The sequence below is a fragment of the Metopolophium dirhodum genome, chromosome 2, assembly GCF_019925205.1.
Source record: "Metopolophium dirhodum isolate CAU chromosome 2, ASM1992520v1, whole genome shotgun sequence".
Classification (NCBI taxonomy): Eukaryota; Metazoa; Arthropoda; class Insecta; order Hemiptera; family Aphididae; genus Metopolophium; species Metopolophium dirhodum.
The window spans coordinates 1,093,395-1,204,148 of NC_083561.1; the positions used below are offsets into that span (position 1 = coordinate 1,093,395).

At 28.3% G+C, this 110,754-nt stretch overlaps 8 protein-coding genes across 20 annotated transcripts in view; 3 read left to right on the plus strand and 5 right to left on the minus strand.

The window, feature by feature from the left end:
* Positions 1 to 969, minus strand: part of LOC132938666 (uncharacterized) — a 5,853-nt gene extending 4,884 nt beyond the window's left edge. The window contains exon 1 of the mRNA XM_061005637.1: positions 719 to 969. The gene's annotated coding sequence lies outside the window, so the exon portion shown is untranslated. The remainder of the gene's footprint in view (positions 1 to 718) is intronic.
* A 3,881-nt stretch (positions 970 to 4,850) lies between these two features.
* Positions 4,851 to 9,465, minus strand: LOC132939519 (protein RER1). Of its 3 annotated transcripts, none has more exons than XM_061006728.1 (7): positions 9,114 to 9,465; positions 7,989 to 8,094; positions 6,702 to 6,806; positions 6,292 to 6,391; positions 5,987 to 6,204; positions 5,320 to 5,394; positions 4,851 to 5,199 (listed from the first exon to the last, which is right to left on the minus strand). In XM_061006728.1, exons 2-7 carry the CDS (start codon positions 8,058 to 8,060, stop codon positions 5,146 to 5,148), a joined length of 624 nt encoding a protein of 207 aa, XP_060862711.1. In that variant the 5' UTR covers positions 8,061 to 8,094; positions 9,114 to 9,465; the 3' UTR covers positions 4,851 to 5,145. The 3 variants fall into 3 exon arrangements, with proteins under 3 accessions (XP_060862711.1, XP_060862712.1, XP_060862713.1); XM_061006729.1 differs by having other exon boundaries at positions 5,292 to 5,394; XM_061006730.1 differs by having other exon boundaries at positions 5,284 to 5,394.
* An 8,813-nt stretch (positions 9,466 to 18,278) lies between these two features.
* LOC132939554 (uncharacterized) lies at positions 18,279 to 54,763 on the minus strand. Of its 4 annotated transcripts, none has more exons than XM_061006788.1 (9): positions 54,626 to 54,763; positions 45,736 to 45,858; positions 37,543 to 37,694; positions 36,352 to 36,509; positions 27,287 to 27,443; positions 26,967 to 27,116; positions 26,519 to 26,665; positions 24,326 to 25,255; positions 18,279 to 21,710 (listed from the first exon to the last, which is right to left on the minus strand). In XM_061006788.1, exons 3-9 carry the CDS (start codon positions 37,688 to 37,690, stop codon positions 21,349 to 21,351), a joined length of 2,052 nt encoding a protein of 683 aa, XP_060862771.1. In that variant the 5' UTR covers positions 37,691 to 37,694; positions 45,736 to 45,858; positions 54,626 to 54,763; the 3' UTR covers positions 18,279 to 21,348. The 4 variants fall into 4 exon arrangements, with proteins under 4 accessions (XP_060862771.1, XP_060862770.1, XP_060862769.1 ...); XM_061006787.1 differs by lacking the exon at positions 54,626 to 54,763 and adding an exon at positions 53,554 to 54,005; XM_061006786.1 differs by lacking the exons at positions 45,736 to 45,858; positions 54,626 to 54,763 and adding an exon at positions 42,998 to 43,507.
* LOC132939043 (uncharacterized) lies at positions 34,659 to 35,495 on the plus strand. Its single transcript, XM_061006040.1, has one exon. The coding sequence runs from the start codon at positions 34,731 to 34,733 to the stop codon at positions 35,373 to 35,375; it is 645 nt and encodes a 214-aa protein (XP_060862023.1). The 5' UTR covers positions 34,659 to 34,730; the 3' UTR covers positions 35,376 to 35,495.
* LOC132939555 (large ribosomal subunit protein bL35m-like) lies at positions 53,619 to 59,313 on the plus strand. 5 transcript variants are annotated; one of them, XM_061006790.1, is made up of 5 exons: positions 53,688 to 53,827; positions 54,864 to 55,012; positions 57,235 to 57,412; positions 58,601 to 58,708; positions 59,027 to 59,313. In XM_061006790.1, the coding sequence occupies exons 1-5, from the start codon at positions 53,802 to 53,804 to the stop codon at positions 59,256 to 59,258; spliced, it is 693 nt and encodes a 230-aa protein (XP_060862773.1). In that variant the 5' UTR covers positions 53,688 to 53,801; the 3' UTR covers positions 59,259 to 59,313. The 5 variants fall into 5 exon arrangements, with proteins under 5 accessions (XP_060862774.1, XP_060862773.1, XP_060862772.1 ...); XM_061006791.1 differs by lacking the exon at positions 54,864 to 55,012 and having other exon boundaries at positions 53,619 to 53,827; XM_061006789.1 differs by lacking the exon at positions 53,688 to 53,827 and having other exon boundaries at positions 54,700 to 55,012.
* A 1,026-nt stretch (positions 59,314 to 60,339) lies between these two features.
* LOC132939553 (mediator of RNA polymerase II transcription subunit 12) lies at positions 60,340 to 76,201 on the minus strand. The gene is made up of 38 exons (XM_061006784.1): positions 75,789 to 76,201; positions 75,415 to 75,714; positions 75,019 to 75,181; positions 74,777 to 74,952; positions 74,443 to 74,714; positions 74,286 to 74,385; positions 74,063 to 74,214; positions 72,227 to 72,321; positions 71,935 to 72,137; positions 71,592 to 71,859; positions 71,383 to 71,523; positions 71,207 to 71,322; positions 70,972 to 71,070; positions 70,736 to 70,888; positions 70,511 to 70,664; positions 70,293 to 70,439; positions 70,091 to 70,191; positions 69,662 to 69,791; positions 69,254 to 69,547; positions 69,007 to 69,189; positions 68,796 to 68,921; positions 68,629 to 68,703; positions 68,423 to 68,539; positions 68,029 to 68,341; positions 67,805 to 67,967; positions 67,638 to 67,733; positions 67,390 to 67,544; positions 66,640 to 66,737; positions 66,215 to 66,522; positions 65,953 to 66,146; positions 65,762 to 65,891; positions 65,311 to 65,706; positions 64,803 to 65,051; positions 63,047 to 63,420; positions 62,872 to 62,972; positions 62,751 to 62,815; positions 60,774 to 60,881; positions 60,340 to 60,665 (listed from the first exon to the last, which is right to left on the minus strand). The coding sequence occupies exons 1-38, from the start codon at positions 75,873 to 75,875 to the stop codon at positions 60,492 to 60,494; spliced, it is 6,576 nt and encodes a 2,191-aa protein (XP_060862767.1). The 5' UTR covers positions 75,876 to 76,201; the 3' UTR covers positions 60,340 to 60,491.
* Positions 76,202 to 83,000: 6,799 nt separating this feature from the next.
* Positions 83,001 to 90,133, minus strand: LOC132939101 (putative pre-mRNA-splicing factor ATP-dependent RNA helicase PRP1). 3 transcript variants are annotated; one of them, XM_061006121.1, is made up of 14 exons: positions 89,789 to 90,129; positions 88,977 to 89,066; positions 88,753 to 88,893; positions 88,491 to 88,667; positions 88,223 to 88,424; positions 87,968 to 88,144; positions 87,648 to 87,902; positions 87,477 to 87,589; positions 87,038 to 87,183; positions 86,767 to 86,958; positions 84,416 to 84,538; positions 84,147 to 84,337; positions 83,492 to 83,654; positions 83,001 to 83,423 (listed from the first exon to the last, which is right to left on the minus strand). In XM_061006121.1, exons 1-14 carry the CDS (start codon positions 89,839 to 89,841, stop codon positions 83,296 to 83,298), a joined length of 2,151 nt encoding a protein of 716 aa, XP_060862104.1. In that variant the 5' UTR covers positions 89,842 to 90,129; the 3' UTR covers positions 83,001 to 83,295. The 3 variants fall into 3 exon arrangements, 2 of the variants coding, with proteins under 2 accessions (XP_060862104.1, XP_060862105.1); XR_009663953.1 differs by lacking the exons at positions 83,001 to 83,423; positions 83,492 to 83,654 and having other exon boundaries at positions 84,312 to 84,337; positions 84,416 to 84,624; positions 89,789 to 90,133; XM_061006122.1 differs by lacking the exons at positions 83,001 to 83,423; positions 83,492 to 83,654; positions 84,147 to 84,337 and having other exon boundaries at positions 84,494 to 84,632; positions 89,789 to 90,132.
* A 5,570-nt stretch (positions 90,134 to 95,703) lies between these two features.
* LOC132939637 (uncharacterized) lies at positions 95,704 to 104,013 on the plus strand. Of its 2 annotated transcripts, XM_061006916.1 has the most exons (9): positions 95,704 to 95,863; positions 99,961 to 100,162; positions 100,370 to 100,484; positions 100,571 to 100,711; positions 100,858 to 101,001; positions 102,231 to 102,494; positions 102,656 to 102,801; positions 102,895 to 102,986; positions 103,268 to 104,013. In XM_061006916.1, exons 1-9 carry the CDS (start codon positions 95,837 to 95,839, stop codon positions 103,373 to 103,375), a joined length of 1,239 nt encoding a protein of 412 aa, XP_060862899.1. In that variant the 5' UTR covers positions 95,704 to 95,836; the 3' UTR covers positions 103,376 to 104,013. The 2 variants fall into 2 exon arrangements, with proteins under 2 accessions (XP_060862899.1, XP_060862898.1); XM_061006915.1 differs by having other exon boundaries at positions 102,656 to 102,986.
* The last annotated feature ends 6,741 nt before the right edge of the window (positions 104,014 to 110,754 follow it).

Here is a 110,754-nt window from a genome sequence, read left to right on the forward strand (position 1 = left end):
ATTATTTTTTATTAGCACTTTAAGTTAAAATTTTGACAAAATTTATCAAATTTAAAATGTAATAATTATTTTGTAGTTAAAAATTTATAAATGTTCAACTTTTGTAGCTAAGGATTAAAAATTTAAAACAAGGTTCCACGTAAATAGGTTATATATAAATTACTTTATTCACAATAATATCATCAAATATACTTGGTAATATCATAGGCTGACGGACCGTTTTCGCTCAGAATCGTTTTTCTTATACAATGATATTATATCATTGAATTCAAATTTAACACCATCCATTACAGTGACCCACTTGTAACCTACTGTACAGCAGAGCGACATCCACTTATCCACCTTTTTGCCTATAATATTAATACCTATCTGTATTATATAGATTAAATTAGGGAATACATTAAAATAATACAAACAAAATATTCTGTACCGTCACAATTTTTATTTTTTTTAATTACACAGTTATCAATTTAGTTTATCGAATATAACCATATAGATATATATTATAATTTATAATATGCTTATAACAATTAACAGATATAATAATAAAATAAATTATTCTGTGCTACAGATATCATATTTTGATACAATAAAAGTTATCATGAAAAATCTCAAAATCGGGACCAAACTCAAGTTTTTATGTTATTAAGTGGATATTAATAAATAATAATTAATATTTAATACGTAGCTAATAATAGTTGTAAGTAATAAGTAATACCTGATAACTGATAAGTGAGTAACTGTTAAATAATAAAGTTTATAAATGCCCGTATGCATAGTAATTTACCAAAATCCAATAAGTGATTGCAACTTTTCTGAAAATGGATTGTACTTAAAATAATATTTTAATATATAACACCAGATCGCCAGAATAATGTGAAAGAAATTAATTGTTCTTATAAGTTGTTATTTTATATTAGTAAATTCCGACCTACCATAAAAGTGTAGAGCGGAGATAATAGGTTAGCAGCAGTACTCAAGCGTTCAAATGATATATTTCCAGTGATTTCATTCAATTTTTAGTAACTTAACAGGAACGTAGGTAGGTAGTTACTTTTTCGTGTGAAGGCACATATTGGACTTTCGCTCATTTTTTAGTGAAACATGAACGATTATATTTATTTTTTTCGTTACTTTATTCTTAAGTATAGGGAATTTTAATAATTTTTACATACTTGTTAAATATAACAGTATTATGCGTTAAAAATAAACATAATAAATTACCTATACAATATAAAAAACAATAAATCTTTCTGGATAATAGTCGTAGGTAAGTTGTTAGATACCTATTATAAAATGTCTATAATTAAATTAAATGGATGCTCGTCAAATCGTACCAACATGTGACTGGGATCTTGAAAACAAAGAAAAAAAAGCAATTATATAATAATATTGTTTTACACTTTTTTACATAAAAATATACTATTTAATACATATTAAACCTTGTTTATTTTATTATTAGTCAACTTATATCGTACAATTACCTTTTAATAAAACATTCAATAACTGTAAAATTAATAGAAACACAATTAATTTATTATGGTACAAAATATCTATACACTTGTTGTAACTACAAAAAAAAGAACCATGTAGGCTAACACATTTTAAATATTAGGTAGCCTATCAATGACTGCTACTAGTACTCCCGCAAAATCCCGTGGTGCATTCATATTGATGCTCCTAGAATGGCCCGGGTATTGATGATGGGACTGTCACTTCTACAGAATCAAAATAATCACCTTCATATCTTTTACTGACAACATACAACAAATCCTCTAATGCAACTACTCCTATATTAAAATTTCAATTTTACTTCAGTGCATTTAAAAATATCAATAAAATAATTTTTAACTATTCTTCAAGTAATTTACCTTACCTTTCTCGAGGTGAATGCATGTCTGCAATACTAGTCGGTAGTCCTATTTCCTGTACTTGGTCTGTATGCTACAACCTTCAACGATTTTTAGAATACCTTTAGTATTATTATATTTTCAACACACAATGACATTTATTAAATGTATTATTTTTGCCAAAAATGAATTTAAACCAACTGTTGTAGCCTGTAGGTACTTACTAATCCCTAATGGACAATGGAAAAATAAATTAAGTACTTTAACCACAATAAAATCACAAATACACCTACCTACTTAATAATATCAACCTACTTCATTGAATTGAATTGAATTGAATAATAAAATACTGTCAAATATAAATTCAAACTTCCTATATTTGTAATATAATATGTAAACCGTCGTAATTTAAGATTTTTCAAGTGTATGAGCGCCCAGCTCTCCACGGCCTTTATCCTTCTATCTGTTATGTAAATCGTATGAATAGATATTATTATAATGGTATTTGATTAAAGAATATTTTTGATTTTATCAACAAAAAAATGCTATTTTACATAATTGTATATAAATTATTATTATTAATTTTAGTTTAAAGTATAATTAATGGATATTGGATAATAAATAAATAAATTATAATACCTATATAATGTAATTAATTTTAATTATGCTATTTATATCATTAACTGTTCCTATGTTGGTCAATTAGATCACTAATTTTGAGATCATATAGATCTTTAGGGGAAAATATAAATTTGGTGATCTTAAAGACCGTATATATGGATCTAGATGGCCCAAGGGGATTTAGTTGACAGGGGAACTAATTGACCCACGAGGATCTAGTTGACCACAGGGGATCTAGTTGACCACAGGGGATCTAGATAACCATGGGGATCTAGTAGGACGGGGATCTAGGTGATACGTCACCCTATCCACTGGGGCGAAGCACGCGGATGACAGCTAGTAATATATAATGACCCAAGAATCAACTCGCACGCAGCCATAATATTAAGGCAATATAAGTTATAACAGAACTTATACCCTATTATACCAGACAATTATAAAAAATAACGTTGTCTGAGTTTATCAGTAGCTTTTATTAATACCTATATTTATAGTTTATTTTAAAGAAAGTTATCAATATTATAAACCTAAATAACAAAAAATTAAAAATTATAATTAAACTATGATAAGCAACTTTTTACTAAAATAAAAGCTTTTGACTAACTGAAACATACTATATTTTTTAATATTTTTATGTGTAATGAATAATGTTACCTTTAATATATTACAATAATGTAATAACTAATAAGTAACGAGTAATAACTGGGAATTAAATACGAAACAAAATTTTTACTATATTCTACAATCTTAGATTTACATAGCCACATAGGTAGGTATTGTGTAAGATAGAGAAAATTATATAACCGAGGCAATATCTTTAATAAATTATTTACATACTTAAATTCATGTTCAAGTAAGTTAGAGTCAATATTACATTAGCTGCTACATGGCTACCTATATATTCCGATTGTGTATTTTACATTTGTACTAAAATTGAAAGGATTCTAAAAATATATTCTAAAATGTGAGTATAATAGGGTTTTTATTAAAAGCTAATATACAGATAATAGGTAAGTACTTAATACTTACGCCACTATTAAATTAAAACTGAAAGTATTAATTCAATTTTTTTTTTACAAATTTTTTATAATTACATAATAATATATTTATACACTGTACCTACATAAAAATATTAAATATTATATAGAACTAAAACTGGAGTAGGTAATGTTTTGAACAAATGAAGACTAGTCACTAGTCATCAACCAGAAAATGAGTAAAAAAAATTATGTATGTAGATATAAAAAAATTACTTTAAAAATAATATATGCTCAAATAGGTGTTTTAATATTTACTATTTCAGTATCAGTAACTACATACTATTTAAACTAAAGCATTCGTAAAATAAAGGTCTTGCAAATTCATTAATTTTTTATTTCACTAATGAAATTTTGTTTGTACATATTTTTAATAGTATAAGTTTTTATTATAAATTTAAAATAATGCAACAAATATATAAAAAGTATTTTTGTTTTAAAATTGGTACACTTACAAACCATACACAACACATACATTTATATATAATAAAAACTGAAAGAAGTTATAATTGAAATAGTTCTTTGAGCACTTCATATTAATTATATACATATAAATAAATATTGGATAGATTCATATATTTATAAATTAAAATCAAAAATGATTAATTCACCACTAATACCAAGAAACTTATGCTAAAATATACTTATACTTGACATTTTCACCTTTTAAAAAAAAAAATTTCTCTAATCTCTGACTAAGGATTTATACAAATTGTTCATTGTTAACCTTACCAAACATAATAGTGCACACACTGTGACAAAATCTTAAACAAATATAACATTTAATTTACTCTAAGTAACAACATACTCCACGTTTTAAATTTAAAAATTGTAACAAAGATAATATTATGTTGTTAAGAGATGTAGTAATGTATTTTTACTGTTAAATGATAATTATTAGTATTTTGTATATATTTTATTGAAGGAAATAATAATTATCTAACATTATTTATATTCATATATTTACAAACAAAATTAAAATTATAAACGTTGAGATTTATAATTTACATGTTATGAATCACAATTTGTTTAATGGCCTTTATAGATTTGTGGGTCACAGTTCATGATCTCCTGAGACCTTAGTAGTTATAAGGAAATTTAAGATAATTTATTTATTCATTACTGGCAATGATATTAGCTATTAAAATAGTAAGCGGAGCTGTTATACTAAAAATGTAATATAACATAAACACTTAAAAAGAATAAAAAATTATATATGTGGTATTTCAAAGTTGCAAAATGATTATTTAATATTTATATTACAAAATCTGAAGTTTAATTATAAAATTAATACTGTATTACCCCATTATGTAAGTGCACACTAAAAAAAAAATAAAAAATATTTTTGATTTATGTCAAACAATATTTATATTTGAACTTTTGTACAGTTACATATAAGACGTAAAAAAAGAAGAAAATTCAAAATTTAAAATATGATCATCTAATAATTTTTTCTACAAAATATTATAACTTTATTATAACAAAAAAATTTTAATATCCCAATTATTATCTATTATGGGTTTAAGTAACTGAATATAATATCAACGTTTTAGTTTTACCTTTGAGTTAATTATTATAATATATAATATCTGTGTACAATAAAAACAAAATTAATTAGACAGACATGAAATATCTGATCACGTTACATTTTGAGTGACAACTGGTACCAATTTTTCTGGAATTAGAGATTGCTAAAAAAAAATATTGATTATTTTACATAGATGTATGTATGATTTTAACTATAATAAATAAGTAAACAAATTTCCTAGTCCCACCTCCTCACCATTTAATAATCATTTAGCTCTAATCACCTTTCCACTCTCATCATGACCTTGATATTTGGGTTTACTGTGAGTGAATGGTAAGTATCTGTATCTGATCATATGCTGAAAAATAGAAAATAAAATAACATTAGAAATTTAAAAATCACACATATTGCTTATTATTATTTAGATAAGACACAGTTTATAATTTATATACAGTATATAATACCTGTATTTATAATCAATGCTACAACCAAATTTAAAAAAAGTACAAGAATGTCACAGGTTACTTAGCAATTGTCTATCCAAATAACAAATATGCAAAATATTAAATAACCAATAAAAGTTGTCTAAAGTGCGATTATTTGTTAAAATATATATGAATAACAGAAAAGTTAGTGTTAAGATTGAATAGCTAATAAGTTTAGTCTCATTATACTTCTTTTAAATTAATTAATTAACAAAGCATCAATTATAATATAAATGTATACTATTTAAAATTTAAATGTTAAGTATTAAGGTATTGGGTAGTACTAGATGTACTCCCAAATACATTCAATAAGAACAAGTTAACTTAACAAAAACAATATTGCGACTACATGAATAAGTTTGGGCCTACCGGTTAGGATAAACCGGTTTATCCCATCTCATACAAGACAGAGACATTCTCATAGCATTTAATTTTAAAATACAAAATATTTAATTTATTTCTTACCATTATTTGACGTTTCATTGTTATACAAAATAGAACAATAAAGTATAAGACAAGAATGGGCCAAAATACAGGAACGTCAAAAAATTGGAAAAACGTCAAAAATATTGACAGTAATGTAGATTTTATTACCGAGTACCAAAATTTAAATTCAGGTAGTCGGCGAATAAATGGTCTGAATTCTTCATTTGCTCGTGTAGGCAACGATGGGCCAGAATCATCTAAATTAACATACAATTTTTTTGATTTTTTTAAATATAATATTACTATTGTTATTTAAGCAATAAATAAAACTCAACAAAAATTACCTTCAAACTCGTCCATAGCTGGATCTATTTTTGGTGTAAGGAATGCAATAAATAAATTTAAATGGTATATACCCAGTGCGTATGTAATTATGTACCATCCCTAAAAAACATAAGTAATATCATTTCAATAAATTATTCAACAATAAGCAAAAATAATTTAGGTATCTAGTACCAACAATGAAATATTAATTTCTGAATCCCACCAAATAAGTTAATATATCTATATTAAGCAACTATAACTACCTATCCCATAAGTATATTATAAGAATATAAATATATAATATTTTAGAGTTTTAACCTACCAATATTTTTTAAAACAAGATATTTTTAACCTCAGTAAAAAATGAGAATTATCAATAAAAACATTGTAGCATTTATGCATACAAACTTAACAACAATTGTAATATTACCTGTAACATAATTATTCTTATCATAAATAAAATAATGAATACAAGTGCTCCTATCCATCTGGCTGTTCGAAATGGTGTGATGTCATCAAGAAATTTTTGTAGCTTCTGTAAAAACAATATAAATTTGCTAAAAATATTTTTATATTATTATATAAGTAGGTAATACAATTTATATAAAATTAATTATTGTCAGTATAAAAGAATGATTTTAGATGAAAATATTAAACTCAAACACGAATAAGATTATTGTTTTAAACTGAAAAATATATATTACTTAGTATTTATCATTTAAGTACCATTAACTACATTTTTTTAAATAATACGTAACACTTTTTTCCATTGAATTCCCTAATATAAAGTTGTAAAATGTATCAACATTTTGAGCCCAAATAATATTTGCTGAAATATTTTTAACTTTATACATATTAGTGATTTTGAAAAATAAAAGTTTCTTATTAGTTAAAAACAGACTTTACTTTTTATTGTAGCAAAGAAAATTTAGCTTTCCAAATTAATATGATTTTAAAATTCAAAACTGTAATTTGAACCAGTCTTACAATTATAATAGAAAATACAATTTAGAAACAAAAAATGTTGAATACTACTTAAAATATTTGTATAATATGATATTTCAGCAAACATAAAATAGTTTTGAATATGTTTTATTATTAGTTATTATTATTTATAATCAGGCCTGGCTCAATGAGTAGGCGACATAGGCCCACGCCTAGGGCGGCACTTATAAGCAGTACTTTAGTAAGATGGCTGCATTTTAAAAATACTGATAATATTAAATTGTTAGGCGCGGCAAAATTTGATTTTACATATTTCACTATTTTTGCTTGAGCCGGTCCTGTTTATAATCAAGATTAAATTTTAATAAATAATAACATAATAATATTATCTAAAATTTAAAATAATTATTTAATACATAGGTATAGAACAACAAATTCAAAATGATTAAATAATTGATATTAAATCTAGTTGATATAATAATATTTGGGTTAATCATCTAATTATAAGTTATATGTAAAAACACTTTGATTAGGAAAAAGTTGCAAGCATACAATTAGTTAGAGCACTAAATTACATTTTTTCAGTCTAATAATGTCATAATTTAAATATTTTGCAGTTTGATAATATTTAAGTAATTTCTATTAATTTGAATAATAAAGTTTATCAAATATAATTCTCCAATACTGTATACTCTTATAACTGTTTTTTTTTTTTTAAGAAATCTATAGTATACCAATTTATATTACATGATAATAATACAATATTAAATACCTGAGATAAACGAAGGAAAGCCAATGAAACTGTGCTTTGCTGGGTACTAGAATCATTTGTAAAGTCTTGCATTTTAGACTAGAAGTTCACTTCAAATTTCAAATATCTGTAACAAAAATAAGTAAAATGTAAGTACCAATTTAAAAAAAATATGTATCCAACTAGGAGTATATATTTTAAATTCAAACTAAAGAAAAGATTACATTTACAAATATAATACAAAATAGTGATGAATTATACTCTTCCAAATAAGAACGCACCGGGCGGCACACGAAAACTGGTCGAGACATGCGCATGTCCCGACAGTTTCAGCCGCTATTATTAATTTTGTGGTAGGTGCGTGTTGCTGGTCGCCTCTGATAACGCTGCGTGATGTGGTGCGTTCCTATTTGGTAAAGAGTATATAGTCTTTACTCAAAATCATTTTTCAACAACTCCTTGTAAATATAACACGATATAACAATAAGTGACTGTAATATACCTAGTTCAAGATCAGTGACAATATCATCTCCACAGCTAACAAGTAATGAATAGGACATGCATATATTAAATGCAGTTAATGTTCTGAGATCAAATTGTGGTAAACTGAAGTAAATTATTAAACCAGTTACTATGCTACTTACTAAGCTACCAATAAGTACTTACAATGCAACTTATGACCAATCCATTGCTTTATTATCAATAGTAATTAGGATATCATTAGGTAGGTAATTGTTAACCAATGAATTAAATTACCATTTGCAATATGAATCAATTGGAAAAAATGTATCAATGATACATTAAAATACATTTATATTCATGCCAGAAAAATGAAAAATATGTAACTAGGATTTGACAATTTTTCTAGACAAGTATTTTTAAATTCTTCAAATGAACGTGTTTCCTATTATAATCTGTAGATACATTATATTATAGGATCACTTCAAGAGTATATTTTTAGCATGACAAGACAGCTGCCTATATAAATGTAAACAGTCGAATAGAATAAAATAAAAACCCATAGGTATTAAGTGCTCACACTCAGGTGGTTGTGTATATAAATCGGTATTCTACAGTTATTCTACAGTTATTGGTGGAGATTGTCGCCATTTCAATAGGTCTCAATCGTACATAAATCATACTCACATTTTAACTGTGTATTGGTGACAATCTCGCGTTTATTTAATGCGAACATAGGACTACGGTTTTCGTTTTGCAAACCATCATCTCGGTGCTGATAATTGGAATACACAAATCAACAAATGCCACCAATGATTAATTCCACATGCCTGACAAGGAGCGGTTTACCAGTGTCCCAGCGTTTACGACCAAACATTCGATCACTCAGGACAACGTGTTATTCATGTATAAATATTTATAATTTAAACTATATCGTAATTACTAATCAAGAACCAATTTATTAGACGGCTGCGCGAGCGGTGGCAATCGCCAGTCGGCAAGATGAAGAAAGTAAAATTCGTTTGGGGCTGTTCATCAGTCGTCACTGATAACGTGATAATATTCCGGTTGCGTGGACTATTGTGAGTGCTCGCAACCACCGAACGAGTGACAGCTGACGCGCCGTTTACTCCATGAAATAATTTTAATTTCAAATGGCGGCAATAAAAATTAATCCTTTATTTGTATCCGTTTGCATCACGGACTTCTATTATACATAGCCTATAGCCACATAGGATTGAAGATAGTGTAAAAGTCTGTGGTTTATATCAATATACAGTGATCAAAATCAAAATCAATTTAATGAAGAAGAAATAAAAATATTTAAGAAATAAAGAAAAATACTGTTCGAACCAGCTGGGGCTTGCATCCGAATTAACCAAAACCAGTAACACCCCGTTAAAAAATCGAACCCCCGAGGCCCCGAAACCCGAATAAAACATTCTGGTTAACCCGGAACCCGAATAATTTATTATTTCACAATCTTCGTATTGTGATACAATATAATTTTGTATATTAAATTTTATTTGGTTAGTTCGATTTTGTACTTAATAGTTTATTGTTTGTTTAATAATAACAATATTAGGACATTTTACAATAAATTGCAGGTAAATACTATAAAAATGTTCTTAAAATAATTAGTCTAGAAAATTAAATTTTATTCTATCATTTGGTTCTAATTAAATCGAATTGTCCGATATTAAATTATTTAAATGATAATTTATTACTTTATTAATATAAAATAAATCCAAATTGAAAATATAGCCAATAGCAATATAAAATATTGACATGGTGACGTGTTTGGTATGGTGTCAACAACTAAATTATGTATTGAATATTGACAGTGACCAAATAATATTAATGTAAAATGTATAGTAGGTATTTGCAGTGCCAATTGCCATAGGTAACTTTTTTTTGGAAGGGGGAGGGGGCTAAACATTATAAATAGAAAAAATCTTATAAAAATAACAATATACATTTTTTTTCTGAATTACTCTACAGGTGCAATATATTAATAATATATTAATAATATATTATATATTCAATAATCAATATATTAATCAGAATAATAACGTTTCTTGACGTTTTAACATTTTTTATTCCGCTGATTGAACACCCCAATACATCCAGCATCCAAAACCCGAAACCCTTATAAGTTATGACAATAATATAATAATTATAATATAATCCAGGGCTTGAAATTTAGGTTTCGGTTTCGATTTTGTGTACCGGTTTTGAAATTTTACGATTTCAGTTTCAACTTAGCGATACCGGTATTAAGAAATTTCGGTTTTGGTTTCGGTTTTGAATACCGGATTCTAAATTTTTCAGTTTCAACTGAGCAATACCGGTATTAAGAAATTTCGGTTTCGGTTTTGTATACCGGTTTCTAAATTTTTCGGAAACGTATTTCCTAGCAAAGACTTGAAATTATAATTGAATGTTTTTATTATACTTAATTACTTGATAAGATTTTTTAATTATTTAATAATAATTTATATCATTACTATTAATAAAGCAACTTATAATTTTGCGAATAATGAAATAATTATCAACATTTTAATCATGATCTCAATTTTTAATTTTTTTTTTTTATTGATCTTAAACTATGGCCATTAGCTGTACCTAGTGGTTTGTTTGTGGGTTGTTAGTGTCGGTAGGGGAAGGAACACGTGTGTGTTGGGTTTGGCAGAATTTTTGATTGGGCACCCATAGGTATCTGCCATGCCCGGGTGGGGGATGGCGGCACTTGTTCTCCGGACACCGTGACTTGCACGGAGAAAAATGCCGCCCGGTGGTCGAGGATCGAACTCGGACCGGCTGTGCCGAATCCGTCGCGTTAGACCGCTCGGCCACCTCGTCCCCGCTCAATTTTATTATAAGTATTAATTATGCGTATCAATGAAATGTACGTATTTAAAAACACGTCAATTAAAAAAAAAATAACGGTTTCCAATTTTTTCAGATTTCGGTTTTGAATTTAATAGCCGGTTTCCAATTTTTTACGGTTTCGATTGTGAATTTAATACCGGTATCCAATTTTTTTCGGTTTCGGTTTAAAAACGGTTTATACCGGTTTCTGAAATCTGTTTTGAAAACGGTTTCAAGCCCTGTATTATACCTATCTCTCGCGTATATTATTATTATGACGCACTTACCATAATATAGTTATAATATATTGTGTGGCAAGGGTGGGAAGTGAGTTGGTATTTTCATTTTACCTTCCAGCACTATGGGGATTCCCGCTTTACCACCCGCTGGTCGCTTTCCAAAGCTTCAACCGTCATCGAAAACTAAACTTTTGGTGTAGGCGTGACAAAATATATTTAATTTTATTTAGTTTTTTTCATTCACTCAAATGATTTTCGAATGATTGAATGTCACACACAACTAAACTAAACCGTCTTTGGATACCTCATCTATCAACAAATATTATAAGTACTGAAAACTATTTGTAATACCATACACGCAAAAAATCAAACATTGGTAGATTAACCAAATATGGGCTGCAACTGTCAGCCAGGAGATCTGCTGAAACATAATATTCTGAAGAGCGAAACACAGGTCAGAAAACGGCCAAAATAGAAATTCTACCTCAGTCTTTAAGAGCTGCTGGTAACCATTAGCAACCCTATATCTATAATCTTTATATCGTATACACATAATATAATGTTGGATGTTGGTTTATCTGAAGTTAATAGACTTAAAAACTACTGGACCATTTTCAATAAAAATTATATCAATAGATTCCTTGAGGATTAGAGGGTGCTATTAACCTCTATATAGGTAGGCGGTAGCTAATGGGTAGCCACACAGTCTTACACAGAAAGGCACAATTTGAGGGGGCTTAGCCCCCAGTTTTATCCCATACCCCTCCCAGTTCTGTAATCATATTTTAGCTTAAAATATAAATTATCAGGGTCTGTGGCCTGTGCTGCTGATGCAATTCTAGATTTTTTTCAGCTCACGAACAAAGAATATATTTGAATGTTATAGTTTTTATATATTCAAAAACTAATTGATCGGTTTTGTGAAAATGTCAAATTGTTCTTAGAGATATCAGGAAAGCTTAGATAGTAGTTTGAACTAGGTAGGTACCTTTGATACATACCAAGTAATTAACAGGTACATAGGCGCAATTTCAACTTCTAACTTGGGGGTGGGCTGAATATATTAAAGGCAAGCAGACCATTGCAATATAGCATTTTAAAATTGTATGTCCTAGGTTTTTTTTTGGGGGGGGGGGGGGGAGCTTAGCCACCTTTTAAAATGTTATATTTCGGTTCAACTGATTGTCCACCCCCCTCACTCATTAGTATCAATGCATCAGAAATTATTATTTATAATTAGGCCACGAATTTAAATATGAACTGCATTTTCAGAATCTTCTAAAACATTGCTTTCCAAACAAATATTCGTTTCATAAATCAACAAATTGAAAAATGAAATTTTTATTTATCATTTTTTAGGCGGTTTAAGAACATTTATATGGTTTAAATGATATGGCGAAGATAAGGAAAGAGGTCAACAGGATTTCCGAGTATTTGGCGTATGAAAGGGAAATACGAAAAAGAAATGTAAGGTAAGGGTAGGTAAGTGGAGTGAGAGTAGCAGATATGAGAATATTAAGTTAGCTGTCAAGGTACAAAATGAGGATAGAATAATAAATAAATTAATTAGGGGTAGTGTAGGAGTGGTACATTTGTAGTGAAAACAAGAGAGTACAGGTTGAGGTGGTTCGGTCACTGTATGATAAGAGATAGTGAGATAGTTAGAGTGTAAGTTAATTTAGGGGGGGAATGAGGGGTGAGAAGACTGAAGAAGAGATGGATAGACAGAATACCGATCATATGGAGGTGTAGGATGAGAGTGGCTGAACCTTCAGTATAGTTGTGAGAGAAAAGGGAAGAAAAAGTGTGAAGGTAGAATAGTTAGGTTAACAATGCCGAATACGTAGGAAAGGATCTTGAATCGCAAAGGCCAGCCGACTCTTTGGCTGAAACTACCGGTATCAGTTGATATAGGTTTACAACCTAGACTTATGGGATAGAATAAAGAGATCGGTTGCCGGTTGGGATATCAGCGTACTATTTGTTTGGTTCCATCTTTGACCCACGCGTAACATACCAAATGTACGATTAACAAAACCAACCCGATGTATTTACTTTTAATATTTTTTTTTTTTTTTTATTAATAAAATACACAATCTGTACACAATAAGGCACAATAAGAGTATGGGCTATGATAAATAAAATATGAATAACGTGAGGAGGGAGGCCCATCAGTGTGCATACCCTCTAACTTGGGGTGAAAGGATGTCATGGAGTGGACGAAATGGGAAGTGAAATTTTGTTAATTAGGGAAGTAAGAGCCAATAAAAGAGGGTTTAAAATACATTTTAAATCTTCTATAAATTTGTTGTACTTTTAATATTAGATTAAAAATATTGAGTTAAGAACATTACATGCGTCGCTACGTTGGCTACTTGAAAATATTTTGATTATTATATAAGTTATGATTTATGATCGTGTATATAATTACAATTTTAAAATGTTTATAAGCTATTAGACAAATCCAAAGACACTCACTGGGACCCAACACCGAAAAAAACTTTAAGATAATAAAATTCCTGAAATTAACAGGCCTTTACAATTTAATATAATAATATTTAACCCGACTGTACACTATGTAACCACACCTATTCTGTAATTTCAATGTTAATACCTAACTTATATATAAGAATACCTTAAAACTGTAAATAACTATTGTATACTTCATATTTGTAGCTAATGACCATAGTTGTCGGGCATTATATTAGATCAAAAAAAAAAAAAAAAAATCCACACACAAAAAAAAAAAATAAGAACTATAGTCTACTAAAAAATAAAAATATATATTTATTAGTTATTAATAAATATAAAGTATAACATTATGCAATACAAAAAAAAAAATAAAATATTATCACAGGAAAAAAATAATTCAACGGTGAAAGGGTTAAAATATTAACGTTTGATAATAAGTTATTTCAATCTAATATTAAAAGTAACAACACTAACCCAGTGATTTCTAGCGTACGGGCAAAGTGAGCATTATAAGTCAAAAAATTAAAATAGTTCATTTTTTAAACTTATCAGTTATTCGTTAAATTGTCACTGATCATAGCAAACTAGTTTTTGTTTAAAAAAAAAAAAAAAAATATTTAAATAATATTATATTATAAGATTTTTTAAAATTATTTAATTTATTCAACATAAGCAAATTTTTAATGTTTAAAAAAGTAAAGAAAATCTAAATTTTTTTTGTATTCAATTTTGAACAGTAAAGCAAAAAAAAATTTGTGGTTAGGGAGTTTAGGTTGGCTTATCGGCTATAAATTACTTATAAATATATGTTTATGCCCGTACGAAATTTGAGTCCTTGAACTGAATCTGGTTGGTTCTGCCAAACACTAAAATGATTGTGTGTGGTTCAGAGAGAGAAATAAATGGTGTGCTAAAAATCTGACATCCACTTAAGTGTTATCAAGTTGAAGAAGCAGTTGATTGTTGACAATTTTACATTTAACATTAACTGTATTAAAAACTGTTTAAATTAATAAATAATAATTAAAATTGGTTTACAAAAAAAAAATTCTTTATTTACACACTTATGGTAGGTAGGTCTATTTATTTTTGTAACGGATGAACCGAAAATATAAAAAACATTTTAAGAAAATAAGCATAAATACGAAGAAATCATGAAAACATGCAATTATATGAACTATAACCCATAAAAATAATATGTAAAATAAGATTTTGGCAAAATCCATTTTTCATATGGTCACGGTGTAGCAAAAAAGTATGTAAATGCATTTAATTCACAGCCCTAGTAATAAGTAATGATTTATCTGTAGTGGAAACCGGGGTATAGTGAGACGCATAATGGTAACGGTGTTGTAATAATAGGGACCCCCCCCCCCAAAAAAAAAAAAAACGTACTAATAGTTCAAACAAATCATTAAAGCCAACTGTATTAAATATTAATTTATGAAAAAAGTATATTAAAAAGCATCATTTATTTATTATTGATTTAACGGGCTTGAGCCCTTTGAATATAAGGTATAATACAGTTGACAAATTACAAGAACGGAAACTTACATATTTTGATTACAATAAACAAAAAGGTGGATAAGTGGATGTCGCTCTGCTGTACAGTAGATTACAATTGGGTCACTGTAATGGATGGTGTTAAATTTTAATTCAATGATATAATATCATTGTACAAGAAAAACGATTCTGAGCAAAAATGGTCAGTCAGCTTATGATATTACTAAATATATTTGATGATATTATTGTGAATAAAGTAATTTATATATTTACCTATTTAAGTGGAATCTTGTTTTAAATTTTCAATCCTATTAGCTATAAAAGTTGAACATTTTATAAAGTTTAACTACAAAATAATTATTAAATTTTAAATTTGAGAAATTTTAACTTTAAGTGCTTATAAAAAAAATTGTGCCTATATATTTTTAATATTTTTCAACTACTATTGTAACAATATATAGGAGCCTTGCATTACATTTTTACGCTTTTTTACCCAACAAATAAAATTTTATTGATATTTATAGAAAAAAAATTAAGAAAATTAAAAACTAACAATGTCCGTAAACAGCTCGAAAAGTCAAATTATTTTCAAAATTGTATGGTGTATAGAAAATGCTTATATAAACATTCAGTGAAATTTTCAAGTATCTACAGTCATTCGTTTTTTAATTACAATAAAATAAGAAAATCGTAAATATTTAAAATCAATACATTCATCGTTACACTCAGAATCTAAAAATGTATTACGCAGAGCGTAAATTTGCTAATAGTTTCATAATAGGTCGATTCACTCTAATTTTTAAACTAACGGTGCTAAATGTGAACTGCTGAACGTCAATTTGCTATACAAGATGGAGACAATAAAATTCCCGCGTTACGTTTCAGGTCCTCTTAAATTGTGGTCATGGCGGCAGCGTTCCCGATGTACCGGACCATGGTAAAATTTAAATGCCCGTCACATCGGCCAGAAGTACCACCAATTATAGATAAGGCTAGGGACCGGATTTATATACACAACATTTTTATTGTGCCTTATAGTTTACCTTATTGCACTGAATGATCAGAAGTTGTTTAATGCAAACGAATTCATCTATATAACGTAATATATATAATATATTTATGTCACATAATATGAGTATAGTTTCATCTCATCTTTGGCAATGAAGACCGGTCGTAATTTTATTGATATTCATATTATGTGGCTGTGAACGTGAAAATACGACATAAATGCCATAAATAATAATATGCACTATAAAACTACAAATATGCATTAGATATGCATAATGCATTTAATAGGTAAAAACGTTGAAATATGTAAAATACAATTAGCTTTATTTTAATAAGAATGATCTAAATTGGGAACAATTCTCATCAGATTTCAAAAAGCTTATTTCAATAGGTACATATATGGCATATGCATTTGCCTGGCGCGACCTGACCAAAATCGGGTTTTCTACGCGTCCCCACGCGACACCCTGCTATAGGGGAACCGGTTTGTTATAGCAGGGTGACGTGGGACAGGGCATATAATAACTAGGATATACGAAATCTTGGTTGAAAAATGTCGTGGTGTGGAAGGAGTTAAATATAAAATTGTATACGTCTATTATTCATATAGGAGGGCGGGGAGCTAGGGAGGACACAAGATAAATTATTTTTTTGTTATAATATGCCATATTACAAAATATAGTATTAGCCATCCTATTGTAGGTCATCCCTGTAATTTCAATAATTAAATAATACAAAATTAGTACACCTATAGACATTTTATAACGGTGGAAGTATAGGAACTGTTTTTGTAGCAATTAAAATTAAATGATAATTATATGGTTGTTCGTCGTTATATATCGACTTTTGTTGTCAAATCGTCATGTTTGCCGCCGCGTCCAATATAATATATTATTATAGTAATAATAATATAGGTACATTTTAATCATTTTATACTTATGGTGTTACATATTATATTACAGTGCTGTTTTCATTATATTATTATGACGTGTTTATAATGTATATAATGGTGTCTGATCTGTCAACATGACAACATAACTAATAAGGTTATTCTATACGGAAAACCGGTAACAGCGGTAACATTGTAACAAATACTTAGGCCTTAGGGTATAGGTAGTATAAAGGCCGGTTTCCACTATACACGCCGTACGCGTGTACGTGCATACAAATCCTTTGCTGTGATTGATTGGTTAGGTTAAGTTACCACACGATTAACCACGATTCCGCGTTGTTGGACATAGCTGAACATTTTTCGTGTACACGGAAAACGTGTACCTATAGTGAAAACCCGCCTTAAGTGTCTGCCATAATGGTTGAACCTCGTTTCGTGAACAAATCATATCTATAGGATAATATATTATTATACATATTTCTTGTTATCTCAATAAAATAAGAAAAAATATAGCGAGTTAGATTTAACTGATAAGTAATAATAATTATGAAATATTATGTCAAACAATAATTATAAAGTATGACTTTAATGCCGGGAAGTGGGTTGCAATCAATCATTAAATATTTAATGAATCAATAATGAGCTAATGGTTCCATATACATGATTTTGTAGCGCATAATTCGACCATTAAATCAATACATTTTTTATGCAACCCAGCTATATAATCTTTATTCTTTAATATAAATAAAAAAGGAAATTAAGTATAGTAGGTATATGAGGTTGGAAAATTAAATCGTGTTTATAAAGCATAGGTATGTCAATAAATAGAAAACAATTAACACTACACTTATATAAAGTATATAGATATTGTAGTTGTAAAGTTGTATAATTTATTTATTACCAATAAACGATGTTTATTTAAAATAACACAATATGAAAAAACACAAAAAAACTTTTTTTGGGTAAATAGTTACTTAATTACTAATTTATCACAACATTATGAATATATCGCATAAGGTTGCCCACAGACCAGAGCGATAGTGACATATTTATTATATTATGTAGCTCACTAAAAATCGTGTCTCGATGTAAAAAACGTTATCAATTTTCATTTAAGAATTATAATTTGTAATTTATGGCTTTGATCAAGTTCATTAAAATAAAAAATGTCATTTAAAATGTTGATAAATATGTATCATATGGATATAATAATATTATATATCACCTTGGTCTTTGGGCATCTATTTATACGTACAATGGCATAGTCTTTAAAAAATGTTCAAACTAAATAAAACAAACAAACAATATTTTTGCACTTAAAAAAAATACGAATAATTATGGTTTTCATAATCATTACTTTATATACTAATTTACTCACTCTCATGGACATAATAATATGATATAAATTACCTTAATATTTAATCAAACAATAAATTAACAATATTTACTTTGCCTATAATAAATGTTTAGACAATTTTTTTAACGTATAAAGTGTTGAAAAAGTATAAAAACTATATATTTATATTGCACTCATATTTTGGTAATCTAAAGTAAATAATATAATATTGGTAGTTAGTAAAAATTTTAAGATCATTAAAATAATAAACAAATATAATAAAAACTTAAAACATCAAATTCAATGTAAAATATCTATATTCTATATAAACGGTTCACTACTTTGATAAGCTAGGTAAAAATCAGTAAGTACGCAGATTGATTATTGTTGTGCATAGATACTACATAATATATCTGTACACATATATATAGATTGTTGGTAAACATATAAAAAAATAGTTCAATCTATAATTATTATAGTCAATATAAACATTTTGCGTTTATAGTACTTATACATTTGTTGTCTACCTAGCTATGTACGTCATCGATCACAAATTATATTTTAATATTGCACTTTTTAAAGATAATAATAAATATGATATTGCACAAACAACACAAAAAATAATAATAATAAAAATTGGTAATATTACGTAGATATATAGTTTTGATGTTTCGTTCTATTTAGGCAGTATATCGCATGAGGAATAATATTAAATTAAATATACAATTACAAAAAAAAAAAAAAAAATAGTATGCAAAATCAAACTTGATAATATTAATCGTAATATATTTTTAATAATTATAAAGTCGTGAAAGTAATTAAATATTTGTTTTATAAATATAAAACATCAATTATTTCCATTAAAATGTATTTTCAATTTTTAAAAAACAACAAAAATATAACCGAATGAAACAAAAATGAATAATTTAATTTTCTTAAAAACTATAAGGCCTATCAATCAATGGATCACCACTAACCAGTAGGTAAGAAAGTGAGTTGATAAAATATTTTGTTCAAAACATAAATGCTACATTATAGTATGCATAAAAATTAAAAACATTTAACAATCCTTATGATTGTAGATTTTTAGTCAGAAACTGGAAAATAGTTTCTAATCAATAATAGTATACACTATAAAAAATATTTTAAATACGACTAGAATGATTTATTTATATGTGAATATTATTTGAAATCCAATAAATTTGTTATATTTGTTACTTTTATTTGTTATTTATATATTATTTTTTAATTAATTAATATTACACAAATTACAGTAAATACTTGAATACAAATTTCGAATTTGGCTCGGAAAACAGTATAGATATACTACAATAGAATTTAAATCGTGTGAACATCTTGGTGTAATATTTTAATCGAGTGAATATCACCATAATATAATATGATATTATACACACTCCATTCCATTCTACCACTTGAATAACGAGAGATAATTTTAAACTCGACAACATGGTTAAAAAATATTATGTTTTTAATCAATACGAACGATAAACATGGCAGGATTTCAGTCACTGTTTAGAAAGAAAAAAGTACAAAAAGGATTTTAAAACTGGACTTCGACATAAAATATAATATTAGATATATCGACAGAAATACGTCGAATGGCACATGGGTTCTATTAATTATTAGTATAGGTACCTATACTTACGGAAGATATTTTAATCAACTTAATAATTGTTCTTAACAAAATAAAATAATTATAGTCAATATTTTGATTTTTGGCACATTTCATTAGTATGTGAAAATCACGCTCATTACATATTTACCTATTACCTATATCTGTCTCATTACAGATGCGGTATATTTATATGTACACTGCAGACATACTCGTAAACAATTTATTAATATTACATGGTATCGTAACAGTGTATATTGAAAAAGATAAATCCCTAGGGTATTAATTAATTATTGTTAAATCATGTGAATCGGTTCGTAGAGTATTCGTCTAAGTTCCTTACCTACATTGGAGTCGTGTCTGTCGACGGACGGACGCTGTGACGTCGGACGGACAAAATCCACTTTATGCAATTACTTTTACCCACGCACGAACGTTGCAGATAACGATTTGTGGAAAACAATTTAATATTATGATATACGGACGTAATAATGTACTGTCATAACGTCGTTAAGAAAGAAAATCATACGAGAAACTTCGCGTCAACGATGATATAATAGTAATAAATAATACATAATAAATAATAATACAATTAGGTAATTAATACGCTACAATATAAGTAATATACCTAAAAACGCTATAAGTCACACGACGCAAGTCGCATTTGTTCAGGAAGTAAAAACCACTGACCACAGTCCACGGCGGTTGCAGGTTTTTTTGCACGGTCCCGTTACCGTGTTCGCGGTAGGTCGCGAGTTATCGTGCTCGTATCCGTCATACCTATCATATTATAATAATATACACCTACTATACAAAGTAAATAGTAGGTATACCTCCAGTCGATAAACGCCAATAATAACGAATTAATGACGACGCGGACAGAAGGTACACTTTACATAATCCCCACCCCCCACCCCCCTCCACACAACGCCCACCCCACCGTTACACATTATTTTACATTAGCATCGTCACTGCACGTTTCTGAAGAACATGCTGAGCTTCCACACGGCCATGGGCTTTTTGAACACGGTCACGGAACCGTCGCGTTCCATGCCGCCCAAAAGGTACACCGCGTACTCTTTGACTTGATGATGCTCGACGACTGCACCGCCACCACCGCCGCCGCGACCCATCGCCGACGCGCGTCCAGCGCTCGCGGCCCGCGTCGCTTTCGTCGACGACCGGACGTCCGAACTCGAGTTGAACGCCGTCGACGAGTTTAGCGCCAAAGTCTTGGGCGGCGCCGGACGGTTCATGTCGCGCATTTCGAACGCGTTGTCGCTGTCCTCCAGCAGGCTGTCCGGCGGACTGTTGAGTTTGACGTAATCACCTGCAGCATAAACAGACGAGACGTCGATAAATACACTTTAGTCCATAATATATTATTTTGATAATAAACAATTTAATATTTTAATGCAAACGTGCATTTTGCAGACGACCCGCATATATAGTCCAGGGGCGGATTTAGGATTATTTTATACTGCAGGGTATGCTATACATTATTATTTCACGTCACATTTATATCAGGCACAACAATTATCATAAATTATGTAATTTCTTACCGAAGAAAAATTAAGGTTAAGGGGATTCGATACCGTGATTTTCTGTTTTTGTCTAACATACACGCGACATAGGATTTTAGACTGGTTCTTTGCCAATCATACCAATTGATCTAATGAAGTGATAAGAATTCTAAAAACAGATTTGAATTTGTCGTCAAGTCTACTTGAAATCGACTTTTCCACATTTTTGATTTTTTGATTTTAACTTCTCCAAAATTAAAATACAACAATTTTTAAATACTCTTTTTTAATATGACATTTATAGGAATTTGGGGAATAATATCAAACATGTGGAAAAGTCGATTATAAATAGACTTGACGAAAAATTCAAATCTGTTTTCAGAACTCTTATCGCTTTAATAAATCAATTGGAATGTTTGACAAAAAACACGTCTATAATACTATGTCACGCATGTGTTAGACAAAAACAGAAAATCACGGTATCGAATCCCCTTAACGCGACCGATGGGTCGATGGGTGCCAAGCACACCACCACTGTAGTAATAACTGATTATGCGAGTAAGTACAAGTAATATAACTTATTACATTATATTATTAATATTATTAATATCATTATGGTAGGGTGGGTTTTGGATTTTATTGGTAGAGGTACCCTAAACTCGTATACTGGCGAGACAAGTCTGAATAAACTATAAAGTTAAATCAAACTCGACATACATGCGGGTACACTACCTACCTATAGAATATTTAAGACGTGTTAAATAAAAAATAGTATTTAAAATTCGTTTTAATTTTCTCTCATAACCCAATTCCGTATTGTTTTAAACCCTGAACAGTGAAACTATTCGAAAAAATTGAGTATAAATAAAATATTTTCTAAATTAAAATATAAGTTATTATGAAACTACGCGCTACGGCAACAGCAGTTAGACTATTACAAACTTTTAGTCTGAGTAAAACTAGTTTAAAATTAATGCAATCAGGATATTCCTGTAGGTATAATGCATATAAATATGTAAAACATACAGTTTATAGAGGATCAAAATGGAAAAAATACAGAATAAAATTAATAATAATATTGCTACGGAATGAAAAAGCCTAAACCGTATTTTTTATAAAATTATCGTAACATTATATTTCTGGGAATTCGTGTATTTTTTGTGTTTAATATTTTACGAACAAGAAATTTCATTATTAATATATTTGATAAGAATTTTTTAGGGTTATATGTACAATTAAAAGCGGACAAACCCTCGGGATATCATTAAAAGTAGTTACGCCACTATGTTTTATTGTCGCTTAGGGACTAATAACCACTAAAAATAGCCAAAATATAATTTGAAAAACCAATTTGAATTAAGCATAATATACGTGTTGCTATAGAGGGTTTTCAGCTCACACTTCATACATTTTATTTAAAAAACATAAACCTAAATATATATAATATTGTTTGCAAACAAAAAAAAATAATATGAAAATAATGATTTGGACACAACTTTTGCATAGAAAAAGACATGAAATGTGTGGTCGCATATAATGGTTTTATTAAAAATTACTATAGAAAGATCTAATTTATTCTTTTAAACTTTTTTGGCTGCAAACTTTGGTGATAAAAATATTAGCTAACCCCTCAGACTTTGTAATGGATTTTCGCCAATGGCAAATAATGACGGCACGACTGATGCCGCCAGCGGGGACAACTTATATAATATTTACTAACGGAGAGGGATGAACCGGTGTTATTGTTCATAACGAATCTATACATATATACATTATATACCGTGCCAGTGGCGTAGACAAGGGTCCCTCAGCCCTCCCCGAAATTTCAGGAAAATTTAAAAGTGTTTTCAGTGTTCATTGAACGTACTACCATATTGAGTATAACAATGATATTATACGAATAAGCGACGTAATTGTTTATTAAAATTGTTATTTGCAGTAAAAGTCTAAACTGTTATATAACCACAGGCTTATCAGCATACCAAACTTATGAATGATCCTAGTGGAGTCCCTCCTATACACAAAAAACTACGAGTAAATAAAAATTCTGGATACTTATGCCGGGCTATATATTATTAGCATGCCATGGCTACAATTATGATTCCTATATTTTCCACTTGTGATCGAGTTTTTACCCACGAAAGAATCAAATACTTATGTGGGTAACAATAATAATATTGTTCATCGCTAAGTTTTAAACTTTATCCCTTCAGACATTATTTGGGATTGGGAGACTACTTCACGTGTAGGTGTTTCCTGGATGACTGGATAACGCTAATAAACTGAAGTGCCTCAACTCAAAGAACAACAAATATTTGTTGGACAACAGCCCAAAAGTATTCGAGAGACTCAATTAAATATTACCGATTATTGTACTATAATTTACACAAATCACAGTACTTATATATATATAGTTACCAACCTTTGGATATGGCGTTCTGTATGTCGGCCACCATGTAGTTGGGGTTGGAGAAGCACATGGGCCCGTCACCACTGTTGGGCGACTGGTGCACTGTCTCGATGCTGACGTAACCGGAAGTGATCTCGCCCGGTTCCTCGGGAGTGCTGTACGGGTTGCCGAACCGGGCGGACGCGGAACTGGTCATCGGGTAGCTGCGCCGGTTGAGCGTCTTGTTGAGCGTCGACGACCCGGACGACAGCGGCCCGTTGGGGTGGAACCGCATGTGTACGGACCCAAAATCGTGATCGAACTCGACGCGTGGGCTCGGCGCCTCCTCGCCCTCCAGGTACACGAGCTTGGTGGCCTCGACCGGGGTCAGGGCCACCCCAAAATTGGGCACGGACATGGGGTCCCGGGGCATCCTGCACGGCGGGAACGACGACTTGTAGCCGGGCGGCGACGCGTTCGACACCACCGGCGATATCAGCGACCGGGCGATAACGTTAGCTGACTGCGACTTAACCATGTTCTGCTGTTGCTGCTGCACGTGTGAAGCGTCGGCGGACACCACGCTGTCCGTGCTGCTCAGAACGCTGTAGGTCTTGTTGTGCGCCAGACGGTACAAGTTGAGTTGCGAAAGTTTCGATATTTCTTTCAGAATGTTCACGTTCGAGCCGCCCAAAGACGATGCCCGGGACTCAGACCGGCACTGGTGGTGCCACTGATGCAGGTGGCCGCCGTTATCCCGGTCACCGCTGCTGCTCTGCTGTTGCCTGTCCGCGGACCGGCCGCTCCTGGACCGCCGAACCACGATGGGTGACTGTACGCCGTTTTCACGGCTGCTCTTGGTCGTCGACGTCGACGTCGTTTCCAACACCGTCAGCGTCACGGCCTCGCAGATCGCCGGGGGCTGCGGATAGGTAGTGTGCACTTTTTCCCAAGTCTCGGTAGCTGTAAGTAGAATATTGAAACGTTCGTAAGGGTAAGGTTAGGTGTACAATGTAAGATGTATACAAGTTTAATATAACTACACCCAAGAGTGGTATTTTTAATTATTTTTAGAGGGGGGACATTTTCTAAAAAGGCCTTCTTTTTGGCCTACCAAAAATAAAATGAAAGCGTCGGTATGCGTTTTATACCTGATGGATATTAAGTAACTGAGTAAGTATGTTTTGTATGAACTATGAAATAAATTTTTGTTATGTGTCCGACGTTTGAAAATATTGACCAACTACCAACCAAGTACCAAGTACCATGTGAAGGTGTGGAACAGTAATATTTATTATATATAATTTGTACAAGGTACATTGTTGTAGTTTGTACCTATAGATGTCGGTATGGAAGTTGTATGTGTTAGTATGTTTCTTTATTTGTTCTATGTTCGAACCACAGTTTCTACAATATACTATTTTATATAACTATATAAAGATAGATGCTACTTATACAGTTATACTGTCTACTTTGTAATATCATAGATGTATACAGTATACCATAACGACTACAGACCAGATGAAACAGCTGTTGTTCTATCTACAACCGGGGTTCGTACTAATTACGACCATGGGGCACGAACTAATATTCTTAATCGTTAAAAATCGTCGAAACAAGAAATCATAAAACTTGATACTATATAATTTTCATCAAAATAAAAAAAAAAATAAACTCTTAAAAGTAAAAATCTTAGGTATAATATATATAGAAATAGAATTCTGTTTTAACTAATTTAAAGATTTCTGATAACTAATGTTACTGTTTTATTTTATATGATTTATTATAAAATTAATTTTTCCTTGTTTAATTTAATTATATGATGAAATATAGGAAAAATATAAGAAGTTTATGGCCTGCAAACATTTAAGCACCAATAACTAAGAAACTGAAATTACGCCCCTCACTATGCCTATATAATACATTTTAGGCATTATTTTTTTGTTTGTTTTTTATAGTAATCTGACTAATTTGTACGCATTTTTATGTTTACGTAAACATAACCCATTATCTACGATTCAACACAGGATAAAAAATGTGTCGGCTGAGTTTACACATTTAATTATGATCATTTTATTCACCGCTTAGTTGTTATCATATTTAATATCGTGTTTTAACGGAATAAACTAAAACAGTAATTTAAAACTATTTTAATTATTTCATATTCATTACCTACAGTTTGTTTAATCCTAAATATAAGACATGGTATATTATATGAATTATTACCGAAATAAAATTTCCACAAATCATTACTAATCTGCCCTCCTTTTTTTCCACCAAAAATAATCATAGAACCCATCACTTTGGAAGCACAGTGGCCATGCAATAAACCTGGATTTACTTTGGTCTTCAAGATACTCCATTTTTTCTTCACTGAAACAAAATATTATTTCTTAATACAGCTTACAACAATTATGCGAATTTTGTTGAAATAATATTTATTTATTTTTCAATAAATTTAAGCATTTTGCTCAAATTTATTATTATTAAAATATGCAATGTTTAAATATTATATGACTTATATTACTATGAACAACAAAGTATAAGAATAATAAAATAAATATAAGTATTCCACCTCACTATAGAAGTTAATAAATTAAAATATATTGCAATGACCATTTGAATTTAACTAACAATGTTTTACAATTTAATATTATAGCCTATAGGTACCAACCAAAATCAAATCTCCACAAATCTGATCTTTCGTGTAAATCTGTCATTCCACCATAAACCCACATTACATCGTCGTGTATGATTGCTGAATGTTTGTGTCTCGCTGGTGGTAGTACTCTTCCTTGAGAAAGTAAATGCCATGACTCGGTATCTAAAATAAAAAGAAATTCAAATGATTTTAGTTTATTTTCTGAAGTAAAAAAAATAAATGTTGACGCATAAAGCAATATTATACATATATTACTTCAAAACTATGAAAAATATAACTATAACAGCTTGAGAAATTCAAAAATATTTATAATTTATATATTTTAAAGTTACCGAAGTGGAAAGCCCACATTTCATTCGTGGATCCTTTTAGGTCTCTATATCCTCCATAAATAATCATTGAATTTCTATATACTAACGCAGTATGACCTCTTCTGCCTTTTGGTACATTTGAACCGGATTTTCCTTTGACTTTTTTCCATTGATTATCCTAGAATATTAAAAGAAACTATTTCCATCAACATGTTTGAATTATATTATATTATTTATATTGCTATATACTATATTGTTTTCAAAATCCATTAACTACTGGCGTTACGGGGTGTTGGTTAATACATAATATTTGCTGCGGTTTAATGTTCTGAAAGAGTCGATGTAAATACCGACGTTTCCCTCGTCCGCATTATAACGCCAACCAGCATTATAATAACGTTCCCCTCAATGGGCATGCAGCAGTTGCATCGACATTACGAGGGTGCGTTTATTAATAAATACCATTTCGTTTTATAGCGCTCAAAATATAAGCACCTCAGAATGCAAAGTTGTAATTTATATAATATATAGGTATAATGGTGCCAATATATATATACACAAACACACACAAATTTAAAGCAGCACGTTTATAAAATTGATCCATTAAAATTAAATGAACTTAAACTCAACAGCTGATGTTTAGTTTTTGTACGTATTACAAAGAAAACATTTTACATAATTTCGCATTTTTATCAATGTATTTTTATTATTTTTAAAATTTTAATTCTACTTCAAAGGTTATTGAATCTTCCAAAACTGAACAGAAAAGTGAATAATGAATATAATCAAATGTTTAGCTGCAGTAGGATTGCGTACCTATAGGATATTTTTTTATGTTTTTTTTAAGACATATCAGTAGTTATATTACGTATATTCAAACAAATTTAGCAATTGTATAACAATCAAAATGGCAAGTAATTGAGAAAATGGTATAAGGAAATATTTATTGTTATACATTTACAAATTACAACTTAAACTAGTATAATACGAATTTGTTTTAGTGCCTTTGTTTTCTTGTCAGAGTTTCACAAGACATTATATAAATGTTGTAATTTAAGATACTACTAGAAAACCTATTTGGTAATTCTTTTAAAAACATTGTTTATCTTTGTACAATCATAATAATTATTTCATTACTTTAAAAGCATATAACTGCGTAGTGCTTTAAAATTCTAATTAAATTCAGTAGGCATAATCTAATTATTTAAACCCAGTAATTTGTTTGTTTTGTATATCATATTATGTTTTTATTTAATGAATCATTTTTAACAATTAAGATTAATAAATTAGTGTTGTAAAATTAAATACCATTTATTATTTAGACTACATATTGGATAATTTATTTAAATTAATGATATACCTACATATAATTACAGGTACCGATATATTAGATAGTACCTATTTTGTAATAAATTTTTTGAAAAATACCAATAATACCCCAAGATTTTTAATATTTTTTTTGTTTTTTATTTGTAGGGGGGAGGAACGGTTGGAACGGTTGGTTGAAACACGTTTGTATGTGTGGCATGGATTTGTAGCTAAAAATCCCGGGTGGTCACCCATCCGGGAACTAGCAACAGCCAGCTAGCTGTACCAGTCTATACGTACACTCAGAGCATTTCCGCAGTTGAGTGTACGGACCGCGCCACACCAAGTCACTTGATAATTATTATTTTGTTAATGGATTGATAATTTAAAATAATATATAAATTGAAACAATTAGGAACAAAACAGGCAATATTAACATTTTACAAACCTACTATCGATATGCATTTATATAATATTGATCATTTTCTATCTGTATTTTCATAATACTAATGTATTTTACAAATCATATTATTATACAATCCTACTGAACAAGGATTAACATAATATTATCCATAAATTGTAACACTGCAGGCGTTAAAGAAGGGTAACTTAATCCCGAGGCAATAATGTTGAGTTATCCCGATACAAGGAGAATACTGATTTTAACGAATTTTAAAAGTATATGACAAACAAACTCTGCTACCCCATCGATTCAACTTTGTAAAACCTAGTGTAATACGGATATTTGTTGGCGTCGAAGGAGGAGATATAATTCTCGATTCGTTAGTTATGGCCTACGGGGGCGCAAACGCCAGTTGCAGCTGCCACAACGCGCAATCCATCAAAAACAAATGAAAAAAAAAGTAGATAAATAAGAAAACAACAGTGTACGTGCTTCGAAGTCCGAATAACCGCCCACCACACTTGTAAGAAATTGGATTATCTCGATTGCGCGTCTTGGCACTTTTCACGGCAAATGATCAACTTTTTCTCCCATCTATACGCAACTGCAGCGTGACTACGGTTTACACGAGATTTTGATACGAAGCCAAAGTACGCGCGATGGTCGTGAGCTTTTATCGGGTGTAGGTAGAGGCAGTATATGTACACACAAGTCGAATAAAACAGTCACCCCTCTCAAACACATATAGTGCTATAGATGTCGTATATATCCCTATGGGGATAAAAATGAATTGTGCCACCCGTATTTTCTGTCTATCTCTCTCACTCTCTCTCACTCTCTCCCTCTCTCTGAACGAATAGCCCTTCGGCAGGAAGGAGTAGCTACATGGGAACTGGGAACCCTCGTCGTCTTTCACCCGCAGCGTCAAATTAAAAGGAATGTCGGCGGACTAGCGTGTGACACTCGTGGTTTTTGCTAGCAAAACACGGAACGTTGCACTGCGCTTAAGCGCAATTAACGAGTTCCAGAGTGCGTTATAATTTCCAGACAGACGTGGAGTGGAGGTGGAAAACGAAGAAATGTTCAAGTATTATAAATAAATATAAAAAAAAAAACGAAAAGAAATATACATAATAATATGTAATATTACATAGCATATAGGGGAGAAAATGGATTATAGACTTCAAACGAGAAAAACGCACCAGATATATTCAAATCATATTATGCGCTAAGATAATTTACAGAAAAATTCTAAATGTATGAAATTTAATATTTATTAAACTACGACGAAATTCTTCCTACCATAACTGATAGTTAAGTTATTACAATATTGAATATATAGTCGAATTATTTTTACTGAACTAAATCATCGTATAATATACAGTTTTTTAATACATTTAAATATTTTTTAAACTTATTTTTCTAACTATATTTTTATTTTTTTGATCATTTTTAACAAATTCAGCTACAGTAATGCCAATTATACTTACATTACCTATATTTACATGTTATTTTAATTCTAGGTTAGGTAAAATACAATAATAGCACTCAATTAGTAAGAAAATTCAGTGAACAATTTAAATCAAATTTAGTTTGAATGTTGCATGTTTAAATTGTATTATATTTAACAATTAATTTAAAAATTTAGTAATTTTAAGTTACTTTGATTTTGATATACTCGTTAAGACTTGCGAGTATAATTTCTAGTTAAAAATTCTGTTAGATAAAATATAAATACTAGGTATATATACTTACGCAATACGCATATAGTATTTAAAATTGTGCGTTAAAAATAATATAATCAGTATTCTAATTCAGGAGTTTAATTACTGAATATACTATTATACTGTTCTAATTCTAAATACATCACTTTTAAGTTAGATTTTTTAAAATATATTTTTAGATATTGAAATGTAATGTTAAATATATATTCAAGAACATCTTGTACCTAGTTGAATATTAATATATCATTATTTACTAATAAATACGATGCTAGCTTAATGATATCGCATGCATCACCTAAATCCGAAACACATTAATAAATAGAGATTAGATGACATAGGTAGGTACCAAAAGTAATTTAAGTAAAAGGATGAATATAGAAGACCAACGTTTTTAGTAACATTTTAAAATTTAAATAAATAATATTTAATATTTTTGTTGTGTTGTATCCTTTTAAGGTCAGAGTTCAAAACATTCAAAAATGTCTATGAAAAATATACCCAGAAGAATTTTATAAATATTTGAGTTTATCTAAGACAATACCCTAAATCAAAGTTGAAATTCATGCTTTCATGACTATATAAGCAGTGTTGGGTATTACTACTATACCCTATTCAACAAAATGTCTAGGCTTAGTGGAAGGATTCCGTGTTCTGAGACCGTCATATATAAATAAATAATATCCCTCCAAGATGATTCCAATTGTTAGAATTTCTTATTTCTTGTGGCTTTTTTTTTTAACCATTTCACACTAACAGATATACAGATAAACAGTATATGGTATGTGTATTGTTTTATTTTACTAATGATTTTCAGTTTTGTTAAATGATAAAAGTTATTAACTTATAAATTAAATACATCAATAGTTTTAAGATTCAATACAAATTTATTAAGTTTTGAACCCATCACAATTATTTTTTTTCCAAACTTCGAGAAAAACTCAATAATTTAATATACAAATTTCATGTTAAAAAGGTAGTTTAAACGCATCGTGGATAAAATGTAATGAATTATATGTTTGATAAAACCAAATGGGAAAAATTAATATTTTACATTGTATATTATACAAAGTATATAATATACACTATACGGTAGGTAACGAAATTAACGTGACGTTGGGAATATCTTGCACATTTTTTAATTATAGCACATAATTTTATTACAAAGATCGTGAGCCTATAAAACTGACTCGTGCAGAGTTGGTGGATATAATGACTAATATTATATACAATTTTATAGATTTTATACGATTTCAAGGATAAGGATGGTCTTAATTACTTATTGAATTAGCATTGGTTATTAAAGCGTGTAAACCACTATTATTTACAATATTATGCAGTATTTTTGAAAATATAAGTTTAAAGGAAAGATTTTGAGCATTTTTTATTTTTAGACCATTGTAAAAATGGGGCTATTAGTCATATATTATATTAAAAAAACTGCACTAGAATATCTGTATTATATTTCAAATTAGAACTACCGATTTTCCAATTACTTAATTAACATACTGTAGATTTTAAAATATACAAAAGCCAATACACATGTGTGATATTCAAAATGCAGGCCCACTGAGTCACCATGAATTTCTGACAGGGTTTAGCGGATTTTTTTATCCAATTTATACATTTCACCTTTTTTTTTTAAATAATAAATAAGTCTTTGAATTTTTACAGGGGTGGACTCCTATTAATTATTACTAGCCTTCAAGGTAAGAAAATCGACGGAGTATTCAAAGATATTGTGGTTTTAATATTATAAGCTTGTGTAAATGTATGTTCCCAGTTCTCACGTGTACCTACTTTCAAACATATAATACCATATTTCCATGGGAAATTCAGATTTAAAAATTATGGTGACAAGAAATTTTAACATTCAATACAATTATGTTCGAAATAATGCAATCAAGTTCATGCACATTACAATATTACGGGTAAATATAATGTTAAAAGTTGAGTTTTAAGTTTGTTGTATCTATACAGTATACCTTAATTATAAATAATACTGCAATTTAATATTACTTTAGGACAAATTTTTTATTGCTATTTAAATTAATGGACTATAATAGATAATAAAATATGTATCATGTAGCTGTTTTAAATCGTCTATGATAACGATAATAATTCTGATCTAATTCAAAAAAACAGTTTTATGGCATGCTTTTCTGAACTGAAGTTTAACGTTCGACAGCTTTACGTTAAGTATCATGACCAAAAGTCATAAAAACAACTACCAATATCCATTCCATAATCTATGTATCCAATATAAACTCCATTTTTAAAACCCTTAAAAACCGTATACATTTATATAGTACCAAGTATTTCAAAAGTATACATAAAAAGTTTCGATTTTTTATGAATTGTGTTTATTTCTCTACGTAATATAAAATAAATGTTTACCCATTACAACTACGGTATGAAATCAAATTATTAACCTCAGGGTCTAAGATTGTATAAAAATGAAAGTCATTATCAGTAATTTGAAATGACGGTTGGAGTCCGAAATCTTAAACCATTGTTACTTGCAAAGTGCTTTACTGTTACCGTAAAAACGAATCGATTATATTTAGTTCTACACTTCTACCAGAAGAAACTCTACTTCCATTTCCCCCCCCCCCCCAATAAACTGTCGTCAAGTACAATTTTTATTACTTTGAGCCTTTTGGCCAAAGGAAGGAAGTGAAAAAAGTCAACTTTAGATGAATAAAGAGGGCGAAATGGTAGAAATATATAACTGAAATTAAATAATGTCCTGCAGCTGCATTGCTGCTCTATAACAAGCTTTTATGATGGGATTTAACAGGAAAATATATTCAGATTATTGTCACAGTTGCAGCACATTTTATGTAAAAAAAACCAAGTAAAAATTGCTGAAGGATTTCATAATTTTCATCCATTAATCATTCATGTAATAACTGATATGAAAGTTGAAAATATTAAAAATACTTGTTGTGATTTAATAGTATAATAATATTACATTTTTATCAATAAAAAACGACAAAATCCAAAAATCATCGTGTTTTTTAAAATGTCCATATCCTAAAAGTACTTACATAAATGTTTGTTTCTAAAATTAAATTAATGATAATTGATTATTATAGCCTATTAAAGTTGACAACCCAGTCTTGAGAATATAATAAACAGCTTAAAATATTTTTATATACATATATATTTATTGTTTTTAAAATTTGTAATTATTATACTAGAGGGAAAAATCTTTAAGATACTCTATACATAATAATATCGTTACTGTATATGAATATGTGTGTTCATTGAATAAAATATCAACAACATTTAAGACCATTATTTACATAACTACTATATTATAATAAGAGTATTTTAGATATTGTACTTAAATATATAATCTTCAAAATATTATCATACAAACGATATGCATAATAAAAATTACTTATTTTCAGAATATTAACAGAGTAATATTATCATCTTATAAATCCAGTACCCGCAACAAATTAATGAATTAATTTAATTACAATATAACTTACTGTCAATATTTGATATTTATTTTTACTTTTATTTTAAATACGTACATTTTTAACTCTAAAACGTGTTCATTAAACTATTATTAAATAGTAATATATATATATATAACTTATAAGTATATTACTGTGTATTTAATACGCATTTTAATAATTGTATAAAGTATATCAATTACAAATATAAACATCCAATTAAAACCGAATAAAGTGTATGAAAACCATACATCAATAAAATACCTACTATAGATGGTAATTAAAATATTAAGTACGATAATTAAATGCTTATATTTTCAGCTATGTAAACAAATGCAAACTAATTAGAGGAAGCATTTTTACTCTTTAAAAAAACGTTAAGTAATTAAAAATAGTAATTAAACCAAATGAGTCTCGTGAATATTGGTTTATGTTTGACCAATAGTCATCTGTGTCAACTATTATCTAGTATATAAGTGTTAACACTTTGCATTGCCAATTACATTCGTTAGTAACCATTTTACAGAGCATCTGAAATTACTAAACCGAAAGTATTAAAAACAATCATGAATCGTTTAATCTTCTTCGCCGCTACACTCTCATTAGTCTTCACCATCGCCAATGCACGAAGCGTATCAGACATCGACAACAATCCCGAAATTTTAGAAGAGTCTACTACAAACGAAATGTTGGAAGATCCTACCACCTACGAAAAGTCGGAAGATTCTAATACTGCCACCGATACAACCTATAATTCCGCGGATGTGTCTGAAGATTCGACTAAGTTAGATTTAACTAACAATGAATCAACTGAAGCACTGGAATATGAAATGGCCACCGAAATGGCTGACATGATAACGTACATGACAAAGTCCATGGCAGATAGATCGAAAATTACAGAAAACCTGAAAAGTATGAGCAACAAATCGAATATCGATGAAGCTTCTATGAAAAACCTTGTTAATCATCTCGTAAGTTTTAAGGAAGACGATAGTGCGATGGAGGATCAAATCAAACGTGTAAAGGAATATAGACAACAATTTAAATCCGCAATTCTAAAATTTTTAAAGAATTTGCCATTAAACACTGAAGATGCACAAAAAATGGAAAAAGAACTACGTAATCAGATGAATCAACGATTACCTAATATCCCAACTTCAGAAGATATGATGGATATTCCTGCAAGTATGCAAACTATACTACCAAATTAAATTCAAAATGATTTAATTTATTTTGTAATTGTACTTTAAAGTTTCCAATATTATTAATTGTGTCGTCCGTTTGTTTTGATCATATTTAAATAAAATATAAAATATTTTTAACCAATACAATTTTGTATTTATTTATAAAAAATAAAATAACACCTTCGCTATAAATTACTGTTTGTGGAATTGTTTGTGCTTTATAATACATAAAGCACATTGTTGAGTTAGAAATTCGTTTTATAACGATTATAATGTATATTGAAATATAATATATTATAATTTGCAAAATTATTATTACAAAATGAGGGGTTTAATTATTATGCTAATTGGTTATTATTTTTAAGTACCTATCCAACTAGATATAACTAATTAAATTAACCAACCATCGACGGGTGTATTAATTACTTTTGTTTAAGTATTTAGGTTTTTTGAAAAGATATTTTTTTTTTAATTACTAACTATAATAATATATTTAATAAAATAAAACTTAACCTCTTTCTGACATGATTTCATTCTTTACTTTAGTAATTCTATTTATTTTATAAACCTAGTCACTAGTCAGAACTAAGAAGTATATGTAATTATTTATTTATTCCGAAAAAACTACTGTTCAAAATGTATGTGCAGCAAGAAACAATTTATCAATGTCAGTGCAAGTAACGACAATTTCAACATCACTTAGAAACCAATTCGGTTTTTTGAAAGAAAATCAATCACTTTCTTATTTAAGACGATTAGATTATCATTTGTATTCGACTGGTTATGTCAATTTATTTTCTTATTGTAAGGAAAAGCAATATCAAACATATTATGCTTTATAATATAGACAATAAATATTAATATAATAATAATTATAATATATGCCTATACTCTATACTCTATAGACTATTAGACTATATTACAAACCTACATGGATATGTTAATATATTATTACATATACTTCATCTTGTAAGGGTTTTTCGTTTCACACAGTATGCATTACCTTAATACTGTAGGACCATAGTGGAGACTCAGAGGCAGACGAAAACCCCACTTCTCCACCGAAAACGTATACCTTGTCTTGATAAACGACTGCTGTATGTTCTTGCAAATTTTGCAATGAATCTCCTGTCGGGTGCAACTGTTCCCAGGTGTTATTTGCTGGAATTCAGAAAACGAACGAGGAACATTGTGAATAATTTAAGCTATAATATTATGCAATACATTACATTAATCGTTATGGATTACCCCCGTGAACCATATATTTGAAAAAAAAAACTTATATTATTTTCTTGAAATATTTGGTAGGTACTTAATAATTTTCTTTGAAATGTGAATAATAGTATAAGTATATATAACTATAGGTACTGTTAGAATTTTAGTATATAATATCTTTAAAATCGTAAATTTTAAACAAATAAAACAGATAAATTAAAAACAATTATATCTATGGACTATGGATTATATTTTTTGTCGATGTTTTTCAAATGCAATTAGATAAAATGAATAAGTATAATTATTCGTGTCATATTATATCATACTTGTCTTAATTTGTAACATTTAACAAAATATTAAAATAGTATATCTTAATTCTTAACTAAAACAAATAAAAGCTATAGATAACTTTTCAATTATTACTATTTTATTTTCCAGACAAATATAACGTACAATGGCCACACTATATTATGTACTATAATTCAAGAACACTTACACTCAAATTTTATAATCCGAGTAAAAGTTCTATTATATAAAGTGTATTGTGCTCAAAATTATTATATTCTACAATTTTCAACCACAAGTTATATGTATAAGACCTCCAATTTAAATTGCTCTAGCATTATTTCATATAGGTACTTTAGTTCTACAATGATAATAATAGTTGTTACTACATAAATTTCATTGCAAAAATATACTAATGAAATTGTCAAAAAATGAATTTAAATATTTATCCGCGTACACAAACGTAACCAAAGTTTCTTGGAAAAAAAAAAAACTTAAAAATAAATTCTTGCTTTTTTAATTAAATATAATATAATTAATATAATATGAATACGTAGGCACTATAATTTAAAAAAAATACAAACCCCCCTTATTTCAACAAATTAATCACGGAAGCAATTGTAATTCGATTGTTGTACGTTACGTCAAAATGAAATTAGAGTCAATTTGTATTCAGACTACGTGCCATACTTACACAGGGCGTATCTCCATATGTCTTTCAGGGGCCAATTGCCATTTCGACCGCCAACCACATAAATGTGGTTACCATGAACAGCAGCGCTGTGCTTGGATCTTGATGGTGGAACGCTATTGTCGCTTGTAAACGTTACAGGAGTCCACATATTACTAAAAAATAAAGAATTCAAAAGATTTGATAAAAACGCATAATATAGTATACCGAATTTAGATTATATATAGACACGAATATATTTAGATTATATCTGTATTAACAATATGGTAACTTGTATTAATCCACTCAGCAAATAACCAAAAAATTAATTACATTTTTAAAAATAGCATGCAGATTTATTCATTACTAAATTCTTATTATTTTTTAAATTGTTTCAAATATGACCTCTATCATAATATATTGTAAATTATATGAACCATATTAAAGTATTTTCCGTAGTTAATTGTAAAAGTTATAGAAGTAATATTATTTCAAACTGCACGCCTTACATCAGGGCCTGATACAAGCATATTTCTAAAAGCCCGTGAACCTAGTGGTGGATTTATGGGGTCTTCCCCATTGCAGCTTAACATTAATAATTATCATAAAAGCCACGATTTAAATTTAGATTTATCGTATTCCTATCGGTTATCTTAAATAATGTATTTAGCAAACATAATTGCTCCGTTATAAAACGATGCCAACGTTTACTAATCTATGAATATTATTAAATTATTTTATGTTAAAAATATTATTATGTTGAATCAGTTGATATTCTGTGACAGCTGATAATCTTGGTGGCTTGTTTTAGTCTTAAGGGAATATTGAAAGCAGTGATGTTCTTTTTTTGTCAAAAACAAGAGCAACATAAGAATATATGTTGTATTATTATATTTAAAATGCACCAATTGATCTAGGGAAGCGATAAGAATTCTGAAAATATATTTTAATTTATCGTCAAGTCTATACTTGAGATTACCTTTCTACATTTTTGATTTTATCCCCCTAAATCATAAAAATAATTATATTTAAAAAAAGAAATTAAAAATTTGTCATATTAAAATATTTGGAGAAAAAAATTCGAAAATGTAGGAAAGTTCATCTCAAGTAGACTTTATAAAAAATATTCTTTTTAAACAAGGACTTTCAATCCTTTCAGTCGATTTTTCTTCCAGTGGTCAAAAATTTATGCTATAAGAATTAGATTTCATATTTTTATCATAATATAAAGAAGTCGAGAATTATTTTCACCATCATGCACGAATAAATAATACATATCATGTCGTCATTCTATCACATTATATATTATGTCACTCATAATTCATAAATATCCCTATTCGCCCCACCCCCTCTCCTCAGATAAGCTTTAGATCCGCCCCTGCGTGAACCAAACCCATTTAATGTTTAGATGACTTCATTTACATATTATATAAGGTTTGAAAATTAATTATACTACTATATATTAACTATTAAATAATATTATGTGACATAATTTATGTTGTAGATTTATTAATTATTCTCGTAAGGTATACGAGCGTAAAGGGCCCCCCGATTCAAATCACCAGGTTCCTCGAAATCTTTTAATCAAACTATTTATGCGTATCTCATTAAACTTATTTTTCACTATCATAAACTGTAATACAAGTATAACTATCGTAATGTAAATTCAGTCGATTATTATTTATTATTTACAATTTAAAACACAATATAATGATGATAGTTAGAAACCAACTATTTAATTACTATTATTTATTACTATAAAATGTGGGATATATAAATTGAATAAATGGTCTGCATGTAGACTTGCAAGCCTATTATGGTAGGTAGGTAGGTATCTACAATATGCTTATGGTTGATAAACACGCGATTTCTAACACTAATTGAAACACCTTACAACAAAATATTCTTATTGAAAATTATTACTACCTACCGGCTACCTGTTGTGATAATTATACATTAACGAGAAACATTATAGACCTTATAAATCGATATTGAGCTTTAATATCATATTTTTTTCCACACAACATATTATTTAAAACCATTCAATAGTTCATATTATATCAAGCAATAATTAATGTATAACTGCTATGTACAAAAACTGGTAAAGTAAATATTAATTAATATCGCAGGTTATATATTATTATAACATCGCAATTGGTTTCTTTTTATCCCTCGTCTCAACGCAGACAACGTATTCGTATTAAGCTTTTATCTAATATCAACAATCGCGACGTCGTTATATAGTATAGAGTATAGTGTATAACATGTTCCCAGGGACGGAGTAACACGAATTCCCCAAGGGACGTTCTCCCGGCAACGATGATGGACAGAACGATTCCCCCCGGAACGATGCGTGCTGCATGTGCGTGAAAGAAGTTTTTTCCCGTTTCTCTTACCCAAAGTACGTTTTTATTTTTTTATCCTCTAACGACAAAACCATACATAAGAATCCTCGAGTTTAGTGCGATACGAGGGATGGAAATCGTGACCACGCGCCGCGGTTGCCAAGGAGGGTCGTTTTCGTTATAGGGTAGGTTGGCGATTCTTCAATAATTCAAAGTTCCAAAACGAGGGATCTTTACCGACCAACAGCACATAAATTGCCATAAACCTCGGCCAGTAGACACTAGTATTTCAACACTATACGCTCGGCCATAAGTCTCAACACACGAGAGCTTTCACTGAAATTAGCTACCGTACATGATGGGAAAAAAACCCTCCGCACCATCAAGACTGCAGCTGTCCGCGTGAACTGACATCGTCACCATAGCGTTATATGGCTATATAAGAGCTGTATACGTATACAAGTCACGTAAACCACTTTTTTCAGCCTCGATACGCATATTACGTGAATATGGGCGCTGTCGTGTGTCGTTGAAGATTAACGACTCTTTTGGGACTAAAAGAATGAAGAAATAACCAGCCGATTTTTATGGTTTTATAAATTGTTAAATATAATTGCAAATAGTCTATAATATAAAGTTAGTTTTGACTTTCTATTGTCCGCCGTATTCGCCTTCACAAACTCTCAAATAATACCGCACAATCTCTCGGGACTTGTAACTTTCGTCGTTTAAAAGATAACATTTATCCATTAGCCCCCATACAATATTTTTCTCCTCGAATAATTCGCAATAAACTCACGAGGGAATGGTGTTTAATGTTGTTAAACTGTAATTATTATCGTATATGTGATATGATATATGAGTGACATAATAATATATTGTATTGTGTATTTCTTAAACAGTAAAAATTACATTAATTTTAATATTTTACAATCAAAGTATGTAAGTACCTAAGAAAAAATAAATAAATTGCAATTTCATTGCATAAAACATTATTTTTCTTTTCGTAAATTGACATTCATATTTTACATGCATTTAAAGTCTAGATAGTAGATACTGGATTAACTAAATAACTTGAAAATCAACAAAAATACCGACAAGTAAACACCCCTATCGAATTACCAAGTACACTATATATGTAAATTTTCACCAAAATGCTTAGCTATATTGTTTTTTCTATTTTTTTTTTTTTAATATAATAATATCAAAAAATGTTTAAAGAAATAACAGACAGTTTTACAAATCTACATAGATATGAGCCCCACGAATGCATAAAACAGCCATATAATCCACATTTGTGTATAGGTATACACAATCATGTTAAGCCGTTTACACTCCATGTACTTGTCACAGGTAAGAATCCCAAAAGGACATATTTCTTTCTAGAATTTATACTTTCAGAAAACTCAATTTCATTTTTGGAAAAAACTTTAAAACTCGTGAATACATAAATTATGAAGTATAAAGTATTTCAGCTTTAAATATTAAAACCAAACCGAATAAAAGATTATAACGCACTAGGCATATACTAGACATTTTTAATGTCTAAAATATTAATAATTGGGTACTTACTAAAGTCTAAGTAAAACTCTATTCCGGGACATAAATGTGAGTAGACCTGCGATTTTAAAATGGGATTCGGATAAGATAATTTCCGTAACGACTTAGGAAAATTATATACCAACATTAAGCTCCCAAGTGGCACTATAATTTCCGGAAGAACATAATGCTTTTTCAATTTAAACCAATTACCCACGCAGTAAAAAGTAACATGGACAATAAGTATCGTAATTTGTAGCACAAAGCTAAACCCATCTAATAAATTGAATTACGTTCAAAATAAAATTGGATAATATTGATTCATAGAAGGAGGTATACAACTACAGGAAAGACTAGATTTCTTAATTTAACAATTCATAAATCAACTAATTTTCAATCATTTCTTTCATAAAATATTATAGTTTACATGATTTGTTGGCAAATATAAGAATGTCAAATATGAAAACAAATTGAAAAGTTTTTTTTATGTATATAAATTCATAAATCGTAAAATACCTACTCTTTTTAAAATGTATTTACTATGAATAAAGTAAAACCTTTTTATTATATTAAACTAATTTCAAATAAATGCTTGAATTACATACAAATATGCTAAATACAATTATATATATATTACATAATCTTAAATTAAATATTTTGAATAAATTCAAATATTGATATTAATTCATAATTGTTTTGCGGTTATTCATTACATTCTCAACCTAGTTTCATTCGAAAACGTTATCTTTTCGTATTGTCTTTATAAAATATGATTTAACAATTACCGGCTAAAATACCACTAAATAACAAAACACAAATATTTAAGAACAAATTTATGACAATTCTTATGATTTTTTGAGTCCAAAACGCAGTTGTAAATAATTATCTGTGCCATTATCTACGTCATTATGAACGGATTCCGCAAATATTTAATCATCGATATAACGTATAGCATACAATATAATATTATGCATATCCACAGTAATTATTTATGATTTTGCATGTATTCTTAGATAGAAACTTGTTTCATAGGTAATTTATTAATGTCTATAGGTAGATTCAAATATTTAAATATCAAAATTTTAAATATCATATTTTAATTTTTTTCTGGTTTATGTCACTTATTTTATGAAATTCGATACAAAATACAAAAAAAACGTAACTAATTAAAACTGAATCCAAGTTCGTATATCTATATTTGATATAAGTAGAATATAGATTACCTGTATAAAAATTATCACTTATTTATTTTATATAATTTTTTAAACACCTTGACCTTTCATTAAAATATTAAAATACAAAAATGTTTAATAATAATGCATAATTAATAATGCATATTCTTCAATTTTTTTATGCATATTTAGCTATTTTTTGGTGACTTATATTTCGTTAGCTCATAAACATTCTAACTCTAAGCATAGGTATCTATAAAATATAGTATATACCTATATTTTTCATGCAACGTTAATTCTAATGGCAAATCGAAAGTTTTTTCCCCAGAATGAATTGAAACTCGGCGATATAAACTAAAATCGGAACACTAAACTAAAAAAAATGCCGGTCAACATTAGCGCTTTTGGTATCTACCTACCTACCGGCTACACGGCTGCTTCCGGTACGACCACAAATATTTTCAGGCACAGAATTATATAATAATACAATATTATTATATATTGTACAGCCTTCGGAGGAGATTTTTTTTGTTTATCGGACGACGATTTTGCCGCCGCCTAGTCTGCTGAGATGGTGGTGGTGCGGCGAGCGGTCGTCTCGGCGGGCTGCGATGATGGTCATCTGCGGCGCCGCGTCCACGCAGTGACACGATCGTCACACGCCTGTGTGCCGCGAGTGCAAGTGCAAGTGCAAACGGCGTGTCTCCGTCGCGATCTGCTCACGCGGCGGGATAGCGAGCGATCGGGCCAATTACAACGTGTCGATGTGATAGTAATAATAACAATACGTTCGCAGGCAGCGATACCGCGGGGACCGGGGTGCCAGAGTGTACTACGGAGATCGACGCGCGCGGATGGCGCGAAACGCTCGGCGGGACGGCAGTGATAAGGCGCGCGCGGCCGCGGGATGCGCAGCGCACGCGCCCCGCAGACGCCGCGGCGGAACGGTTCGCGTGTGCGGCTCGCGCTCGCGTCGCGTCGCGTCCCTCGTCGCCGTCGTCGTCGCCGTCGTGAATGGGGTGCGCGTTATTGATTACTCTAATAATCCACCGCCGCTCGCAGTTAACGGCCGTTCGCTGGTGGGTGGTGGAAGTGGTTGGTGGAGGGGGACGAAGCACAGACTCGACAATATTACTCTTTGTGTGCAACGTCGCGCGTGGGCGGGTTAGGGTGCGTATATACACACAGTAATATATTATTATGGTATACGGTATTACGGTGTGGTTTATATCTTTTTTTTCGTTTTTCACATCACCACCACCCCTCCCCCCCCCCCCCCCCCCCGTTCACCAAACAAACATCGCTCGACATTCGAGATGAACGGCCGCGGAACCTGGGCGGCGGCACGTCGCGAGTACGCGGATGTGCGTGCACGTCTAAACGGCTGCGGTGTCGTTGCGGGTCAACAACCGACAATTTCTACACGAGTTTGAGAGAACACACACGTAGTTGTATACCGATTATTGTAATAATACACAGCATCGTGGTGTACGACGCGTCGCGTTGTCGATGTCGATGTGGTATTGTCACTAATAATTGTCACCGTCGTCGTTTGCAGGATCGTAAACGCCATCGACGCGTCATCATTGGACATATTGTATACCTCGCGCCTGTTCGTAACTATCAGCGGCGTATTTAGGCCTGCGCCTCCGGGGACCCCCAAGTACATCCAAGTTGGGGGAGCCCGGGAGGAGGCACAGTACTTTTATCACAACACTATAGTGCCTATAATGTTATTGTTTTCAATAAATAAGTACCTATAAATAATAAATTAATATTACTATCATTATTATATTTATTTTTATTTTATCAGCTTCTGGAACTAAACTCTTTCTAGCATCACTATTTAGTAATTTAATGTCTGTGTTTAAGAGGGCCTCTGCCCCCCCCCTAAAGGCTTAGGGCCACTAACTTTCACGCTATATGCCGCCTGCAACTATATAGATACGATATTACAAAATCGCTGGCAGTATACATATTTTGTACTGTTGTGAGTCCGTGTAGACATATCTATAATATTATGATGCCTCGTTTACCCGCGCATGCAGGACCCGCCCCCGCACCCCTTAGAAATTGATGTGCACACTCTCCGCAGATATACACACTCCTACCCACCTCCGCAGTCATCGTGAAAATCCTCTTTGGTCGACTTATAAATATATATATATATACAAATTGATCATGTGGGGGACAATGTTTTACAATGTTTCAAAGTTTTCCTTCACTCTTTCTCTTTCACTCCCTCTTTCTTTATCTGTCTCAAGAGAAAAAATAATCGTTTACGACATAACATTTGTTTGTGTAGTAAAATTAGTCTAAGAATATTTAGGTCATCTAGATGGGGTTGAAAATTTCAGACGCATCTATACTTGTATAATACATCATACCCTCTTTCGGTCGCATGCTGCAGCATCATCTGTAGTACTATACACGGTAGAACGATTTTATAGAAAAAAAAATGGCCATAAACGAAAAGAAACAATTTATTCTTTCGACGTGCGTTTTCGGTCGGGTAGACATGCGACATGATTGTTATACGTCATGTCTTCATCAAAATATATATACGAGACGCCATCGCTGCTATAGTTGGTTGGCGATTTTACGCATGAATAATTCGTTTTTTGTCTTTAATTTTTCGAAACACACAGAGTTGGTTTCAGCTTAACTAATATAAATGTACATATACCATAATATATATACAATGAAATATATATATATGAAATAGACTTTCTAGTTTCGATACATGTTATATATAAAAATACAGGATTCCAAAACTCCGCAATACCATTACAAAGTTTGTAAAATAAAAGATCCTGTTTATTTCTATTACATCGATACCACTTCCATAATAGGTCTTAAAAACTTAATATTTCAAGTAAGGGAACCCGGCGGTAAACCTAATTTCAGACTTTCGTAGGCGAAATATATATATATGTTTACAGTAAAACAATATAAAATGCATGTGGTAATTCGGAATGTACATTTAATATTCGAAATTATATAGGCTCATTCCTAAATTGCTAAGCATTAACAATAAACAAACTGAAACTGAGATTTTCTAGAGCATGATAAATAATTAATTAAAGTTGAGCTGCTACAGTAGTTTGGACTGTATACACGGTTGCCATAAATAATAATAATAAAATATAATTATCACTTACCCTGTTTGTTAAGTAGGTACTCTGCAGGTGCAAATATATTATAGTGTCACCACATTACGTCTTCGTTGATGACAAAAACATCTTCAAATGACAACTGCTCGTGTAATTTATTATTCAACATTTCTAAAAACATTATACAGAATGTACAAGCCGATTAATTAGATAGTTGTTTAACAAAGTCAAATATGATCATAATTTATTTCAAGTTTAAAGCATAACATTTCCATTCATAATGCTGAGTTTCCTAATTAAAACTTGGGATGAAAGAATAAAAAAAAAACAAACAAAATATATTCCGTGAAATATTTTTTTAATGAGACAACGGAAAAAGAGGGACGACCGCGACATGCCTGTCTTAATGAAAGCTCTGCGTAGTGAAAATGTACTCCTTATACGTTTATATAAACTAAAAAAAGATCACAGAAATCGATAAACTTCATAAATATAAATTTACTAATTTCACGATGAAACGAATTATAATTATAACACTATACTAATTAGTATTTAAACAATTAATATTGAATGGTATAGGTACACAGATTTTATCGTTATCAAAATATAAGCAAAACTAAATAATAAAATATTATGACAATAATTTTGATATATTTAAGCAATCTGTAAAAAATCTAGTCAGAACAAAGTTGATACTAAATAGTAATATTAGGCAACAAAACTATTAAGTATAAACCTTAGATCTATAGATATTAGATTGATATACTGTATGTATGTCCATTGTAGATTATCCTTAATTACACTACGGAAAGTTAAAATAAAACAAATTATTAGGCACAAATTATTATATTGTTTTTAGCAATAGTTATATAGTTTGAAAATTGTTAACTTTTCAAAATTAAGTTAAACAAAATTACGTTTCTTACGGGGTTGGTACATATTATTTAATTTAATAACTGTTGACCTATATTTATATTTGAAATATAAGGCTTCAAAAACTGATAAAATTAAGAACTATATTGGGTGTAACAAATCCTATATTTAAAAAAATGTTTTAATTGTCAGTATTGTTTATATTAGGAGTCGGCCACCCAATTGATGTCAAGGGCCAAAAAATAAACATAATATAGATTTTTCAACACGCATACCACAATTCGATTATATAATTTACTAATTGTTTACATTTAAGTACCTACCTAAGTAATTATTAATTATTATAATATTATATACATTGTAATAAACGATACAGATTCGCTGGATACTGAATTTGGTTCAGTATATTATAATAATAAACATTTGAATTATTAATTATAATTATCATTATTTATGTAATAGATTACACATATATTGTGTCTTATATAGGGTCTATTAACTGGTCTAATTTATTTAACTGTAATTTTAATATTAATGACAATTAAGATACTTTTTACTCTCATATTGATTATGCAATAACTAATTGTATTCCAAAAGTCCGTAGACATCTGACATAGGTTATCTTACTTGATTAAGTAAAAAACTAAAAATTTTAATTATAGAAAAAAAAACGCACACCATATTTTCAAAATCTTAAAAACACCTACGACTTATTTTAATTTTTCAAATATTCGTAACAAATGTAAAACTACTAGATATCGGGATTATAATTAATTTATTGATAAATTCTAAACTTGTTAACAAAACTACTTTCCCCTTTGTGATCATATTCTTATTAATAAAGAACATAGCTTTCGTCCTAAGCATTCAACAATTACTAATTAAATGTATATTTAAACTATCAATTTTAGATTAATAGTTATACCTACTCATTGATTTAATTTTCTGAATGATTAAAATGCATGTTTAAGACTAAATTATTAATGTAACATTATCATTAATTAAAGTCAATACATTTTTAAAGCGGCAACTATAATAACTGTAACTATTACCTATTATTATTATCAATTTAAAACAGTCAATTGCTGAGTAAATTTTAGTAAGATACCTAGCTGAAAGGTAAAATCTAAAAAAATGCCAATAAAGACGTATTTGAACGATTGTTTTAAAAATGCATAACATTAAAATGCAACGACCTATAAAATCTTGGGATCTTTGATAGTAAATGTGACGTTATGCGGTTTGTACCCATATAATAATACATAATAGTTTAACATGATGGTTTGGGGAACCTTATTAATATCATATAGGTATTAGTTATTCAGGGAAGACAAAAGAGATTTTTATCAATAAAAAGACACGTTTGGTTTATAAATCTAGAATAGTTATTAATATATTTTAAATAGTACTTTACTGTAAATATATTAGAAGATGGCTGTTAATAATTGTATATTTGAGTTCGCTCGTGTTGATGGTGAGTATCAAACTAACTGCCGTGTGTCATTAAATAATCATTTGGATGGAGTCAAAAAGTGTTGAGTGTGTTTATTTTGTGTCGGTCAATTATATAGTGTGTATTTACTATTTAGTGTATAATGTATATAAAGGATCTAAGATGTAACAAATGTTACATTATTACAATAGTTATTATTTACTTATTAGATATAAAATATAACTTATCATCTACGAGCTGCGATATTCAAAAGTATCAATAACGAATTCACATCTTGTCGTGCGCAGACAATGTGGCAGATGTGGCTACTATTTTTTACCACCCACCCCTTTACAGTTCAAACTGTCACCTCTCAAAAAAAGTATACATGCCTACTCAAAAATGCATAGATAAAGCATACTTAAGCAGAAAACTAAAGTGTTATACATAAATTAAATAACGCATCTCTCGTGTTCTGGAATGCATTGTCGTTATCATAATAATGCTTCCAAATTCCAGCAATTAGATGGAAAAGACAATTAGGATATAATTATTTTTTCCCATTTTTCGGTGCCTACGTAAAAATAAAAACTTCAGGTGCGACTATAGCCCTTTAATAGCCACACTCGTACGCCTATAATGATTATATTATTACTTACCCCTACCTTATTTGCAGTAAACCAAAAATGTATAAATATCGTACGGATTTCCGATTTATACACATAACACTATAATCTACATACATTTGTAGATAGTAGATAACCACAAATCAAGAGGGGGATACCTACTCAAAATTATATCCAACGTAAAATAATAATTTTTTTACAGTAAAAATTTCTAATATTCATTATTTTCCTAATAAAATATGTGTACATTTTACAATAATGCATTATTTATAAGTAATTATAATATAATTGATGATACACAATTAGTTTAATTAATATTTAATTTATTATAAATTAAAATAATATGTTATAATAATTCATAGGTATACAAAAATATAAAATATAATAATACATAGGTAATTATTATAAACCTGCAGTAGTGCTACAGTGGATTTTACTTTCTTGATTTTAAATCAAGTAAGTATGATAATTGAAATAAAAAAAGTCTGAATTTTGAAAACTTCAAGAATTTATGTTAAATAGGTAAATAATAAAAATGTGACTCAGTAATAACGAGTAGGAGAGTAATGCTAATAATAATATTCCCGAAATTATTTACCTTCTACTGATACAAGAAGAGAGTGAATTTTGTAGAAATATATTGTCATGAAATAAGACATATCAGTGAAGTTTCGATCCTGTTTGGCTGTGTGCACCATTGATATAAACGCATGATACATCACGAAGAATAGTATTCTTATAATACACATGTATAAAATAATGTTTGTAGGCCTCAAAACTTCCATTTCAGAACTACGAAACGCTTCGTCCATTTTTCCAAAACTTATTTAAAGACTTAAAGTGTTCAAACTATAAGCATATAAAGATATATCTATAGCATTTATGTCAAATACTCAAATGGTTCGAACTAAGTAAGTAGGTGCCTATAACTTACTTTTATTTTATTGAGATTTTTATCGAGCAAATATTTGAATGTAGGTGATATAGATACCTATATATTATGTGAATAGGGCTCGAAGAACAAAGTACAATTTTGAACAAAGTAAATTTAATTTTTATTATTATTACAACACATCCCTCACTATCGTGTATTCATAATTATTATTGTGATAATTTAAATAATACAATAATATCAAAACAGTTAGAGTTTAATTTTTTATACTAGACAGAGTTGACGGTGAAAAGAGACCAGCATACTCAACAATAACGTTTATAACAAAAAAAATGTAATCCGTTGTCTAATTGAAGAATATGAGCGGAGCTATAGGTTCTAATGGTTCTATAATGATGTGTGTTTTTTATTTGACGTCACCTTTAGAAGCAAAAAAAAGCTTTAATTTTCTGTTTCTGCGCTCTGCAGGTAATCTGCGGGTAACTAAATTAGCTATATTATTATAGTAATTTATTTTACTACTTGTAATATGGTAATTTTTGTCGAAAACATTGCACTCATTATTAAATTATTAATATTTCATCATTATAATAGTATATAATATTTAATATTTAGGTTATATTATTATTATTGACTTTTAAGTCTATACTCAATACCAACTTACTGTAGAACGGTATGAACAGATTCGTGGTACAAATATATACAATAATGCAATACCATACAATTATTCTAAATGTTTCGAAAAAGTCATTGTGTACCTATGTATGAAATACAATAATATAGGTAAAAGTTTCAAATCTCAAACAACTGCTTAAAAAAAATGTGCCTATGTATATTTAATATTTTTAAATAGCAACCTATAGTAACAACTTATGAGGAACCATGTACTAAATTTTGAGTAAAAATTTTTTATCGACATTTAATAGAAAAAAAAATTAAAAATTTAAAATATCTATAAATAGCTCAAAAAGAGTAAAATATTTTGCAATTATACCACATGTTTAGAAAAAGCTCATATAAAAATTAATTTCAGTGAACATTTCAAGTACTTAATTTGTTTTTGAATTAGGTACCTATTAGAGGTGTTCCGGGTACCCGGCTATCGAGTCCAAACCGGGTACCCGGTATCATATTCAGTACCCGACTAATACTCGTTACCCGGCAAATTATTAAAAGATGACTTGGACAGTACCCGGTACCCGGTGTAAAGCTACATTTTTACCCTGGAATATACCCGGTACCCGGTTTAATAAACCCGGCACACCCGGGTTATTAATAAAAAAAAAAAAATGTGTGCCCGCAATCGACCAAACGAAAATATTTTATAAAATTATAATAGTACTAGCCCCTCCGGCCACCATGCTAGTTGTTATGACTATAAATCGTTACGTAATTAATAATTATACGTTTACCGATAACGATTTAAAAATAGAGTTACCACGCACAGCGATTATAAATGTTGACAATTGACAATATTATCTTGTTTATCTAAAATCTACTATTTATAATCAATGGGTATAATATTATTAATATTTAATATTATATTGTTATGGGTTGTAGACTTGTAGCTTGTTAGGTGTTGCTTTATTTCTCAGTTGTCAGTTGGTTGTTCATACATAAATGTATAAAAGTGATTACTTCCTAGTGTCTACCTACTGGCTTACTGCTTATGAGTTGTGAGTGACGATTGATCACGAAAGTTGTATACAAGGTACGAAGTTCATACTATATAATATATAATTAATAATTATTATTTTAAAAAAAATTATTACTCGACCAATACTCGAGACTCGGTTTAAAAAAAATTATTACCCGACTAGTACTCGAGACTCGGTTTTAATAAAAATTATTACTCGACCAGTACTCGAGACTCGGTTTTAACAGATATTGTTACTCGACAAATACTCGGTACCCGGTTTATAAGTAAAAACTGTACCCGGAACACCTCTAGTACCTATAAACTAACCCACCTACAACAAAATAAGAAAATGATTTTGTCGAAAACTTTGTAAAAAATAACGTTTCTGAAGTTCTTGGAATTTTGAAGACACACAAAAAAACATACACACACACACATCATTTTAAAATCAATGTTAACCTGTTAAGAATCTAAAAAATTATGGGAAAACCGAAATATTTAAACAATATAGGTACTTGATAAAATCGATTTTGTTTTTTTCGGTTGTAATTCAAATATAAGCACCTAGATAACCTACTTTAAATTCTCACCAAATATTTATATTATTGCATAATCAACTAATCAAGACATGTAATCTTCTATACATAACTCTTATTGAGCTATGTAATATAAAAATATTAATAATTTTGATCATGGTTATGATACTATTTTTGTTTGTAATTCAATTAAAAACTTGAACTTTAATTCAAGGATCTTCAAAAGTTTTTCTTACAGTTGAATGTATATAAAATTTAAATTTTTCTATAAGCGTCTGAAGTTTAAATTTTTACGAAATTCGTGAATACCACAAACGTTTGGAAATAATTTTATAGTTAAACATTTTTTTATAAGCATTTAAATTTTAAATTTTGCTGAAGTCGAATATGTTAATTTATGAATATCGATTTTTTTCTTTAACATTTCAATTATTTTATTTGAATTCAATATACTTATATACCTAATCATAGGACATTTTCACCATTAGATACGAACAATATTATGATTTTCAAAATAGTTGGACTAATTTAATAACACGCTCATCCAAAACCTATTCACACGTCACACCGTTCTAGTGTTCTAATATACGTCGGTATTCGGTAGACAGTAGGTAACCTTAGGCTTACACCTAAAAGACATGCAATTAAAGTGGTTAAATGTGCAAAATATCATGCAAAAACAAATTTTTATTAGGAATTATATAACTAATTTTTCAGTATAGGTATGTACTTCAAATTTTATTTTTATTGCTATTTATTTTTTGTATTATTATTATTTATTAGTTGGCATTAAGAACTACTATTAAGTAAATATTATATAAAAATATAAAATTTAAAATTTAATTTTAATTTAATTTAAATAAAATAACAATAAATTTTAATTTAAAAATTTAAACTGATTTACAATATTTGATTAAAATGTACTATCATGTAGATTTCTAAGTTTTTTTTCTATACAATTATGTCTTCTGTCAGTTAAAATGTATTTCAATTGTTAAAGCACACGTTATACATAGGCTATAGACACTTATTAGTAAGTTGTTATCGAGCATTGTTTATAGTAGATTATAATAGTAGGATGTTGTTTTAACCCTTTCAAGCCCAACGACACAATGAAGAGATAATAATATCTTCTCTACATCGTGCCCAACGATTTTTGGAACCATTCAATCATATATATTTAACATTATACTGAGTATAAGGTCTAATAGGTGGTCTATGATCACAGATATATATATAATATTATTATTATATTATAATTATCATATTTATTATATATATCCATAGACTTGGAGAAAGTTTCTATAAGTCTATGTATAAACCTGTGTCTACAGTCTACACGATTATATAAAAAGAACTTCTTCAAAATTATAATCGTGACTGTCTATATTCTGTCTATGATTCAATAGTTTTTGTTATCTTCTGTAATCAATTTTAATCCTAGAACAGTGTAGCCAACACCGAAATATGCGTATTTTCATTTTACACAATAAAGAACAAAAAAAAATTGATATCAACAATATTCTTTCTGATAAAAATTAAAAACCACTAGATAGTAAAGTTGTAGATACCGAGGTTTATAGATAATGGAGATTCATTTCGGTAGACGCTTTTCTAGATTCGTTGGGCAACCATACTATCTTTAATCGTGGTAGATACTAACCAAAATCTAATAGTATAAAATGGCATAAAATTAATTTTGAGAGAATTCTAAGGAAAAAACTTTTTACTAAATTCGATATCTATCCGATCATAATGTAGGCATGAAAGGGTTAAATCTATGTAATTTCCATTAATTGAATAATTAAATTGTTATAATAATTATTGACAAATGTAGAAAATGAGTTTGAATGTAGGTAGGTACGTACTTGAATTATAAGTGTGCGTAAACTTGTGATTTACGTTCACAACCAATAGCCACTTTTTTGCCTTCTCTTTTCAGTTCTCGATACTTTTCAATCCAACACTTTATTTAAAACAATGACTATTACCAATAAATTGTTGGCATTTTAAATTAAATGATATCAATTATAAAATCTTTGTATACAATTATTAGAACAATAAAACACAAGTTGATTACCGGCAGTAGTAGATCTACAACTGAAGTACAAACTGTATGTGTATATGTAATCGACAATCGTAGTAAGTATCGTCATTATATTAACTACGTCGTACTCTATCGATATATATATAACTATATGTCTATATTATTATTAGATATAAATGTCCAATATTTCATACAACAATATAATATACCAATGATTAAGTAGATTATGGAAAAAAAATATTTGTTAAAAAGTACTAATTATTTCATATTATTTATAAAAAAAACCTGAAACGTAAAACTTTCTTTAATTTAATCTACATCTCTTGATTTGGATTTGTAGCTTGTAGCTATAGGATTTAGAACACACTAAGGGCGTAATTAGGGGGGTGGATGCCCCCCCAAAACTTTTTTTTTTATCGTTAACATTTTGATCAATAATGACCAGTCATGTTTGCTAAAAACGTATATCCCCCCCCCCCCCCCCCAAACCAAATTCCTAATTACGCCACTGGAACACACCATAAAAAGATGCACTTGCACAGTTGTACAGGAATCCGATCTTACTCCAAAGTCATAATACATAAGTTAATAATTGTTAGTATTTTATGAAATAATATAATATAATATTATGTGATTCACACTCAGTCACACGATTATAGTAAAACGCGATAATTGCTTGATAGTTGATTTCGTCACCGTACGAACTTCACGATAGTTACTATAATTACTATATATCATCCGATCATCGTGTGACCGCGGCTTTATTGGCAAAAATTAGTTCAACCTTCCATATTATAGGTATTAATAGAAAAATAAATAACTTGTAAATATTGTAAGTATTTTATAAAAATATTGTTATCGTGAAGTGTTTTACAATAAAAAAAAGTACCTACCTATTCCGGTAATAAATATTACGCTATGTTTTTGTTACCACGCGGAATGATAATATAAGATTATAATATTATGTTCTGTTGAGTATGAACTACATTTAAATAACAACAAGCGAAAAATTTAAGTATCGAAGATAGAACGATTTAATGAAAATAATTAAACAAGCACAATTTTTTCATTGTTTTGCATATTTTACAAATATTCGGAATGCATGACTGCACTTGTGCATGCATTTTTCAGTACTTTTAGTGGCCGTTCAAACAGCTGTCCTCCAACCATAAACAACCGTCAATCGTTGATGCACTATCGTCTATCACCGCCACCAAAGCATAGAACCACAATCAGACCACTCCAGTCAGTGCTCCAACCACCACCTACAACTCCACAAAGTAATATTCACCATGTATCTTCTCATATTCTATAATATTACTCTATGACACTGATTAGTGATTTGTATTTTGTGCCCTATGACCTACTCCACGGTCTTATCCAAGACTGTGACCTCATGACAAATTAAATAGGTATGTCAGCAATATTACCGGTTTAGAAACAAATCGCGCACCCACCCTCCGCCAAGCCATGTCCTGTGACGTAGGCATTTCTCCGGTTCTCATTGGTCCACTGCCGCCCATGCCGCAAATAGCCGCCGCCGCCGAAGACTCCACCACTACTTCACCGCTCAGCCAGTTGGAGAAATGATTACGTCACAGACATGCGTATCACGAGTTGCTGACATACCTATTTAATTTGTCATGCGTGACCATAGAGTAATATTACTCTATGTGCGTGACCTGCTCGAAGCACGAAGCCAGCCTCGAACACGTTATCAGCTATAACAGTGATTAATAGTCTATCACTCCAATTGTAATTCAGTCAAGGTGTATTGAATATTGATACACCTTGGATTCAGTATATTTTCAATTTTCAGTCACAAATTTCCTTAGACCTATAGTGTATACTATATTGTATATTATGATCTAAGCAGATTTCTATATATATAAATATTAATGATCTTTAATCAAGAAGTCTGTCGATTTAGTGCATGACAAATTAAATGTATCATGACTAGATGACCAAACCATAAAATATCAAACTCCGGTTTTCATAACGTGCCGAAATGAGTCCATAGGGTAATATTGTTGGGCAGGACATGAACATATAATATATAGTTATTAGTTTCACGACAGACATCGGACTTGAAAATACTGAAAATAGCCATTGCGTTGCAATAACTTTCAAAAATGTTTAGACGAGCCTGTGGTTCTATTTTATCCGGTTAGTAACATAATCTATTAATATCTGTTTAAAGTATTTTAGACTAAAATGGAACAAATATTTGCAAAACATTTAAATTAACACCTTATATCATTATTTAGATGTAATTAAGTACTGAAAATATATCATCAGCTCATCATGACTTGGTTATACTACCTAAATTTTGATTTATTGCGCTAGTTGCTAATACCTACTTTTTGGCAGATATTCCATCTTTAAATTAAATTAAAGTTTTAATTAAGTAGCTTTTAAGTTTATGTTATGCTTATAACATAGCTCTTCTTAAGAAATTAAGGCATAATTCTAGTTTAGCTCCCATGTGATTTTTCAATATTTATTTTATTTATTCCTACCTACCTATGTGATTACTAGTTTTTTATAAAAAAAATTAAGGTGCCATCAGAATTTTTCGGTTCAGACTTAGTTTTGAAGATATTATAGTGATTGAAGTATTAAAATATTATGACATAATGGGTAACGCAAGCTACAGAAATTCATGGTAATCTTTGCTGGGTGTATACCTATGTGCTTTTAATTATTTTGTTTTAACTCAAGGTGCTTTTACATAACAAATATAGGAATGTTTTTCGATTTTTAATTGTCCAAGCAAGTGAGTAACCATGCCGGTTATATCCTATGTGCTTCTAATATTTCAAAAAGAAAAATAATTTCGAAGCTAAACTAGAATTATTCTAAAATTAAATATAAAGTATGTTAATCTCCCTTGTTAGGACCTAATGTGTTATGTGATATTGTTGATTTAGTATTTGTGTTGGTCTTAAGTGTTAGAACAACAAAATAAGTTATATATCAATTTATTATCATGGTTCAAGACTTATAGCACCTAAAATCATCAAAATAAGCTCTAATCTATTAAGTAGAAAAAGTAAACTAAAAAATCCCTTTTAAACTCCAAAAAATAAAAATGATCTCTCCTCAAATACTTCCATTTTTTTTCTCTTATAAAATATTCTGGGTATTTGTGCCTGTTCCGGGTATATTTATCTAAGGGCCGATTTCACCAACACAGTTAATCACAGTTAAAGTTAACCGGAATTTTAATCGGCCGAATTTGGCTGGTTAAATATCTGTTATCAGCCGATTAAGCGTTAACCGTGATTAACTGTGTTGGTGAAATCGGGCCTAAGACTACAAAAACCAATTAATTTCTGTCACTGTTAACACATGTGTTGTCTATGGTTGTCGTCAAGACACCGTGCTGTTCTATGGTTTGACGCCGTAGCTAAACCATACCATTACTAATATAATTATGATGTATAATAACTTCAAACATTAATCTTCAATCTATCAACTTAATAGTATTTTATATTTTCAGGTGTTCGCCTTATGCGTCTACAAGTAGAGAATGTTTCAAGTAAAACTACAGGTTCTTTAAATAAGAGCTTTAACAATTTTGAAACAAATAGGTTCTATTCGTCCATTTTATCCTCCAATTTTAAATCAGCAGAAGGAATTATGAACAAGAATATACCTATTGCTCAATCTAGTATAATGTAAGTACTATATAATGTACATCATTTTTATTTATGGCATATTAAAATATCTAGCTAAATCAGGAAATGGAAATTTATATTGTTTGATTGTTCAATTAATTTTGAGGCAATATAGGTTTTTATTTTTGTCAAGACTTAAAACAATAAGTACCTAAGATTTGATTTAAGATCTTTGATGCTTAAATGCTTTCTTTTGATTTTAAAGCTATTATGTATTTATGTATGTAAACAATTTGTATAACAAATACTATATTTAATGCTTTCATCCAGTGGCGCACACTGGAGGGTTCAAGGGTAGCAGATGCTACCCCTGATTTTTTTGGTAGGTGGGTAGGCGGGGACCCCCTGGCTCCAAAATATTTACATCATAAAAATTCTATTATGTATAAAAATATTGAAAATAAACTATTGAATAAGTCATTAGTCTATTAGCCAATATAGAGGTAACCGATTCAATATGCTACATTGCTACCCCTATTTATTTTTGAGTGAGCGCCACTGCTTTCATCTAAACTTACAATGTTTAATGTTAACTGACAACATTTTATATATTTAGTATACTTTGTGTAAACATACTATAACACTAATATAAAATACTGATAGATTATAATCAATTATTATCAACATTTTCGTAATAATTGGTCTAAACGCCATTTGAACAACGATTTATAATCATTAACTCATATTATTACAACTACAAATATAATATAACTGTCATGGGGGACAGGCCCCCTCAGCCCTCCCCCTTGAATCTGCCACTGCCTCCAGCCGGCTTCCGCGGCAAGTGGTGAGTGCCACGCATTATTCCAACAACGACCTAGTTTGAATTTTGCATAGATTAACACAGTAAAGGAACTTTTCGTCTGCAGTCATTTGTCGGAAACTAAATCTGATAATTAAAACCGATTTAATCTAGTGGTATGGTCTGACCGAGTTAGTCAAAAATCTATCTCAACCTGAGGATACTTTTATATGAGACATAGTATACATATTTGGAAATTCTATACAAAGTAAAAAATAAAACTATATTATTGTATGACTATGATATGATATTATGACAAGGATCTTAAAAATCAGAATAGAGTATAAAATTATTGATTGAAAATTATTATTAATTAACTTTATAGTAACTATATTACGTTACCATACTTGTATTTCACTTTTATTAACAAATTTATCTTTTTTTAGGTTTGATTTCAACCTTCAGCAAAAGAGAAATCTAACAAAGTTCTCTTTACAAAAAGGGAAAAGGAAAACAGTGAAAACAGTTGTAGATCGATTTTATCGCCTGGGATGGTAATTCTTATTTAATAAGTTAAATTTCTTACTTCATTTGAAATTTAAATTAATGTATTATTATAAATCTATCTACTGTATTTACTTTATTGTTTTTGAAATCCACTAAAACGTGTTTAAATTATATTTCGTCATTATTTTATACAAAAATGTATACATATATTTAACACAAATTAAATATTTTTTATTATATTAAGTATTTAATTGACAAAAGTATCAATAACATTAAAATTAATATTTTAAAACAGGCTGAAAAGAGGAACTTATTTCAAAATAATATTTTTTGTTTAATATTAGTGTATTGTATACATTTTTTAGGGGTATATGGATTCGAACTAAATGTGGACGTCAAAAGAAATTGTGGAAAAAACCAGCTGCTAGAAAACGAAGATTGAGACAACATGTGTTTTGTAATGCCAAACAGTCAACACTTTTAGATAAAATGACAACAAAATATTGGAAGAAAAGGAGGTTTTATCCAGATGATCCATATGAACCTTACCACGATAGAGAAGAATATCCATTGACCAGAAAAACTCCAATATCTTAGTGTAAAACAGTTGTAATATCTTTGAAATGTTTGTAATAAATATAAAATTAACATATGCACATGTAATTTAATATATTATTAGGTGTATTTACATTATATGTGATTATCAACTACTCAGATAATCAAAATATTTCTAAACCATAATAATCATAGATAATAAAGTAATTAGTAATTATCTATGATAATAATAGCAAAGGAACATATTTTATTTGTACAATTTAATTTAAAATTACTATATGAGACAGTGAACTCTTTCTTGTCTCTATGAGAATTTTAGGAATAAAATATATGGGAATTGTTTTAACATTTTTAGATTTAAAATGAATGACTGACTGGATTAATTTACTTTTTGGAATAACATTTAAACAAATAAAACATAATTTTTAAAAATATGAATGGATATAATATCTTGTTATTCCAAAAATTACTAATGGTATATTCTTTTTTTAATCTATATATTTTTAGTACATATAAATGCATATTTCTAAACTTTTTATGGCATATTTTACCAGATTTTAATGCATAAATGCATGGTTATTTAGGCATTTTTTGAGTCAAGTCTTTACGAGCCATGCTTATAAATGTATAATATTACGCTTAATGTCTTTAAGGTACAATATTCAAAATTTTAATTATAATAAATTATAATAATAGATTCATATTAATATAATTACAATTAAAATGTTATTAATAATTGTTATAGTTAGTTTAATATCTATAAACCATCTACGATTTATTCTATTTTAGACTTAAGTACTTTATTGTATAAAAGTTTGACATTCGCTTATATGACTGTAACTGTATTCTGTATAGCACTATAACAGTATAGCCTCTATAACAGTTATGCTGATTTCTATACTCAATTTAATCAAATGCCAATACCTATTTAACTATGATTATATAAAAATAACTAATTGGGTTTATCACCTACATTGACATAGGTCACCCACCCACCCACTCAATTTATTTTATTTTTTTTGTTAATCACGAGATTCACAAAATATACTCACTTTGAGCTAATACTGATCTTAAATAGCTGTTTAGTGTTATTTTTATCAGCAAATAAATGTAGGAAACAAAATTCAATGTAAAATAAACATTATAAATATTAATTTCTACAAAAAGTAATTCATAACACTACACTAAATATCGAAAACAAGTTAGATAAGTTAAAATAAACATTACAATGCTTGTTTAAATAAAATTCACGAATTCATTCACATACAATATAAACTAATAAGGTGGTGGTTGTAAACCATACGGATGTCCTTGTTGTGTTTGTTGGGGATTTTGCATCTGTCTTTGCATGTGATGTTGTTGCTGTTGTTGTTGCTGTTGCTGCTGCTGCTGTTGTTGCTGCTGTTGTTGCATAGCCATCATATGTCGAATACGCTGTTGACTAAATTGCTGAAACATAAAAATAGAATATGTTTATACTATCTTACTTACTAAATTAATTGGATGATTTAGATAGATATTTACATTACATAATCGTATTTTGTTCACAATATTTACCTGATGGTATTGAGAATGTGGTGCTTGTTGATTCGGACCAGTTGGACGAGTGTACGGAGGTGCTGGATTCTGCGGGCCACTCATTGGATTCATTGGCACGTTTTGATTCTATTAGTTTTGATCATTGATAGAAAATTGTATTTAAAAACTTAAATTAAAATTTATAACATTTATAAAATAATTAAATTTAAAAACTAAAATGTTACTTAAAAAAAAAATTATTGTAAATAAATACATTTAGAAACTATTAAATTATTATCATAAGTTATCTTAACTCAATGAAGTATGAGTTAAATGAATATGTGGAAAATATGAACTCGAGTTTTTTTCCGTTATGGATTTATACTCTATTCTGATTAAGATTACATCATTTTCATACACATCAATAAATTATATTTAAATTCTGAATTTAGGAAAAAAAATACGAAGGAAAAAAGAACAAACTTATAAAGAGTATAAGTTAGACATTTTTAATACAGGAAAATTCTTCTGTAAATTCCGTTATGGATTTATACTCTATTCTGATTAAGATTACATCAATAAATTATATTTAAATTCTGAATTTAGGAAAAAAAATACTAAGGAAAAAAGAACAAACTTATAAAGAGTATAAGCTAGACATTTTTAATACAGGAAAATTCTTCTGTAAATTCAATTTTTTTACTTGTCTATATTATTGTATATTTTAATGGATAAAATAATAGTAGGTGGAAATGAATTACTTACAAAAAAAGAGTGATTGTTACATATTACTATACATTCATATAATAAATATTAATAACCGACATAATATCTATTATTATTTATTAAGCATATCATATTATTGTATTATGTATCTAGCATTTATTAAAAACTTATTTCTTATTTAATTGATACTTTTGATAATAGTTAAATTTAGATCAAATAGTATTTAGAAGATAATAATATACAAAAGCACCTAACCATTCCCTCAATTCCACTTACAAACTATGTCAATTAGTAATTGATAGTTTAGGTATTTTTTAATGTTTTAAATATAGTTAGTCAACCCTATTTCATAATCCTAATTTCAGCTTTGGTTCTACATCGATAAATCTGTTGATAATTTATATAGTGTGAATATTGTGTTTATATTTATAAAATGGATTTATAGTAAAATATAATTTACTTAATCCTATTAAGGAGCTTACGGCAGAACTGGTAAGATACCTATTGAACTTATTGTATTTTACTTTTACATACTTGTACTTGAATTATTATATATTAAAAAAAAAAAATGATTTAAGCTGGGAATGTTCTATCACAAATAAATTGTCCACTATTTTTTTTATAGTTGTTGAAAACAAGTTTCATAAAAACTGACCCCTTTGTGACTAAGGTTTAGTCAATACTGTGCATAACCCTCCTACATATTTCAAGATGAAATTATGGAAATTATGATATTAAATAAATAAAAAAAACAACCTAACTTCTAAAACCAATCTAATAAAGATGTATGGACATTATATATATTAATGACATATTAACATGAAAACTTAGTGGCCAAATATAATATTATTATTAGTTATATAATTTAATAATTTATATTTTAAACAATATTATTAATTTCATAATTATATCATTTTATTAATTACTATCATTTATCATCAAAATTAATAAATTATTGTAAATTTGTTCATTTTTTCTTGGGTTTTTTTTTCGGTTGTTCTTATTTCCCTGTTCTTTTTTTGTTTGTTTTTTTCCCTGTTCTTTTTTTCTTGGTCTTTTTTTACAGATTACCTTAAATTCTATAAGAATAATGTTTACATCAATGTGTATTTTACTTGCTATTTTAATTGGAAGCATAAAATATAGAACAATACAGTTCCAATCATTTAATAAACTCATTCTATATCATTTTTGTATACATTGTACAAATAACATTTTAGAGGTAAGTTGGTGAATGGTGAAACCATATTGAATAAATCCAAAATCTTAATGTTTAATCTAAGCACTTACTTGCATGTACGGAGGTCTCATTCCAGGTTGTTGTCCTACATAACCTCCATAGTTTTGATTCATACCTAATAAATACAATGTTTAAGACTAAATTTTCTAATGTATTTATTCATGGACTTACTTTGCTGCATATTGGAATACATTTGTGTTGGTTGCTGTGTTGGATACATTTGTGGAGTGTTTTGCTGGGGAGGCGGAATTGGTACATTATTTTGTCCTCTTCTAATGACACAAGTTAAATATAATATTAAAGGAAAATTACTTTACCCTTGATTATCAATTGAATAATAATTTACCTTATAAACTGCTGTCTAGGCATAGGTTGGAAATTTGGATTCATATTCGGTTGCTGTCCTGTTTGACCCATGTATTGGTTAGTAGGCAAGCGCATACGAAGCATATGACTTAATGCTTGTTTAGAAGTATTTCCTGGACGATCAAATCTTGTTCCAGGACCTGGGACAGGTGTTGGCGGCACTTGTTGAGGATAAAAGTTAGGACCTCCTTGCGGTGCTTGCTGTCCATAACTACTCCACTGAGGATTTTGAGCCGGAGTTGGCCCAGGAGCTGGTCCTGGGACTGGAACTGGGCCAGCACCAGGAACCGGACCTGGACCTGGTTGCATCGGAAACATACCTCCACTATAGCCCATATGCTGACCCTGTGTATTCTTTCATAAATATACAAAATTAATTAGGATGGAATTTGAACATAAGGAAGAATGTCAGATTACTAATTAGTAATTACTTATTAGTTATAAGAAATAACTATGCACAATTATCATAAGTTACTAAACTATATGCATTTTCTTAGTACAAAATGGAAACATTATAATAAGGGCTGGGAATGTTATGAACTAAAAAAACTAAAAAAATCCCCTAAAAATGTAAAACAATGAATTAGCATAATGCACTAAAAAACAATAATTACATAAAAATATTACATGCAAAAAATCTAAAAAATGTAACATCCATTGTATATAGAAATATAGGACCAAATGTAGTTTAGTACCTATGTCCTAACTCATTTTACAATTTTATTTTTCAAAATGAGTATCTTAAGGCACTGAAACTTAGAATTCAACAAAATTGTCTTATGTAATTTTGTAAACTGTGTATTTAGTTTACCATATTTTTTGAAAATATATAATTTTTTTTCTAGTGCTTTTGGTAAAATTTCCTTGGTAAAAAAGAACTACAAATTTTCCAGATTCTGTGCCAATTAAATATTAATACATAGATTTTGATTTTGATATATAAAAAAAAACTGAATACCTAATGAGCATAAGTACAAAACTGCATTCATGCACAAAATCCAATACATATTATATATTATTAAAACTATTTAGTATGATTTAGCAATATATTGATTAAATTATGATGATTTTGGATTGTATGGGTACAGTATTAATACAATTATTAAGTACACAGTAGCAGCAGTAATTATTGTATTATAATTTGTAACACATAAAACCTATAACAAATTGTTATACAAAAAAGTGTATTGGTCCGTATTGACTTCATTAGTTTTATAGAATTTAAAATGTATAATTAGATTAATTTTAATTATTTGTGTCGATAAAAGAATAACTTGTACATAACTATACAACATTCTGTTAGAATCTTGGAATAAAAATTCAAAAATTTGATTTACTTAATATAATATAATGCCCTTAAAACCAGATAAATGCTCTTAAACTCAAAAAGATACAAACTTATGCAAAATAAAAGTAGGTATACCCATTGAATAAGAAATGAGTTTCATAAATCATCATTTAACATATTTTGTTTATTAATTTACCCCAAAACAAGAATAGTATAGCCATTACTAGAAAAAAAGTGCAAAGTTAATAGAAATATTATTTTAAATGCTATTATCAGTTGTAAAAATTGTTCAAAGAATATTAATTGTATGTATAAATATAAGTTTTATAAACAAATAATTAATATTACTACTGTGCCATTGCGCATAAAAACGAATCCCTCTGCATTGATTAGTATTATATATAATATAAAAATATGTGTAATTATTAAATACTGATTATGTAGCTACCTGCATTTGTGGATGCATTTGAGGACCGGGTCCCATTTGAGCATTAGGAGTCATAGGTGACATAGGTGGAGGTTGTTGTTGTTTCTTACGTCTAGGATTAGGTGGTCCTCCTTGAGCTTTCATATTACGTTTAACACCTCTACCTGGTGATTCCGGTACGGAGGATGGTGTATCTGGACGTCCTGGTCCTGAACCCATGTTCATCCCAGAACCAACTCCTTTTATCTGATTACAATAAACACAAGGACACTACTTTACAAGTGAATGTACTGTTCTTTTCAATTTCCCAGAAATAATGCGAACTTAAAAGCCCCCGTATAATAGAAATTAAAACACTTTGCGTAAATTAAATATAAAATAAACAAATAATAATAAATTATAATATCAAAATACAAACTGATCACCTAACTTATTACACATTCATATGCATAAAATATTTTGATGGAAACATCAAGAAAAAATATTTAAATAATATTAAATAAGAATAGATTAAAAATCTAGTACTTACAGGTTTTTCCTGGGGAGGTTCTAAATCCTCGGGAGGTAAAGGCAAAGGTTCTAAGAAATATGATGCAGACTTCACTAATGAATGTGTATGGAACTTGAGCATCCTATGGTTTTCTTCATACCATAACGGTTTTCGTTCAACTCGCACAGCACTAAACCACGACCATGACAATGGAGCTGGATTTTTATGACCTTCTAGTAGATCCCAAGCACTTACACGCTGCTTGTCACATACTTTCAAACCTTGTTTGTCATTAGAATCTAAACCTGTTGAAATCTTATTCCCTTTGATATCAGTGCCAATTTGTTCACAAGTAATGATTTCACATTGCTGTTTACCCAAAGGCAAAAGCTGTCTAACTTGTGAAATGGACATGGAGTGTTTTTCCCCAACTTCCTAAAAACAACATTAATATGAATAATGTTGATATTAATTTTTTAAGATATTTTACTTTTTTTAGTTTTTTTATCAAATTTTGATAGTGTTTTCGATTTTCTTCTCCTTTTTCTGTTTGAGAGTCAGATACAAGAGTTGAATGTATTAAAGTAGCCAACATATCTATTACTGTGTTAAATAATTTCCTACAAAATAATATTAGACATTATTATTTAAATACGGGTTTTTTTTTAACAAACATCTTACGTGTTATTAGTCAAATCTATCACTGAATATGTTACAAGCTGCACAAAAAGAACTGCCCAATCTATTGTCAAAGCAGTACTTCGCTGAATTGTATCAAACATGCCTCCTACTAAACTGAATCTTAATGCAAGTGAGTCTTGTGCAGCATCAACTTCTTTATTGCTGGCACATCCTTCTTGAATTCCAAGACGTTCCTATTAACCATAATAATACATAAAAAAACCTTGTCTAGATGTCTATCAAACATATTGATTTGTTTTACCTCCTTTGACAATACTAAATACTGAGACAACTGATTATGTACGGATGAAAGTAAATTTTCACGTTGGTCATCTTGTCCTTTGAGGCAACTGAGTACTAATGACAAAAATGGCTGATGATAAGCCAAAATAGCTGGTGGCGGAGGTACAGAATTAGTGTTTTGAGAAGGTCGAGGGTGCGGTGGTGTGCCTTTATTACTACTTCGACTACTACTACCACCCCCACTTACACCATGGGTAGTAATTGGAGTAACATTACCAGAATTTGTACCACCTAGTCCAATCATATTTCCACTCTCTAATACTTGACCTTAAACCAATAGCAATGCAAAATTAGACTCAAAGAAAAAAGTTAATAATAATATATTATAGTTAAAATGTATGTGTTAATTGTATATCAACTTTTAAATTTAAAGTAAATATTTACCAGCTACTTTCAACACTCTTCCTTGAACTGCACTAGGCAACTTCGAAATAAGTGGTGCTAATAACCACATTGAATGAGTTTTTTTGATGTTTTCACTTCTGAAACAATTTTAAAAATAATCATAAGACAGTAATATCATTGAATATAATATATTGTACATATTTTTATAAATATATACTCAATGATTTGTTGGTTGTTTGTTTAACTAACTAATTACATATTATTATCAATCATCACAATTCATAATTAGAATACGAGTATAGCATATTATAAAATGAATTGAATCCAAATACATAAAATCTTCAAAATTACTTTTGGTTGTGACTAAAAATTAAAGTAACTTCTTTGATCAAATATTTCAGTAGAAAACAAAATCACTATATGAAAACAACTACATTTTTCTGCAACAAAGTATAGAATTAAACTTTTTGATTCAGCTAAAAGTTAAACTATTTCATCTTTTAAATCAATAAGTCTTAAAAATATAACAAAAACTTCTTGTTATATCACAACAACCCAATATCTAAACACTATCCACTCTATACTAAGTTCAATGAGGATACTAAAATCCATTTTTACAATGTACCTCTCTACCATATCAATCATGTATTCGTGTATAATGTATATTATTATTTTCAAAAACTATTTAATTATTAGTTACATTTTATTTTAATAGTAATTTTTAAATATTTATTAAAAAACTAAAATGTAAGGTCTGGCTCTTAATAATACAAATTATTAAATAATTACTTGTTCTGGGTATTTAGGTTGTGTTGGAACATATCTATAGCTGCTTTAGCGACTATATCCAACCATTGATTTAAATCTGGAGAATTTGGTGAAAATTGCTTAAACATAAGTTGCATTTCTAACCAAGACATTCTAAGAGTCCATTGATCAGAATTCTAAACAAACAAATGATTAACAAAATTAACTATTAAGTACTAAACACAAATTATTTATTTTTCCAAACATTATGAGTGAACATTAATTATTACCTCTAAAATGTTAGTAATTATTGTCCTTGAATCTAAAGAAATATCAGATCCACTTGCTGTTTCTGGATAACATATCATATGCAAAAGTCTTTGTGCCTAATCATTAAGTTATTAAATTATTTTTATTTTTAAACTTAATAATAGTTTCAAAAATATTATTCCCATACTTGTTTAGAAGATAGCATACTGTCCAAAAGCATATCCTGGTGACATAATTCTTCAGGATTTTGAAGACAACGTTCCAACACCCATTCTTGACTACATATTTCTCTCAATATAAATTGTGCCAGGTCAGATAAGCCAGGAGCCTGAGTGTCAGCATTTCCTAGGCTAAAAACATTTTTTTTTAAATTTAGAATTAAGTAATAATATGATAATCATAATATAATACCCTCCCAATTCCATAAGTAAATGATCAGCTGAACCACCAAGAATATCGGATGTGCCTAGAATATGGCTAATTGACAATTCACTAGGTATTTTACTGGTACCGCCAGGAGTGCTAACTTGGCTAGATGGCGATTTTTTTATTGATTGATTAGGACGTTGTGCTGTAGCATCACCAACTACTATAATAGCTTTTAATACAGCTAATAAAGGACCAACTCTTATATTATTATGAGCTGCAGCTAATAAATGTCTATCACAACTTTGTTTAATGCTGCAGCTAGAATTTGAGTTTGATATAGGGTTTGGTGATGTACCTAAAATATAAATTACATAAATATTATTCATTTTCAATTTTAAATTTTCATGTCTTGGTTTTTTTTTATGAAACCACTTACCAACTGAATAAAGACTGGGTTGGGGCACTTCAGTAGTTTTAAAGAGGCGTAACAATAAATGGCATGTAAGTCTAGCCGACGCTTCTGCCTCTGGATCTGTATCTGCTGCTCCATGTCCTTTAAATTAATAAAATAAATAATATTATATAATTTATTTAAGATGATGAAGATTTTGTAAGCTTAAAATATTTCAATAAATTGTTTACCTTCATTACTGACTGTTAAAAGGGATGGTAAAGCTACATGTACTACAAAGTCTTCCAATGAAAAACAATGGCGTGCTAAAAATAAATAATATCATATTCAATGAATAATTAGTTTTTCTATTATGCACATAAAATCATAAAAGTGTAAGGAAATTTATGATATTTACCAACAAGAATAGATGTAAATAATGCTAAAGAATTGTGTACAGTGATATCATTCATATCCACACGTGATAAAACTTCTCCAAAAATAATAGGATTATTAGAAGAACAACACAAAGCCATTAATACTCCTGAAAAAATAATAATATTTTATAACTATTTATTGTAATGAGTAAATTAAATCAATATTTACAGTAAATAATTTATTATTATTACCAAGCCATTCAGATGCTAATGAACTACATGATGCTGTTAATTCTGCACTAAGTATAGCTAAATCATTTAAACGTTCGATATCTGAAGTTTCTGTTGCAACAGCAATTACCACATTACATACTAAACTGTATCGATTACTTTGAGATTCATTTAGTTGTCTGTGCCAACCAGGATCAATTTTACCTGTAAAAATAATTATATATTAGATTACCTTTGTATTAATAATATAAGAACAAAAAACACATACATCCTCTTCTATAAGTCATTATTAAATCATTCATGTAACTAGAATTCCAATTTCCATGTGTCATAGTAGATGGTTGAAGATTTGCGTGGAGTGTCTGTCGTATTTTTGTGTACAAAGTATTAAATGGTTCAGCTCCAGGTAGACGACCTTTTAAAAGTGGTGCAGCAGATATGTATAAGTCATACAAATGAGATAGAACACAACGTTCAACACTTGAACAATCTGCAGGATTTGATACATGTTTAACAACACGGTATAGATTTTCAAAAGCACCAACTACTTGTTCTTGATTTACTAAAAATAAATAATATACATAATGATAATATATATTTTTACTCCACAGTATTTAGTTTTGAATTACTTCATAACATAATATATAATAATACAAAATAAAAACTTTATTCTTACATAAAAGGCAACAATGATATCTACGCAAAACTCCAACAATGTAGAGAACTAAGGATGTTGTATAAATTCGTACTAATGATGACCCTTTAGCAGCCAATTGTGCCTCAACATCTGGTATATCCATTAATATCTATAAACATAAAAATACCAAGTATTAAAAAAGTTTTAAATTTGCTTAACTCAAGAAATAAATATAATAATAAAATATAGCTCTAAAATATAGAGTGAATATTAAAAAAACAATTCTGATTGCCCACCCTTCTGAAGTTGTAATTAAATTCTTTAATATGAGCACAAAATCAATGTGGGTGTTAAATATGTTAGATAGTAGATAGTGATAAAAATGTTGCCAAAATTAAATATATTCATATTTCTAAGAAATTATGAACTAAGTGTATTGTATAATTACTAATTAGTAGCCTTATTTACCTGGATACAAACATCAAGAAGTGAATTGACATTTAATGCTAACTCCATAAGATCAAATAAGAAAGCTACATGTTCTTGAACTGGAAGATAATTTGAGTTGCCTATAATAAATATTAATAAAAATAAATTTTATTTTACAATCATAAATTTAATATACAGATATGTTTTAAAAAATGTATAAAAGAAAAAACGTAATTATTACCAGTTGCAAATGCATTTATTGCTTCAAGTACATTAAGACTACATTGCCAAGTCACAACATGTTGGTCAAAATATGATAAATTTTGTACACGAGCTGTAGTTGCTTCAAAGTTGAATTCATTTCTTGAATGTTTCTTAACTTTTCCACCTATTATTGAATTTACACAATTTAAAATTACATATTTTTATCCTAAATTAAAAATAATATTTAATATTTACCTTCAGCTATATCAATACTGAATTTCTTACTAAATAATTTACAAATATCTTTACTAATGCGCTTTATAGTGTGTCTTGCATCATCTCTCATTTTACCAAAACCATACAACAATACATGTCTTTGATTGCAATCATGGCTTGTGGTTTCTTCATCCTAGTCATTACACAAAAAAATGAATTTATTGTTAATAAAAATTGTTTAATTATAGTACTTGGTAAAATTACCAATGGTAAAGGAAAATGTGTTGCATATAATAAATGTCGAGATGGTCGGCATTTATACATATTATCATTTGTGTTTGTCGATGGATCATTTGATTCCAATCCTCCAATTGATGAACCAGCAAATGGTTCAACTTTTGGAGAATCAGGTGCATCCTAAAACATTTTCAAAAGAAAACATAATTATTTGTTAGGTGTATAATATTTTATAAAAATTTAAAATTATTAATTAACAATACCATTGAATTTTGTTGTTCCTCTTTGATATGCTGAAGTAATTTATCGAGATCATCATCTATTTTACTATCATCATAATCCATATGTCGATTATGATGTTCCTAAAAATTTAATTAAACTTAAATAAATTGTAGTAATGTTTAAGACAACAAACAAATTATAAAATATAGTGTTATTATATTATATAAAATATGATAACACTTAAATAGATTACTATCCACGGTTAGTCATACTTACTGGAACATTTGGTTTTAAATCAAAAAGATTATCATCTTCCATGTGGACTTGTGCTTGAGACGGTCCTGCACCTGAAGGAGTATCTGCTGGTTTATTACTTCCTGGTTGGCACATTCCTAAAAATAATTAAATAAATGTTATTAAAGTTTACCACATTCAATGAGTTTAAATATTACCAATATTATTGGTTGATTGCAAATCCCCTCTTGATATTAATGTACACATATATGCATCATGTGAAAATACATCATTTCGTATAAGTTCAGTAAATACATGTACTAAATTTGTAAATGTTGTACGACTTGTACTTGTATTTTCTAAAATAATTATAATATGAGTTTAATATTCTTTGATGTTTTATGAATTACAAATTAAAAATTCATACCAAGTACTGGTGCATCATGATCAAGAAAATTCATTAAAAGTGGTTGAAAAAGTGGAAGAGTTGCTGGTGTTGAAACAATAGAATCTTTATCTTCACTGGGACCACCAGGTACAACTTCTACAGATGAATCACTTTCACGACCTGTGATTTCAGCTTGACGTTTGTCTAATAATCTAGCCACAGCCATTCCACGATGTTCTCCTCGTCTTAAGCTACTTAAAGCCCATTCACATAAAACTTTCACAACAATTTGATCTTGTTCAACATTCTAATCAATAAAATAATATTAGTACAATGAGTGTAATATATAAAATAAATATAAAATACTATATTTATTATTTACATATTCAGATCTATTATCTTTCAAAGTCTCATTTTCTGTAGACATGGACATGTTCCCAAGAAGTGGATTAGAATTGTCTTTGGAGTTTGGTGGTAAAAAAATTTTATTATATAGTGTATCTAAAGAATTATTTTGATCAATTCGTTCAAAACTGTGACGGTCTAATGCATCCAAAACATTTAAAATTTTTATTGTTTTTGCTCCTGAACAGTTCACAAAAAAAATATTAGGTTACATGCTTATGTAAGTCCAAAATAATTATTGGTAAATAATAAATATATAATATATGTACCAATTGATGACTTATGAAATTTATCCAAACACCATCTACCTTCTGCTGCTTGGCTTCTTATTTTAACAATTTCTTCTGCCTGTTTAAGTTGTTTTCTATACATAAAGTTTAAATATATAAAATACTTGTCATAATTTAAGTAATCAATAATAAAAAAGGGTGTAAATGGGTGACGATCTGCAGTACAGTAGAATACAAGTGGGTAACTGTAATGGTTGGTGTTACATTCTAATTCAATGATAATATAATATCATTGAATATGAAAAACGATTCTGAGCAGAGATGGTTTGTAAGCCTAGAATATTTTGAGCCGGTAAGTTGAATTAATATTATTTGCGTATTATCATATTTGTATATTATAATAATCAACTTTAAAAGTTTCACGTACCCACAAATAATATTTTTAAATTACAAGAAAATAACTAAAATCATAATACTTAGTTATTTAATATGGAATTTTCTTCAAATTTGAACTTACATTAACTATAAAAAAAAAACTGTTCATATATTTTTTGGTTACAGAATTAACTATTTATGTTGAACCTTGTTTTAAGTTTTTAATCTTTAGCTATAAAAGTTGAACATTTTATAAATTTTTAACTATAAAATAATTTGTACATATTCAATTTGATAAATGTTGTCAATATTCAAACTTAAAATGCTTATAAAAAAAATCATGGCTATGTATTTTAATATTTTTCAACTACTACTGAAATAATATATCAAGAGCCTTGTATTACATTTTTAGACATTTTGATCCAATGAATAAAATTTTTATGACATTAGTACAAAAAAAAAATATTGAAAATCGACTATGTTCATAAACCGCTTAAAACAAGTCAAACTATTTTCAAAATTTTATCAAACATAGAAAATTTTAAAATAAACATGCTGTATTAATAAGTATTTACAGTTCTTCATTTTTAATTTATAACAAAATAAGAAATTACTCCATGAGAGATTAAGTAAATATCCAATGTAATAAAAATTCTTCTAAAATAAAATAACTTTAAGCACTCATACAATTTTAATTTGACTTACTTATAGACAAACTTATGAAGAATCATATATTTTAGATTCAAATCATCAATATAAAAAGAAAATTTTACAATATTTTATGGTTTTTTTTGAATTGTTACAATTCTGACTTCAAGTGCTTATAAAAAATTATTGTAGATTTACGTTCAACTTTTTTTTATTTTTATTATTGACATTAATTTAAAATAAACTAAAAACAATTGAAAATTTCATATGCCTATAAATAGCTCAACATGAGTAAGTATATTTTATGGTGCATAAAAAATGCTAATATAAACATTCAGTGAAAATTGCATGCATCTACAGTAATTTTAGAGTCACACCAAAAACCAAAACCGATCTTGTGTAAAAATTCCTGTTTTTCCAGTTGCTTTTGAAAACTACTGGGAATTTTAACCTCCCAAATGCACCAACTAGATTTAGTTTCCTACCAAAAAGGATACTGAAGTTAAAAATCAAAGCATTATTTCAACTACTTATCGTGTACACAGATACAAAAAATAAAAAAACACATCATTTTAAAACCAATACAATCATCGCTCCACTCAGAATCTAAAATTAAGTTTAATATTTTCCAAAAATACTCCTCAATAAATCTAAGTCTCAATATTTAAATATTATAATAAACCTGATATAAATTAGTTGCAACATTGTCAAAAAGCAATAAATAATCAAATAAAATGTAATTATTGTTCATACTTTTTTTGTTTTTAACTATTTTATTTACATTAATATAATATAGTATACATATTGTATTATCTAGAATCTAGATTAAAACCAATACATATTTTGAGTTACCTTAATTGAATATTATTTGTTCTCTGAGGCATCGGTAAGACTACTGGTGAACAAGGAAGATAATCTAGAGGTGATCCATTTAGAACAGATGGAAGTTTTCCACCACCTGAATGATTCCATATAAGAGAAGTAGGACATTCTAATAAAATAACCTGAAAAAAATAAATTAATAATTGTACAATTACTATGAAAAGTACAAGTTTATAGTTTCTTCATTGAATACTTGAATTATACAGCTAAGAGGAAGTAAAATATCTCTATGATGAGGACAAGACATCATATCATTCAATGTAGACGCAGCATTGGTAGCACTAGAAGTATTGCTAAAATAGATTTTTGTTAAAATTGTATACAAATTGTATCATAGACTAATATTATACCTCGGGACACTATTATTTGAAGCTCCTTTTGAAGTAGGACTCTGTGGTGGATTCAAGTCGATTACTGAGTTGCATATTGTATTTAATTTACGAGAACAAAAATAAACTAATTTTCGACTAAGAAGTTCAGATTGACAAAATTCTGAACAGTACTGTAAAGCTAAAGGACTTAATACTTTCAATAAACCATCTTCACTGTTAGATGATGATTTATAACGTTCAAGCATATCTAATATCCATTGAAGAACCTCTTGACGATCTAATAGTCCTTCCTAAAATACAATAATATATTCATCAAAAAGTATAATATAAACATAACATGTACACAATTTACCTGATACATATACTTGATGAGACTAGTACAATAATTCCATTGTTTAAGCGAAATTTTTTGCTCTTCGGTCATTGACAAATAATGTGATGAACTCATTGACATATTTGCATTTTGATAATAATCTTGAAGTTTTGTTAGTTGTTCTTTAGTAAACTTAAGTAATGTACTCGTCCACTCTAAATTGATCATTATACACTATTGTTAAAAGATCAAAGATGTATAGCTGAATAAAATTTACGTACCAAGTGTAGGATCGGGCAGTTGACGTTTAGATTTTATTTTTGCTTCAGACACAGCAATTGTATATGCAGAACTTAATTTTATAAACCATGTAGCACGAATTAATGGGACATTATATTCACATAATAACATAAATATTTCTTCTTTCTTGTTGAAATTGGGGGCCTATAAATTTTGTAAAGTCTCACAATGTTATCTTGAATATAAGTCACACATAATTATGTCTTTTTACATGTATTATAAAAATCAAACATTTTCGAATACAAATAAACTAGAAGGGTAGGTATTATCCATTAAGTACCTACTTTAAAATGTGGAAATAGTTTCTAAGTTGTAAACAAATCTGTCTAATTTTATTAAATTTAATTATAAAATGTAAATACACACAAGACACTTGCCTTTTTAGAAAGTATATTTAATGGTTTAAATCCAGCTAAATCTTTAAACCAAGCTTCAACTGTTGTCTTTGATCGGGCAGTAGCAGGCCAAAAATTATCTTTTGGATTTATTTGTAACCTTTTACGTCCAGTATCTACTAGTGTATTAAGTTCTTCTTTTTTATTAATAATTGCATTGAAGAATGCACCAATTTTGGATGCTGTGATGTTATAATTACGAGCTGTTCCATGTTGATGTTCATCTGATATAGTAAGTGATGTAGTGAACCCATGTTTTACATTAACCGTTGTTAATTCATCCTAACAACATAGGAATTTAAATATTATTCATTTAAAACCCTTTTTATTGTTTATTATAATTAAAAAACACTCACCTCTTTTTGTTTGGGTTCTTGTGGATAAACATCGGGCGGACCAAGACGAGGCCTTTTTAATGGACGCTTCTCATATGAGAATCCCATTATGTATGTTTATAACGTCATAAACACATCATTGTCTATGCTACCTAATGCTAGGTACTATTAAGTTTTAATATCACAAAAATCGAGAATCAATAATTAACCTACATAATAACTTTATTCGTTACTAAATACTACTACCTAGATTATCGAAACGAAAATACATAATACATTCACCAGTCCATTGGTTTAATTATATTTTTAAAAATTCAAATAAAAACACACAAAACAAAAAATAATAATGTCACAATTAAAACAAAACTTTACAGAAAAAAATCATCTCATCCATAATACTATGATAGTTGAATAATTATTGTTTACGGTATTTACTTTTTTGTTATTATGATAATTGATAAAGTAAACGTAAAATGTAGAGTATGTATACAAGCATAATATTACTATTATATCTGTGATACAAGTATTTTTCATGTCTGTGAAGTAAGTTAGCAGCCTGCTCCCGTAGTCCGTACGTTTAGCGCTTATCAATTCTGATAAGGTAGGTAACCGCATTCCTGCATAATCTATTGCCTATGCATATCATACAAGGGGTTTTAATAAAAATATTTATGCGGAATATTTTAGACCTAAAAAAACAGAATATTCTTATTTAGTAGGTATCTACATTAAACTTTTACATATTATACCTAACTAGTAAATAAAATACTGTTATAATGAGTGAAAATAAGATCATATAGCAAAAGAATAATCATTAAGGAGTTAGCCCCCCCCCCCAAAAAAAAAATTATTAAACATTTTTCATAGTATAAAATATTAAAAAAGGTAATTTTACAACGATTGACAAAATCTTGGAACTTTACAAAATATTTTTTTTCCCGAAATGTCAAAATAAATGTCAATATAATAATTATTATACCATATCATTATACATTTATACCTAACCCTTTATGTAATCACATAAAGACATTGAAAAAACTGGTAGGCACAGGTTTCTTCTCAACATAAGCTAATTATTGAAAGTAATCGTAGATATATAAGAACTTTGTGTGAAGTGACACTTTTTTTGTGCAGACAAGGCCTAGGCCATTTAGAGGCCACAATTAAGCTCCCAGCTCCACGAATCAGTGTATGAAGTGGATAGTAATTTTTTCGATTAATAATTATATTTAGGAAATTTTAAAGAAGCCTGTAATATGATATCTAAATTATATCCTGAATCTGCCCAGAAATATAAAGAGAAAACGAAATACTATCCATGGAGTTCAAGATGAGCTTATTAATATTTGTGCCGGTTTATCAAAAGATACCATAATACAAGAAGTTGAAGCACGAGTATGCTACAAGAAATCTTTAATAACTCTTCAATATTATGCATTGAAAAAGATATCAATATCAGTATTGAGAACGGTATTGATATATTTGCCAATAAAATAGGTTTATTGCACTAAAATAACAAAATATTTATTGTATTATAAATTAATGAAGTGCATAATATTATATAGTTAGTAATTCGTATTTAGTAGTTTTGTAATTTAGTAATTTAGTAGTTGATGTGTACTGAAGAGTGAAGGTATTATTGATATTCGAGTGGGGGTGTGGGGGCAAAGCCCCCACGGCTTATTTTGCAAAGAAACATTTAAGGCCCACCTAAAATTCGTTCAAATATCCGCCTATGCATTAAGGTCATTAAAGTTCGCACTTTTTTTAAAAGTTGAATTTTGTCCGGAGTGACCCGTAAAATGGGTTGACTTCGGACACGTACTTATTAGATTTCATTAAAAACTGATGTTATAATTACAATGGGTGACTTCGGACAGTATAGATATTTAAAAAAAAAATGTAATGAATTGAAATAAAACCCCATACATTTATCGCAAATACAACATAATTTATTAAATCTTCTAAAAAAATAATTATTTACTTTTCTATAAACATGTCAACTTAAAATTTATTTTTTTACTTTTCTGTTTGTCATTTTGTTGTCATTTTTTTATAACTAACACCATCAACGACATTTTAAATAACATTAGGATTATAATTCGTATATACGGACGACCTCCTACATTGTTGGTGTATACTGTATAAAAATAAAATAATATGATAGTATAATTATTATTGTACCTACACATATAAATCTAACACAATGAATTTTTTTATTGTTATACAATTATATACATATTTTAATTGCATTGTAAAACAATTACATTTAATGCTGAAAATTGCAATTAAAATTTTAAAATAAATTAGTGTAGAACTGGTTTAAAAAAAGCTATGCGCTACATAAAATAAAAATACATTTCCTGTAACTCCAAAGCTTTACTTGGATATAATATAAAAAAGGTGGGTAAGTGGATGTCGCTCTGCTGTACAGTATGTTACAAGTGGGTCACTGTAATAGATGGTGTTAAATTTGAATTCAATGATATAATATCATTGTATAAGAAAAACGATTCTGAGCGAAAACGGTCGTCAGCCTATGATATTATTACCAAGTATATTTGATGATATTATTGTGAATAAAGTAATTTATATATAACCTATTTACGTGGAACCTTGTTTTAAATTTTTAATCCTTAGCTACAAAAGTTGAACATTTTATAAATTTTTAACTACAAAATAATTATTACATTTTAAATTTGATAAATTTTGTCAAAATTTGAACTTTAAATGCTTATAAAAAAAACTGTGGCTATGTATTTTTAATATTGTTCAACTGCTATTAGAACGATATATCAAGAGCCTTATATTAAATTTTCACGCTTTTTTACCCAAAAAATAAAAATTTATTGATATTTATAGAAAAAAAAACTAAAAAAATTGAAAACAGACAATGTCCGTAAACAACTCAAAAAGTGTCAAATTATTTTCAAAATTTTATCGTGTATAGAAAATTCTAATATAAACATTCAGTGAAATTGTCAAGTAGCTACAGTCATACGTTTTTTAATTATAAGAAAATAAGAAAATCGTTACATGAGAAATCAAGTAAATATCAAATGTTGTAAAAATATGAATTTCAAACGCTCATAAAAATTTAATTTAAGATTCTTGTAGATATTTTTTTTTGATAAAGGTAGACAAACTTATGATTAATCTTATTTACATTTTCAAATCTTAGATTTAAAAAGAAAAATTTTTATGAACTCTCAACTCAAAATAATTTGCTAATTTTCGTGAATTTTCAGTATTTTGTCAATATTTGAACTTTAAATGCTTATAAATAAAAACTGTGACTAAGGATTTTTAATTTTTTTCATCTGCCTTTGAAACAATAACCTAGGAGTCTTCTATTAAATTTTCAAGCTTTTTTACTCAACAGATAAAATTTTATTGATATTTATAGAAAAAAAAACTAAAAAAAATGGAAATTGACAATGTCCGTAAACAGCTCAAAATAAGTCAAAATATTTGGAAAATGTTATGGTGTATAGGAAATGCAATTATAAACATTTAGTCAAAATTTAATGTCCCTACGGTCATTTGTTTTAGAGTTACACCAAAAACCAAAATCGATTTTCTCGAAAACAGATTTTGCGTAAATATTCCCGTTTTTCCTTAATTTTTCTTTTGTTTTTCACGTCGCTTTTGAAAACTACTGGGAAATTTTTACTTTCGACCCCCCAAAGTACCAACTAGATTCACTTTCCTATCAGAAAACTGTTGAAGAAAATCCAAGCACTTTTACTGTCCTAAAAGGTGATGACAGACACAAAAAAAAAAAAAATAAAAAAACGCACATCATTGTAAAATCAATACGCTTCGCGTAAATAATACTCGCTTCGCTCAGAATCTAAAAGTAGAATACATAAAACTATAAAAAAAACTTTTTATTGCATCTTCTATATATAGTATATTAGAAATTTCATTTCATATTATAGACATTTTAATTTGTTGACTTTTTTAGGCTGAGCGGCTCCGATGAATGTACCGATGTAAAAATAATGATGTGTGTGATTTTTTTTAAAATTTAAAAATTATTTCTTGTGACTGTCATCACCTTTTAAGACAGTAAAAATGCTTTGATTTTCTCCAACAGCATCTTTCCTGGTAGGAAATTGAATCTAGTTAGTGGGTTAAAAGTTTCAATAGTTTCAAAAGCGTCAGGAAAAATAAACAAAAAATTAAAGAAAAACTAATATTTTTACGCAAAACCAGATTGAAAAATTATTTATTGTTGCTCTAAAAAAAAAAACCTTAGTTGCATGACATTTTCACAGTATGTTTATATTAGCAATTCCTATTCACCATACAATTTTCAAATATTTCGATTTCTATTAACTATTTATACGCATAAGAAGTTTTTTTTAATTATTTATATGCATAAGAAGTTTTTTTTAATTATTTTCGATAAAAAATATTTTGCTTGATCTAAAAATTTGAAAATGTAATACAACGGTCTTCACTGCGGTCTACTGGCAAACGCGTTCTACCGGCCGCTGTAGGATGCGGTCTACCTGCGACCGGCCGGTTTTTTATATAGGCCTAAGTTTATTTTACACTTTTTTCGGTCAACACTTTCATCTTTATTGCCTTATACACAAACGCACACTCAACGGAACGAAAGTTTATGGAGACCATTACGCTTAAAAGTAGTTAAAAATGTGTGTGGTACAAGTCCTGATCTCCTTCCAATGTAAAATTATTATAAGTTATGTATAATACATTTAACGTAATACATATGATATAATGATACATATTATTGCAGGTATCTCATGGAAATATGGTGGCGAGGAATAAATAAATCGGATTTATTTAATGCATATTTGAGAAATATGTCGGAAATGTTTGTATAACATATTATATTATATTTATTTATATTCATTGACAATAATTTTTTGGACACACAAATTTTTAATTATTAATTTTTTACTAGGTATTACTATTACAATAATTATATTATAATATTATGATATAGTTTTTAATTTATTTATTTTCGGTAGACCGCATACTATACTCGTAAATTCACCGGTAGACCGCATACTATATGACAGTCATTAGGGCTAATTCATCAAATGATATATTTTTCCAAACAATTAATTATTTTATATTACAATTAATAACCAATTTATATTAACCATTACGTAGGTAAGTATCTAATTATTAGGTAATCAATATAAATTATGAATCCTTCTATTTTTATAAATTCATCATAAAGATATCATTAAATTAGGGTTATGGAATGGGGGGGAGGCAATGCCCCCCACAGCTTATATTGTCACTAAAAGTATTTTGCACCTAGTGACAGTGGCGTATATAGAGATAATTTTTGGGGTGGGCTATAGTAGATAGAAACTAGCAAGTGATCTATTATTTAGAGGCTACTGTCTACTATATATTTAACAGTTTCTATAAATATATTCATATTTGTTATTTTTCAACAGGCTATGAAATATTATAACTTATAATAGTACCTAATAAACAGGGCTAGGATTTGTATGCAATAAAAAACGGTAAAATATGCATTTTATTTACCAAAATATGCAAAAATATGCATTTAATTTTTTATAAGATAAACACAAAAATATAGTTACAAAAAAAATATTTTTTTGTTGAAATACATCAGTGATTAGCTGTTCGTCTTTAGGGTCACGTTGCCAGTTTTTCAAATTTTTCACAATTCTATAAAATTTGAAAATTTAATTTTATATTTTAGTTGCCACTTCAATTATAAGACTTTTACACTAATCTACTACCTGATACCTATTTTAGGGGGGGGGGGGGTTGATAGGGTGTATTATATCGAAAAAACCGACTTTACGGGAATAACGCTCAAGCTTTGTAGAATTGTCGGATTCTGATGACTTTTTTTTTATCTGAAAGAAGAAGACTTCCTGCTGTGCTAGCAGCTGTACTAGCAGCTGTGCGAGTGACAGCAAAAGACTAGATAACTCATGTTTCGTCAATTAAACGGAACTAAAATATATAATATAATTGTTAATTATAAGTTGTAAACAATCAATATCGTATTGTTCTATGATTATCAGTGTATTATATTATCAGCCATTAATTAAATTGTGCGTGCCTAACATAGGACACAACTTCGAACATTATTAATATTACGGCCTACTCGGGATAGAGTAAACGACGACCAAGATTAAAGCGCTGAAAATAGATAGTGACAGTTGTAAAAACTATAATTATGCATTCCGTAAACACATTTTTTACTTTTGACTAACCACAAAGTACCAACTTGATTCACTTTCCTACCAAAAAAGATTCTGAAGTTGAAAATTGAAGTATTTTTTTACTATAAAAGGTGTTAGCAGACAAAAAAAAACACACATCATTGTAAACGCAATATATTTATCGCTACGCTCAGAATGACAGAATCTAAAATATGACATCCGATTTAAAGTAATGATACCTCTTCAAATGAAGTGGTTTGGATTTAAAATGTGGTGTACGAATTTATTACGTACTGTGTCTGGTAATTAGTAATTAACTGCTGCTGTTAGTAACTATGAAATCAAATAATACAGAATCGTAGCCAATTTGTTAATCAAACTATTTTTTTATAGTTATTACTATAGTTAAAAAATTGATTCTGATAACTCACCAAGCCTTCTTATCTCCGTTTGAGATATTTATTTTTATAAATTGTTTACATTTTTGCTTGGTAATTTCTATTGAGTATCCATATAATTAAATCATTTTTTCGGTTTGTGGATAGAGGACTAAAGCAGCATAGATTATAATAAGCAAACAGGCCAAGTACTTACGCTAACTGAAACAAATTGTATATGTACAAGATCTCTACAGGCTACAATCTTTAATTTAAAAGCTCAAAACCTCATTACAAAAATTGAATAACACCCTAGAACACTTTATACAAATATATATATAGAATGTATGAATATATTATGTATAAATAGGTATCATACAAATAAATATAAATATGTCATTATTAAATTTAAGTAGATATCCTATCATTTCATATTTTACAAATAAAATTTAAGTAAAATTATCGATTACTACTGATACTAATACTATTGATACAGTAGCTTTATTTTTATGAAAATCTAATATAGTAACTACTATTATGCAGTGTAAATAAAAATAATGTTTTAAAAAATTTTAATTTGAGTGATAATAGAAATTGTACTTTTCTAATCTATAATCATAATTTATAACAATTATAAAAATATGTTATTTATAAAGCAGTTTGCTATCTATATTTAAATTCAATCAACTTTTATTTACAAAGTATTTTTCGTTATCATTATAATTATATGATACTTGTACTGAAAATAAATTAACTTTATAAATTACAATCAGAAAATATTTGTTCTAAAAAGTACAAATTAAAATGTTCCATTCATAAAATAAATGTTGGTCATATTATTTTAATTTAAATTACATCAATTATATTGGAATAGAAAAAAATATTTCTTTATTTAAAGAAACCTTACACATCATATTTTTTTCAGTAATGGACTTAATAAAAAGGAAATTCTTGAATAAAATATTAATAACCTTCTTGCCATTGTTTGGTATCTAGCTTTGCTTGAATGACTTCCAATTGTCTTTTAGCTTCACATTGTGGAAAATTTTGTAAATCATAGTATTGTGGAGCATATTTGAGTAACCATTCCGCTAAATAAAAACAGTTAACAATTATTATAACATGGTTTACAATAATATTAATTATATCAAACACTTACGTTTTACTTCACTAACAGTCCTTATGTAATTTTTGGTGGTTAATACAAACTCATTGTAAATCACCCATTCAGGTTTATGACCTAACACCGTTGAGGGATGCAATTGGACTGTCTGATTGTCTTTTATTGTTAAATAATGTCCAGTCCGTTCTAAGTGCGCAACCTTAAAAGTTTGATAGGTAGTTATAAAAACAGTTACATCACATCTTACAAGAAATTAACTATTCAAGGTAACAAAAAAAAAAAAAATTGATGACTTCATAAGAATTATTTGAAACCTTGACAATTTTTATAAAATTAATTTTTAGTTGGGCAAGTACTTGACTAAAAAAATTTAAGTCTAATTCATCTGGTTTATATTTCTTAAATAATGAATTTATAATTCATTGGAAAAATAAATTAAAACTATAAATATCTTGAAATTTAATATTTCCCAAATATTAAATTGTTCTATACCTTATACCTATATACTTAAACTAAGAAGTCAATAATATAACCCAGCAATTTCTGTGTGAGTAGACAATTTTTAAATACCTACTCTAACAGTTTTGAATTTTCAAACAATAAAAATTGTCCTAATACTAAAAAAAAAAATAATAATTGCCTAACTTTATTAGTTTTGTATCACCTAGCAAGAATAATTAAAATATCTTACCTGCATAAAGAATCCTGTAGTTAGAGATTTACGGATATTTAAATAATAGTCCTTAGAAGTAAACTCTGTGGATGTTCGTTTTAAATTGAAACGGTCCATGATACGAGATAATTGTTGACGGACGTTATCACCAGACTTTAATGATCGATAGTTAATAAAATTATCATAGCACCATTGTGGATCTTCATTATCTAATTTAAAATTATTAAAATTTAATATTATATAGGTATATTATGGAATTATAAGTTTAAATTTAGATTCTATCTTACTTTGTTTAAATGCGTGATAAATATTGAGTAAGGTAAGATGATCCCCATCGATGTGGGCAAACCTCATTTTTGAGTCGTCGGATGCTTTCTTTGCTTCAGATGGTCGAACAAAACATTGTGGGACTAAACAAGACAATCAGGGGAGGCAGGCCAGACGGGTACGCCCGGATAAGGCCATTGTGCCTCATTTAATAACCAGCAACACACACCTAAGTAACTAACCTTATGTTAAAACCCTACCATTACACTTTGCAATTATGTTTTTTTTGAAAAATAAATTAAAAGAATAGACTAGATAAGTATGCTATACACTAAATATTAAGTTATTTTGCTAATGTAGAAAAACATATTATGCATAAATAAAAATATTAACAAAATGTTTTATTAAAAATTCTTATGTTATTGATATTAATTATCAAAAATTTGTTGAAATGTGCAAAATAGGATACATAAAATAAATAATAAATAAAATTTAATGTAAGATCAATCTCAGATCGTGTAATGAAAATTAAAACATATTGTAATAAGAAAATGTTGATCAGATTTAGTAATAAACAGAGTACAGAGCATTTGCTTTTATTTGCTTAATTTAAAATTTAGCAAAGTGCTATAGAAATTTATGTCATGTACTATGATTTTAAATTTTATGTTTGAAAGGGCTTGTTTAAATGACTTTTTTAAGCTTAGAATTTGTAATGTTTATTTTCTTTGAATTATATATTTTCTACTTTAAGATGACTAGATACATTATATTATTATAATATTGATAAATTTGTTTTGAACAGTTTAGAAAACATAATGCTCAGTGTCTTATTGAGGATTTTTTCTTAGGTTATACCATTTAGGTTCATTTAGGTAATAATTATTTAATTTGAAAAATCTATTTTATACCACAATAGATCTATGTTTAAAACATATATTTATGGGACACTATTCTAATGTGCAATCTACTGTTTAATTTATAAAAATTATTATAAAGAGATGAATATGCATCATATAAATTATTAAATAAAAATGGTTACATTAAGAAAGAGTTAACCACAAAAATAACTTTATTGATCCTACTACAGGAGCTAAAATTCAACATATTGAAAATGTATGTTATTAGATAGAACTTTAATATTCTGGGATTCTTAGCAATGGGATAGCATAATGAAAGCAGTTACAAAAATAATGATTAAAATTACAAAATAATTAAAAAATATAGAAATTAAACAAATGTGTATTATAACTATATTTTTATTTAAGATAAAAATCAATATTAAGTACATACTACAACAGAGTAGATCACACATAGGATTGGTGCCCATTAAGTTCACTAATATTGATAATGTATAATGATGAGTTATATCCAATAAATACTGATAAATATTTAATATGATTATGAAATTATGAACCAATAATATTTTGCGTTCAGTAAATACAATTATTTATGTTAAGAAAGTTAGGTACCTTAGATTTTTTCTATGTGCATGTATCTTAAATATAAACTATGATCTATATTATATGGAAGAATTTTTTTTTTATATTAAACAAAACTTAAGAAATAGTAACATAGTAGAATTATCCAAAAAAAAGTTATACAACATTAGAAACTTGTAAATTGAGTTGTATAAAATATAAATTGTATAGTTTTCACTAAAAAACAACAGTTTAAGCGATTATTTATAAAATATAAAATTTGTGTAAGGGTTCAAAATTAATGCTCAATTAGCATGTTTGTATGAAAATGTTCCTTGGATTTCAAAAATTCTTAAAAATTTGAAAAATAAAAATACAGGGGTGCGACTTTTACGTACGTATGAAATATTACTTATAGGTAACGTAAACAAAAAATGAATACTTTAATTGTAACGCTGATAAAAGTTATACTTTGTACAATACTGACTATAGTTAAAAGTACATTTAATAACAAAACAAGGTACAAAAATGATGCTTATTAGTGTCATCCGTAGTGAACGTATCTAATAAATTCTTAAATATCAGAAATGAAAAGTATCCAAAAACTTTAAATAATATTTGAATTTTTTAACTAAGTTTCTTTGTAACCGCAATCAGTTTAATGCACGTTAATGAAATGGAATACTTTAAAAAGTGTCAATGTATAATGTGCCAATGCAATAAAGAAAACATAAGGTACTGACAGAACTTTCTGAAGTCGATCCATACAAAATATTAGTATAATATATTATAATATATATCAATATATATCCTTCAAAACTTAAAATTAATCAATGCCTAACGAAACTATTATGTTAATATAGTTGAATTGTTTTTTTCTCCTAATATAAAAATAACGGAAATTGGAAAAGTATAAAAAATATTATTTTTCAATTATAAAATTAACTAACCTGACAACATAGCTGTTATCGAAAGGATTTCATTAGAGCAACTAAGTGAGCATGAAGCAATCAACATCTTTGCTAACTGTGGATCTAGAGGAAACTCAGCCATAATATTGCCCAAATCTGTAAGATTACCATCATCATCCAGAGCTGATAAATAGTTAAGTAACTCCAAAGCTCTCATTAAAGTTTCTGGTGCTATAATTTTCAAATTTATTATAAGTCATGAAATTAAATTAAATTCAATGAATTAATTCATAAAATAAGTGACATTTACCTGGAGGATCCATAAAATCAAAATGTACTAAATCATCGATACCCAGTTTCTTTAGTTGTAATACTACTGAACCTAAATTTGAACGTAATATTTCAGGATATGTATTTTCTTGCATTTCATTTTTGTATGCTTTCTCAGTATATAACCTATGTTATGGATAAAATAATAGTTACAATATTTAACAATTCATTAAAAATGTAGATAAAAAGCAAGTTACCAACCATTTGCAGTTTTAAATCAATTTTTAATTATTATCATACTTAAGTAAAATAAAAAACATTCTAAGTCTAACTGTCTTCTGAAAATACTGTTAAATGTGATAAGTGTATTTAATTATTACACACATCATGTGTCAATTTGATATATAACTTAATACATTTTGAGCTGGCGGTAATTTGCATATTTTGATACTAATATTTAATAAGATAAATCTATTTACCTGAAACACTTTCCTGCTCTTGTACGCCCCGCACGACCAGCTCTTTGTTGAGCAGAAGCTTTACTAATAGGAGACACGAGCAATGACTCAACACGGATACGAGGATTATATACCTATTTAAAAATATATTTTAGTATGACTATATTTTATATTTTTCTTGTTAAACAGTACTTTTTGTTTAGCAAATCCAGGATCTATCACAAATACAACTCCATCAATAGTTAAAGATGTTTCAGCAATATTTGTGGAAACTACTACTTTACGTCCTATAGCTCCATTTGCCTTATTTGGGGGAGCTGCCTCAAAAATTCTTTGTTGTAAATTTGGAGGTAGAGTAGAATATAATGGAATACATTTCAATTCACCAACATCTGGACCTAAATTGTCAATTTCTTTTTTTATTCTTTTACAAGCTTCTTCAATTTCCTAAAACAAAGTTATTCATACATTGATACCTATAAATAGTATATCTTATAAAAATTAAATATTACTTCCTGTCCTGTAAGAAATAGTAAAATATCTCCAGCCACTTCTTCACACATATGGATTTGAATAACTGTACGAATTGCTGCTTCTAAATAATCTCGTTCCGGTTCTGGAGTATAAAATATTTCTACAGGGAATGTGCGGCCAGGAACATTCATAAGTGGGGCATTATCAAAATATTGCTGAAATAAAACAAGTTTGAATACATAAACAAAACAGAACTTGTAAATAAAAATAATATAGTAGGTAAATTAATTTACTTGAAATTTTCCAGCATCTAACGTAGCGGACATAATAACTAATTTAAGATCCTTTCTCTGTTTAATAACTTCTTTAAGAACACCCATTAATATATCTGTAGCTAAAGTTCTCTCGTGAGCTTCGTCTAGAAGAATAACTTGATATGTTTCTAACATGGGATCAGACATACCTTCACGGAGCAACATACCATCTGTCATGTATCTATACAAATATTTACAAGTTTAGATTTAAAACTCATTATTCAATAAGCTGATTAAATGTCATTACTTTAAAAGTGTTCTGGATGAAGAACAATCCTCAAAACGTATACTGTAACCAACTTCAGAACCAAGGCAAACATCCATTTCTTCAGAAACTCGCTGTGCTACAGACATGGCAGCTACTCTTCGAGGTTGAGTACATGCAACACCTTTGCGACCACATACCGAAGAATATTCTACACACCTAATAAATGGAATATTGATTGGATTAATAAGAAATATGTCCTTGGATAAAAATACAAAATTAATGATCCACACAATTTATTTACCATTGTGGTATTTGAGTAGTTTTTCCTGAACCAGTTTCACCGACTAGCACAATACATTGATTATTCTTTAAAAGACTCATAAACTCATCTTTGTACTCAAATACAGGCAATTGTATTCGTTTCTTATGAAGTTCAAAATACCTAAATGTTCGAAGTAATATTATAAGTGTTAATATGGTACAAGATAAATAATATTCAAACTAAAAATGTCCTAGCTAACTTACTTAGGAGTAAATGGTAAATTAGTGTAAGGATTTGTTTGTAATTGAGTTGAAGCACTAGGTTTCATATACACTTGTCCTCCTCCTTCAGCCCTGAAAAAATAAAAATCATGATTAATCAAGTATTTAAATTGATATTATCTTTTATACATTTTTGTCCATCACACGGTTAGGTTAATTAAATTAAAACCGCTTAATTTAATATTTTTTTTTCTATATCAATAAAATTAATTATAATAACATGAAGTTATTTGAAGATTGATAGTTAATATAAATATAGTAGGTACCAGTGATAAATCTATTATGATTAATAGTGCATACAATGTGTAGTAGATAAATCTAGAGACTGATTAATAATATTTTAATAATTAATATTGTTTGATAAGTTTTTGTTTTTAATGTAGCATTTGCTTTGGATTAGAATACAATTCGGCACTAAACTGCTGATCTAGTTTATAAATAAATGTTTGATTACAGATAAATATTAAATGATTCTATAGAGGAAGATACATACTACGGGAACACACATGATATTTTAACCACAATTTAAGTAGGTACTGTAATTAAACATACCAAATATCAATGAAAAAACATAAATATTTTAAAAACTATAGGGTCACACAATACTATTATCGACTATCATCCTAACGTGTGTATAATAACACTACAGCTTGTGAAAGTCAATAGTAGAGTTGGTTTAGTTAGTTGAATCAGAGACATAAAACGTTTGAAAAAGTGTCAGCTTACAGCGTACAGTGAAGATATAATGTACAATAATATTATCTTTCATACACGATAACCATAATTATGCTTACTTTTTGTTTTTGGTGATGTACGGATCAATTATATCAAGACGTCGTTTAGACATGATGGCGTTCGTTTAGTGTAATCTTCGTGCACGTGATATTGAAACAAACGGAACTCGTAAGACGGCAAGCTCATTCACGCCTACTTCTGATAGAATGTCTAGAACTCGTGTCGTTCGTGTTGAAACAATTCATTTATGTACGTGAAAACGTTAAGTGTAAACGGACAAACAACGACAATCAAAAAATGGCACACACAAAACAAGTAACATGTGAGATGCCACTGAGAATGTCTGAGATTGTGAGCGCCAGGAAAATAGGTGCGAGATCGGTAAAATGTTCACCGCTAAGCACATCGGGACAACACTGAAGAGTTAAGAGATAATGGGACCGGACGGGCGGTGAAGTGGCGGTAGTTACTAGTTGGCAACAATGTGAGATGTAAACAACAATCTGTCCACGGACGGGACGTCGCGGGAAGCCAAGCCGGTCATCGAGCTTGCGGGATTGAACGGTGATTGAACGGGGATTGGTCACACTGTTTTAGAAAAGTTTCCAAATGAGATAAGATTGCTTATAAACTTAATATAACTTTATATAAGTTCTTTTAAATCATGGTTTTTAAAAATCTATTGGCGATTATCACGGCCGGGTTGCATAAACGTTCTGTAACGACTTACAGATCTTTAAGTGCGCTAACGGCTCTGTAAATAAAATTAGGTATTGCTTGAACGCTCTGTAAATTATCGGCTACTGGACCTGTAAACTGCAGATAGGATTTTGCAATTTAACAAATTGATGTATAATCTGAGCATTGATTTTATTATAAGTACCTATACCTAATGGCTTATTTGAACCGAGTTCAAATTATTTGTATTTTTGAGAATCGTTTAAATTGAACAATATAATTATAAATGTTTAGCATAATGCTTATATAGGGCACTTGAATGATGCCATATATAATTATTTTTTGAAAATATCTGTTTATAATTGTATATTCATTTACTTTTTGAATATGAAAGAAACAGAGTTAAATGTTTTTGTTTTGTTGCTTGTCATACTCATATACATTGTTTTAAAAATTATATTTGTATTATACAGCTGAACGTGTAAAGCAGTAACATTATATCGTTCGATGATAAATATTTAAGTACTCACCTACCTGATAAAAAAAAATTAAAAATACACTTATGATGTAATACTTTAAAAAAAATATTTACATGTTAATCATATTAATTAAAAACATATTTTAATAAATAATGCATTACATCATTAAAAATAAACAATTAGAAAGAAAGTAGGTATTTCAATTTAATTTCAATAAACCTATTACTTTCTGACAGATTTACTGCTAACAGCATATTAATACACAAACACATACATTTGTGTACTTGTATCAGGTACCTAAATTGGCTAAATTATATATATATAATATATATAATGTAATTTTGTAAATGGTAAATCTATTTCTACATATGTATGGGCATATGGCTATCACAAAGATTTACAAAATTTTTTTTCGAAGAAACTTAAAATTGTCGATTAATTGATCCAAAATTTTTATTTGGAAATTCCCACGTCATAATAGGAGTTTTATAATTTTATATTATTTATTTTGATATAAGCCTATAATATATACAAGGTGATTTACCAAGCATATAACTCGCTTAAATTTTTTTTATCTATAAATAAATTATTTAAATTCTGATTTTTAACATTTTTGAGTAAGTAACGTATACTTGAGGAGTATATTTTAAATTATTTAGAATTTGTATACCATTTCCTGTGACGATACAAACATCTTTTTTCAAATGAGACCGACCTTTTTTACTGTAACTTATTAGCAAATGATTTTTTTTGAAAATGTTGATCTATCTAAATCGAAATTTCAACAAGTAGTTTCTGAGTTATTAAAATATTTAATTTTGTCAAAACCGGTTTAATGTAAGATTTTTCGTCATTTCATAAAATTTTTTTTGGATTTACCCAAAAGTAGGTAGGCACCTAGGTAGTCAGCCGGAGACAAGTGGTGGGTAGTATATAGATAACAACTAAATCAAATTTGCTACCAGAAACCACCCGTTCTAATCATTCTAACAACTATAAAACGTGTAACTACCTGCACGGATTAAAAAACACACATGAATGATTTATGAATTTCTTCGCTAAGAATCTATAAAATGAGTATGAGCATATGCTTGGTTAATCGCCCTGTTAAGCCCTAGGTAAAGTTTAAAATAAGTTAATTTTACATTGATGATTAATAGTTAATACTTAGGTACTATAATAATATAATAATATATGTTCCATAATTATTTTACTATAAAAAAAAAATATAATCTCATATATCTATTCTTATTTTTTCTTATTAATTAAAAACGAAATAACAAAGTGTACCTATGCCTATTGGCTTTTACTAAATATTAAATACTATTACCAAGAACTAACCCACCTGGCCACCTGCTAGATGCCTGCAGGCACTCAACATTCTTACAAAATATAACATTTTTATTAAATCTACTATAATACAAGGTTGAAGGTATACCTTATAACAGAATGACCTGACAAATAACATAACTTTTGTTCTAATCAAAAAAAAATCTATTCATAATTTATAGACGCTTGTGTTACAACTTACAAGTAGAGTATACAATTTTATATAGGTATTTATTTTTTGATAATGAACCTTTTTTTAACGTATTCTTTTTCGGAATTTTCATTCAGACATAAGTCAATCTTAAATTATTTATCATCCATAATCCCTATAATTTTCATGATTTTTGTTATATACGTTTAACTATAGTATCATTTTTTATTATGTATACAACTATAACATACAGATCAAATGTGTTATAATTTATTATCGAACAAATTGATTAAGAGGACGTAATACTAGTATTTGTTGTCTCCGTCTTACAAGTGCAGCGTAACATGGCAAATTTACGCTCAGCAGAACACGCGTAGCTTCGTTAGTTTAAAAATTAGAGTGAATTGACCTATTATGAAACTTGATGGTAAGAATATTATTTGTGTTTTATATTGGATTTTTAAGATAGTTCAATTTTTTAGCAAGTTATGCGTATATAATATACCGTAAATTAAAAATGCTCATAACTCACTTAAAAACTGAATCATCGTAAAAAATCAACGGACAAACACAGATAATGTTCTTACCATCAAGTTTTATAATAGGTCAATTCACTCTAATGTTTAAACTAACGAAGCTACACGTGTTCTTCTGAGCGTAAATTTGCTATGTTACGCACTGGTAAGACGGAGACAACAAATACTATAGTGTTACGTCCTTTTAATCATGCCATTCACGTATTACCTGTACCTAATATATTAATATGTAATAAAAGAATAAACATTAACTGAAAAAAAAAATTTTATTTTAGATGAAACTATTATTTAGTATATTACTTATAACAATCCATTGAATTTTCAAATTGCTATTTCAACTTATACTTTAACATTTTGTATGTCAACTAAAAAGAAAAATATAATTATTAGTAGGTTCTATCACAAAATAGATTAAATCTTATATATTATAGCTATGTGCTTGTCACCTATGTACTATTGGCTTTTTTATATCCCTATTGGTTTTGACATTATACCAGTGTATCTATAACACCTATAGTCTAGGTAGAAATATTACACCTAAATACGGCTAAATATAATATTATATTATTAAATCGTTTTAAATGAATAGTAATTATATTTATTATGATATGTCTATAATCTATATTACTTTATATACAATAAGTACCTATGTCCTATACATAGTATGACTATATTAATTAATGTATAAGTAATTAGTAGGTACCTACCTATAATCTATATATAAATATATTATATTATATATATGGGTCATGAGTAAGTATAATTATGTATCTATTGTATCTATTCAATATTCGGATGAAAATAATGTTATTTGTTTTAATAAATGGTTTGCATTAACATAAAAATATTTTTTTTTAAATAATACCTATCTCGAAATTATATATAATATACATTATACAATTAGGTACTATGAAGAATTAAGAATTTGTAATCCTAGTGTGAGTATTTATGATTTAACTGAATCCTAAACAGATTATGTTTCTAATACAGAAGTCTACAGGTATTTAAAAAAAAAAACAATATGACATCTGTTAGCCTCGACGCGCGTACCTACTATATGAACTAAAAAAGTTGTAGTGGTTAAGGAAGAAAATCGGGTCATTACCTCAACCATTCTCGATACTTCCTACATCCTATCTGGGTCAGTATGCAGGAATGTCGAGTGTAATATATAATTAAATACGTAACGAAATTACATTTAAAGGCAAAATTGAATGATAATGTTTACTACTATATTATAGTTCCTATTGTACAGCTAAATTTAAAAAGAAACTTTTTTTATTACTTATTATTTAGAAAATATTAACCATAATTTATTAGTTATTTATTACAATTATACAAAAGAAGCGTATAAATTGTATAACACGAAAAGATAATAAATAGAAATTGTACGATGTATATATTAATATATTATTGGTGTATTTAATAATTAAATGGGTAATATAATTTTCTTGTTCCAAATTGAAAACATAAATATAACTATTTGTAATTTGTATACATTTATTTTCGTCGCTAGATAAATTTTATACCTATATAAAATTATTAAAACTTAATTATACGTCTATTACGTGAGAAATTGATGCTTTGTTTAAAAAAATTAGTTATACTTTCTCGTCACAAAAATGATTAAACTAAGTATAAATGTGTACTATAGCAGTTTTGCATAAATACTATTAATAATAGATACCCCATTTTGAATTCTAAGCTAATTTAACTATTTACAAATATACATTATTCACCCATGGTTTTTAGTATTACTTTATTAATTTATTATACACCTATAGGCTATAAATGTAGGTACGGTACCTATATATTACATTTCACACCTTATTAATTAATTACTAATTAATTATTCAGATTATAGGTTTATTAGAAATGCTCAAACATTAAATATTATAAATAATAACACACGTATAAGTAAAGGTAGGTAATATATAGGTATTGTTAATGAATTACCCATACGTCCATACATGTATACTATCTATTTATATATATATTTTAAGCAAACCCTTTTAAAAATTATATTTTATTTATGAATTAGGCAATACTTTTTTTTATTTACCTATCTATATATTTTGAAATTGTATTGATAGCCTTATGCATATTACCTGCGTTATTTATTTATTTATTATTATTTTGCAAACAAACAATAATTATTACAATATTTAAATTTTTTCATTTTACGGTAGGTACACATTTTGATCCTCGTACATATCATACAGAATTTTAAGCTATAAGCTTATGTTTGGAAATGACGACAATGTACTTTTTATAAATTTTTACTATTTTACCCAATATATAATAATTAATCTTGAATTCCAAAACTCAACAACTCCATCCAGAACGGCTAATAGGTACAAGTGTTGTTTAAATATGAGGTGCGAAATTATATTATAGACATGTATTTGTTTAATCAATATACACAATAAATATGATTGAATATTATTATTGTGAATCAAAAATTATTATTATTTTGTACGAATATTCTTGTCAACCTTATAGTCTTAACTCTTTAGACAATATCGAGAGTAGGTAGGTTATAGAACTTTAAAAGGTACCTACTATATCTACAATATAGTTCGGAATATAGGTCGTATACGTTTTGAACTATAGAACTATACAAACATGATGATTAGTATACCAATGCTAATGTCAAATAGATGTAGGTATACAATTTTTTATATTATTGGTAAAGTAGTGATGTGTGGTGATTGCAATGTGTTTAATTCGTATTTTTTACGTCACGATGTGAACGCGCTTACTTGGCAGTGCGTAGTAGGTATACCTACTCTTTAGTGAATATGATAGCTGTTGTTAGGAAGGCAGGATCCACGATTCACGAGTCAAGTTCGGTGGGGCTCAGTCTGGGTCAGTAGAGTGCCGGACTCGAATGTGTCATCAGGTCAATGTGCTATACATTAAAATCAAGACGTTATGATTTCAAAACTATCAAGAATTTCGGTAAATATTTACTATTATACTTACGATATTATTATATTTTTACGTTAAGATAATGTTACTAAATAATTAGTTAAAAACCAAATGAGAAAAATAACGTTTAATGTTAAATTAGGTATATCTAACAATAACATTATATTATTATTGTATAATGTGGTTATGATGGAAAGGTTTCTACTTATTTTTTAAAGTTATCGTTCTTTAAATGTTCATTTATTTATTTAGTATAAATCTGTATAATTATGATTAGTTTGTGTTTTTACGAATTTTAATTTTAATCTTAAAATTAAAAATCATTTAAATTTTGTTATTGCTATTGTTTATTATTATTGTTCTGATTAATATTGTTTTAAATTTTAATTAAACTCTGTTGGTAAATCTACATTACGAGACTTAAACGCTTGCGTACAATAATAATATTATAAAATTATAAAATATTTATATTAATCGTTTTTAAAACTATACTCACTAGTCACTACCATTTTAGAGCAGTAATTATAAACATAAAAACATTAGTTTTGTATATGTGTCAACACGCATATTTATTTTCAATGCTTATAAATAATAAATATCAAAAATCAAAATGTAAATATAATAATAAAGTAACGATTCAACTTTGAATAAATTGTTTGAAAATAAAATATAGTTTTGATAGCATATTAAATATACAAAATATTATAAAGCATATTAAATACAACCTACTTAAATATACCTACAACCAATACTCATTAGTTATTACATGGATCATAGACATATACTAAACACCTTTTATTTTAAATCAAAACCATTTTTTTGAGAAAAGACAAAATATTTTGTCAATGTATATTACCTATTTATTCAAGATTTTAGATGAATTCATTTTCTGTATTAATATATTTATTTTTTTTTTTTGTTACATTAATAATCTATTATACAATCTGTAAATTTATTTTTTTTTCACAATAAGTACAAGCGCTGTGGGAGTTGATGGGTTGGAGGCTTGAAAGAAGAATCCATCCAGTGATGGAACTTCTTGGTATTAATATTTAAAAAAACTGTTTGTTATACATTACAATATTACATATTAGTGTTTAGTACGATATGTTTATGAAATTCATTAATACAATTTCCTTCTATATCTATTACTAAAATACATTTTTTTTTATTTTCAATTGTTCAAATAATATGCTTTAACCTATTACACCTAATTTTGTATAACAACTTAAGGTAGTCGTAATCGTAATTCGTACAGTATAAAATATATGTAGGTACCTACAAATAAATATGTAACATAATATTCACAATTTCGAGTGTAGGTATTATTTGTAATTTATTGTTTGGAAACTACCGGTTTCATCCAAAATATCTCCTGTACCTACCTACCCAGGTTACAAAATTATAATATTTAGATAACATTTGAATAAAAAAAACACAATGCTCACAAAATAGTTGAAAGTCTGTTTTAATAAAATTAATACAAATCTATGACTAAATAATAGTTTGATATTTTATGGGTTGCGTATATATATATATAAGCCACTAGTATACAACTATGATAATTGATAACTTAACAATTAACAGTTACAATAAAATAAAATACAAATATAAAATTAGCAGTACATCAATACATTGACTATAAAAAAAAAATCCAGCCTCCAAGATAATATATTATTTTAAATAATTATTAATATATTATTTTATTCAGTTTCTTAAATATTATCATAAATGTATATAAGTATATAACCCATAATATGGTAACTTTAAGATGGATTTTAGTTGAAATCGGTAAAACGATACCAAATAAGTTACAACTAACCCTTAACTCAACGTATATTAATAAATTAAATATTTGTATGGCTTAAAACATAATAGAATATTAAAAAAAAATGTATAGTAAGTACCAATAATCTATATACAAAGCAAATAATTCGTAATTTTTTATTAAGTACCTAGTAACACGATGCGTAGGTAATGCTATATACAGACGGTCATTTACAATGGTAAATAGAGTTTTATAAGATCTTTTGTTAATTTAAAGTTACAAAATGAATTCAATTAAATGGTCTAATACTCTAATGTTTGAAAATACACCTGATCCACCATGGATAAACTATATCGTTCCACGGATTAATGGAGATTGTTACGTGAATTCGTCAAGGTTTATTTGATTATTCTTCCTTTGGACAGGGCAAACGCTATTTCAGTGATCAGTGTCGAAATACATTATTCTTATAAATTAAAAGCATATAAAATTAAAATGTAAAATAAAACTATAAGTTATTGAATAAAATGCAACTGCATATGTACTATGTAGGTACCTTCAAAGGCCAAGACAATATTTAAGCATCAGATAATTTAAAAAAATATTAAAGTAGGTATAGGTAGGTATTAAAAATGAATAAGTGTTATACTCATTTTGACTATTAACTTCTGAAGTAGACTGAACGTGTTATTTGAATTTTATAAAAATTATATTTATTTATAACTAGCTGATATTGATCTTAAATCAACATTTTAAGACGATAAGGTAACTATTATGATATTGATAGTAACTCTTTTTTTAGTATTGTTATAACTTGCAGTAGAACCTATTAAGGTACCTTATATAGGTACACTTTATATTTTATAGTTTAAGATTTAAATAAATGCCTTTATTTATATTGTATAAACTAATTTATCTTACGAAATAAATTAACTCGTGTATCATTAAATTTTATTAATTTTATTTAGTTATTAAAAAAAGTAGCAAACGCAAAACTTATTAGTTATTACTAACGGTACCGTCTTCTTTTTGACCCAGTCTTGTGTTCCTCGTGGTCACGTCGTCATGGTATAATGCTCAGTAGAAGATTTAATTATGCCAAGTAGTGCACTACTGAATCTTATTTTTTCCTTATTTAAAATAACATTATTACTTCTCAGCTTATTGGTATAGGTTTGGTGCTTAAAAAACAATTTTCTTTCATTATTTTTTCACTAAATTTATTTGTTTTCTATTTAATAAAAAAAGGAAAAGTAGGTTTCCAGATTAAATTGCTTACGAACAATGGGACTATATACCTTGCAAATAGACATCAATATGCCTGACCAACGATGACCAATGTACTTTTTTGTTGATATATCGTACATATACGATATAGGTACCTAATATATATAAAGCCGTTATAGAAGCCGATAGGTATGCTCATGCATTTCGATGTCAAATGACTGTTGAATCCGACACACTCAATAATAATATTACAAAAAAAATAATACTTTTTTGTGCAGACATTTGATACCTATAGTCAATACATCATGCTCAATCATAATATATAGCCAATATAATGATTGATACGTAAATTATGTGAAATGTCCATTTTCAATATTTACATGATCACTTATAAAATAGGTCACCATTATAACATATTCGTCTGCACAATAATACGGAATAAAGGTATTAGATATAGACGATAAAGTCAATAGAATCGTTAGGTTTTCGATATAGTGTAAGTACCTATAAGCTATAGGTAAAATTGATCTTAAGTGGGTACCTATAACCTACGAATAGTTTATATGTAGGTACGTAGTTTCGTATAGTACCAATAGAGTACTCAATTTGTAAGCACTCTAGAAGAGTATCTGCGAATCATCCTTTTTATACTTGAATTATAAGTGGATCAATAATTTTATTGGTTTTAAAACTAAGCTTGTGTAGTGTTTTTATTGGTTGTTTTGTAAAATACTAAACACATATTTTATGCAGCTCCTCTCTAATCTCTGTATCAGAAACTGATTAGGTACTAATTTAAAGAGGTTATTTTACGAATTATCGAGAAGGTAACGAGAAATAATATGAAATATATGTAACATATTTCACTATAATATAGGTATTACACTATTATTACTACCAACTATAATTATTATATATATAAAAATATAAAATATAAATATACATATCTAATATTTATATATATAATAAAATCTTTCGTTTAAACCTTTTTACTGGAAAATATTTGTTTCATTTTGGATGTATTCATATAGCATAATTAGTTATTAATTATTATATAGGTGTTCTACATTGTTGTTGATTTATACCTAATCATTTTGATTCACAATATTATGTTTATTCTTATTAATTTTAGTTCATTTGCATTGCTATCTTTCTCATTCCGAGAAACATAGCTGTTGTTCATCAACCACAAACATTTTCATCAACAGATTCGTCTACGGTTGACCCTGGGCAAGAACCTCCCGAAGGTTATTATGCTTTTATCGAAGCTCCCAGAATGGAACCGCCTAAAGTCCGTTCTCCACCTTACTTCAAATCTAACAAATTGTGTCCAGGTAAAAATTGAGCTTATTATTGTAATATTATTTATAATATAATTTTGGCTGTAGATACCTGTAGCACGAAGTATGAACTATACAATTCGCACAATTACCTACGTGGCTATGTTGTAGTCACGCATTTCGTAAAAATAATTGTGCTTCTATACTGCATATATATTTAACCATTGTAGTATATGAAATGACACTGTTCATATATTATAGGGGTCAACAAGAATCCATCAGCAAAAACATTGAATAATCTATGCGGAGATCTCAATAAAGGGTTTTTGCCAGTAAACCCAATGAAACAAAACGTTTTAGGATCACCATACCCGTTGTGAGTGTTATGAAAATTGAATATTTTACTTTTATTTCTACGCATGTATGTATATTATGTAGAGTATAACGATAAAATCTTTTTAGTGAGTTAGTGAAGAATAAAACATTAGAATTCTTCAGCAGAACATTGCCAATACTCAAAGCGGACGAAACTATACCAAAAGTAGCCAAATATGTGCCACCTGAATCGTATTACCAAAGTAGTACGACCCAAAAATACTTACAGTAAGCCTATGTACAATAACCATATAAGATATTCTAATGGCCACGCTGCCGAGAGTTTGTTTCATAATAAAAAAAAAGAGATGATAATAAATAAATAACTATAGACACATTCATTTATAATATGTGCCTATTCTTAATTTGTTTAGAGGAAAACCTTTTCGGCGAAGAGCTAAGTTCACCAATACAGATTCTCTTGATGATGTAAACATGGACGACGACGAAGATGTTCCTATAAATTCTCAAAATAGTACTAGACATTCAAGAAAGTTTTGTGACACCAGCGGTGGAGTGTAAGTTGAATTAAAATATTATTTGTATTAAAATTAAATTATTTAAATTTTTAAGTGTGGTTATATTTTTAATATTACTGACAATATGTGATCACTGATCACGATAAAAAAATATTTATTATTTTAATGAAAACATTAACAAATTATAATGTACCTACCTATACATTATAAATAAAAATAATAATTACAAGTACCTAACGAATGTATCATTTACACGAAAATGTTAATAAAAATAATGACAAATGCAATGAGCAAAAAAAGAAAAATATTATTAAATATTATAGAGTATATTAATAAAATTGAAACAAATCTTAATACAATTAAATACAAATAAATAAATACTTCAACTAGGTTATTTAACTTGGATTAAGTTTTGCTCGTGAAAAATTAAATGGCATTAGAATAAGTGGATAATATATTTTTATTATAAGGACAGTTTCGTGAACCTATAATTAAATTTATATCATAATCATTAATCAGCATACAATAAATTAAATCTTTATTAAAATAACTTATAAAAAAATTATAGAAAAACTATTGTCTATTTACTATTATCTATAAGAAGAAAAATTAAAATAATATATTTAGTCTTATTAGTTATTATATAGGTACATAATATATCTTATTATTATTTATTTTATACATATTATATATATTTTATAACTGTTATCTAGTTCAGTAAGAAGAAATTATAGGTTGTAATTTATTGAAGTTTTTAGTTCGATGAATCAAAATAGTGCTATGGATATTACGTCATGTTAGAATAATATTATAATATAGACGTTATTAATGTCGTATAGCGTGTCCTAGTTCGGCTAGTTCCATCTAGTTTAATGTAGAAAACCCGAAATGAGAATTTAGTATGACTGCACTGGAGTGTTACGTTTGTACTATTGTTGAAAAATAAAATAAAAAATTTATTTTCTAATAAATAATAAACGAGAATAAAAGGTAAAAGTTAAATTTTTAAATAACCTCTAGTTAAATTATAAAAGGTATTTTTTCCATAAATTATAATAGCTATAGTTATAACTTAGTGAATTATTCTTTTGATATGTGTTTAACTAGTTAACTTAGCGAGTTATAAGAAAATTGTTATTGTGAACACTGACCTTAATTTATGTATCTTAAATATAAGAGGAAATTTCTAATTGCATTAAAAGCAAAATGATATGACCGTGTTTTCTTTTAAAAATGTTTACAATTGTCATGATATTTTTTTGCTTCAGATTTTGCATGCTCTATAAAGTAATACAAGGACAAGCACTGTCCGGACTTATGGCTCAACGACGAACCGAACAATTAGAATATAGAACACGTGACCCGGCTCATGCTGCCGGTAATGTTATGGATGGGCCACCCACTCCCTGTCCGGCCAAAGTAGAATACGCTACACCAGTATTTGCGCGGAACTACCAGGGTATGTGGCGATATGTAGTGCAAATTCCGTACGAAGGATATTTTACCCAGACCGTAGAGGTGACTAAGTGCACGTACGTACATTTTCAACGTAAATAATACTATATAAATAGGTATTTCTGAAAAATAAGAAGTTTAAAAATAAAATCAAAGGTTAAAGTACCCTTATTTTTGCAAAATTCTGTAGATATACTAAATAATATGTTCATTAATAAAATATGTTATTTCTTCTTAGTCAAACTAAATGTCATTACATTGAGGGAGGATGTCTGTCATCACCGAGATGGGTAAGCCTGTTGGTTGCAGAGGTTTACTACCCAGACACGTATTTACCATCTGCTTCTAACAATCGAAGATTGCCAGTACCACCACCACAACAAGGTATGTACAAAACACAGGCACAAGGTGATGATCCACCTTCAGTACAAGACTTTCAAAACTACCAGCAATATTTACATAAACGTGCTACTCAAGGTGCTCCTGACCCTTTGCCCTCCCAATCATCTACTTCGACATCGAAGAAAAAGCCACATTGTGACGGTATTGACGAACTCGGATGTTTTCAAGCAAGTATTTTTTGATAAACTATACAAAATCTTGGGAAATTTTATTTTATTTTTACAATCAGGTGGTTTTAATTTAAAAATGTATTATTTTAATTTGGGTACCCCTAGTTGCTTAAATATGATTAAAACTAAAACAAATTACCAAGATTTATTAAATTATATTTTTTTTTAAATTTATCCGAGATACCTTCCCATTATATTATGTAGGTACAAAAATATATTTTTAGCTAAGAAACAAAATATTATTATATTGGAAATAAACAAAAATTTAATTTTTTTAGGTGAGACTTTACTATGACTGGTTTTTGATTCCTGGAAGTTGCAAATGCTGGAGACCAGATTATTTTGCAAGATATGTAAAAAGAAAATCAACATCGCCTGAACTGTAAAAGCGTTTTTATTTAAATTAGATGAATATGTAAATACGAATTTATACGTTAGTTGTATATTATTATAATTAATAATTAATATTGTATTTTATAGTTTATACTATTTAAGACTCAATAGATAAGTATAAAAACGACTTATATATAAAGGATAAGCAGAATCCTTTAAAAATTGATTTGTTTTAATTATATAAATATGAGATTTTAAAAATTCTTAAATCAAATATTCATTTAAGGATTTTTTAAATCCACTGTCCATATTTTGACTTTGAATTTTTAAATTCCAATGATTTTAAAACATGCTCAATTTTGGACACATAATATTATAAACTATAAAGAAATTAAATATTGTATTTTATGTATAGGGATATATATAATATATAAGGATATATTCTTATACTTACAAGGATATTAAGTTGACTTTATTTTATAGAGGGGGGACTGACATTATTTAAAAAATAGGTTTATTTACAAAACCAAAGACAACTCCCTCCATCTTCGGAACATTATTCATTTTTCTGAAAGGGCAAACCCGAATCCCTCCGATCACTGAATAATATGTGTATTTTTTAGGTAAAAAAACGCATGTAGAATGTATAGAAATATTATAATATAAATAAATTGTACAATCTAATCTAGAGTATATGTATTTTTTTTATTATTTGAAATAACAAACAAGTGTGAAACTTAAGTTATTTCAATAGTTGTATACAATTTCCTCAGAAATATCAGATCTACGAGGCCCCATGTATCTCTTTATAGATCGGTACTACATTTGACTATTTCCATATCTATTTTACTGGCTATAGTTATTAATTATACAGTTTTACACCACGAAAGTCTGAGCATGCTTTATATACATACAAATACAAACTATATTTATTTTATAATATTTATATTTGAGTTTTATCAGATAATAAATTAACAGTTTGTTATCAACAAAAAGTATTTAAGTAAATATAATATATTATTAATAAAAATGCAAAAAACGTACTTTATAAATAAAAAGTATAATATAATATTATCATGTCTGAAATCTGAATAGTTTTTCGAATGTTAATAAATTAGTCAATCCATTTTAGTTATTACTTTATCTATACATAATATACTATTTATTATTATAGATAAATCGCAATTCGCAATACGGCAATACCTCTTGAAATATTTATACTAGTGATAAATTATAAATTAAAAAATCCCTATTCAAATCAAGTACCTAACTAAAATAGTAAAATAGTATTATTGCATTATTAAGCAATATGTTATGTATAAGTGAGGTACCTACCTAATTTAAAATATTAGCTTAAAAAAATGCATCATATTGTTTTTTTTATAATTATAAATCTAATATTGTGATATGGAATTTAAATCCATATTAAAATAAGTACCTATATATTATTTATATATACAATTTAACATTCTCGAGTACTCAACAAAACAAACCGATGTGATTAATTTATTAATTTAGGTAATTTGTGTAAGTAATAATAGTATACATTTTTGTACTTTATTTTAATAATAATTCAATCTTTTCCTACAATAATTTTATTAATGCTACTATAATACCTACATGATATATTATTATGATGTGTTTTATCATTTTTATGACGGATATGTTTTATGAATAATGAATTAAACTACCTACGCGTTTATACAGTTTGTTTTTTAATTACTTTCTCTTCATAAACGCATTTATTTTAATTAAAAAAATCAATAGCTGTAAACCTATATAGAACCATTGTTTTTACAATAATGTAATAGTTCTAATTCTAAGAGCATAATATTATTATATCACTTAATATTTTTCATCATGTATTGTTGTGCATTTTTTTCTACGGATATGTCGTGTACAATAATATGTTTTTATGCTATTTATATAGCTATCGACTACCAGCTAGCCATAGCTCATGGGTAGGTACAACATAATATGTTTGGTAACAGTCATTAATAATAGGGCGTAGGTACATGGTTGTACAAAAAAAATAAAAACACAACGTTTATGTTAGTATGTTACTACAGTGACGGTTATTTACCAAGGTTTTTTTTTATTACATGAATAATGCATTAAGGAAATATAATTTAAACGTGCATGGACATTGGTCATGTTATTCAAACTATTATGGTTGTCGTGTAGGTTAGGTTATAGGTACTCGTCTCTTTTCCACTCGCGTCTCGTATACCTACGGACTACGGTCAATAGTCATAGGCAGTAAATACCTATGCACGTATATATATTATATTTATATGATTATATTATATAAAATATATTTATTTAATAAAACATCACATAGATTCTGGGTGAAACGATGAATCTATTGATTTTACAATGATATGTTATTTTTTATTTAATTTTTTTTTTCGTTTTTGTCATCACCTTTTAGGACAGTAAATGCTTAGATTTTCTTCAACAGTATCTTTTCTGATAGGAAAGTGAACCTAGTTGGTACGTTGGGGGTTCAAAGTAAAAATTCCTAGTAGTTTTCAAAAGCGCCGTGAAAAACAAAAGAAAAATTAAGGAAAAACAGGAATTTTTACGCATTTTCAGTTTCCATTTTTTTTTTCTATAAATATCAATAAAATTTTATTTGTTGGGTAAAAAAGCGCGAACATTTAATGCAAAGCTCCTGATATATTGTTACAATAGCAGTTGAAAAATATTAAAAATACATAAGCATAATTTTTTTTTGTAAGCATTTAAAGTTTAATTTTTGACATAATTGAAAATTGAAATTTGAATTTAATAATTATTTTGTAGTTAAAAATTTATAAAATGTTCAACTTTTATAGCTAAGGATTGAACTTATAAAACGAAACGTTTAACAATGATTCTGTAAAAAAAGTATTCATGACATTTAAGGGGTATGAATAGCATTGAAAAATTCTATGAAAATGTACTTTTGTAGTTCCAATGGTTTATTGAGCGGTTTGAGAGTAAATACACCTATTATCAATATTGTAGAAGAGAAGTTAATTTATGTCTGTCTAAAAGTCAATTTTAAATATTTTAATTACTAAACTCAATAATTCAAATTGAAAAAGTAAAATATCACAAGTTTTAGAGTTAAATATTGGACTTTGAAAGTAAAATATCGAAAATCGACTCCTATACAAGCCTAGATAAACTTCTTCTCTTCAATTTGTACAATAGGTGTTCATACTGTAATGTCAGTAATGTCACTCAGCAAGCTATAGTATTGGAAATACGAAACTAAGTTTCAGTGTTTCACTAAAATTCACATTTGTAATATTTTTTTTTTTTATCGTTTATTTAAATATATACATAATCTGTAAATGTTGTTTTACAATAAGTGCATGTGATGGAGGTGATATGGCTTGAGTGGCTGGAGATAAGAAGCCGTCCATTGGAGGCACTTAAGGTTAGGATTTTAGGCTAGGATTTTAATTTGCTAGTAAGAGAGGGCAGGATTATAAGATTAGGGGAGGTAGATGTATGAACAATTTTAAATTAGTAAGTCACGACACCAGGTACGTTTTAGACGCCTTCTGGGGTCACCAGGAATAGCGTTGGTGGATAGCTGGGAAATCAGGGGATTATGATGGCTGTGGAACTTGGAGTGTGTGCGTTTGTAGAAAGTTTTTGCAACATTTTGAACTGTTGGGATGGCTAGATCTTTATGTAGAGTGTCGTTAGATACATAGTAGGGAGCTTTAGTTATTTGACGGAGACATTTTGATTGGAAGATTTGAATTTTGTTTAAGTTGGACTTTTTGGCTGCACCCCAGAGTTGGATACCGTATGTCCAGAAAATTTGTAATAAAACGTGTAAAATGCTGTGTTACTGATATGTGCCTGCACGTGCGAGTGCGATTCGCTATTTATTTACACACTAATGATCACTTACTACGCACACATTTACACGACCCGGATGCACACAAATAGAAAATTGCCTATATTGAACTCCTTAGAAACGGTCAGAATGCATACCCCTTACCTATTACCATTTTTTTTTACAACTCAGCTGACTAATCTACTATTTATTCCAATAAATGTCATGAATATCTTTTTAAAATATAAGTCAACATAAATATTAATCTGTTGATGAAAATTGCTAACTTTCTAATTTAAATTGAAACTTCGAAAGTATACCTATTATTTTTAAAAAAAACTGAATACAATATTGGATTAAATACAATTTAACATACTTACTTATTTAAATAATTGTTTAGAACCTATAATATTGACTTAACCTATTTACGAAAGTAGTATTTATATTATTTAGGTTATTAGGAGGTATTATTTATATATTATACATAATATTATGTATTTTATTAATTAATGGCTAAATAATAATATTACATTAGGTAAATCGTATATTCGTACAATCGTATCTATTTAAATATAAATATATAATAGTACTAAGAACAGTTAAATCGATACGCTCACTACCCATGCAGTGGCCAGTGCCCATTGGGCAATAAATATAAATTTAACTTCGGACATTTAAATAAAAATAGGTAGTATTATATAAATGTATATAAATTATAAACTTAAGATTATTATATTGTCTATAATATGTTCCTTATTGTTCCTAATTCCTATTGTTGATGTTAATCCTATTATTCCTATTTCCTACTCAGACATAAATTGTAATGTGATCAAGTACCTAATTTTAATAAGTAAATACCTCGGTAAAAAGCGCTTACTAAATATACTAATATACTAAACATTCATTAAACAATTAACTTATTTATAAATAACACTGTAACTTATAAAAAGACTGAAAAACAAACATGTTTATGATAATCATAAATCATAATTCATAATAATCATATTATAACATACTATACATACATATTACACAAGAAATTTCATATATGGATAAAGAGATTAAAGAGTCAAACAGTACTGTAGTAGATGCACTTTATTATATTATTACGAATGTATAAAAACTAAAAAGTTATTTAATATAAAATCAATAATACCCAGTAGTTTGTAACTTCACTATAAACATATATTATTATATGTTGCATACTGCGCATAGGTATTAACTATTAGGTACCTAGGTACTTACACTTAAGTAGTTAGTACGTTATACACAATACTGCACGTTTAACATCCAGTCTTGTTAAGTAGGAATTCGATTTCAAAAAATTCTTCTTGACAAATTTATTTTAAATACTTTAAAAAAACTTTTTACTCGTATTTTTATTCGATAGAATACTATAGGTAAATATTTTTTTTCGTTTTACCTTTGTATTTTAATGACCAACAGTTTTTACAAAATGTATATTGTACGCTTATATAATAAAATTATGTTGATTATATTGATTTTTTTGGGCGAAAATAAAATGTTTTATTAAGAGGTTTTTTTTTAAACTAAAAAATAAATATGTATTTGAATACTGTATTTAGAATATTATGAACTTTTTTTCCTAGGACTCATCTGACATTCTGACGAAAACAACAAATGCGGGTGTGGCATATCCTCTTCTTATTAGAGCAAAGGAAAAGCGGTAAATAATATAGTCTATATAAAAGACACTTATCAGTTTAGACAAGTGCTAAAAAGAGTAGCACTTATGTCTTATAACATGAAAATTCTTTACAATTATTGATTTAACTGTATCTATTAGAAGTAAAGCTACTGCAGTAAAAACAGATGCTATAGGTATAACAATAATACGAATTCAAAACTTTTGTATGATAATAATTCAGCACCACAGCCACCACACAATTATTGATTTAAATGTTAAATACGTATTACCTATACAGATTACAGAGTGATTCACCAAACATAATTATAATCCCCTATTTGGCATAATATGTTTTTCAAAAATGCAGTTATTTATTTTCAGATTTTCGAACTTTTAAATAAACTTTAATATCATGATATTTCAAAATTCTTGAGATTTTTTTGTATTGCAAAAAGTCGTGTAAAGACACAAATATACAATCTTCTGTTTTTCAAACGAGATCCCATTTTTTCATCTGTAAATTATTTGGTGGATTATTTTACTGAAAATGTTAGTATATGCAAAGTGAAGTATTAAAATCAAATTTCGAACTAGTAGTTTTTGAGTTATTTAACTTTGTGTACTAAGGATAATAGGTTCATGAATCATGATGATGGGCTTAGACGATATGGGGGGCTATGGTGGTTTGGTTATTAATATTTATAATTTTTAAAAATGGTCCAAGTAGGTATAGTAAGTACTATATCCAATATTACATCTAATTTATATTTTGGTATTTTTGTAAAACTATTTTTAAGGAATATTATTCTTGGACCTTAGACATTATACTTAAACATTTTAATAACTAAAAAACTATAAGTGCACGTTTAAATTTTGAATTTAGTACATCAACATTTTCAAAAAAATGATCCACTAAATAATTTAAAGTAAAAAAGAGAGGTTTTTTCATTTGAAAAACAGAAGTTTGCAGTATCGCTACAGAACACACCTAGCTTATAGTATAGTACAAAAATACTCAAGAGTTTGAATATATGGTCTTTAAGTGTATTTAAAAATGACGAAATTCGGAATTTGAATGAATTAATTATTAAAGGGAAAATGGGGCTAGCATGTTTATCACTCTGTATAATATATTATAAATAATAAATATACAATATAGGTCCCTGTACTATGTTATAATAATGCTATACGATATTATACCTATTACCTACTTATTTGAATACGAAACTGATATCTGTAGTGGCGAAGGTATTTAATCAAAAAAGGTGCGTATATATAATATATATTGATTATGGCCGGGCTTTGGAGTGAATAATCATCCATACTTATGTTAGATGTGTATTTTGAATCAATTCAAATTATATTCATTGTTCCTTATTGTAATATATTTTACTCCCTAAGTAAAACGTTTTGAGAGGGTGGGGGATTGGTATTTTGTTACTTAAAAAAAAAAATTGCAAAAAAAAGGGTGTCCGGTAAAGTAACAAAGGTCCGGGGGATTTTCCCCTCCCATTTACCTATGTCATTTTCTTCCCCTCCCCCTTTCAGAAGTCATGTCTACGCCACTGGTAGTACTGCACTTATAGGTATTAATGGTATTATACATTTTTAGAATTTTATATCTTAATAGTATTAATAGTTATTATTGGTTTATTATTACATTTTGTATCGCTATAGACAACCATAGACAACGTTTAATACATATTTTAGATTATGAATATCAAACTGACGATTTATTGAATTCTGGGGAGTGGGGAGTGTCTATGAAATTATGGTTATTAATAAAAATGTATAGGTACTACGTCTATTTCTGTAATAGTCGTAAAGTAAGCCGGTAATAAATACTAACAATGGTTAACATTTACATGGATTCGTTATTTATTACGAGACATGCGTATTATACTTTTATTATATCTATTTTGACATTATTTGACTGGGCTTGTCTA

What these genes read in the sequence shown, in the direction of transcription:
- LOC132939555 (XM_061006789.1), top strand. Translation starts at nt 54,835, where the DNA reads ATGACTGCACTTGTGCATGCATTTTTCAGTACTTTTAGTGGCCGTTCA. An exon ending in ACCACCTACAACTCCACAAA is followed by an intron (nt 55,013 to 57,234) that starts GTAATATTCACC and finishes TTATATTTTCAG; the next exon opens with GTGTTCGCCTTATGCGTCTA. An exon ending in CGATTTTATCGCCTGGGATG is followed by an intron (nt 58,709 to 59,026) that starts GTAATTCTTATT and finishes TACATTTTTTAG; the next exon opens with GGGTATATGGATTCGAACTA.
- LOC132939554 (XM_061006788.1), bottom strand. Translation starts at nt 37,690, where the DNA reads ATGTGGACTCCTGTAACGTTTACAAGCGACAATAGCGTTCCACCATCA. An exon ending in TTTGTGGAGATTTGATTTTG is followed by an intron (nt 26,666 to 26,966) that starts GTTGGTACCTAT and finishes ATTTTGTTTCAG; the next exon opens with TGAAGAAAAAATGGAGTATC. An exon ending in ACAGAACGCCATATCCAAAG is followed by an intron (nt 21,711 to 24,325) that starts GTTGGTAACTAT and finishes TTTATGCTGCAG; the next exon opens with GTGATTACGTCAAACTCAAC.
- LOC132939637 (XM_061006915.1), top strand. Translation starts at nt 95,837, where the DNA reads ATGATTTCAAAACTATCAAGAATTTCG. An exon ending in ATCTAACAAATTGTGTCCAG is followed by an intron (nt 100,163 to 100,369) that starts GTAAAAATTGAG and finishes CATATATTATAG; the next exon opens with GGGTCAACAAGAATCCATCA. An exon ending in TTAGGATCACCATACCCGTT is followed by an intron (nt 100,485 to 100,570) that starts GTGAGTGTTATG and finishes AAATCTTTTTAG; the next exon opens with TGAGTTAGTGAAGAATAAAA.
- LOC132939043 (XM_061006040.1), top strand. Translation starts at nt 34,731, where the DNA reads ATGAATCGTTTAATCTTCTTCGCCGCTACACTCTCATTAGTCTTCACC.
- LOC132939553 (XM_061006784.1), bottom strand. Translation starts at nt 75,875, where the DNA reads ATGGGATTCTCATATGAGAAGCGTCCATTAAAAAGGCCTCGTCTTGGT. An exon ending in AAGATAATAGATCTGAATAT is followed by an intron (nt 71,860 to 71,934) that starts GTAAATAATAAA and finishes TTTATTGATTAG; the next exon opens with AATGTTGAACAAGATCAAAT. An exon ending in ACCCAGTCTTTATTCAGTTG is followed by an intron (nt 68,342 to 68,422) that starts GTAAGTGGTTTC and finishes TTTATATTTTAG; the next exon opens with GTACATCACCAAACCCTATA.
- LOC132939519 (XM_061006728.1), bottom strand. Translation starts at nt 8,060, where the DNA reads ATGCAAGACTTTACAAATGATTCTAGTACCCAGCAAAGCACAGTTTCA. An exon ending in AGCTATGGACGAGTTTGAAG is followed by an intron (nt 6,205 to 6,291) that starts GTAATTTTTGTT and finishes ATGTTAATTTAG; the next exon opens with ATGATTCTGGCCCATCGTTG. An exon ending in GTCATGATGAGAGTGGAAAG is followed by an intron (nt 5,200 to 5,319) that starts GTGATTAGAGCT and finishes ATTTTTTTTTAG; the next exon opens with CAATCTCTAATTCCAGAAAA.
- LOC132939101 (XM_061006121.1), bottom strand. Translation starts at nt 89,841, where the DNA reads ATGTCTAAACGACGTCTTGATATAATTGATCCGTACATCACCAAAAAC. An exon ending in TATTTCTTACAGGACAGGAA is followed by an intron (nt 87,903 to 87,967) that starts GTAATATTTAAT and finishes ACTTTGTTTTAG; the next exon opens with GAAATTGAAGAAGCTTGTAA. An exon ending in GATAACAGCTATGTTGTCAG is followed by an intron (nt 84,539 to 86,766) that starts GTTAGTTAATTT and finishes TGTCTTGTTTAG; the next exon opens with TCCCACAATGTTTTGTTCGA.